General features: G+C 45.5%; 1 protein-coding gene across 5 annotated transcripts; it reads right to left on the bottom strand.

The window, feature by feature from the left end:
• Positions 1–44,692: 44,692 nt before the first annotated feature.
• On the bottom strand, positions 44,693–133,302 carry LOC132575967 (uncharacterized). Of its 5 annotated transcripts, XR_009555719.1 has the most exons (18): positions 131,876–133,302; positions 117,872–118,033; positions 111,339–111,470; positions 110,896–111,087; positions 105,882–105,965; positions 104,890–105,008; positions 104,604–104,718; positions 101,779–101,865; positions 83,923–84,038; positions 82,676–82,811; positions 80,021–80,121; positions 78,958–79,048; positions 75,108–75,245; positions 73,961–74,217; positions 73,254–73,377; positions 71,548–71,774; positions 70,468–70,623; positions 69,604–69,703 (listed from the first exon to the last, which is right to left on the bottom strand). XR_009555719.1 is itself a non-coding variant. In XM_060244659.1 (16 exons), exons 1-16 carry the CDS (start codon positions 71,584–71,586, stop codon positions 45,720–45,722), a joined length of 4,065 nt encoding a protein of 1,354 aa, XP_060100642.1. In that variant the 5' UTR covers positions 71,587–71,738; the 3' UTR covers positions 44,693–45,719. The 5 variants fall into 5 exon arrangements, 3 of the variants coding, with proteins under 3 accessions (XP_060100642.1, XP_060100651.1, XP_060100662.1); XR_009555720.1 differs by lacking the exon at positions 117,872–118,033 and having other exon boundaries at positions 131,876–132,505; XM_060244659.1 differs by lacking the exons at positions 73,254–73,377; positions 73,961–74,217; positions 75,108–75,245; ... (10 more) ...; positions 117,872–118,033; positions 131,876–133,302 and adding exons at positions 44,693–45,961; positions 47,558–47,713; positions 50,062–50,210; ... (8 more) ...; positions 64,888–65,034; positions 66,595–66,778 and having other exon boundaries at positions 69,486–69,703; positions 71,548–71,738.
• Between the last annotated feature and the right edge of the window lie 10,877 nt (positions 133,303–144,179).

The raw sequence follows: 144,179 nt of genomic DNA, 5'->3' as shown, positions 1-144,179 counted from the left end.
ACTAGATACTATATTGAAAATTTGGTGCCTCTACCTCAAAAAACAGCTCCCCCAGAGCCCCCGAAACCTCCAGATCAATTCCCCATTATACCCTATGAGAAGACGTTTCCCTCTCCACCCCCCCCTCCACCCCGCCCCCCCCCCCGTTTCTGGGAAATCTGATGCAGGGGACAGAACTCACTCACCTCCGGAGGTGCAAAGGCACATGGTCCTTTGGGGGCGTGGCTGGGCTCCCCTCCCTTCACCGGCCAGCTGACTGGGGGCGGGAAGCAGCCTGAGAAAACGGAAGAGCTCTGGCTGCTGCGATCGGGGCTGGGTGGGAAGGGCTGCCGTTCTCCCCCCTCCCCTCCCCCCGCTTTCCCTTTTATGGCCAGCGGGGGGAGGAGGCTCCAAATCGGGAGTCTCCAGGCCTTGCGGGGGATTTGGGAACCCTAATAGAGGAGCCTTCTATAACCTACTAGGCCCAAAAGCCTAAACCACAGTTTTGAAAAGGCCAAGAAATAAATAGGCTTGTGGGGGTTTTTTACATGGCCATCTTAATAAAAATATCCCTCAGATGATTTGATATTGTAATGTACTGAGTGACGAGACGTGTTGAAGGCAACATGCTTTATTAGCGAGCACATCACAAAGCAAGACAATGCGGGCCGGGTCCCGATTATATACATACCCCAGAAGAACCCTCAGTCTGGCCAGGTCCAATCCTGGCCAGTTAAACTTCCTGCCACAGATCTTGATTGGCAGAGCGTATTTGCGGAGCTACGACCAGGGACCAGTGGACTTCCACTGGTCACCTCCATAGTGTCCGCTGTGTTGTAATTTCGGGACTGAAATGCAAGACACAACACTCCTCCCCCCCTAGTTCAAGACAAGAAGTCTTTTAAGTAGGCTGGCGCCCTGCGTTCCCGGGTCGGCCTCGGGGTTACTTGGGGAGTTGGAGCGGCCGCCGTGGCTGGCGGGGCGGCTGGTTCCTTGTGGTGGGGTGACACCGGAAAAGGGCTGTCCGTTGCCTGTTGCTGTTCTGGAATCTCCTCGCGGGGGGTGTGCTCCCTCCGCTGTGGTGCTTTTCTGCCCGCATAGTCGGTGCGGCCGGCCTAGGCTGGGCAGCTTCCGGGGGTGTTGCTGTTAGTACTCCCCCACTTCCCGCTCCCCCGATCGCTGTCAGTTCTTCCGGCAATGTGTGACGGCGCAGCTGGTCGATATGCCTCCTTAGGATCTGGCCCCCCTCCAACGAGACCTCATAGGAGCGAGACTCGGTGACCCGCAGCACCCGGGCGGCTAACCACTCCAGCCCGCTTGCAAAGTTCTTTGCGTATACCGGATCCTCTGGAAAGAATCTCCTAGCGGCTTCCCTGGTTTTGGGGGAACTGCGGAGGTCCGTAGCCCGGTCAGGATGCAACCTGTCTAGCCTCATGATCAACTTCCTCCCCATTAGTAACTCGGCAGGGCTTAACCCGGTGATGGGGTTGGGGCTGATTCTGTTATCAAATAGGAAGGCTGCCAAGCGGTGATCCCAATCTGCCTGTACAATGCGACCCAGGGCCTCTTTAGTGGTGCACACCATGCACTCTGCTTGGCCGTTGCTGGCTGGATGGAAAGGGGCAGACCAAATGTGCTGTATGAGGTACCGATTCAAGAACTCCTGGAATTCCCGGGAGGTGAACGCAGTCCCGTTACCCATGACGAGGGTCTCGGGAATCCCAGGAATGCAAAAGACCCTTCACAAGGCTCTGACCTCCACCGTGGTGGAGGTTGAAACTACGGGAATCACTTCCAACCACTTGGTGTATGCATCGACTAGAAGAAAGAATATTTGGCCCTGCAAAGTCTAGGTGTAACCAGGACCACGGCCTTCTGTTGGACTCCCAGCAGCGGACAGGGACACTGGGTGGATCAGGCCGGGACTCTTGGCAGGGTTGGCACCTTCGAACCCACCCTTCTATCTCCTCGTCCATCCCCAGCCACCATACATAGCTACGTGCCAGGGCCTTCATATGCACTATCCCCGGGTGTGTTTCGTGTAGGGCTTCCAGCACTTGCTTCCGCAATGGGGCGGAACCACCACCCTGCTACCCCAAAGAATGCACCCTTTATGCCTGGACGATTCTTCTCTGCGTAATGCAAATGCCCTGAATTCTGCATCCAGTTTGCCCTCGGGCCACCCCACCCAGTCTAAAACGCATGCGAGGATGCAGCCTCTACCCGTGGCCCTAGCTACCTCAGCGGCGTGGAGGGGCCTCTCTGGTAGAGTCTCTATAAGCATCACATGGTGGGCAGGGGTGGGATCCGGATCCATGGAGGGCAGCAGCAGGCGGCTGAGTGTGTCTGCATGTCCCATAGCTTTGCCGAGGCAGTGGACCAGGGCATATGTGTACGAGTTGAGGAACTGGTTCCACTGCAAGACACGCTGTGACAGAATTTGCGGTGTCTGGCAGTTTGGGGCGAGGAGGCCCAGTAGCGGCTTATGGTCCGTGGCGATCATGAAATCCCTCTGTACAGGTAGTCGTTGAATTTATGCACACCCACCACTATTGCCAAGGCCTCCTTGTCTATCTGGGCATAGTTGCGCTCCGCAGGGGTCAGGGTCCTCGAATAATAGGCCATGGGAACCTCCCTCTCATCCAGGAGTTGGTGCCCCAGAACGGCGCCCACCCCGTACGGGGAAGCATCGCAAGCCAGAATCACTGGTAAGGATTTGTCAAAATGGTGGAGCACAGCATTGGAAACTAGGAGGTCCTTGCCTGCCTGAAAAGCGGTGGCCTGCTTCTTTCCCCAGACCTATGGGGCGTTTTTATCGAGGAGCCTATGAAGGGGTTCTGCGATGACTGCTTTGTGGGGCAAAAATGAATGATAAAAATGTAATAATCCCAAGAAACTTTGTAACTCCGTCTTGCATGTGGGGGCCGGGGCGTAGACAATAGCCCTGGTCTTGTTGGCCGTCGGGTGGATTCCCGCGGCGTCTACTGCAAACCCCAAGAACTCTACCCTCAACACCCCGAGGGAACACTTCTCCCGCTTTACTTTAAGTCCTGCCGCCTGGAAACGGCGGAGTACTTCACGCAGACGGCTGCTGAACTCATCAGCGTCCGGGGCGGCGATCAAAACATCATCAAAAAACGGTTGCACCCCGGGGATCCCTTTGAGAAGAGAATCCATTATGCTCTAAAAAATCCCTGGAGCCACACTAATCCCAGATTGCAACCGCCGCACCCGAAAAGCTCCCCTGTGAGTCACAATGATCTGGGCTTCTGCTGTCTCGGTGTCCACCGGGAGTTGCTGGTATGCCTGGGCCAAGTCCAGTTTCCAAAAAACCTTAGAGCCTGCTAGGGCTGCCAATACGTGGCTGACCACTGGAACGGGGTATGGGTTGTCCTGAAGTGCCTTATTTATTGTACACTTGTAATCAGCGCATATGCGCACATCTCCATTCGGCTTCACTAGAGTGCCTATGGGTGTTTCCCATGCAGCATAGGATACCGGTCTAGCACTCCATGTGCCGTGAGGCGGTCCAGCTCCGTTTTTATTTTTGGTTTAAGAGCGAACGGAATTCGCCTGGCCTTCAGCCTTATCAGTCTCACGTGGGGATCAAGGGGTAAGGTGATGGGAGGCCCCTTGTAGCACCCCAAAGACCCATCAAACACTTCCGAGAATTCCCGGCACACCTGCTCGAAATTTTGCGTTCGCATCTGCTGTGCCCCCACTATTTGAATACCCAGCGGTTGAAACCAGGCCAGCCCCAGTAATATGGTGAGCTGGCATTTGACCATGAGAATGTCCAGCTTGCCCTTAAAGTTCTTCAACTCTACCCTTACAGTGGCCCAACCCAAAATCTGTACAGGGTTTTTTTGGAAGTCCAACAGTATGAAGTCCGCCGGTCGCAGCCGGGGCCGGCCACGGGAACAAAGTTTCCTTAGAGACTCCTCCGAAATTATGGAGATGGAGGAGCTCGAGTCCAGCTCCATTAGGCATGGAGCATCCTCGATTAGGACCGACACTTGACCTTATCTGGGGTGGTGAGGGGCAAGTTCATTACCTGCAGGCTAGTCATTACGGTCGAGTAGGCATTGGTCGAGTCATGGTTGGTGGACTGGCGTCTGCGGGTGGTCTTGGCCCGACAAGCCCGCACTATGTGGCCCACTCTTCCGCAGTTCCTGCAGTCCACGTTGCGATAGGGGCAGTCCCGGCGCTTGTGTGGATCCCCACAGCTGGCGCACTTGGTTTTGGCTGGTCTCTCTGTCGCTCGTGACCAAGTGGGCGCTCTTGGCTCCATTCCTGGTTGGCGACATAGCTGGTTTGCCTCCTCCTCCTCTGGGTTGCCCGGTGCCATCTCCTCCTGGTGGACAGCTTCCGCTCGCGGGTTGTTGTAAGCTTTGGTTGCTCTCTTGAACGTGGTGGCTTCGTTGAAGGCGAGTTGGAGGGTGAGGTCTTCCTTTGCGAAGAGCTTTTGCTGCAGTCTTTCGTCTCGGAGGCCCCAGACGAAGTGATCCCTTAAGGCTTCCTCCAGCTTGTTGAAGCTGCAGTTCCCCGTGATTTGGCCAGGTAGACGGCGGCTGTCTCTCCCGCCCCTTGATCCCTCTTGTGGAAGAGGAATCGGTGGGTGATGATGGAAAGCTGGGGCAAGAAGTTCCCGGTCAGGAGTCTGACTATCTCCTCGTATGTTTTCTCCGTGATCTTTGCGGGGGACGAGAGACCCTTTGTGATCTTGAATGTGGCCTCCCCACAGACACTCAGGAGCACGTCTCTCTTACGGCTGTCGGCTGTAATCATGTTCGCTCATAGGTAGCAGTCGACCTGCTCCATGTAGGTCTCCCACCTATCGAGGTTGGCGGGGTCGAACTCTGCAAGGTGGCCCGTCGTCCCACTTGGGTTAGCCATGGCGGTGGCGGGCACTTCCGTCTCCCTTGAATGCGTGCCTTCCTCGTCTCCGGCCAGGTCAGCAAAGTCCTGCTTGGGGAGTTACCTGGCTAGAATCCCATCCTCATCGCCACTGTAATGTACTGAGTGACGAGACGTGTTGAAGGCAACATGCTTTATTAGCGAGTACATCACAAAGCGAGGCAACGCGGGCCGGGTCCCGATTATATACATACCCTGGAACAACCCTCAGTCTGGCCAGGTCCAATCCTGGCCAGTTAAACTTCCCGCCACAGATCTTGATTGGCGGAGCATATTTGCGGAGCTACATCCGGGGACCAGTGGACTTCTACTGGTCACCTCCGTAGCGTCCGCTGTGTTGTAATTTTGGGACTGAAATGCAAGATACAACAGATATGCTCTATGATATGCTGCTCAGTGTTCCCTCTAAGCTGAGTTAGTGCGAACTAGCTCACTGGGTTTTAGCCTCCAGCTCACACATTTTTGTCTTAGCTAAGGAAAAAATAGCCCCAGAGCAAACTAATTTATACAGCAGCTCACAAATTTAATGCCAGTAGCTCACAAAGTAGAATTTTTGCTCACAAGACACCACAGCTTATTGCATTTTCTGCATTTTCTCTGAGGACCAGAAACCCAGGACTTGGGCAGCTGTTTTTAAATTTAAATTGTAAAAAAAACCCTGAATGTTACACAGAAGTATTTCATGAGCAACACATTCCATTGATGTTATTTTGCACTGGACCACATTCATTCCACTCTTTCCACTGGAAGATGCACAGAGAAGATAAAGTAAGTATTTATTTGCTTCAGGAAGGGATGGGAAAGCATAACTGGGTTACAGAAATGGCACCTCTATAGAGACAAAAATATAATAACATGGCAATATCAGAGGGCAGCTGTGTTGGTTTGTAGTAAAAGTCCAGCAGCACCTTAGTGATAAGCAAAATTTTCAGGGCAAGAGCTTTCAAGAGTCAGAACTCCCTTTGTCATATAATAAGGCAAATAACTGACTATAGGCAGCCCTTTAAATGGTACTCCAAACTTGCTGCCTGAAGCCAGCTACCTCAGGCTACATAATAGTTAGGGGCAGCCTCAGTAAACTGATGATAAAACATTAACTTAAAGGCTGACTAAAAGACGTAGTTAACACATTATTTTACTGCTGTCTTGAGCTGAAGCAAAAGGAAGAAGGCTTTTTTAACAGCTCAAAAAACAAATCTCAGTATAATTGAGAAGGTCTTTATGAGCCAAAGTAACCAACTGGGGGCAGGGGAAAGCATCCATGAAGGCCAAAAACAAGGCCATAACATCCTCTTGATGACTCACTTGGCTATTAAAAAAAAAGAGTTAGTGGTGCAAGTATAAAAACATTAACAAGTACTGGTGTCATGTTAGGGCATGTTTAGATTAGGATCGGTAGAAACCATATAGAGCAGGGGTGTCAAACATGCAGTCCCAGAGGTCAAATCAGGCCTCCGGAGGACTTCTATCAGGCCCCCGAGCAACTGGCTCTCATCTGTTTCCTTCTCCCTGTCTCTTGCTTCCTTCTGCATAACCAGGGTCAGCTCGCCCAGTAGGCAAACTAGGCATTTGCCTAGGGCACTTGCAACTAAGGATTTGCCTAGGGGTGCCAAAATCGGCCCCTGCCCCCTAGGCAAATCCTTAGTTGCCTGCCTGTAGGCCGGTTCACCCACTGGACAAAATAGGCATTTGCCTAGGGTGCTGGCAGGGCAGGGGCACCAAAATTGGCCCCCACCCTGACCCCTAAGCAAATCCCTAGTTGTCTGTCTGCTTCCCCCTCCCTCCCACCCAATGTTTAACGCCCAGGGAACCGGTGGTGTAGCGCCAGCTCCCAGGGCTCTTTCAAGTCACCCCCCTCCCCGCCGATCAGTTGATCAGTGGGAAAAGCCATGGGGAGGCTGGTGTCTCTTATGCCTTCCCGCGCTCTTGGGACCGTCAGTGCTGGGGCGGCAGCGGCGGGAAAAAGCAGCAAGCCACTGAAAAAGCAGCAGCCACTGCCACTTCTTCCCCACTTCCTCCCCAGATCGTGTGGGAGGGAAGTGGGGAGGAAGCGGCAGCAGCCACCCCTTTTTCAGTAGAATAACAATAACACTTTTACACAATAAAGTGTATATGCAACCTACATTTACCAAAATACATGCATAGCAATAGTCATCATTAGTAACTTATAAACCACCCTTGATACTAAATTCACAAACGCTCATAATACAAATGCTCATAATATAAACGCACCTGGAAAAAGAGTTTTTTTCACTCCCCCACATTGTCTGCTATATGAAGATAATAAAGTACAGTTCCTCAGAGGCAATTGCCTTACTGCTATTCTCCCTTATGTTCAGTAACTTGGGCGGAGTCCTCAAATCTCCAGCACAGCTTGTCTCCGAGAGAGTAAGGGACCGCAACATGGGATTCCTCACGGTTTCAGACTTTCGTCAGCCTTTTTTTCTCTGTGTTTTATCCTGGGAAGTTGGTGCTTCAGCCCTGGATCCCCTCCCCAGCCACAGAATCATAACCTAGTAAGTGGCCTATAACAGTGATACTCAGATGTGTTATCCATGAACCTGTCCCTTCAACTGAGGTACATGATAAGTAAAAGACTTCTGTCTGGGATCCTGGAGAGTCACTATCAGTCACAGCAGACCTCTATAAGTCAACTCTGTGTACTCTCTTTCTCCCATGCGATGTGAGGAGTTGCTATAAAGGACATGGCCTTTTCTGTCCCCCCGCCCATCTCTAGAATATCTCTCTCTTTGGTTTCCTTTCAGCAGTAGCTAAAGGTACACCAATCTGCACAAGCATTCAGCTATTTTGATTCTCTTTGAGATACGTACTGTAAAGACTATTCACTGCTGCTTGTGGCTTTTATGCTGATGAGTTTACTGACAGCATTTTATTGTTTGATTTTACTTTAAACCATCTCCAGCACATTGTGGAAAGACAGATAGGGTTGCCAGCCTCCAAGTGGGGTCTGGAAATCAGCTCCCCCAGAGAAAATGGCTGCTTTGAAAGGTGGACTCTATGGCATTGTACTGTGCTGAGGCCCCTCCCCTCCACAAATCCCAACCGTTTCCTGGAGCCACACCCAAAATCTCCAGGCATTTTCCAACACAGACCTGGCAACCCTAGGCAGGACATAACTATTTTAAATAAATAGAAATAAATGAATCTAGCCCAGACATAGGCAATCTTTTCTGGCCTGAGTATCACACCCACACCTCACAAGATGTCATAGTTCTGCTGTACACTGCATTGGTCAGGCCACACCTGGAGTACTATCTGCAGTTCTGGAGGCCTCACTTCAAAAAGGATGTGGACAGAATGCAGTGGGTTCAGAGGATGTTCTGGGACCTGTGAGGAAAGGCTGAGGGACTTGGGAATGTTCAGTCTGGAGAAGAGGAGGCTGAGGGGGGACATAATTGCTCTCTTAAAGTATCTGAAGGGCTGTCACTTAGAGGAAGGCAGGGAGCTGTTTCCTGTTGGCAGCAGGGGATAAGACTTGCAATAATGGGTTTAAATTAAGGGCAGGAAGGTACCAGCTGGATATTAGGAAATACCTTTTTACAGTAAGAGCTGTTAAACAGTGGAATCAGCTACCAGGATAGGCAGTGAGATCCCCCTCACTGACAGTCTTTAAACTGTGGCTGAGCAAACTTGTCAGAGATGCTCTAGGCTGATCCTGCATTGAGCAAGGGGTTGGACTGTATGGCCTCTTCCAGCTCTGTGATTCTATGGGGGAAAAGGCAATGTTTTCCTCTGCAGATGTTGGAGTGCCTGCAAATGAAAAATTCTAGAGGGAGAAGATACAGCTGTATATGTCGAATGCTACTCTTGTTAATTATTAAGTTGGATGATTATTTATTCAAGTAAAAGTACTCCCTGAGGGTTATTCATAATTTGAATTTCTGTCCACTTTTCCCTTTCTTCTTTGTTGTTTTTGCTTGTTATTTCTCAGAAGAAACAAGAGCCTAGTGGATAGCAGCCTGCTAATGTGCCTCTTTGAGAGCCTAATTTAATGAACTCATTCTCTATTAATACACTGAAATCTACACTGAAACGATATGAGATTGGTGACAGTGAAAGCTACAAGACAGAGAAATCTCCTCAGTGTTCTACAATGAAATCAATTAACATAATGTTATAACGTAAGTGAGAGCCCCGTGGCGCAGAGTGTTAAAGCTGGAGTACTGCAGTCCTAAGCTCTGCTCACAACCTGAGTTTGATCCCTGGCGGAAGCTGGGTTTTCAGGTAGCCGGCTTGAGGTTGACTCAGCCTTCCATCCTTCCGAGGTCGGTAAAATGAGTACCCAGCTTGCTGAGGGGAAAGTGTAGATGACTGGGGAAGGCAATGGTAAACCACCCCATAAAAAGTCTGCCATGAAAACGTGAAAGCAACGTTACCCCAGAGTCGGAAACAACTGGTGCTTGCACAGGGGACCTTTCCTTTTCCTATAACATCACAAGTAGTACACCATGGAGCTTCTCCCATCATGCCTGCCATTTTTTTTCTCTCCCCTGCTCATTTTCTCTCCCCTGCTCTTCACCCTTAGTATGTAGCCTTAAGACAAAATTTATTTTAAAAAGTCCTTTGCCCCCTTTCCAGAGAAGCTGCTCAGGTTCTGGTGAACTACATATCTTGCTTACTAATTTGTAATTTTTTTTCTATCCTTTATAGAAGTATTATGCTACTATTGATGTTGTATTTTTTAAAAAAAAAATAAGTTAACACGGCCACAGGTATTATATCATGTTACTTGTAAGGTTGCCAGTTCCCAGATTACAGTGGGTTTTTCCCCATCTGGGAGGGCTTCTCCCTGCCACTGGCCAGCTGGCTGGCAGGGGAAACTCTGCCAACCAAGCAGTGATGTTGATGTGCAATATCCCTGACGCAATGATGTCACCTGGAAGTGCCCTCATCATGTTGGGGATGCTGTGCGGTGATGGTCTGGTTTGAAGTAAAACCCTATGGTTTGAAGCCAGTTTTAAAGTGGAGTTTTGCCCCAAAACCAGAGTGTCGAGTTGTGATGTCCCTGACATGATGACATCGCTTCTGGGTGACATCATCATGCCAGGGATGTCCCAAGACACTTCCCCAAATTCTCCCATCAGAGCAACAAGGGGACCTGGCAACCTTAGCTACTTGACATTGGAAGTTCCTATTCATACCCATAACTGTAACTGTGAGAGATTCCTGTGTTTTCTCTGTGTGTGCACATGTGTGATATAACCCAAAAACAGACATTTAAAATGTTTTATCTGCATCAGTATTTGCCTTCATCCAAAGCCCCGTGGCACAGAGTGGTAAAGTTGCAGTACTGCAGTCCTAAGCTCTGCTCACAACCTGAGTTCGATCCTGGTGAAAGCTGGGTTCAGGTAGCTGGCTCAAGGTTGACTCAGCCTTCCATCCTTCTGAGGTCGGTAAAATGAGTACCCAGTTGCTGGGGGGAAAGTGTAGATGACTGGGGAAGGCAATGGCAAACCACCCCGTAAAAAGTCTGCTGTGGAAATGTTGTGAAAGCAACATCGGAATCGGAAATGACTGGTACTTGCACAGGGGACTACCTTTACCTTTTTTTTTTTAAAGCTAAAAAAGCTAAGTAAAAACTACATCCCAATTTAGTTACCATTATCTGGGGTTCTGCCTTGTTAAATCATGGGTACTGTTGAAATAAATTATTTATATCCATACGAGTCCAAAAGTAAAATCCAAAACCAAGAATGCAATCCATTTAATTTGGAGCAACTCAATAGGATATAACTGCGTGAGCTTTCAAGTTCACCAGAACTCTTGTTCAGGATGGATTTTAAATCCCCCCTCAGAGAGTTTTGAGAAGGGAGAATGCCACAGGATATGGTGTAAAGTCCTGGTAAAGTCTGCATTGCATGTTAAATGCAGAGAAGATTCAAACTGAGCTTGTTTCAGGTTACTCTAGGCCAGTGTTTCCCATTTGCAGGGTTGCGACCCGGTACCAGGCCACGGAAAAACAGGTTGCTTACCTGTAACTTATGATCTTCAAGTGGTCATCTGTGCAGTCACACACATGGGTTTTCCCGCTGGAACGAACCCAACCTCGGAGAATTCAAAGCTAGCCTTAAGCGTTATTTTTGGCGCACGTTTCCTCCCGCTCTGGGGAGCAGGCATCCACTGCGCATGCCTAGAGCGAGGGGAAGGCGCTTCACCCACCAGTTTCTTTCACGCCGCTGTATGACGTAGCAGAGTCTATAGAATGTAATAATTATAGAAACAGCAGCGGGGCTGGATGGGCGGGCGTGTGTGACTGCACAGATGACCACTCGAAGATCATAAGTTACAGGTAAGCAACCTGTTTATCTTCTTCGGGGTCTCTGTGCAGTCCCATACATGGGTGACTGATAAGCTAAGTTGCACGGAGGTGGGTGCTGGTTCTGAAAAAGGAAACTTCAGAGATTATGTAATAAATCAGTCAAGTGCGTCCACTTACCATGAGAAGTCAGGGTATGCTCAATTGAAGATGGAGCGTAGCACAGCTTGCCCGAAGGACGCATCTCGCCTCGCATGTACGTCTATGGCATAATGCGTGGCGAAGGTGGATGAGGAAGACCATACTGCAGCCGCACAAATGTCCTCTATGGGCACACCCCTTGCGAAGGCAGAAGACGTAGACAGAGCCCTGGTAGAGTGGGCCTTTAAACGTTCTGGAACTGGTTGTTTGGCTAACTGGTAGCACAGCGTTATAGCCTCAACCAGCCATCTAGAGAGTCTCTGGATAGAGAGTCTTTGTCCCTTTTTATGAGTTCCATAGGACACAAACAACCTTGGGTCCTTGCGGAATGGAGCTGTTCTATCCAAGTAGAACGCAAGAGCTCAACGTACATCGAGATTGTGTCCTGCATCAGTGGGATTCTGGAAGAAGGATGGCAAGGTTGTCGCCCTCTGCAGATGGAAGGGTGACACTACCTTAGGTAGAAATTTAGGGTCCGGTCGCAGAACCACTCTGTCATGATGGAAGACAGTGTAGGGTGGATCCGATCTAAAGGCACAAATGTCGCTGGCTCTCTTCCCTGAAGTGACTGCCACTAGCAGCGCTGTTTTCCAGGATATAAAGTGCAGTGGAATAGATGCCATTGGCTCGAAGGGAGACTTCATCAACTGGCTGAGCACTAGGGATAGGCTCCAGGTAGGATAGAGTTGCCGGATTGGTGGTTTGAGATGAAGGAGTCCCTTGAGGAAAGATTTTGTGACAGGGTGCGAAAACACTGTATGGCCTTCAATGTTTTGGTGGAAGGCTGAGATGGCTGCCAGGTGAACCTTTAGGGATGAGTACGTAAGGCCGGACTCTGAAAGGGAAAGGGTGTAAGAGAGTACCTGTGAAATCGAAGAGGAAGCAGGGTGGAAGTTGTGACGCGTGGCATATTGGGAAAATCGTTTCCATTTGGATGCGTAAGACTTCCTGGTGGACGGTTTCCTGGCGTTCAACAGAATATGGCGAACTTCGTCAGGAAAACCTAAAAACTGATCTTCCATGCCGTCAATTTGAGAAGGGAGGGATCGTGATGCAGAACTCTGCCCTTCTGTTGTGACAGGAGGTCCCGTGCTTGGGGGAAGCAGTGGTAAAGGTTGTTGGACAGAAGGAGGAGAGACGTGAACCATGCTTGGCGAGGCCACCATGGTGTGACTAGGATGCAGTTGGTGTGGTCCAATTGTAACTTCTGAATTGTTTTTGTTATCAGTGGAATGGGTGGAAAAACAAAATGAAGTGCGCCGTTCCAACGTTGAAGGAATGCATCCCCTGCAGACAGGGGGGAAGGGGGTCCCCGCATGTAAAATATGTTGCATTGGGCATTGTCTGGAGAAGCAAAGACATCTATAAGGGGGCACCGAATTTGGTGAAGACAGGTACAAGATAACTCTTCTTGCTTGACCACTCGTGGTCGTTGATCATCATCCTGCTCAGCGTATCTGCTTGTGTATTCTGTATCCCTGGCAGGTGCACTGCTGTAAGGTGAATGCCGTGTGCGATGCTCCAGTGCCAAAGATCCAGAGCTCTCTTGCAGAGGCGAGTGGATGCGGTTCCGCCCTGTCGGTTGATATAGAACACGGTCGCCACATTGTCCGATGTTACTTGTATGTGACGGCCGTGCAGGGATGGCAGGAAGGATTTGAGTGCCCTGTGGACAGCAAGGAGTTCCAAGCAGTTGATGTGTAGAGACTTCTCGTTTGCTGTCCACTGCCCTTGCACTGTAAGAGAATCGAGATGGGCTCCCCACCCCCATCTCGAAGCGTCTGTGGTAACAACAGCCAATGGTGACTGCTTTAGGAAGGGCATCCCTTCTAGGAGATGGTCTTGAACTGTCCACCACTCCAGAGATGGTAGGATGTGGTTGGGGACTGTTAGCAACACTTGTTGAGACTGTCTTTGCGGGTGAAAGGTTCTGACGAACCACAGTTGTAAAGGTCACATGCGAAGTCGTGCATGTGGGAGGACCGCGGTTGTTGCTGCCATTAAGCCCAGCATGAGTTGGAAGGAGAAGGCTGTCTGCGTTGGATGAGATATGATGCTGTTGGCCAACGATTGTATATTTGCGACTCTGTCCATTGGTAGGTAGGCCTTGTGGTCTGTGGTAGAAAGACGTGCCCCTATGAACTGTATGTTCTGTGAGGGGGAGAGTTGGGATTTTTGGTGGTTGACCTGCAACCCCAGGGCTGATAAGAGGTGGAGAGTTGTCTGTATGTGTTCTCTGAGCTGTTCTTCTGAATGTCCCACCATGAGCCAGTCGTCTACGTAGGGGTATACAGCAATCCCTTGTTGACGAAGGAACGCTGCCACCACCGCCATGCATTTTGTAAAGACTCTTGGCGCTGTTGATAGGCCAAATGGAAGTGCTCGGAACTGATAGTGGGCGTTCCCTATTGCGAATCTGAGGAATCTTCTGTGGCAATGATTGATGGTAAGATGGAAATACGCGTCCTGGAGATCTATTAGTGCCATCTAGGCGTTTTTTGGAATGAGTGGTAGTGTGGACTGTAGGGTGATCATGCGGAATTTTGTGTAGGGTATGTATTTGTTGAGCTTGCGCAGATCTAGTATAGGGCGTTGTCCCCCATCTCTCTTCGGTACCAAGAAGTACCGGGAATAAAAGCCTGTGCGATGGTATTGGGATGGGATTGGCTCTATGGCCTGTTTGGCCAGAAGAGTTGCAATTTCGTCCTGTAGAGCCTTGGAGGGGGGGGGGGGTTGGTATGAAGCGAGTGTTCCTTGGTAGTGAAGCGAACTCTATGAAGTAGCCCTTCTTTATGATCTGTAGCACCCAAGAGTCCGTAGTTATAGATTCCCACATCGGAAGGAAAGGAAAGAGTCTGGGGGCAGTCTGTTGTTGTTGTAGTGGTGTTAAGAGAGGCGAAGTCAAAGAGACTGCTTGGTTGCAGCAGCGGTCTTTTTGGGAGGTTGCGGTCTTTGGCGATGTTGGAAAGGTTGTTTAGTAGGCGGTGCCTTGCGTTTCCAATAATCCGCTCGTCTGGGAGAGCGGGGCCGTTTGTAGAATGGAGTTCTCCAGGGCCTCTGTCTGTTGTTCTGAGGTTGCTGCTGGGTGACTCCGAGTCGTTTCGCTCTTTTCCTGTTGTCATCCACAGTTGTCAAGATATCATCTGTGGTCGCATTGAAGAGCCCTTGCCCAACAAATGGGAGATCCTCTATTTTAAATTTAATGTCCGGTTGCAGAGTGGATGAACGCAGCCAGGCATGTCTGCGCAGAGCCACTGCTGTTGCCATTGATCTGGAAGAGCAACCGACAGAATGTCTCACAGTGTTGATCTGTTGCTTGCTCAGGCGATTGAGTTCACGTAGCAGTTTGGTAGCTTGCTTCTGAGATTTGGTAGCTTGCTTCAGGAAGCGACGGAACTAAGGAACTGAGTTGGGAAGCAATGCTGTGAGAGTACGCAGCGAAGTAGGCTAAGTAATTATTTATTTTGGCTGACGCCGTGGAGATGGAGTAGAGCTTTCTTCCTAGGGTGTCAAGCTTTCTCCCTTCTCTTTCTGGCGGCACTGGGTGGCGCGTCTGCTTCGACTTCAACGATGAATGCACAATCATCGAGTTGGGTGCCAGATGATTGAATAGGAACTTGGACTCCGGGGCATGGACCTTGTACAGAGCCTCAACGCGCTTCAATGTAGGTGGAATAGAGGCTGGCTTATCCCAAGCCTCCTTAAGCGCTTCTAAATGGACGGGTAGCATTGGAAGTGATGAGCCTGCAGGTAGGTCAGCGTTGATCAGGTCGTGAACCACGTCAGTTATTTTAGGGAGGTCGGTGGTCAACTTGATGTTCAAGGCTGTGGCCATATCGGAGATGAGGTCGAGATAAGATTTAGCCCCTTTAGATGGGGAGAGGTCCGCAGGCTTTACTATCTCAGACGCCAGTGATGCTGGCTGTGATGCTGATTGGGACGAATCCGAGGTTTCAGGATCCGAGTCTTCATCTTGTACATTCGGTGTTAAAGGTTCCGGTACCGATACAGGTTTAGTGATCGGTTGGTTAGGTAGCTGTTTAGAAGTTGAAGGCGTCGGAGAAGTTCGGTCCCGATGTTGAGGTGGTGCTCCCTCCTGCAGATGTTGAGGCGGTAGGGTCTCTTGGTACCGAGGCGGCTCATGGTGTTGTGTTCCGTAGTACTGGTCTTGGTATCGTGTGTCTTGGTACCGTGTGTCTTGGTACCGATCTGAACGGTGCCGACAATATCGATAGGAGTCGATGGAGGGAGATCTAGATGGTGTATAGCATTGGTAGGAGTATCGCGATGGAGAACGTGATCTGCTATAATAGCGGCGACGTTCGTCCCTACTGAGAGACCGTTCTCGGAGTCGTGTATCTCTATCCCAGCTGAGGGACCTCTCATGGTACCGATGTCTTGGCATGTCTCGGCGTCTAGGAGACGCAATTCGTCTATCCCTAGAAGGAGATCGTTCGTGACGCCTGTAGGGTGCGTGGTCTCGACGCCGAGGAGAGTTGAGCTGCAGAGAGGATACCATAGCATCCCTATAAGCACGAGGGGCAGTCACGTCGTGGAAGGAGTCAGGATCGAGCTGGTGCTGCAGCAGCTGTGTCGATGGCTGAGTCGGTTCGTCGGCTAAAAGATGTTCCGGTAGGGATTCGTGGACTGACGGTGGTGAGCGAGATTGGATCCGAATGACCTCCGTTTCGATGGCATCTGTCGGAGTCAGAGTCTGCATCGGGTCGGGTGGTTTCGGAGCCGTGATCACTCTTAGAGAAGAAACCGCCGCGGAGGCCCTTGCATCCGAAGCTCTCTGGTCCGGCGGAGTCGGTTTCTCTTTGCCCGCGGATTCCAAGTGTTTTTTCTTGGAGTCGTGGTGCTTTTTCAGGTGTTTTCCGGGCTTAAGCTTCCTGGGAGTCAAAGCCACTGAAGCTGCCGGAGCTGCACCGTCCCTTTGAGGAGTGAGGGAGGGCGGAGATCGCTGAGATTCAGAGGTTTGAGACATAGCCGGTCGCACTGAAGTTTCTAGCAAGTGGCTTTTCAGTCTCGTGGCGCAATTTTTTCTCGCCTGTTTGCCGAATTGGGCACAATGAACACAAGTGTCCGTTCTGTGGGCTTCGCCCAGGCAAAGTAGGCACAATGAGTGGCCGTCTGACGAAGGGATCTTAGTCCTGCAACGGGTTCACTTTTAAAAAGTGATTTTAACTTCTTTTCCTTCCATACGCCCGGGGGGGGGGGGGAAGGAAAAGGAGAGGGACGACAGAGGGTAAAGATATCTTTTTTTTATATACAATACCAGGTGAAGTAGAAGAGAAGAAGAAACGGAAAAAGTTCTGTGACGGTAAGGAGGAAAAAGGAGTGAGGTAGGCTAGTGATGAGAGGAGACGCAGCGAGGAAGGACTATCCCGGGCGGCGGTCGGAAAGAAACTGGTGAGTGGAGCGCCTTCCCCTCGCTCTAGGCATGCGCAGTGGATGCCTGCTCCCCAGAGCGGGAGGAAACGCGCGCCAAAAATAACGCTTAAGGCTAGCTTTGAATTCTCCGAGGTCGGGTTCGTTCCAGCGGGAAAATCCATGTGTGGGACTGCACAGAGACCACGAAGAAGATGCATCAATACCAGGTCGCCAGGTGTGGCCCAACAGCCCCCTCCCCTCTCTATTTATCTTCAGCGCTGCATGCCGTGCCACGCTCCAGGCCTTGTCCCCCAAGCCACCGCCTGTAGCACTCAGAGAGCACTAGAGACACTGCACACTGGCCAGAAGCCCTCCCCCATCCCTCTCTGATGTTTTATAGCGTGTTTCGGTGGGGAGGGCAGGATATAAATAAAATAAAATAAATTAAAAAAAATGAAATGAAACAACAGAGAGGGCAGGGAAAGCTCCTGGCTGGCACACAGTCTCTGTATCCTTCCCTGAGCATCCTCCCGGACCATGGGGAGAGAACTGGGTCACGGGGAGGAAAGGTTTGGGAAACCCTGCTCTAGGCAATACTCTAGGCATGGGGGGGTGGGGAACAAAGACCAAAAGATGTCTTTGATCAGCAGGGCTTTTTTGGTAAGAAAAGCCCAGCAGTAACTCATTTTCATATTAGGCCACACCCCCTGGCATCACCAGTGTTTCACAGAGAGCTTTTTAGTATAAAAGGCCCAGCAGGAACTCATTTCCATATTAGGCCACACCCCCTGACACCAAGCCAGCTGGAACTGCGTTCCTGCTTTTAAAAAAAGCCCTGCTGATCAGTGAGATTCAAAACAGTTTTTCAGAAAAGGGACATCACTTCTAAATGACTACTAATTCAGGAGACTAATATAAGGTGTTGAACATGGTATAGGGACAACTGAAGCCAATTCATGCATTCATTGCCCTCTACTGGAGAAACTTTTAAAATGGGAATTCCTCAACTCAGAGAAGCAGTCAGCCTGTACTGTTTTCTAGGCAAAGCTTCTCTGTTGTAACATCACAGATAAGGCAGCTCATGAGTCCACAAACACACTTACCTCCAGACAGGATGTTATGTCTGCTGCCAATGGAGAAGCACCCTTGGGCAATGAGCCCTGCTGGTAGTATGATGCAGACACAACAATACCCCAAAGAGGGGGCACATGACAGACAGATACCAATGCTGGCCTAATACACTGGGACTCTTCCCTACCACACAGCTGCCTACATGGAACATACAGCCATTCAACAGGAGACCTCAGTGTTCTGCAAGGAGCAAGCAGGGCTTGTAAGCTCTGCTTTTCTGGCTCAATAAGCAGAAATAAAACTGAATTGTCTGCAGCTGAAGCTTCAGCCCTGTTGGGGTGGAGGGTGGCTCCCACAGGGCTGCTCAGTGAGTCTCACACACACACACACTCCACTCAGTGCACTGCAAGACTCTGGCTCAGAACAGTCTAATAGACCATGGAGCTAGGCTGTGGCATGTACACAGAGCTAGCAAGAGGCACGTCTAAACTCAGCAGTTTGTCAAGCTTAGAGCCTTCACTGTCAAGATGACTGATCTGAACCATTTCTGCTTAACCACTCAGTTGAAATTAATCAAATGCCCGCAATTTCCTCACAGTCCTAGTCTGGTGAAGTTAGCTTCCCTATTTAAGCACCAGCTCAGTTCTGCAAAACAATATCTGAGCAGTCCACCCATTGGAGCAGTGAAAAACCCCACACATTTTTACCGTAATCTGATATTTTTCTAAAAGGAGTGACACTCCCTCACTTCTGTATTATGGTTTTGATTTTTTTTTTTCAAAACCAAGAAAGTTTGTTCAACCCTGTGCATTTCTGTGCATTCTGCATGATGTGTTCTGTCAGACTCTGACAGTTCACAGACACTTCCAAGTCTCTGTGAATTGTACTTGCACACGATGCCTATTTGTATAGATTATATTGTCTGAATCAACCTTATGAACTATGCCTGCGTGATTCTGATCCTAGGGGGATTGTATAGTTGTTTTCTATCTAAGTTTCTGGGGGTTTTGGGGTGGGGGGGTGGGGGCTATGGGTTTAGTATCTTATAAGCATGATTCCACAAATGCTGTATATCTTGTTAAAATTCAATAAAAACTGACCATTGGAAAATCTAGATTTTAGAGACAGAGCAAAGCTCAGTTTCCTAGGTATTTATTATTTTTTTATAACTAACGTTTTCTGATAGAGCTTCAAAACTACTTGCAATGGAGCATCATAACAGTTGCCAACAGTCCTGGAGAAAAATGTCCTGTTTCTTTAATAGAGGCTTGATGGATGAAAATGGGCAGGTGGAACTCTTTCTGGCATGTAGAGAGCCTCCAGGTAATGCCAGCTAACTAACAATCCATTAAACCTCTATTAAAGAAACAGGATGTTATTTTCTCCAGGCAATAGGCAACCCTAATAGTAAGTCTGAGACGGACTTTCTTCTCCTGAAGCTTTATCTTCTGTCTGCCCCCTCTGCTAAGGTAACAAACCAACAAGCCTGTGGTCAGATATACCAGTGTTACAGTGAACCATCCTCACCCATCCTGGCTCTTTCATTCCTTGTAGGCAAGGATACCTCAAGTTGTTCAACTATCCTTCTCAGCCCCAATTCTCATAAAGGAGGCAATTATACCACCTGCACTGTAAGTATAATGGGAGGGATTGTGGCTCAGTGGAAGAGCCTCTGTTTTGCATCCAGAAGGTCCCAAGATCTCAAATTAAAGGTCCCAGCATCTCAAATTAAAAAGGGTCAGGCAGTAGGTAATGTGATGGACCTCTGCCTAAGACCCTGGAGAGCTGCTGCCAGTCTGAACAGACAATAGTGACTTTGATGGTCTGATTTACGTTCATGGCACATGTTGTACACATTATGCTTTATAATGGTTTATGTTTATACTGTGGCTTTTAATAGTAAGCTGCCTCAAGCAAAACTCTTAAGAGGTGGCATAGAAATATTCTAAATAAATAAGAATTTGTTGTCTCAAAATTATCCTTACAGCAGGACCATTATACCATTACCCACTATACAAAGGCATGCTCAAACAAAATACTGAAAACACTGTGTCTTTGTGAGAATGCAACCATATTGATCTAAGAACAGGGCCTCGGGCTATGCCAATAACCTCTAGTACTTCCCATCCATCGCAACACATTTTCTCTCAGTTCACCCTTCCTCAGCCCGGCTCCCTTCTCCCTGTTTCTTCATCATTGCCAACACAAGCTTTATTTCGGTCAGTAATGAATAGCTTAATGATCCCACTTAACTCTGACAGAGCAGCAGGGAATGGTTACTGAGTAACAGATTTTCACTTTGGACTGATGTCCAGATGTGATGAAGAATATCCAAAGGAGATTGTTTTACTGTCAGATCTCCTCAGCTAATTTACACCCTGATAACACAATGACTGAAGGAGACAAGTGCACCCTGAAGCCAATATGCACACGCTAGTACACTTAGCAGGTATGGATGAATAAGATCCTGTCACATCCTGTTGTATGGTGCTTTCACACACAGCAAATACTGCACTTTCAATCCACCACAGCTGGATTTTACTGTGTGAAATGGCAAAATCCACTTGCAAACAGTTGCTGAAGTGGATTGAAACTGTTCCATCAATCATGCAGATGCTGTGCAGTTTTACTTAGACCTGGGTGCTAATTGTAGTTTAAGAGAAATTCCTAAGTGTGCTTACTGCCCTTTTTTGTACCTTTATGGGGATATTTAAGCCCTTTCCAAATCCATTAGAAGTAGGATGGACAAATGCCTGCTTATTGTTACTACTTCATTGGTATCAGGTTTTGCAGCCTAATGCAGTCATACCATGCTAAACAGACTATTAGCAATCTGGGACAGTGAAAGCATCATGTTCTGCTATTAAACTCCGCAAGCAAGATTGGAGACAGGGTTTGTGTGTGTGGAGGTGGATAACAGAAACAGAAGAGAATAACAAATATGCAGCACAAAGAGACTTAGGTTATAGAGCAAAGCACTACAGGATGCAGCAAGACCTGTGGTATGAGGAAAGGAGGGGAAACGTTACATAGAGGGGGGAGAGGGAGGGAGATACTGTGTAGTACAGAGAGAAAAAGAAGAGGTGCCTGCTGAGCATATGAAATGTAGCTGAAAGTAGCACAGCTAATCAGGATCATTAGGTTGATGTGTGCGAACCAGATTTCTGAACAGGAGCAGAGCTTTCAAGGGAGAGTGAGGGCTGGATCTCAGCCAAGCTTTTAACCTGCAAAATGAGACATAGGTCAAGGATTAAGGTAAGGTAAGGTAGTCCTCTGTGCAAGTATCAGTTGTTTCTGACCCTAGGGTGACATCACATCACAACATTTCACAGCAGACTTTTTACGGGGTGGTTTGCCATTGCCTTCCTCAGTCATCTACACTTTCCCCCCAGCAACTGGGTACTCATTTTACCAACCTTGGAAGGATGGAAGGATGAGTCAACCTGGAGCCAGTAACCTGAACCCAGCTTCCACCGGGATCGAACTCAGGTCATGAGCAGAGTTTGGACTGCAGAACTGCAGCTTTACCACTCTGCGCTACGGGGCTCAAGGATTAGCTGGGATCAAAGCTCCAATATGAAGTTCCAGGCACAGAATGAAGATGCTGCCGCCACAAAATTGTCATCCTATACACATGCGCACACACATACACATATATACACACACACACCCTATGGTATTGGCACTTTCCAGCTCTCCCATTGGCTGTGGTGTGCACTGCATCAGGCTTTGATCCATCAACTGCCACTCAAGGTTTGTTGCATTCCATTGGTTGAGGACTGAGGCACTGCTTTGCAAAGGAGAGAAAGAAAGCCTCTCTTAATTGGCTGACAGAGGGAGGAGGGAAACTGCCACAGGAAAGCCTTCCCTCGATTGGGTGAGGGTGGGAGAAGGAGAGAAACAGCCGCAGAAAGCCTTCTCCCAATTGGCTGAGGGCTCCTGGGTCTTCCTGGTGAATGTGTAAAAGGAAGAGAAGCAAGTAGAGTCACTCTGTTTGGAGCTGCTCTGCTTTTGATTTCCTTTTTTGTCTTATAAAGTACATGGCCATTGGCCATTACAATATAAAAGCATATTATGAAAAACACAATATAGAATTTACATTCAAAATACCAAGCTTAAAAACGAAGTCTTCAGGTTAAAACTGTATAGCGCTTCTAAAATTTCAAGAATACAACATTTAAAATAGTTAAATAATATTAACTATGCTGAACTATAGAGCTCAGTGTGATGCATTACTAGGGGCCATCTTGGATCTAAATTTTCTAGCTGCAAGTGCAAAGAGCGCTACCCTATATGAGGCCAAAGAATTCATATCTGACAGTAGGTAAACCAACTTTTCATTGTCAGGTAAGTTATGTAAGTGGCTTAAAATTCCAGATAGAAATCTGCCTCTGAGGTCTGAATATAAAGGGCAGATCATTATATGTAGTGGTAGAGATCTTCCACTGCAGTTCCACATATACATACACATTGTTCCTGTGGTTACTTGGTGTATCTTCCAAACAGCATTTCTGCGGACATGGTCTGAAAACGAAGTGCAGTAAATGCTGTACAAGTCATGTCAGACTAACCTGATCTCTTTTTTTTTTTGAGAAAGTGACTACCTTGCTGGATCAGGGGAATGCTATAGACATTGTTTATCTTGATTTCAGTGTTGACAAGTTGGTAAAATGTGGTTTGGATCCTGTTACCGTTAGGTGGATCTGTAACTGGTTGACAGATTGCACCCAGAGAGTGCTTGTGAATGGTTCCTCATCCTCTCGGAGAGGAGTGACAAGTGGAGTACCTCAAGGATCTGCCCTGGAACCTGTTTTGTTCAACATCTTTATAAATGATTTGGATGAAGGAATAGAGGGAATGCTTATTAAATTTGCAGATGATACTAAATTGGGAGGGGTTGAAAACACAGAAGAAGACAGAAACAGGATACAGGATGACCTTGACAGGCTGGAAAACTGGGCTAAAATCAATAAAATTCATTTTAACAGGGATAAATGTAAAGTTCTGCATTTAGGTAGGAAAAATCCAATGCATGGTTATAGGATGGGGGAGACTTGTCTTAGCAGTAGTATGTGCGAAAAGGATCTAGGGGTCTTAGTGGATCATACGCTGAACATGAGTCAATAGTGTGATGTGGTGGCTATAAAAGGCAAATGCAATTTTGGGCTGTATCAACAGAACTGATGTGATAGCATCGCTTTATTCTGCTCTGGTAAGACCTCACCTGGAGTATGGTGTTCAGTTTTGGGCACCACATTTTAAGAAGGATATAGGCAAGCTGGAACGGGTCCAGAGGAGGGCGACGAAGATGGTGAAGGGTCTGGAGACCAAGTCCTATGAGGAAAGGCTGAAGGAACTGGGGATGTTTAGTCTGGAGAGGAGGCGGCTGAGCGGTGATATGATCACCATCTTCAAGTACTTGAAGGGCTGTCATCTAGAGGATGGTGTGGAATTGTTTTCTGTGGCCTCTGAAGGTAGGACCAGAGCCAATGGGTTGAAATTAAATCAAAAGAGTTTCCGGTTCAACATTAGGAAGAACTTCCTGACCGTTAGAGTGATTTCTCAGTAGAACAGGCTTCCTCGGGAGGTGGTGGGCTCTCCTTCCTTGGAGGTTTTTAAACAGAGGCTAGATGGCCATCTGACAGCAATGAAGATCCTGTAATTTAGGGAGAAGTGTTTGTGAGTTTCCTGCATTGTGCAGGGGGTTGGACTAGATGACCCTAGAGGTCCCTTCCAACTCTATGATTCTATGATTCTTAGACTATAAACTGCAATATCTGTTATAGGATTTTATGAGGTCCATCAGTGGCTATTAGCCACTGTGTGTGTGTGTGTGTGTGTGTGTGTATTTTGGCCACTGTGTGATACAGAGTGTTGGACTGGATGGGCCATTGGCCTGATCCAACATGGCTTCTCTTATGGTCTTTTTTTATCCTGTGATACCATGGTGCAGATTTTGACTGGGTTATCAGTGTGTTGCATCCTCTTCTCATTCAGGCAGATTTTTAGCCAGAGAGAGCATAACATGGAATCAGTAAATATAAAGGACTAGTGTAGTGGATTCCTTGCTCCCAAATGTGTCAGTCTTGCATATGTGAGTTTGGATTTCCCTGTCCCTTCCCTCTTTTTTTGCAGAATCACGGAGGAAGGGAGGAATTGGATCTATAGTTAAAAGTTTTGAAAGGTGTTTGTCTTTCTCTTCAGCTTATAAGCAGCTGGTTGGCTCAGTGAGTTAAGCTTTGTACTCATTATAAATGGTTGTCTGTACAAGCCCTGTGATGGACAGGTACATTTTGCAAACAACAACAACAATTTAATTTTTTTAAACTCAAGGATCACTGGTGAAAAATTTTTACTGATCTGCGAGGTCATCAGAATGACTTCCTGCTTTCCTCATGAAGGTACACCGTCCTGTTCTCTGTTTTCATGCCCTGTCATAGGAAAATGCCAGCAACATTCAACTAGCATCCTCTTGAGCTCTTCCCACCCTCATAGGGAACCAGTGCAAAAACCATTTGAAGGGATTCAGTTGGGCTGCCAATCTCCGGGTGTTTTTTTAAATCGCTCTACACAAGCTAACACAAGCTCTTTCCCCACCCCCTCGCCCCGGATGAGGTGGAAATACAGAAAGCATAATCTGCAGAGAATGATGTTCCAGGCATGAAGTACTGACGCAATTCAAGATGTGCAGAATGAAAGTAAATGATCTGATTCAAAGGCATAATGACTCAACTGCTGGGAAACTATGGAGTAAAAACAGAATACAGAAGGGCCTTGGACTGTTTGGTAAAAACCTTCTCACAGACAGCCGCCTTTAAGCAGAATGTCCTGTTGGAGCACACTTTTGGGACAAACCCTTGGCAGATTTTGCATGCTGTCACATTATGGGCCTATCCCAAACACACTAGGTATAGATCATGCTTGTCACTGTGAATCATTTTAGTTGCACATTGTGTGCATTTCTTGAAGAGCACTTTGGAAGTCATAATTGCCCAATTCTGCAAGGCCTGCAAAACATTATTTCGAATGGCCTTCAATTAAAGTACAGAGTTGCTCAACATCATGGTATAGAACTTAGCACCAAAACTGCTGTTTTAAAATTGTTTAATACTTTAAATTGCAATTGTTAATTTTAAACTGATATTATTGTAACTGTTTTTACTGCTTTATGGTTTTATTGTTGATATTCAATGTTGTTAGCCACCCTGAGCCTGCTTCGGCAAGCAGGACGGGATATAAATACAATCAATCAATCAATCAATCAATCAATAAGGGACTTTGATTCAAAGTCTTCAGTAAAGAAAATAGGGAAGGGATAGGTTAGCAAGAGCCACCTCACCATCACAGAGCAGAAATCCTGCAACAATTCCAAATCCTCATAGAATGATCAGATCTTCTGCAAGAGAATGAAACTTTCAGTAGAAAGGTAAGATACAAAGACTGCAAGCAGAGTGCTAGCTAGAAACATTCCTATCCATGTGGCACTGGCAGCAGTAAAGGAACTGAGGGTGGTTTCCCCAAGAACATATGATGGTTTGGTGGGAAAATGCTGTTGCATTAGCTCCAGAAGGGAGGGGCACTTCCCCTGCCCCCTTGGGCTCTTTAAGCTAGAAAAATTCTGTCCATGGCAGGCCTGCGTAGGCACAGTCCCCATGTGGGGCTGCACTGAAGATGGAAAATGAACTACTGTTGTCAACCTCCAGGTGAGGGCTGGAGAGCACTTGGAATTACAACTGCTCTCCAGATGTCAGAGGTGAGGGTGGACTCTGTGGCATTATACCCTGCTGAGGCTGCTTCCCTCTCCAAACCTCACCATCCCAAGTCTCCACCCCCATATCGCCAGGATTTTTCTAATCTGGAGCTGGCAATCCTAAGGGGAACTGATCTCTGTCATTGGGAGATCTGCTGTGATTCCTGGAGCCCCCATTGCCCCCACTGCTGCGGTGTGGGGAGAGAAAGAAGGCAGGAGGGGGGCAGAAAGGGAGATTGAAGAGATGGAGAGCAGAAGAGGAAAGAGTGATGGAGTGGGGAGCAGAAAGATAGAGTAATGATGTGGAAAGTAGGGATGGGTACAGACCTGAATGTTAGCCAAAGTTTGGGCCAGACTTTGTCTGCTTTGGAGTTTGGGAGCCAAGGTTCAGGGAAGGCCCCTTCCACCAAACGCTCACTGAGCTTTTCTGCTCTGTTGGCACATCACTTCCAGGTGGCATCAGCCCCCAACCCTGATGTGCCTGTGTCATCCATAAGTGATGCAGGCATGTTGCTGACATACTCACATAACTTCCAGTTAACATGGGCCTGCCGGGGGCATGGCCCAATGCCACATGGAAGTGGCATGGACATGTCAAGAGGCTGATGCACTTGCATCACTTCTGGATGATGTACGCATGCTGGGGGTGGGGCCTGGCACCACTCAAACCAGTTCAGTTCAGGTGGGTTTTTTATGCAGGCCACCTAGTTCATGAGCCCCAGACCGAACCGGGCTTTCCTGGTTTGTGCCCATGCCTAGTAGGAAGGCAGAGAAAGATAGCAAGAATGATGAGGTGTGGGGCATGGAAGACAAAGAGAGTAAGAAAAGGGGTGGCAGGAAGAGGAATGAAAGACAAGTAGGTGGAGAGGGGAGGAAGCAACAGAGGAGGGAACAGGATGGCTGCTCCTGCAAGTTTCTTGCTGGTCCCCACGTCTATATACTATTAATAATGTGTGCCCCCCCCCCCAATCTGTGGATACTTAAATCATAAGAACATAAGAGAAGCCATTTTGGATCAGGCCAATGGCCCATCCAGTCTAACACTCTGTGTCACACAGTGGCCAAAAAATTTATATATATATATATACGCACACACACACACATACACACACTGTGGCTAATAGCCACTGATGGACCTCTGCTCCATATTTTTTATCTAACCCCCTCTTGAAGCTGGCTATGCTTGTAGCCACCACCACCTCCTGTGGCAGTGAATTCCACATGTTAATCACCCTATGGGTGAAGAAGTACTTCCTTTTACCTGTTTTAACCTGACTGCTCAGCAATTTCATTGAATGCCCACGAGTTCTTGTATTGTGAGAAAGGGAGAAAAGTACTTCTTTTTCTACTTTCTCCATCCCATGCATTATCTTGTAAACCTCTATCATGTCACCTCACAGTCGATGTCTCTCCAAGCTAAAGAGCCCTAAGCATTTTAACCTTTCTTCATAGGGAAAGTGTTCCAACCCTTTAATCATTCTAGTTGCCCTTTTCTGGACCTTTTTCCAATGCTATAATATCATTTTTGAGGTGCGGTGACCAGAATTGCACACAGTATTCCAAATGAGACCGCACCATCGATTTATACAGGGGCATTATGATACTGGCTGATTTGTTTTCAATTCCCTTCCTAATAATTCCCAGCATGGCGTTGGCCTTTTTTATTGCAATCGCACACTGTCTTGACATTTTCAGTGAGTTATCTGCCACGACCTCAAGATCTCTCTCTTGGTCAGTCTCTGCCAGTTCACACCCCATCAACTTGTATTTGTAACTGGGATTCTTGGCCCCAATGTGCATTACTTTGCACTTGGCCACATTAAAGCTTATCTGCCATGTTGACGCCCACTCACCCAGCCTCAACAGATTCCTTTGGAGTGGCTCACAATCCTCTCTGGTTCGCACCATCCTGAACAATTTAGTGTCATCCGCAAACTTGGCCACTTCACTGCTCACTCCCAACTCCAAATCATTTATGAACAAGTTAAAGAGCATGGGACCCAGTACTGAGCCCTGTGGCACCCCACTGCTTACCATCCTCCACTGTGAAGACTGCCCATTTATACTCACTCTCTGCTTCCTATTAATTAGCCAGTTTTTGATCCACAAGAGGACCTGTCCTTTTACTCCATGACTCTCAAGCTTTCTAAGGAGCCTTTGATGAGGAACTTTATCAAAAACTTTCTGGAAGTCAAGGTAAACAACATCTATTGGGTCTCCTTTGTCCACATGTTTGTTCACCCCCTCAAAGAAATGTAACAGGTTAGTGAGGCAAGATCTTCCCTTACAGAACCCATGTTGAGTCTTCCTCAATAACGGGTGTTCATCAGTGTGGCTACTCATTCTGTCCTTGATAATGGTTTCTACCAACTTTCCCAGTATTGAAGTCGGACTGACTGGCCTGTAATTTCCCAGATCTCCTCTGGAACCCTTTTTAAAGATGGGGGTGACATTTGCTACCTTCCAGTCCTCAGGAATGGAGGCAGATATCAATGAAAGATTACATATTTTTGTCAGAAGATCCACAAGTTCAACTTTGAGTTCTTTCAGAACTCTTGGATGTGTGCCATCCGGACCTGGTGACTTATTAGTTTTTAATTCGTCTATCAGTTGTAGGACCTCCTCTCTTGTCGCCTCAATCTGACTCAGGTCTTTCAACACCCCTTCCAAAATTAGCGGTTCTGGAGCGGGCAAACACTTCTCGTCTTCCACAGTGAAGACGGAGGCAAAAAATGCATTCAGCTTCTCAGCCATTTCCCTATCCTCCTTCAGTAATCCTTTTACCCCATGGTCATCCAAGGGCCCCACTGCCTCCCTGGCTGGTTTCCTACTTCTAATATATTTGAAGAAATTTTTATTCTTGGTCTTTATGTTTTTTGCAGTATGCTCCTCATAGTCCGTTTTTGCCTGCCTGATCACAGTCTTGCATTTGATTTGCCACAGCCTGTGTTCCCTTTTATTAATCTCACTTGCACCAGCTTTCCACCGCTTAAAGGAGTCCTTCTTACCTTTTACAGCTTCCATTACTTTGTTAACCATGCAGGCCTTTTCTTATACCTGTTTGTGCCTTTCCTAACTTGTGGTATATATTTTAACTGAGCTTCTAGGATTGTAGTTTTAAATAGCCTCCAAGCTTCCCCAAGGGTTTTGACTGTATTAACTTTCCTTACAGTTTCCTCTTCACATGCCTCCTCATCTCAGAGAATTTACCCCTTTTAAAGTTAAATGTGGTCGTGCTGGTCTTTTAGGGCAACTCTATTTATACAAATGGTGAAATCAATAACGTTATGGTCACTGCTCCCAAGCGGTACGATTACTTTTACATCTCTCACCAAGTCTTGGGCATTACTTAGGACCAAATCCAGGATCGCCCCACCCCTGGTAGGTTCTGAGACCATCTGCTCCATAGCACAGTCACTGAGAGCATCAAGAAACTCAATCTCTTTCTCTCGACCAGAACACATATTGACTCAATTAATCTGCGGGTAGTTAAAATCACCTATTACAACAGTTTTTATGTTTAGCCGTGGTTTAACCGGGAGCTGCGGCAACAAAAGCGGGGGCTCAGACGACTAGAGAGGCAATGGCGGCGTACTCGAGACGAAGTGACCCGAGCATCTTATAGAGAGAGTTTGAAGGCCTATGAGATGGCAATCAAATCCGCAAAGAGAACATTCTTTGTGGCTAAGATTGCATCCGCAACTTCGCGCCCGGCACAATTATTTGACGTAATTAGAGGACTTACTACGCTGCCGCAAGGCAGGTTAAATTCTACTGAATTGGAAATAGGCTGTGAGGCTTTTGCGAAATTTTTTGCGGATAAAGTCGCATCACTCCGCCCCGACTCCCCTGCCAGTTTGGAGACAGTTAGCGAACCTGAGGCCCCGAGCCTGTCCTCGGATTATATACTGGATGGCTTTGACCCCCTCAGTCTGGAGGAAGTTGACAGGATTCTTGTATCTGCTCGCCCAACAACTTGTAAATTAGACCCATGCCCTTCCTGGCTTATTAAATCTTGCAAGGGGGACCTTAGATATCCCGTGCGGGATATCATAAATAGATCCCTAACGGAAGGGCACTTTCCAGCGCCACTTAAAGAGGCTGTGGTCCGACCCCTCTTTAAAAAGCCATCTCTAGATCCGGCCCAATTGACACACTATCGGCCGGTTTCAAATTTACCCTTTTTGGGTAAACTTATTGAGAGGGCAGTGGCGAAGCAGTTACAGACCTTCCTGGATGACACTTCCGTCCTCGACCCATTTCAGTCCGGCTTTCGCCCGGGACACGGGACGGAGACAGTGTTGGTTGCCTTAGTGGATGACCTTCAACGGCATCTGGATCGGGGTGGCTCGGCGGTGCTGATGTTGTTAGACCTGTCGGCGGCGTTCAACACGGTCGACCATCGGCTACTGACGGGCCGCCTCGCCGACGCAGGGATTCAGGGGTTGGCCTTACAGTGGCTTTCCTCTTTCCTGGAAGGTCGGGGACAAAGGGTCGCAATTGGGGGGGAGCTGTCTCGGAGGCGCTCACTTGATTGTGGTGTGCCCCAAGGGGCGGTTCTCTCCCCGATGTTATTTAACATCTACATGCGGCCTCTTGCCCAGATTGCCCAAAGGTATGGGTTGGGGTGTCACCAGTATGCTGATGACACCCAGCTCTATCTACTGATGGATGGCCAGCCTGTCTGCGCCCCGGAAAACCTTGACCAGGCACTACGGGCCGTGGCTGAGTGGCTCAGACTGAGTGGGCTGAAGCTAAATCCTACGAAGACAGAGGTCCTTTGCTTGGGCCGCTGCGGCCCGGGGAGGGGGATCCCCCTGCCGGCTTTTGATGGTGCGCCGCTTATGGCGGCGGACAGGGTCAGGAGCTTGGGGGTGCTGTTGGAGCCTTCTTTAAAGATGGAGGCTCAGATAGCAGCCGCTGCCAAGTCCGCATTTTTTCATCTTAGACGGGCAAGGCAGCTGGCCCCCTTTCTGGAGCGCGACGACCTAGCAACAGTGATCCATGCTACGGTCACCTCAAGGTTGGACTACTGCAATGCCCTCTACATGGGGCTGCCCTTGTCTCGGACCCGGAAACTGCAGCTGGTGCAGAATGCCGCGGCCCGGCTGTTATTGGGTCTCCCAAAGTGGGAACACATCCAGCCGGGTCTCCGGACTCTGCACTGGCTTCCAGTGATATACCGAGTCCGGCACAAGGTGCTGGTTATTACCTTTAAAGCCCTATATGGCCTGGGACCTGCCTACCTGAAGGACCGTCTCTCCCCACATGTTCCCCAGAGAGCACTGAGGTCAGGAACACAAAATCTCCTCACTATCCCCGGGCCAAAAGAAGCCCGTCTGAAAGCCACCAGGGAAAGGGCTTTCTCCGTTATGGCCCCCGTATGGTGGAATCAGCTGCCGGAAGAGGTGAGGGCCCTGCGGGACTTGGCGCAGTTCCGCAGGGCCTGTAAGACGACCCTCTTCCGGCTAGCCTATACCTAGCCTACATTTAGCTAGGATAACAACTTGAGGAAACTGGCCAGCCATCTGTTCATAGGAAACTGAATTACTCTGTTTTAATGTTTTAACTGTTTAAATTATTTAACTGTTTTATATTTGAAATTGTTTATTTTTAAGTTTGATTAATTGTTGGAAGCCGCCCTGAGCCATTCGTGGGAAGGGCGGGATATAAATCCGAAATAAATAAATAAATAAATAAATCCACAGATCAGGGCACATAGATACTAAAGAGTTTTTTCTGCAAACTTGGGAGACCTCCTAGGTTTGTAGAAAAATCCCAAATCTTAACAAAAATATATGGCGGATTTTTTTTAAATCTCACTCAAATACAATGGTGCATGCGCAGGCAACACTCTTAGTGGAACAGAGCAGGTGGATGCTAGCAGCCACTGTGAACCCAGCAGCCATTTTGGCCTGCCTGTGACAGCAGGAGAAGCCAACAGTCACTCTGGGCCCAGCAGGAGCAGTGGATGCAGCAGCTGCTCCAGCCTGGACACATAGAGGAGGATGCTGCCAGGCTCAGCAGTAGTGGAAGAGCACACCAGCAATCTGGCCATGGAGGATATAGGGCTCAATAGCAGGTAGTGGGGCCTGGAACTGTTTGGTGATGGGGGAGGGACTTCCTTACAAGTCTCCTGCCCCCCTCCCCCCCACCGTACCTAATGAGGAGAATTGGCAGCAATGGGGGAAGGATTTCTCTTGTGAGTATCATGGGTCCCCACTTGTAAAAAGATATTACACAATTGTTTAAAAAAAATGTCATGGACCATGAAGTCAAATGGATTGCCGAACAGAGATGAACATAACGTTGAAAGACAACTCAAGATTTCACAGGAGAATGTATATATTTATTTACATTATTTCTAGCCTGCCCTTCTAAAAAAAATAAACTCTACTCAAATATATTCCCAGTATTTGCCTTCTTTTTGGAGTGGCTTGCCCTGTAATCTGCATTATGAGGCTAATAATAGAATTTATACATGCATGGGGAGGAGGGGAAGAGAATGAATGCATATACACATTTGCTTGAAACACAAAGCATATGCAAGTTTTTGAGCACAGCTTCCTATTCAATTTAAAATAGGCATAACAGTCACAATTGGGAATGAAGGCTCATCGGACTTTGTGAAGCAGGCCTGCTGGAGATGGGGTTTATCTATCAATACATTAAGAATAAATTCTTTTTGATACATGTCACTGTATGCAATCAGCTGGCTTGTATTTGCATGCTCCTGCTGTCTGAAGGGTAGAGTCCATAGCATTCTCTATACACCATAATAATCCGCCTGCTGTTAGAAACAGCTAGTGATTTCCCCTGCTCCTTATCATAAGAGGCCAGGCATTTGGCTTTTAATCACTGTGAAGCTCTCCAAGGTCACTATGAGAATTTCAGAAAGTGGTGCTGGTTTCCTAGGCAAATTAGCTCCATCTTCTGGTCAGCGTATTGTCACCAATATCTGATCCAAGCAAAATTCTGAGAGAACAGGAAGGTAGGTTGGGATTTAAGGAACCAAATAAATTTGATTTTACAATGCAGGGAACTAAAACAACTTGGGCTGTCTTTAGCTGGAGCATCACTCACGCCAATGGAACTCAGATTCTTTAGAATGAGGGAAGGGAACTGTACAATTCACTGGCTAGATCAAGGAATCACATGAGGCACATGGCAAATTTGTTATGGAATTAAGTGCACCCAATGCCTTCATGTATTGTAGTTGAGAGCTAATGGGAAGTTTGAACACTGGAGTGAAATCTACCAAGATGTGCTAGAAGCAAGGGTGACAATTATGCATGTATATTCATGCACACTCTCCCATTTTAGCACAGAAAGTTCAAATTCTTTAACATGTTATTTCTGTAGAAGGCATTCTTATATTAATTTTCAGCTGCTTTAGTTTATAGCATACATGCACAAGGTTTATCTCCAGGCATGCCAATGCAAGAGTGATTTTTCAAGAGTACAACGGTACATCAAAAATATGACAGAAGAGGCACATGATGGACTTGCTCTGTATAGTTAATCCTCTGCATGATTTATGAAAATTGCTCTCTCACACATGGAGAAAAAGTTAGAGGAATATATGTAAATTCATTCTTGTCCCTGCAACATCCATGTTAGCTCATTCTATACAGCTTTAAAAATGTATGAATGGTGATAAGATAAAAAGGTGTGGTTCAGTGGAAGATGGTGGTGGACTGGGTCTAAAAATATTGGTTGCCAGGAGACAAGGGGCCCCACCCACAACTATAAGGCTATCATTTAATTTTTATAAGAAATAAATTTTCAAAAAACTACATAAGTGGAAAAAAGGTACAATTAAAACATTTGCAAAATAAATGTATATATATATTTAGTAATTACAGTGTGCATATATTGTACATTTTACGGGCAGTATGCAGTAGATATTAAATGTAAATAAAGATGTGTATTTTTTCCATGGGAGCTAATCTCTACCAGCTGGAGATCAGTTGGAAAAGTGGAGATCTCAGGCAGCTCCAAGAGAAATGCAGGGAACAGAACAAGGCTCTGTATGTGACTTTTGTCGACCTTACCAAAGCCTTCGATACCGTTAGCAGGAAAGGCCTGTGGCAAATCTTGGAACGTTTAGGATGTCCCCCAAGGTTCCTCAGCATGATCATCCAGCTACACGAAGACCAGCGAGGCCAAGTCAGACACTGCAACGACCTCTCGGAGCCCTTCCCAATAGGCACAGGTGTAAAGCAAGGCTGCGTTCTCGCGCCAACTCTCTTTACGATCTTCTTTAGCATGATGCTTCAAAGAGCCGCAGTAGATCTAGATGATGACGATGGTGTCTACATCCGCTATCGCACTGATGGCAGCCTGTTCAACCTGAGGCGACTAAAGGCCCACTCCAAGACGATGGAAAAACTCATCCGAGAGCTACTGTTTGCTGATGATGCTGCACTTGTCTCCCACTCGGTATCAGCTCTGCAGCATATGATGTCCTGCTTTGCAGAGGCTGCCAAGCTATTCGGCCTAGAAGTTAGTCTGAAGAAGACAGAAGTTCTCCACCAGCCTGCACCCCAGGAAGATTATCACCCTCCCTGCATCACTGTGGGTGAATCAGTTCTGAAGACAGTCCAGCAGTTCAGCTACCTGGGGTGCATCATCTCCTCAGATGCCAAGATCGACAAGGAGATTGAAAACAGGCTGGCAAAGGCAAACCGTGCATTTGGCCGACTGCACAAAAGAGTGTGGAGCAACAAGCATCTGAAAAAAGGCACAAAGATCAATGTTTACAAAGCGGTTGTGATGACAACCCTCATCTACGGCTCCGAATCGTGGGTTTTATACCGTCATCACCTGCGACTCCTCGAGCGCTTTCATCAGCGCTGCCTTCGCACCATCCTCAACATCCACTGGAGTGACTTTGTGACCAACACTGAAGTCCTCAAGCGGGCGGAGGTTACCAGTATCGAGGCACTGCTGCTGAAGACGCAGCTGCGCTGGGCAGGGCATATTTCTAGGATGGAAAACCACCGCCTTCCCAAGATTGCCCTGTATGGCGAACTCTCCACCGGCCATCGAAATAGAGGGGCACCAAAGAAGAGGTACAAGGACTCCTTGAAGAAATCCCTTGGCACCTGTCGCATCAACCATCACCAGTGGTCTGACCTAGCCTCAGATCGCAAAGCATGGAGACACACCATCCACCAGGCTGTCTCTTCCTTTGAGAACGCACGCATAGCTGGTCTTGAGGACAAAAGGAGATTGAGGAAGAATCGCACTGCTACAGCACCAACCCTAAATCAGACTTTTCCCTGCAGCCACTGTGGCCGGACCTGCCTGTCCCGCATTGGTCTTGTCAGCCACCAGCGAGCCTGCAGCAGACGTGGACTACTGCACCCTTCTTAAATCTTCGTTCGCGAAGCCAAGCCGAGAGACAATAATAATATTGGAACTTCTATTATATTTTCAAGCTATTAAAAGTACATTAACATTTTTAACATATTGTCTAATGTTTAAGGGGGCCCACTTCATCAGGGGCCCACTTGCCATCGGGCAAGCTGACACCCTGGCCAGTCCACCACTGGTGGAAGAGCATCTGTTTGGTATGCAGGATGTCCCAAATTCAATTAAAAGGACCAGGCAGTAGGTAATGTGAAATACCTCTGTCTGAGTTCCTGGACAGCCTCTGCCACTCTTGAGTAGAAAATACTGACCCTGAAGGAACAGTGGCCTGATTCAGTATAAAGCAGCTTCATGTTTTCAAAATAGTGACATGTCTTTTATTGCTGAAATTATAAATTAATTTACCTCCAATGTAATCCCACGGACTTTAATATATCTCTAACACAGAAAACACAAAATAAAACTGGACAGTTAAAGTGTAAATTCTTTACAAAAGGAAAAAAAATGTCCACAGCTAGTGAATGTTAGCTAAACAGGAACCACATATTTTAATCACTTTTTGGCTTTGCTGGGCTAGCATTTCTGCTGCTTTGTCTATCTTTTGAAGGAGTATAGTTTCTGGGTATTTTGATCTATGCAGTCCCACAGCACCAGCACACTGTGTAAACACAGACCATGTGTTACAGTCCTACTCAAGATCTCTCATCCCCAGCTTCTTTTATGTGAAATGGAAAACTGCAGCAATTTTACTCACAGAGTGCTCTTTAAGACTTACAGGGTTGTTTAAGCATTCTCCAATATTAGGTGCAAGTATCAGAAGTTTGGGAGAGATTAGCCAGAAATGGACACTAATTGCTGCATCCACCCTCAGCTGTCTGGGATTTCCTTAGGGGAGGATCACCTGACTCATTCACAGAGCAGCTGACTGAGCAAAAATCATGCCAAGTCACATGAGTGAGGGCAGTTGACAGAGTTACAGATGTATATATGGCAGAGTTGTGAAAATGAGACAGGACAGGAACAGAACTATTACAGTAAAATATGCATAGCTTGCATATTTTTCCTCAGTCTATATTTGTAGCTGATTGTATGGTTTATGAACCTGAGGGATTTCTATATAATGACAGTTTATCAATATGGTACCAAGGAGTGCCATGACATTTGTGCAAGCACCACATTATTGCACATTAGAAGCTCTCATAATTCAAAGATCCACTGAGAGCCAGTTTGATGTAGTGATTAAGAGCATGGACTCTAATCTGGGAGAACTGGGTTTGATTTCTCACTCCTCCACATGCAACTGCTGGTATGACCTTGGGTCAATCACAAGTTCTCTCAGAGCGCTGTTGAAAGACAGCAGTTGTTGAAAGAGCTCCCTTAGCTCACAGGTTGTCTGCTGAGGGGAAGAGAAAGGAGATTATAAACTCCCCTGAGACTCTGAGTGAAGGGCAGAGTATAAATCCAATCTCTTCTTGTTCTTCATTCATGGAATGCTTATATCTGGTATTGGCACATAGCTCCATACCAGTTCCACCAGTTCCCAAGTCTTAAATCATTGAGAAATAGCAGGATTAGGGCAGACACTTCCTTTTTGTGGGATTCTGGCTTTCCATGATCTCTGAAGCAAAAAAAAAATCCCCCCCCCCCCCCACAACACGACTAGGCATGCAAAGCCCTCCTCCCAATTCAAAGTGTTGAATCCAGTTAAGCATATTAATTATATATAATATCTCCCTTTCTCTAGATGGACAAAAGGGAATTGTCCAGTGGTGAATCTTTAGTCTCTTGTGCATGTCTCTTAAGCTATTTTTGTTACCAAGGTTGTGGTCTAGGTGGATGCTGTCACTATAAAACACATTTTGGCACAGTCTTCCCTATAACAGCAGAGGCCTGATCCAGACATAAATGAAGTCTCAGGGTACTGAGGTGGTATGACAGAGTATACCACTTCAGTCTGCAGGGGAGAGATTATATTGCTCACAATCCCATTATGTTAATAGTTCCCTGTAAGTGGAAAACTAGTACAGCATGTGAATGAGTAGGCTAGAACTCTTCTTTTAATATCCTAACGTTACATTTCTGGGAAGTTTTTACCTGGGGAAGCATTAAAGACATGACTATCTTCACTTACAGGTGGAAGTGACATAGCCTATTCTTCAGCATGGCCTCAGCAGCAAAGGGAACATCCTACTGATCTCAGCTGTCAAAGGCCTCTGTCAAACATGGCTCATCAACCTGCTTCTGAAGCAAGGAAGTAGCTTCACTGTGCAAAATAAACAGTCATGGACAAGGTCACACAGCAAATCAGTAACTGATGTTGACTGTGCCTTGCTGGCAATCACATTTATTTACAGCATGCAGGGCCAAAATTAGACATGAGAGCAGTGACATGTTTATTTAAACGTGGGCTGCCCAATCACATGCAAAACAATCACAACAAGAGGCACATCAATCTAAGGGGCTGTGAGAGGCCTTCCTATACCTATCACTTACTTTGGTGTAGCCCCTCCTACTAAGGCCTTTTCTCCCACAGTGAACCCCGATGATCAGCTGACCACATGGTAGAACTGACCACATGGCTTTGATCTAGTGTTGCCAACAGCCTGAAGCAAACATGTTCTGACCATTTAATAGAGGCTTAATTACATGCTATTTACCTCCATGCCATGAAAAGATTCAGCTGCCCATTTCCACACATTAACCCTCTATTAAAGAGACAAGACATTTTTCTCCAGACCCGCGGGTGACCACACTTTGGTAATCTGTACTCCTAAAACCTGTAATTTGTTTGTTCTGTGCATGTATTTACAAGTTACAAGGACTCCCATACATCCCACATGTTTGGATGGCCCTCTGCATTAGTAACCTAAGGCTAGGAACACCGAGTAAGGCAGATGTAGAGTTTCATATCTGGATTAAAAAAAAACAACAGTTTGTTCTCTCTCTGTTTTTTAATCCATGGTTTTCAGATTTCAAAGAATTAAGTATTGTTTATTTGCTTTGTAAGGCATACATTGTTTTCATGACCCCCCTCCTTTTAAATTTTTGTTTGTATTTTTGAGATTTTTTTTTCTTTAAAGACATACCCCAGTTAGGTCCGTGTGTTGGGTGATAAGACAGTTGGGAGGGCTGTTTTATGAGTGTGGAAAAGAAAGGGAGGGTTGTTCTCAAGTGTTTTTTTCCATATCACTGAGGTAGTGCACAAAGGCAGCATAACAACCCCCCCCCCTTTATTAAAGACCATAGAGGCTTGCATAATCGCACAGGAGCTACAGAGCATAGCCTCTATTTTCTCCTTTGGCTGAGGCTCCTCCCTCCTGGTTCTCCAAGGAAGGAAGGAAGGAAGGAAGGAAGGAAGGAAAGAGCCAGAACTTCCTTTGCCCAGTTCCCTGGATCCCATGGGAGAAATACAATGAAAGCACCTTTAAGACCAACAGCTGCTAATGTTTTAAGCATGTTTAATGTTTTAAAAATCACATCTTTAATTGTGTTTTTCTGTGTCCTTTATAAAGCTTGTATCTCTGCTATCTAATCTCTAAATAGTTACACAGATGGCCTGGCCCAACAAAGTCTCATTTATGTCAGATCCTCATAACAAATGTGTTTGGCACCCCTGTAGACCATGGAGAAAGGTCTGGGGACACAATTGGCTGTGATCACACATGCTAAATAATGCAGTTTCAATCCACTTTCAATACATTTTCCAACTGGTTTTTACTGTGTGGACTGCCAAAATCCAGTTTGAAAGTGCACTGAAAGTGGATTGAAACTGTATTATTTAGCATGTGTGATTGCAGCCAGAAGTGTTTAGAACTCTCACTCCTTCATCCCTTTTGCTCTACAGATTGGATCCCCTCACCTCTTGTTTTATATACGATTAGGGAGTGCTTATTTAAACTAATGAGTCTGCCACCTTGAGCTCAATTTTCTCCTTTTTTACCCTCTGAAGAGCACAGGTGCATTTACATGTGGATTCCCAGCACCATCCCACTGAGATACCTTACTATCTAGAACTGTTTAACTTCAGTAGCATAATTTTATCAGAGATGTTAAGGCCATTCTCTGAATTATGTTCTTTGTATGGGCAACTATATGGGCCATTGTATGGGCAAAAAAAGAGCACCTGATTTTTGGCCACTGTGTGACACAAGTGTTGGACTGAATAGGCTGCTGGCTTGATCTGGCATGGCTTCCCTTATGTTCTTATATTCTCTTATGTGGTGTCCACAAAATATAGTTTGGCCTGTTGCATAGTAGCCCTACTGGCCTCATGGCTGGATTTTTTTATTACTAGAGTTTCAAGTCTGGAACCTGAAGGTCATATCTGTTTCTAATAGGACAGTCACTATACAAGAAGATGGAACCAAGGCTTTAATTGATCTACAGCTCCCAATTCATTTTCACTCTTCTCCTTCTGCAGGCAAAACAGGAGTTCTTCTTCCTCAGCTGGTCGAAGATGTGGACAGGGACCAGGAGAGCAGTGGAGGGCCAGCTACAGTTGTATCCTGCTGTGGTTCTGTTAAAAAGACACTGCAGGGGCCCAGTCTATAGCAAGTGCACAGCAAAGCTGCAAATTTACAAGCACCCCTATGACCTTGAGGAGGTGCAGAACTGCATATACAGCCAATTCTGGAGCATGCTATGAACCCTGTCCTTTGTACACCTGTTTGATCTACTCTCAGCACAAGAACAGACACACCTGAGTAATCTGGTTTCAATTAAGATAAAAGATATATTGGGAACATGTGGAGACTAAAAACACAGCAAGCATAGCTGTCTGTGGCAAAGGTAGACTGTTTAGTTGGAATTACAGTTTTAAAGTCTGCAGTGATGATGCATGGTCAACAGTTTCTTTGTCCCTTTGTTCCTACAAGATCTCTGGTCTTTGCATCAGATATCCCATACCCAGCAATGTAGTTCTCAAACTGTGTTATTCAGAGCCACCATTTTGTGTGTTAAGATCAGGCAATGCCCCTCTCCACAATGGGTTCTTAGCATATGATCTATAAGTCTCTTCCAGGAAGTAATCAGTGCTCAGAAAGGAAGTGAAAAAAACAGGTAACATATTGTGATTACAAAGATGTAGTGTTAAGACAGAGGGGAAATTAACAAGCTAGGACTGGGGAAAATAACAAGACAGATTTAGGGAACTGATTGCCTGAATAATAAGTAGAAGTACACACATGAAGGCAATTGCCTAGGGCATCAGCCTTTTGGGGGCGCCAAACTGGGTGCCCTCCATGTGACTAGGTGACATTATCAGTGCGGGGTGGGGGGGGGCACCAGAAGTTAGTCTTGCCATGCCGGCCCTGCATGGAGGGGGAGGAAAGAGGGAAATTAAGAGGCAAGGACAGGAACTGTGAAGATGCTGACACTTACAAACATTTCCCCAGCATCAGGACAACCAAACAGTATCAGGTCAGCTGGAACCATCCTAAGCATCACCAGCTAGCCATACTTGAGATCTAAAGATAACTTTGAAGCTTCTTTTAGCCATATACAGTAAAGATGTGAAAATCCCTTGTGTGCCCTTTCAGGAAAGGTGGGCCACTTTGTATTGTTATCCCTTAGCCAACACGAAATCTCTCACCTCACAGGCAAAAGTTTAAATTCTTCTCTGTGATCATTAGCCATAAATTACAACCACTCATGGGATTTGTGTACTCACACAATTAATAGAACTTAAAAGCCATCACTTATTTCAAAACCATACATTTAAAAGGATAATAAAGTCTGCTCTGATTGAGCATATTACAAAAAGAGTGAAGGATAACTGCTCCAACTAGACTTGACTGGCTCAGACTAGCCTGATCTTGGAATATAAACAGGGTCAGCTGTGGTCAGTACCTGGATGAAAGACTACCCAGAAGGGTTACCATGAGTCATCTGTGACTTAACCCCCCCCCCACGGAATAATTAAGAGATAAAAAGGAATAACTAAGGGATGCATCCCTGCCAAGATCACCATAGTATTCCCATTACTATGTATGGATTTGAAAGCTGACAAGAAGAAAGTTGATTCATTTTGAATGTGTTGGAGGGGAATTTTATGGATATGAGGGCTGCCAAAAAACTCAAATAAATGGGTTCTTTATCCAATCAACTCTGAACTCTTCATAGAAACTAAAATGACTAAACTGATGTTATCCTACTTTTGGTCACATTATATAAGAAGACAAAACTGACTGGAAAAGACAATAATGCTAGGAAAAGAGGAAGACGGCAACATGAGATGGATTGATTCAATAAAAGAAGCCAGCCAGGGCCCTCACTTTGCAAGACCTGAGCAAGGCTGTTAATGATAGGACGTCCTGGAGGTCATTAATTGTCAGGGTTGCCATTAGGCGAAAGGGACCTAATCGCCCTTCACACACACGCACACAATCCCTCCCTGACGCTGCCCTGGGTATCTCAGCGCCCCCTCAAAAAACATGTAAATCCGGTCCTGCATCTGGCACAAGCACCAAAGCTCATGCAAGGGCAGCTCTCTAAAGCCTGACGTCCTTTTCCTTACAGTAGACTTCGGAGAAAAACAAGAAGTGCCGTGACCGATGCTACTTTTCAAGGCGCATGATACCGCTTGAACACGCCCCCCCCCCCCCGAAAGCAGTGACTGTGCACTACTATGACCTGTCATTGCGCGAAGAAAAGCGCCCCCCCCCCACATCAAGCCCCTAGAAGGGGGGGGGGGGTCGTCGCGTTTCACTCTCCCAAGCTGAGAAGTCTCAGGGTCTTCCCCGCTCGCCTGTTTACAACATGTAAACACCATGGGCAGAGAGCTCAAACCAAAATAAGAAGAAACCAGGACCACAATCGGAAGGACCCGCTGGCAACGATCGCACTAGTTGCTTACATGTTGCTGAGTGTGGGCTGAAGGACTTGAATGCATAGGTGGCGCCGGGTCCAGTTTTCTCCGCCTCTCTCGCTACCACCACACCGGCCGGTTTGCTAGTTCCAGCGACTGGGCTTCTCTGTCCGGCTCCCGCCGGGGATTTGTTCCTGCTGAGCGTTCGCCAGGTCCTAGTGCTCCCAGCCGGCCTGGATTCCCTGGCGCACCTGCTCACTAAACAGGCGTCATGATTAGAGCCGGGATTGAGCCCTGGGCGTGAGAATTAACTAGACAGGCGTCCCCCGGAGCATAGATGCATGGCCCCTTTTGGTATATGTTGGTTCCTTGTTTGCCCTTCTCCCTGTTTGACAGCAATGCAACAACTTTCTTCCGCCCTCTTGTTTGCAGATGTTGTTGTTGGTATTTGACTTCTCTTCAGCAAAAGTCCTGAACAAAGAGGGAAGCCTTCCAGATGGGACATCATAGCTTCCACAAGGCTTGAGCTCCTCTTAGAAATTCAAGTCAGGCAGCTCCTCTGTAAACTGAGGGACAGGGAGCAGCCTACCACTTATATCAGACTTATACAGAGTAATGTATGGATGGCCACAATCTCAGCTTCACCAGGCTCTGAGGCAGCCATGTACTTTGCCTGAGCCAGTCAGCTCAAGAAATCTTGGAAGAAAAATGCTGTAAAAATTCTAGTGGAAATGCCCTCTCCTGCTCTTGCACTTCCTGTTTGGGTGAAGGGCAGTTTCATCAAGCATGGGAAATGGGTTACTCCAGTACAGAATTCTGTTTAACTAAGCTATCAGTTCTGATTCAGAGAGGCCTGAAGTAAAACTTGTAAGAAACCCACCAGCACTGTACAGAAGGAAACAACAAGAGCTGTGCCAGGCCTCAAAGCTGTATCTCCTGAAAGCCCCTCCTGCAAGCCTGGATGTGTGTGAGGGCAGGCTATGGGGGTTGTGGAATAGGGAAGAAAGGGCAATGTGCATGTAGCCAAAAGCACTAGAATAATGTGCCATGCAGCCAGGACCTGGCTTCTTCCAGCAGCAGTCCTACATCTGCACACTGAAGATTGTGTTTTACCGTACTTCTCACCATCAGTCGTTTGGCTCATCCAATCTTACAAACACAGCAGCCCAGCTGCCTTCAGAAAAAATCTGCAGTTTGCAACAGGCTGAGCAGCCTTCTTTAGGTATTTAATACGCAGAAGAATGAAAATCCCCGCGTGCTAAAAGGCTGAGCAGCGTCCAGCTCTCCAGGAAACCAGTGCCAATTACAGCACCGGTTGCCCCTCCACAGCTTCTGCTCTTGCCAGACTGAGCAAAGAAGTTGTCACTGCCAACAGAAGTTGATTGGGCAGGTGTGACACAGCATTTGCTGAGCAAGGCTTCCCCACCATATTTAGTGTCTCTCATGCACAGCTTTACTCCCTCCTAAAATAAACCTGAGGATTTAGACAATCTTTTCTCCTCGGCCAGCATCTTTGGGAGAACTTGATATTTACATTCCTTTCATATATTAGGAAAGATAAAATGCACTGTTAATGATAAAACGAATGACAGGGGATTTATATAGCATTTTGAACACACTAAAGTGGATCAGATAAGATCTTGTTCCAACAGCCCTGTAATGAAGGCTATTAGTATTATACATGTACTGTAGAGGGCACTTACTATGTTGAGTGCAGAGATACAATTCAAAGCAGTGACTTTTCAATTCAGAGCTCAGCAGCTTAGCAACTGTACTGTATCAGTTGTAGAATAGCATGGAGTACACTGGTGTAGTATACAGAGGTATCTGTTTTCATCACAAATACAGGAATGTTTGAGCATGGAACAAACTACATGCAAGATTTACCCTATTTTCTACAAGAAGATTACAGTCGTCTCACCTTGGTGCCTCTGATCTGGCAGAGAGATGGCATACAAATTTTGTAAATCAATAATAATAAATAATACTGGATATCTGTCCTATGTGAAACAGCCCATTAGAGTGACAGTGCTGGCTTGTGGCTGACCCAACAAGAAGAATGACCCAATGAGAAACAGTAGTCTGTAGCAGGTTCCTTCTTTAGGATAACCTGCATCTCTTTTTACCTGCTCTTAGAGCCAAGCTAAACATTATGATGGCCCCCTATGGCATTTTAGAGAAGAATTTTGCCATTTAAAAAGTGCCATGAACACAGCAGGATCAAGCAATATTGCTTTTTCATCCACATACCTTTTCAAGGGCTGAAATGTCTTCTCTGACACTTGAAAAAGCATGCAGGGGGAAATAAAATTGCCTGATCCCACCACACTGCAGGTGATCAAAAAGGAAAAACAGATGGCAGAGATGCTAGAATGCAGTGGAGAAAGCTTTCCCTTGATGTCCCTTTAAGGGGTGACTGGGAACTGAACGTTATGTTATGAGGTAAATACAGGTTCTTAAAAGCCGCAAACATTGCTGAGAGTTTAGGGAGAATGCTGGCAGACTAGAAAGGACTGCCCTATCTGCTACCTCTCCTCTGCAAATGCTCCCAGGCTATTTAAAAGCCTTCCCTACACACCAGCGCTAGAAATAAATGGAGAAGACATAGGGATTGGGACTTACAAGCAACACTGCAGGGAAGAATTACTGGGCACCAAAGAGTTACATGCCTGCTGTTTCTCTCAACCATCCTGACTTGTTTTAACAAAGGGAGTTTCAAGAAGAGGCTTTGCTATGGTTAAGCAGAGTTTGACCCTCAGATACCAGCAGATATTATGTTCTGATCTCTCTGTTTGCAGCATGCTGCATGTATCTTCCCTATACAGCACTTACTCTTCTCAGGATTTCTGTTCTTTTAAACCAGATTGTGGAAGTGTGCCTTGAACTGTCTTTCATTTTGTAACTCAATTCATTCTAATGCACTTTGAATTAAACCACACAGACAGCCACTGGGTGTTTTAATGTGGTGTTAATGTTTCTGCGAGAGATGAATCTGCCAACTAAACAAGCCATATTTGATCCTGCACTCGGCATTACAGTGCAGAAGGAAAGAAAAGCAGAACAAACATGAGATTCATTTAACCAAAGTGAATGCTCTATTGCATTTCTGTACAGTAAAGATGGGGGCGTAACAGTTTTCATTAGGATCCAAAGTTATTGTTTCCCAGATGCTTTGTCAACTTTCAGCTCTCTTTGGGTCAGATATGTGCTAACCCTAGATTTGTATGGTGCTGATCTCTCCAAGGCACAATTACTCAGTGAACATGGGGAGATCCTGTGGCTGAGCTATGTTGCCAACAGACAAAGAAAGATTCTGTTTTTACGGAAGCCCAATCTGCAAAAATCAGGAAATGGCACATGGAGTAAGGATAAGCATTATCATTTGCCAAATGTCAGTTGATTGTAATGCTGTTACAGGCACAGGAGCAATAGCAAATTTTAAAAACTTGGCAACTCGTAGAGACCAATGGACCTAAGGAAACTATTTGTTTGTTGGTCCTATCACAAATCATGCAAACATTTGTGAGGAAAGAATGAAACAGCATGACTCTCCACCCGCGCCCCTGGAATAAAAACACAGTGTTAATACATATGTGCCTGGGAACGTATTAACTGAAGCTGTCCATTAGCTTGTGTGTATTTGGAGAAAGCCTCACAAGAGGGGTTCTATTATACCACACTTCTGCAAAATGACTCAGTTGTTTTTCTACAGGCCTCTGACCCAATGGGTTAATGTTCCCTATCTCAGTACAGTGTTCCCCTCAAGCTCCACTACTATCAGGAAATAGGTGAAGCACATGCTTGAGGCCTAATGGATTGTTTCACAGATCAGAGACTCTCTTCCCTTACATCACTCTTCCTGCACCCTCAGGAGAGAGCAATCGCTAGAGTGCCCCCTGGTTACAATCAGGCCTAGAGTTTGTGTAGAGTCACATATCCCATTTTCCAGCTAAAAGGAATGAACCAGAATGTCAATCTTTCTTTCCAAAGAACTTTCTGAAGACGGATTTGTTCTTCTGGCGAGGTGAGGTGCCCTGGCTTCTCTCACTTAGAGTGTCTCGGACACCACCAGGGGTGGCCATGAAAGAATGGCAGCGAGGCCTGAGAATGGCAGGTGCCCGCTGCTCTCCAATGTATAATGTGACTGTGTAGCTGCTGCCAACCCCCAAGGGTTCTTTAGATACTGACAGGGGGCTTATCTTCTGGTAGGTAGCTGAAAAAGAGAGACAGAAAAAGTGTATGTTTGGCAGAAGTTAGCAGCAGCAGTGCATTAGCAGAACAGGCAATGGGCAGCAGGATTTTTAAGACAGAAATTTCAGTTTAGCCCTAGACTGGTTGGCATTTTTTGGTAGACTGGTTCTTCTAATTCCAGGAGACCTATTCCTGCTCCAAATAAAGGCAGGGGAATGTGAGGTTTATCTGGTCTCTGCTCCAAAAGCAAAGCTCATTCTTGGAATGAAGACTCTTAGTGAAAGAAGTTTCTTTCACTAATCATATCAAGAATGAGGATAGAAACACTTCCAAAACAAACAACAACATCACAGAAGATTTAATTCCCAGTACCTCTTGATTCTGAGATTTAGCACTGAAGTCAGGTATTTCCAAGATATATGCCCCTATCCAATGTCTGAGGAATAGCATGATCCTATAAATTATTGTTGCTTTTCTCAGAGCTGATTCTAATAACTGCTTCGTAAGAACATAAGAGAAGCCATGTTGGATCAGGCCAATGGCCCATCCAGTCCAACACTCTGTATCACACAGTGGCCTATATATATATATATATATATATATATATATATATATGAAAAAGATGATATTGGATTTATATCCCGCCCTTCACTCTGAAGAGTCTCAGAGCGGCTCACAATCTCCTTTACCTTCCTCTCCCACAACAGACACCCTGTGAGGTGGGTGGGGCTGAGAGGGCTCTCACAGCAGCTGCCTTTTCAAGGACAACCTCTGCCAGAGCTATGGCTGACCCAAGGCCATGCTAGCAGGTGCAAGTGGAGGAGTGGGGAATCAAACCCGGTTCTCCCAGATAAGAGTCTGCACACTTAACCACTACACCAAATTGGCTCTCCATACACACACACACACACACACAGTGGCTAATAGCCACTGATGGACCTCTGCTCCATATTTTTATCCAATCCCCTCTTGAAGCTGGCTATGCTTGTAGCTGCCACCACCTCCTGTGGCAGCGAATTCCACATGTTAATCACCTTTTGGGTGAAGAAGTACTTCCTTTTATCCGTTTTAACCTGACTGCTCAGCAATTTCATTGAATGCCCGTGAGTTCTTGTATTGTGAGAAAGGGAGAAAAGGACTTCTTTCTCTGCTTTCTCCAACCCATGCTTCTAAAGAGCTACATCTCAAATAATAAGAGGTTGTGCACAGGGACCTGTTCACATAACTTTGGAACTTCTATAGGCACACTAAGTTCTTTTTACTGGAGCATAGGATCAAATACACATCTTGACAGAGGAAGACACACTTCAGAGATGTGAATTTGAAGTTAAAAGTGTGCTGTTGACATCTAGTGGTGGCTTGAAGCAATATACTTGTGACTTTGAGGAGAACTTTGAAAACAGCCTACCCCACCAGTGGGGAAAATAGCACAATGGCATCATGCTTGTCTCAAAGAATGATAAGACTACATTTAGTCACACACAAGTCAGTGGCATCTGCTCAGAGAGAGACATGAATTTTACAACTGAAATGGAACATCATTAAGGGGTCAAGAAGCTCAGAGTGATGTGATGTGCTGACCGCCTGCTCCCCTTCTTCACAGACATGCAGGGTGTACCTGAGGTGAAGGAATATGATCTCCTCTTGCTTGTCACAAGCCCACAATCATCTTTCTGACACATAAAGGGATCGTGTGCCCTTGGAGACTCAGTAGGTGAGAACAGCTTTGGACTTTGCTCTGCTGTATAAACGGCTGCAGATTTCTGATTGTTTCCTAAAAGAGGAGAAAAATTTAAAATGTGTTACACAGGCTCAGCTTTAGGATTGCTTCTTTAAAAAAAAAACAATAAGTTGCTGAATCACAAATTATGCATGGGTTTAACAAGTCCTGCTTCTGTATAAAGTATTATATACTATAAAGTATGGTGTGTTACAAAGGGAAATCCTAACCCCATGATGATATATCTGTCCTCCCCATTTTTTTTGTATGTTTGTTGGGGGGTTTTGGTTTGGCGTGTGTGTCTGCACCTGGAAGTCATGGTGACCTCTGATGACCTACTGAGGGCTTGGAGGATATTCAGAGAGATGGCTGAAGAAAGCCTGCCCCTGTCCTCCTGACTACTGGTATTCCAAGGAGGTCTGCCATCCAAGTACTTTCCAGAGTCAACCCTACTTAGCTTGTGAGATCTGACAAGATCAGGCTTGCCTAGCTATCCAGGTCAGGGCTCAATAAATCTTTTTGTGTATTGCTGTCTATTGGTTTAGAAAAGGGGTGGGGAATGTCCGTCTCGCGACCACTTGGTCTGCCCCTCGGGGATTGCTGAGCCAAGTCGAACCACATGGCAGCTTCCCTGGGGCATGGCGAAGATTCCTTGGGGCCTGGGTGAGGATCGTGAGGTGCAGCTGCACTATGAAGTTAAAAGTGTGCTGGGCAACAGATGTATTGCCTCAAATAGAAACATCACATCAAAGGTGGTTTGGAAAACCAAGGGAAAAAAGGAGAACACAGAGAAGGAAAACATTAGACAACTTGTATGAGAAAGGTACAAAAAACCCACTGAACTTTAGCAGCCAAATTAAAGCAAACGAAGTCTATTTGCCTTTTAGTACAATCAAGCTGTTCTCCCCCTTAGGTTATGGAGACAGTCCACACATACATTACAAGGACAATCTAGACTTCCATGCCCCTTGTATGAAGAGATGGTCTTCAACATCCTAGTAGGCGAGGCAAAGTAAACAACCATTTTGTAAATAGTAAAGATTTGCTGTACATGCTGCTTCCCTAAGCGCCTTGAAGATGCAGAAGGATGTGGGCCTGAAATGGACTCAAGCTCACTAGTTCCTATGTCTCCTCTGCAATAACATCTTCGCAGACAAAGTCCTCACATGGCATTCCACTTACTTAAATGCCAGAATTACATTACTACGGCAGGCTTGAGCCATGATGAAGGTGTGGCCAGGAGGCACTGCCTGCCTCTATAGGGATACCCCACTGAAGTAATGGGACCCCAAGCTAAGGAAACAAAATAGATTCTTGTCAGAAATCAGGCCAAGGATTTGCAAAATAGCGAAGGAACATGCTGGGGCCTGGCTCTGATTGCAACATAGGCTTTCCCCTGTCTGGCTACTCTCCCCCTCCCAACTGAATGATGAGATTATTATGTGTTCAACAGGTCAGTATTGTTTCTGTTCTAATTCTCGCTAACTGATTAAGTGGCCATATCCTTGCCTCCTTACTGCAACTCAGCTTTTCCTTTGTTTACTGCTATGGTAACGTCTGACACCTGGACAAACCCTTTGTCTTCTGTGCTTACACCTCCTCAGGGTATCCTCGCTAAATTGCTTGAACCATTAAAACCCATCTTGACCCATTCTAACCTATACTGACAAACATTACTGAGTCAGCCTCACCTTATTGTTTCAATCTGGAAATCCATTCATACACTCAGGAAAGACACATCAGTGCCCAATAAGGAGCAATCAGAGTTCTGGAAGGGTCTTTGACCCTCCAAACCTTATAAAACATGAGAGCAAGCCACACCTCTTTGTTCAGTCTGAGAACATGTAGACAGATTGTTTCCCCCATTACTCTTAAGTAAGGGGATCCTCAGACATGGCATGACGGCAGTGCATGTCTCCATCTTCAATTTCCAAATAGACCTCTGCAAATCTGGACACGTTGCATTACCTCTATCTCTCTCTCTCTCTCTCTCTCTCTCTCTCTCGGCTTGGCTTCGCGAACGAAGATTTAAGAAGGGTGCAATAGTCCACGTTTGCTGCAGGCTCGCTGGTGGCTGACAAGACCAATTACCTCTATAAGAAACCCTAAAAGCCCCTACCTCTCACCTCTATTTTTCTTAGTTCTTGTTTGCTTGTATTGTATTGTCTCTGTGTGTGATTGTACCTTTTTACATGTTTTTCTAACTAAACATTTAAAAACTATTTTACTTTTAGGAGTTTTTATTCTGAAACTGGGCCTTCATATAATTGGTGAATTTGTTCTACCTGAGTCTCCCTCTTGCTAATTTCCCCACCTAAAGAGGAGATCTCAAGCATTTCCAGTAACAAAGAGGAGGCAGCCGTGGGTAAAGACAAATTTCTCAAGTGACTCTGAACACTCACCTGCTGGTGATGCTGCTGAATCCAATGGGTCATCTCGAGTATTATAAAGTGGCTGCAGATTGACACTTGACCGGGGCTCCTCTTGGCTCTTTGCTGTAAGGGGCTGATGAAGACCCACACAGTGGGAGGATCCAAGGCCAGGAATCACACTGGAAAGAATTGAAACAGCAGAAATACAGAGCTGGGTTCAAATCCCCACTTCTACAGGATTGTGTTGCCAGTTATCTGAAGTGTAGCTGAAGATTTGCTTGAGGCCAATGTATTATCTAAACAATTCCAGTAGATTACATGACTGGGATGTGGGTATAAGGGACTTGCTGTCACCAGGTAGACAGAAGAGAGGAAAACTGGAAGGAAAACCACAGACTACTCAAATATAAGCTCAAAAGTGTTTATTTACTAAGCTATGCCCTTCGCAAGACAGAGAAACAGAAATATACATGGCAAAATTTGAAAAAAAACCCTGTAATTTTTCGCTCTTTGCTTTGAACACACAGATTTCAGAATCTGCTTTTTATCTGCTATGTTGGAATCTAAAAACTTACATAAAGAACAAGAGTCCTCAGCAGTACAAGCCAATCTCAGGAGGCTCAACAAATTCCATCCACACCCTCAGTAACTCCAGCCTAGTGTTGCAACACTTACTTAACAGCAGAGGTTGTCCTTTGGGTGGCTTGGGAAGTGGACTGGAAATAATCCACTTCAGGTAAACCTTTAAACACAGAAAAGTGTGTGTTGGAAAGTAGTCCCTGGATGATTTTTTAAAATCATCAATTTGTATAACAGGGCTTGGGTATAGAACACATTTTAATGACTTACTTGGAACATCCTCTCAAACGCATAACATGGGACCATTTCACAGTAACACACCTCCATTTGCAGGTATGCTCAATAGTCTTATGGGCTCTGTGATGAACATTCCTGTATAATGCATATACTTTCAAACACCTATTGCTCTCAGTCACACTTTATATATTTGAGTGTACATTTTAAATGAAATCAGGTGCATGCCTATAACATTGGAAAGTGTGAAGCAGCACACAGGTTACTATGATTTCTACTCTGCCCACAATGGACTGAGGACAGGGGACAGTGACTTTCATATGAAACCCTGCAGCCAGTCCCTTGCTGATCTGCAATTTGAGCTCCAGCTTCCTGTGTCTCACAATGAGACAAATGGCTGATAAGTGGTACTGCCTGGGCCTCTAGATACCTCTGGTTCCTGATAACCATTTATTCTTTCCATTGGTCTATCAGTGCTCCCCACTTCTTCCTGAACCAGTATACAGTCTTACCTGAATTTTGCTGCAGTTTGGTAACCCACTCTTTCATGAGTGGTTCTGTCAGAGCTCTAAGGAGATACTTGGAACCGTCCTTCAACCTGGGGATGTGAAGAGGGTGGCAACAAACAGTATTTGGATGAGGAACTGATACAAAGTCCAGTACTAACCACATTCTCCAGCAATCTGGGAAATTAAAAGGGGGAAGGACTATGCCTCAGAAGCAGGCCCGTAGCCACAGAGGGGGGGACGGCCTCCCCTTCCCAACCTTGGACCTTTATGGCCCCTCCTTTCCCCAGCCCACTCTCTCTGTCGCCAATTTTCTGGTAGCCCCAGATCTTGCTGTCGCTCTGGGGCCCCCCACCCCACTTTGCGGGTGCCTCCCCCTCCCTCCCTCCCACTCACCTGCTGAAGCAGTAAAGAGTGGGCACCCCCCACAGCTGAGGAGGGCCAGACAGGTAGAAAGAATTCAGGGACAGAGGAGAGGAGGAGAGTGGGCCCTGGCCCAGTGGCTCTAGCGGGACCCAGTGGAAGTGGAGGGGTGCAGGGCTTGGAGAGATTGGGGGGGGGGGCGGCCCGCTGCACGCCCACTGGGAGGTGGCTCTGCTTTGCTTCTTGTCTGGATCGGGGGGGGGGGGTTGTCTGGGAAGGGCTCTTCAGCTCCCGTCTCTACCACTTCGTTGGCCCTGGCATGGCTTTTCCTGCCGATCAGCTGATCAGCAGGGGGGCGTCTTGAAAGAACCCCAGGAGCCCGCTCTTCACTGCTTCAGTGAGTGGGGGGGAGGGAGAGGGAGGCAACCGCGGAGTGGGGCAGGGGCTGCAAGAGTGGCGGGGAGATCCGGGGCCATCAGAAAAGTGGCAGCTGAGAGAGTGGGTCCGCCCAACTAAAATTTTCTGGCTACTGGCCTGCTCAGAAGTAGAACATTTGCTTGGTATACAGCAGATCCTAGGGCTCAATAAATGGCATCCCCAGTTTAAAAACAGGATCAGTAGTAGATGTTGTGAAAGACTTCAGCCTAAGACTGTGGAGAGCTGCTGCCAGTCTGAGCCTCTCGTCTACAGTCTGAGTAGACTACGCTGACCTTGATGGATCAACAGTCTAATTCAGTATAAGGCAGCTTCACGTGTATGCAGCCATGTGTTATGTGAGGAGTCCTCCAAATACCTCACACCCCCATTTTTTAAGCCACAGTAGGAAAGGAAATCTGGGGTTACTCACAGCAGTGTGAAACAGTTGGTCTTTTTGGTGTACTCTTTTTCCAGGGCGCAGATGGCTCCACAGAGATTCAGTGTTAAGGCCACCATGGAGCTCTGCTGTGCAAAGGAAAGCAAATGGTAATGTCTCTGAAATTTGCAAAGAATTGTTTCTAAATTACTTTGCCAGCCTAGGGAAGCATTTCAGGGGAACAAGAGTTCATCTGCTTTGCACTGTGTCCCCCCTCTGGCTTTTAACAGGGGAACAGTGGCTAAGAGATAAGCTATTACCCCAAAAGGACTAAACTAGGTACATGTTTTAATGACAGGGGAACGCAGGTCATGAGTGCTGAGATCTGAACATTCTGGCAGAAAAAGGTGAAAGGGCTTTGCAGCTGGAAGAAACTGCTTGAGATTGTTACTCAACATTTCCCTGATTAGAGAGAGATGATTTTCAGGGAAGGGCTTTTTCAGTGGCTGCACCCACACTTGGAATGTACTCCCCCACTTGGCTACCTCACTGCTCTTGTTGCTGCCAAGGGAGCTTAGCTTTATTCAGAAAGGCCTGTTTAAGTTTATTGAGCTTTTCTTCTGCTGATGCTCTGTGGGGTTTAAGGTTTGCCTACTATTGCTAAAATTGGTTTTTATGTGATTATGGATTGTTTTTACTGATTTTAGCATTACCTATTTCTGTAGACTGGTACAAGAGCTCCCTTGGCACAGAATGTCATAAATAAAATTAAAAATCAGTAATATTTTGTACATGCATACTCCTGTCAGTGCTAACAATTAAGGCTGAAGAGGTCATTGGATAAAAAATGCTGGCAGCATGATGAAACAGACATCATAGAGAAGCAGCACAGAGGGCAAAAGTCTGGCAAAAGTCTTGCTACACTACCAATTTCCACTTCTTATCCCCAACTTTTTGTGGATGCTTCACTGCACACAATTACCTTGAGAGTGTCTTTCTTGTCTTGATAGAAACACAAAGTTTGTCTCATCAGCACTGTATGGAATGTGTTCCAGGAACGACAATTTGCCTAGGAGAACAGAATTAAAGATCTTATCTGAAGTAGGTGCCCTAACCTGGATAGCTTAGGCAAGCCTGATTTCAGAAACGAACAGGGCAAGTACTTGGATGGGAGACCTCCTTGGAATACCAGGATTGGGAGGCAGAGGCAGGCTGTATCAAGTCACTTCTCTGAACATCCTCCATGCCCCAGTAGGGGTTGCTAGAAGTTGCTACAACTTCCAGGCAAGTTTGTGTGCACACACACAACAAAAAGACCAAAGCAGGCAAAACTTTGGGAAGATCCTGCTGTTCATGAAGCTCCGAAGCCCTCTTTCTGTTGGGATGAAAGTAGGGGGAACAAACTTTTCTCCTAAAAATCAAAAATAGGCAACCACTGCTTGAGAGGTTTTCTGACTCTCCAGAGCAGGAGTGCCTCTTGTTTCAAAAAGCAACAAAACAGCTGTATGATGCAAAAATGGGGAATGAAGCCACAGGTTCTCAATGATGAATAAAATATTAATAAAATATGTTGGGGTTTTTTTACTGGAAATGCCTTAAGTCATTGGCCCCACACATTGCGAAGCACACCTGTATGAGTCAATACATGTTGTTAGGTCCTGATAACCTGTTACAGGAAAACACAATTTAAGTTGCTTCCTAGTGATGTGGTATATGACTATCCTCTTTATTAATCCACAGGGACTTGATAAGTGCAGAGTGAAACATAATCAGCTTTCTTCCCCCATTGGATGGTTCTGACAATACCTTTCTTCCTCCTGCCTGCAACAGGTGCTTCCTCTCCAGAGTTCCTTCCATCATCTGGAGCTCCAGTTTACTGGGTAGAAGCTGGAAAGAGGCAGAGAGCAATAAACAAAAGCCATCCCGGGGCAAGCATAAAAGCTGACCTTTCACAACACAACCCACGCTGAACAAGGAAGGGTGAAAATTCTCCTCAAAGTGCCACTGTGCACCTGGCTTCAACTGAATTTCCCTTTTCATAATCCCTGGCCAGGTAAATAATACCTGCATTTGTTCAGGTGTGATTAAATGAGCATCCCTGATGCTTGAACAAACAATTCATTCAGCTTGTTTCAGTTGAGCTTACTGTTGACAACTAATAGAGCTACTTTTGGGTGTGCAGCCACAGTATTTGCTTCTACACTAGCACTGCTTTGCCGCTGTAGCATTCCTTTTTCTGTAATTAGTTGCAAGTGGAATTAAAAGGTGGTATCCCATAGTACTTTCTATAGAGCTATATTCTCCATAAGAATCCAGCAGTGTCTATCCCCCCATGGCAAGATCCTCCTGTCATGTTCACTTGATAGCAAAGTAAGTAAATTTCATTGCAAGCAAAGGTTCTACTTCTCCCTGCAGTTGTCCCTTTACATTTGGTACCTCCCTCTTGTTTCATGGTATAGTTGTGAATACTTTTGCTTTAACTTTGGTTTTCAGGAGAAAGTCATTAGACTTTTCCCATTGCAGGCCAAGTAATTATTCATGTCCCACAAGTGAACAGGAAACAGTTAATTAGCCGGTCTTCGACGGGGCGCCGTTGAAAGCGGCGCACCGGGTTAAGAGCCTGGGAGTTTTACTGGAGCCTGCATTATCAATGGAGGCCCAGATTGCAGCCACTGCCAAGTCAGCCTTTTTCCATCTAAGGCGGGCAAAGCAGTTGGCTCCCTTCCTAGAGCGCCAAGATCTGGCAATGGTGCTTCATGCAACGGTCACCTCGAGACTGGATTACTGTAATGCCCTCTACATGGGGCTGCCTCTGTACCGAACCCGGAAGCTGCAGCTGGTGCAGAACGCAGCGGCTAGACTGTTGCTGGGACTCCCTAAATGGGAGCACATACAGCCTGGGCTGCGCGAACTGCACTGGCTGCCAGTTACATACCGGGTTCGTTACAAAGTGCTGGTCATTACCTTTAAAGCCCTATATGGTCGAGGACCTGTCTACCTTAGGGACCGTCTCTCCCCATATGAACCCCAGAGAGCACTGAGGTCAGCCGGGAAAAACTTGCTGACTATCCCCGGACCGAGAGAGGTGAAGTTGCAAAGCACCCGTAACCGGGCCTTCTCCTCTATAGCCCCGAGCCTATGGAACCAACTTCCAGAGGAAATGCGGGCCCTGCGGGACCTAGAACAGTTCCGCAGGGCCTGCAAGACCTTCCTCTTCAGACTGGCTTTCGCTGATGAAAATGGAAATTGCGAAGGAAACCGCCATCAGAAAAAGTAAACATAGCATTAGCACTTTTAAAAATTAATCAATTTAATTTTAAAACTTAACCAGATTTTAATTAAATGTTTATAATGTTTAATGTAATTTTATTCATTTGTATAATTTAACCCTGAACTATGTTGTTAGCCGCCCTGAGCCTGCTCCGGCGGGGAGGGCGGGATACAAATAAAAATTTGTTGTTGTTGTTGAGAAGCAGAAACTGTTTTGAACCAAAAGAAAAAAACAATTGAAAGGGACAGTAGCCCTGGAAAGCCTCAATAGTACTTTTGTCAGTCCCTATGAACTAGCTACCATTGCTATTGTATTTTGAGCAAACACACAGACAGACTCAGTCAAAAACACCACAGAAAATACTGAGATGCAATGGGCTGTGCATGTCATCATGGATTCTTTGTAAACACTGAGTGACTGATCCATGTCTATTCCAAACAAAGGGATGGATCTCACAGAATGTTTTCTGTGATAAATTTCTGCCTGTGGAGTATGACTTGGTTACCCTTCCTGCCCCTCCCCCATAGGCTCCCAACTGCAAACCAAAACGTTGCCAGAAGAATTTCAAGGCGCATTTAGGGCTGCAGCAGGAGGGAAGGGGCAACAAAACCATGCTTGGTGGGCAAACACTTCTCCCCCATTGGCAGAAAACACTATGTGGAATTTATCTCATAATAGCTGAAGTGGAAGCAACCATTATTGTTATGCAGGCGGTCTTGAGTTTGATTTCTACTGCCTGATGGCTATGAGAAAGACTGAATTATAGAGTCTTGCTAGAAAGACATTTGGTTAAGATTATGATGTTGGTAGGGGGTTTTTCTGTCCCTCTTTGAGAGACATCTTGACCTGTACCACTTATCTCTGAGCCATTTTGTCAATACTGTCTGGGAACATCCAGAGGGGGAAAAATAAACATTTGGTTTTCAGACAGGAAAATGCTGTCTGAATGTAAATGGACAAACAAAGGTTCTGACCTTGTTGACTCCTCTGCTCTCTTCTTGGTGCTTTAGCTGGTCCCCTGGGTAGATGCTCGACACTGTTCCTAAAGCTGCAACTTCTGTCCTCTCAGATGGCTCCAGACAAGAAGGCAAAGATGCCCAGCAATGAGCTGAATTGCTCTTCCTACCAAGTCCATTACTGGACCCTTTCTCCTCTTCTGAGCCCTGAAGTGGCTGGACAGAGGTGGGAAGCTTGAACTTGGCCACCAGCACATTTTCTGCCGCTGTCAGGATTATTTTTCCACTAGAACCTGGGCTTTGTGCTTTGTCTACCTTTCTTTCTGGGCCATCATGGACACCTGCTCTTCTCTTGTGTTTCTCCACATTACTCCATATCGCCTGCAGCTCCTCCTCTTCTTCTTCAAACAACTCATGGGCAGGATGACAAATGTCTGCCCTGCAGGGCAACTTTGGTCCTTCAGCTGTATTTCCTTCTGGAGCCTGGACTAAAGATTCTAGCCCTGAAGAAGCTGGGATGCCTTCTTGGTGGTCTAGTTCACGTTCAAACAGAGACACCTTAGTAGGGGATTTGAATCCCATGTGATGCCACGAAAGTGGGATTTTTTCACATGTTCCTTCTAAATCATCCTGGTTGGTTTCCTTGTTTGGCATCACATTTGCTGCAGGGTCCTTAATTTTGGCTGTACTAGAAGCTGCATCAACAGTGCTTCTATGTGCAGCAGGAGAGGGCTTGAATGTCACTCTAGATGACTCTCTGACTTTGGCTGTGTGCTCAGTTGGCTCCTTTCCCTGCAACCCCCCACCAGTGCTGCCAGTTGTACCCAGTGTGGCAGCTAATCTGTCCCATTCCCAGCCTAACTGCTCATGCAGCACACTGATATGGGACAGCTGGTTCTGCTTGAAATCGGGATACTCATCACTGGAACTGCTGCGCCTCTTGGGACTTTTCCTGTCCTCTTCACAAGGAACAGAACAATCAGCCTTCTGCCAGTGGTAGCTTGGGTTGCAACTCACCTCTTCAAACCATGTGCCTCTCTCATTCTTGTGAAAGTTATGATGAACATCCCCTGTCCCAAGTGGCTTTTGACATATGGCTGGCTGTACTCCTAGTCTTCTCTTCTGCAGGCTGGCATCATTTTGCTGTATCTTTGTTCCACTGATGTTCCATTGAGCCACTCCACTGGCCTGGCCTGCTTCCCTTCTATCTGCCAGTCCCTCCTGTGCTCTGCTGATAGTATCCTGGATGTTCCGCAATGCAGTGGGATCCTTAGGGAGCTCCAGGTTCAGGATGGAACCCAGAGAAAGATGCTGGCACATGTTCATCCTCTCTGGAAGTGCCTGGGGGCTGTTGAAACTTTTGCCATCTTTCACAAATGTATGCTGTCCAGATCCTTTCGCAGCTGAGTCACATTCAGCATCAATAGTCCATGCCAATGGGTTCTTTACATAATCCATCAGCTGTCTGAGCTGCAGGCAATGTGTCTGCAAAGTCTGTGCCCTTCTGTTGCACTTAGGGGGCCAGGTACTACTGTGTTTCTTCTCTTGAACAAGCTTTGGATCACTCAGATCTGCTTCCATGATCCCTTGCAAGGTAAGTATCTGGGCATCTTCTATACTTCCTTTTCCTTTTCTGCGCAGAATCTTCAAGAGGGAGCTGGAGCTGATCTTTGGCAAAGTGTGGAAGGTGGTGGTGCTGCACCCTGTACTCGGTAGCAGGGAAAACTGAGTTCTGGTAGTCATTTGTTTAGTGAGTTGTGCCATGGTTGAGCTTCTACAGGCCATACCTTTATTTTTGTCCTTCTTCACATGCAAATAAGTGCTGACCTGCAGAGAGAAGGAAGCCATGGAGAATTACTGATACAAGTACTCAAGGTAAATGGAGTTCAAAAACTTATGTACCCTGGCTGGCACCGCAACAAACTTTGTTCACACAATTATTTCTTGTAGCCATGCACTGAGGCATGCTCCTTCTGCCCAGCTTTTGTCCACACATCACACACAGCCCCAACCATGCTACATAACAGCCAGTGAAATGAACAACCTCAGACATGCTCCAGGGTGCTAGGATTTCTTCAGTTTCTTCTACTACAGTTCCAAAGTACCATGATCCAACTTTGCTGGACTTTTTGGGAAAGGGGTGCATAATCAGTTAACAAAAGTAATGGAACTTCTTGCAAAGTGCATTCCACACTCTTCGCCACAAGATTCTCTTTGACTGCCTATAAACCTCAGCATGCAGTAGTTTAGCAAAAGCTCAGGAGCCTGACATGAGGGGAAAGGTAATGATAGCAGGTCTTCATTACACCCTACTTCAGTGTGGTATCAAGCAGTGATTACAGTGCTAGACTAGAACTGTGTGTGTGTGTGGGGGGGTTGTGTGTGTGAAGCTGAATTCAAATCCTCACTGCCCCTCCACTGAGAGTCATGTCTTTGATATCAAACCACAGATTCAAGGTACGCATCACCTCAGACACCTGGAAAGGAAGTAGACTGATTGCCATGAACACATTAATCAAGGTTCTTTTGCATGACTCCCCAAGAAGCCCCCTATCCAGGCACTAAGTAATGACCCACAGTTGTAGGACAACAACCTACTTTTCCAGAATCACCTACTTTTCCAGAATTATAATGCAGTCTTCTCAGGAAATATAATTGTATGAATGGTTAGGAGAGCCATCTACCCATCTATTGACCTACCGTCAGCAAGTATTAGTCAGACCTGTTACATGGGTAATTCAATCATCTTGACCAGACCCCTCTCCCTTTGTATCATCTGGAAGTATCTCTTAATAGTGTTCCTCATAAAAGAAGGTTCAAATTAGCCAATGGCAGGTATGATTCTGGCATTTCCCCACAATAGGGATATGGATTCTAACATTTCCCCAATCACAACAACTCTGCAATGATCTCCAGTCAATAGCATTAGTCTTGCAGGTACCCCTTGAGTGATCCAAGACCTCTCCGACCATCCACCTTCTAGAAGGCAGGTAAAATAAGATGCATAAAAAACTATTATCAAACTCCATAATATTGCAGCTGGTTCTGCTCCCAAATCTCCTTTCTACTGCAGACAGGAAACAACTGGATCTTTTCTTCAAGAGTAGGCAGAGGATTATTTTGTTTCTCTCTTCTAATCTTTCATGTCTTATCTCATCCTCTCCCCAAACACCTGCGAGTTGGCTTTACAGTCCTCTGGTTTCCCATAGCTTCCCCTCACATTCCTCTCCTTGTTAGGAATTCCCTGTTTCTCCTTATACAACCTGCTTTTCTCTCCCGTCCTTCATATTTTTGCATCCCTTTGAGGACAACCCCTAAACCTTTCTCTTCTCCCTGGGAGGACTGTTTCTTTAGAATAGCCAGAAGGGAACAATACATTTTTGGGCTAACTAACTGTAAGAGGGCACTATTTTAAAGAAACTACAATTAGACACTAGGACAGCAATCCTCAACGTGGTTCCTGTGGGTTCCATGATGTCCATCAAATGCTTTTAGAAACTGACAGGGGGTTTTCCAAGAAAGGCTTCTGATTGGCTTTGCCAGTTTTTAAAAATGTTGCTGTGACAACAGCTGCCACCACAGCACAAGGATCTTCATTGTATGACTGAAGGTAAGCTGTGGTAGCCATTTTATCAGTTTCCATGGAGAACATGGCCAATTTAGAAAGGAGACTCTATGGCATTATACCCCACTGAAGAAGAAGACTGCAGATTCATACCCTGCCCTTCTCTCTGAATCAGAGTCTTAGAGCAGCTTACACTCTCCTTTATCTTCTTCCCCCACAACAAACACTCTGTGAGGTGGGTGAGGCTGAGAGAGCTCTTATAGCAGCTGCCCTTTCTTTCAAAGACAACTCCTACGAGAGCTATGGCTGACCCAAGGCCATTCCAGCAACTGCAAGTGGAGGAGTGGGGAATCAAACCCGGTTCTCCCAGATAAGAGTCCGCACACTTAACCACTACATCAAACTGGCTCCTCCCCAAAACCCGCCCTCTTCAGGCTCCACCGCTAAAACCTCCAGATTGCCAACCTGGAGCTGGCAACCCTAATCCTCCCTGATGTGTCACTTGCTGTTTCTGAATCCTGGCCAGTTAGTGTGTTTTAATTTGGTAATATCTTTACTTTTTTTGGTATTCTTTTATGTTTAGGATTCATACAAAACTTGCCTGATCTGGAACAGATATTTTATACTTACATTTCCAGTGTGTGTTGTCATTATTTCGACTACTGAAGAAGACCCTCTGGGATGAAATGCATTTGGTCTAGTAGCTATTTTGTGTAACCAATGTTTTGCTCTTAGTTACTGTATGTGCAAGTTACATTTGTTGCTGCGATGCACACTACCTTGTGATTTTTATTTTTTAATCTATATTTACTGTGTACTTAGTAATAAATACATGTATCTTATTTTGTCTACCTGCTCAACCTTCTAGATTCCTGACTTGCTTCTCAGGTTGGGTTTTTTGCCCTTTTGCTGTTTTCAACCTAGAGAATTCACAATGCCAAAATAAAGGGAAATTCCTAATTACATTTCCCCCACCATCACCACCGAGGAGATCAAGAAGACATTATTGGCTGTAATGTAATATCCAACTTGTTTGCCTTCTCCTACACTGGAGCCCTAGAAGAGAGAAAGATGTATCTGTGACTTCTGAGACTTGTAAGGTTGCTTGCAGTGCATTCTGGAGTGGCATCTGAATGGAGGCCATGAGGGGTTAGTGAAGGGCTTTCTTGCACCATGCATCTATTCTAGCAGGCATGCATCCTGCTCCAGCCATTTTACCTCTTCCACATGCTGGTGGGGTGGTTTTTTCTTTCTCTTTAAACTACCCAAAGTATTTCCTAGCAGCCCCTGGCAACGCTTCCAAAAGGTTTTATAGGCTGAGGGTTTAGTTTCATAGAGCTGGATTTGAGGAGAAAAAGAGACAAAAAGAAAGTGATGGAGCAGCAAGGATGGTCCCCTCAAGACAGGAGGAAAAGGAGTCATGTGCGATGAGGAGGGACAGCAGGATATGCTACCAAGTGCACACTGCAGAAGTTCACAAAAAAGAAGCAGGGCTCCTGGTCTCCATGATCCAAACTGTGCAAAGCTGCTGCTTATTTGGGAGCTCCCAAATTCTCCATTGGTAAGGCTGACTATCCCCAACGGATGTTCCTGCTCTGCCCTGCTTAAGCAACTCAGAATTCCTTTGCATCCATCAGAAAATCTGACCATTGCCCAAGGGACATACATTCCTTGTACAGGAGATACCAAGAAACTCTACCAATGCCCTACCCAGAACATGACAATACCTTACCTTGTGCAAGCCCTCCTCTTCCACTGATGCCGGTACTCCTGCTTGGTTTGCTGATGCCAGAACGCCCACCTTTTCCTCCCCTTTCTTGCCAATGCTCAAGATCAAGTTCACTGTGCTGCCCAGGTTGCCAGTATCTTGTTGTGGCACCAGTAGCACTGGGCCCTCTGTGGGTTTTAGGGCCAGTATTTCCTTGGGAGTGTCCTTCTCAGAAGGCACGCAATTTACTAATTCATTCAAGCTCAGTTTACACATTGGCTGAGCATCGGCAACAGGCAGGACTGCAGCAGCATCCTCTGTTCTCTCTTGCCCAGGGTGCTGTGATGCTGAACCACCTTGGAGGGAGAGTAATGGGGAAGGAGGCTCTTCCAAGATATTGGGTCTTGTCACACCATCTTTATCAGGTATGTCTACGTCAGGGACTACCCTCACCTGGAGAACAAGAAAATATTGTCAAAGAAAAATAATTAAGTTGCAATGATAATGAGCTTCAGTAGTTTTCTGAATCTAGGATCCCTCTTGTCTGTCCCCTTCTTTTTGAACAGTGATCTCCCTCTCCTGAAGGCTGAATTTGTCTGGACAGTGTATTCTGACTGTAGCTGGAAAGAACATCATCAGTTAAATTTCAGCTTGTTATAGCTAAACTAGACATGAGGTTGGGAAATGTGTGAACAGATCACTGTCTTAAAATGTAAATTGCAGTTGCTGGGGAGGGGGGAGAGGGGGAATTCATACTGGGGTTGTGGTGCACCCATTTCCCATCCTGAAATTGCACCTCTTCTCCTGATCCAAATCAAGTCCCTCCCCAGAAAAATAATAATAATAGAGATCCTAATCAAGCCCCTCTCCATATGCTAGATACAGTTTAAAAACAATATAATACTGTAAGATGATATTTTTACAAATCTCTTAACATCCCAATCTAGTTTCCTGTTAAAAGAGCAGTTTTTTGTTTTCACTGGCAGAGTGAGAAGCCATATGAAACAGGCCAAAGATGATGTGTGTCAGGATAGTGGAGCACTAACTTGACTCAGAACTTGAACTCTATTCATTTGTATCCTGCCCTTCTTCTGAGGAGCTCAGAGCAATGATTTTATCCTTACAATAATCTCGCAGTGTAGATTAGGCTGACAGACAGATGATCAGACCCGCACTATCCAGCAAAGCTTTTTATAACTAAATTTCTGGAGCCCCTGCATCCCATTTGATGAAGTTGATGTAACAAGCAAACACAAACATGACTTGCAAAATCTGCATGATGGGAAATAGGACAGAAGCAAGGAAGCATGTCCAAGTATAGCTAGCTGGGTGACTTGTTTGTGATTCCATGGATACCTAGTGCTAGGCTTGTGCTACTGCAGAAAATCACACTCTCTCTCATCTCTACAAGAAACTAGCTGAAGATATTAGAAATGGACAGGGCTTTTTTTGAGCAGGAATGCATAGGAATGCAGTTCTGGCTGGCTTGGCATCTGGGGGTGTGGCCTAGAATGCAAATGAGTTCCTGCTGGGCTTTTTCTACATCCCCTCCCCCCGGAAATGGATCTAAGGACAATCTAGTGGACACACTCAATTATGCTTACAATTTCAAGAAGGGAAAAATTCCAGTAATGGAGAACAAAGGCATGCAAATAGGTAATTTGCAAATTCCGTCAACTATTTTAGAAAGAAAAGTGGCTCTAATGAATAAGGATGGAGCAAACATTGACCAAGACTTCAGGAAATATTAATCCAAACATAAGCAAAGGGCATCACAGCAAGGACTGTTCTTATTTAATTAAGTTCTGACTTTCATATGAGGAAAATGGGAAGTGAAGTGCTGTTCAGGTACAATCATGGAATGATGTGTAGATTGTACAACACGTGCCATTTCCTGTGATAATCCCCTGAGCAGATATTCCCTTCATAGATTCAGCAAAACTTCACAAGAAAGGATTGATTAGGATTCTTTTGCAGATCAGAGAAATGGAGACTGAACTGAGACTCTGCTGTATCAATCTTGATGAATGGAAGGGGACACAGCCTCCAAATGGGGATGTACTAAAAAGAATGACAATATAGTCCATAGGAAACAATTGCAGAGCCTGGATGGTCCATAGGATATAATGGGAAAGAAGATTGTCCATTGACTTGCATGGGCTTCATTGAAATACACTGAAGCACAGAAACGGCTGCAATAAAAACCTGGAATGGATTCTTTCAGGAAAGTCAAAAGATACCACAAGTGTCCTGGAACGGGATTGCCAGGGGGAGGGTGGGTCGCTACACTCTGGGACTGCATTGCCGGAGGATTGACAGGGGGAAAGGAACCTTGCCAACCTCCAGGACTAGATTGACAGGGGAAAATATACCTTGCCAACCTCCAGGACTGGATTAACGAGGAAAATGTACCTTGCCAACCTCCAGGACTGGATTAACGGGGAAAATGTACCTTGCCAACCTCCAGGACTAGATTGACAGGGGAAAATGTACTCTGCCAACCTCCAGGACTGGATTGACAAGGGAAAATGTACTCTGCCAACCTCCAGGAATGGATTGACAGGGGAAAAGGTAGTCTGCCAGCTTTTCAATGAAGCCCATGCAAGTCAATGGACAATCTTCTCTCCCATTATATCCTATGGACCATCCAGGTTCTGCTATTGTTTCCTATGGACCATCCTATGGACCATCTTGTCATTCGTTTTAGTACGTCCCCTCCAAATGCCACCTCACTCTATTAGCCCATCCACAGCATTCATCCCAGATCATTTTGCTCTCCTGCATTACACTGATCCTGTAGCTGCACTTTAATAAGCCTAGAGAAAAGGCTGTTTTCCCATTTCTGAGCTCTCACAAAGCCACTTGATGGCTCCATACTAACTTGGTACTTCTTGGGCACACTCTGAGTGCCATCTTGACTCTTCCAGTCACCATGCTTGGTACCAGGCTCCTTCTGAGAACTCTGTGCTCGCCAATGCATCATCATCCATCCCAACATACTCTGCAGCTCCTCCATTCGCTCCTTTATCTAAAGGGAGACAAAAAAGGAAAATAAAGATGGTAGAAATGTGAACTGAGAATGCCTTACTAATATTCTGTCCCTTCCCCACTGAATATGGACTCAAGAAGAAGAGTAAAGATGCCTGCCAGGGCTCTTTCACTTGTGTAAAAAGAGCTACTTTCTAACTGAAATTTCATCAACATTTGCTATCCAGGAGCAGGAATGAATAGACTACTGAACCCTTTGGACTTAAACATTGTGGCTGCCACTGAGCAGTGTTGTCTGAGCTTTTTCTACCTCTGGGTCAAACGAGTAAGAGTGCTAGCTGATTTGCCTCACTGAATGCATAACTCACTAGTAAAACTGCCTCACCGGGTTCTTCTAAGTCATGGATAGCCAACTGATGTCCTAAAGTAGTTTATTTGGCCCCTGGCAACACCAAATTACCAATCAAATCTACAATAAAATATTTCTTCAAAATTTCACTCTTAAGAATGTTTTTCCAAGTTCTGAAAGACAGAGGTATTCTACTTTGGATTACCACCTCTGAATTGGAATTGGTTGATTCCAATTGGTCAACTGGAATTACTGAGTCTGAGAAATTGGTTCCCAGCAACCAATCAATGTGTTTTGTGGCTAATTATCTGATGTGATCTGGATGCTAAGTAGGGATGCCAGCCTCCAGGTAGGACTTGGGGATCCCCTGGAATTACAGCTCATTTCCAGTATACAGAAATCAGTCCCTTTAGAGAAAATGGACATTTGGAAGGTGGGCTCTGTGGCGCTGTATACCAATGAGGTTCCTATCCCCCCTCCCACCCCCCCCCCCCAGGTCCACCTCCAAATCTCCAGGACTTTTCTAACCTGGATCTGACAATCCTATCCTAGCTTGATTAACACCTTGCTTTTCAGTCACAAAAAAGTACGAGAGTCATATCACAAGATAAAATTGCAAAACACACTTAAAAGAAATCCTAAGGGATTCAAAACTGCAGACAGCAGCAGCATAAAAGCAGTAATTAAAAACAGCCCTCCCCCCAAAAAAGAAACCCTCAAGAAAACTGTCAAATGTTAAAAGCAGCAGAGATAAATGAGCCATGCAATCAGCGATAGAGCACACAGACTAAAACAGCTTCAAGGAATAAAAATGCCAAATACTTTCTGGAATAAAGTCATTTTCCCAGAAAGCCAAAAGGGAAGAGGCCTGACTGACCATCCTGGGGCAAGTAATTCCAGACTGGAGGACATGGTGAAAAAGCCTCCTTGCAAACACCAGGAGCCAGTTTGAGGGCACAGGCAGGCTCATGTGGCCAATTTGAGTAAGGAGCCTGACCATTTGGGAGTCTGTATAATAGAATACTCTTTTATTCTAGGATCACAGTCTGGTAAACAGAGTAGTCCCTACGAATATAGAAATGGCTGCCTGTACTGCAAGCCGCCATTTCTCAATGGCATCTTGCCAAGTGCACACCTTTACAAAGTGAACAATCCAAGTGTCCTGCAACTATGCTCAAAGGCTGACATTCAAAAAAAAATATCAGCAGGAGCCCAGAAGGCCTTTTCTAGACAACAGCCTTCTACACTTACTGTCTCACTCAGGTCATGCTCCTCAGCCACCAGCTTCCATCCTGCAGCTGCCAACTCTTCAAACTCCTTCAACTTAGTTTCAATGTTGCTCTCCAGCTCCTCGCTCCGATTCTCTGACAGACCATGAGCGCTGCTCAGACTGTCTGATGAGAAGATCTGAGCACGGGTGTCTTCTGTCCAGGAGCTAGGAAGTCAAGAAAAGAGAGACAGATTTATCAGAAAACGGCAGCTAATAGGAACTCCATACAAGATTTGGAGTGGAGTGTTATCGAGGCAGGAAGAATCCCACAGAAACCTCAGACTGCCAAAGCCCTTGAGCCCCAGGAGAGACCACAGTCACCCCCGACCACTGCACCACACTGCCACAGAAGTGATAGCTGGACTGAGCTCCCCAAAAGTCTGAGGCCACCTCTGTTTTTGATGCACATGCTGTCATCTGTGTCTCCTCTCCTGTTCTTGCATCTGCCAGACAACAGGGGGCAGAGCTGCTTGCCACTAGTTCAGTGCACCTCCCCACCCAGCCTTGGCAGCTAAGAGTTGCTGCTGCCTCCTTGAAATGAAGAAAGGAAACGTGTGGGCAGGTGAGTCAGCAGAAGCAGCTGCTTCAAGATGCCACCACTATTTGCTTGTTGACCTGGATGGGCAAGTGGCTATGACCACTTCCTCACAGAGACCTGCAAAGGCACCTCCCACAGTGAAAATAACAATGGACGTCAAAGTGTCCAGGATGGTGGCTGGCATCCACACACCACATCCTTGCCGCTGCCACTCTACCTTCTCTGCAATGACAGTCCCACCAGGATCCTCTGCAGGCCAGGAATCTCACCACCACCACCCCTTCTACTTTCCCAGCTGAGGGAGAAAAAGGCATTAAAGGGCTAAAAAAAGGGGGAGGGCAGTCATGTGAATGAAGCTTAGTGCCACCACTTGGAAGGTAGTTAGTTCTTCCCCCTCCCCGGATTGGCTGTAACCACAGCTTCCACATGGAAGCTCCACCTACAGCCACCCCACATTTCGTTGTTTAAATTGAACCAAAGGAGGTTTTTCTTTGATTTATTGGAAGCAGGAAAGCCCCAGGAACCACACATATCATGCCTGGAATGTTGCCCATGATACCATTTTCCTGACCTAAAACAGCCCCCACAGATAAGGTTGCCAGCTCAGGGTTGGTAAATACCTGGAGATTCTGGGTGTGGAACCTGGGGAAAGTGGGTCGAAGGGAGTGAAGGGACCTCAGCAGGGCACAATACCATAGAGTCCAGACTCTAAAGCAGCCATTTTCTCTAGATGAAATGATCTTGGTCACCTGGAGATCTCCAGGAGCCATTTGGAGGCTGGCAATCCTACCCACAGAGCTGCTGCTTGCTCTATTAGGGACATTATACAGGTCAGGGCCTGTATGCTTGCCTAAATGGGAAAAACAGCAGCTTAGTAGTCAGAAAAATGGTGCATGGAGGTCATGGTCAAATAAGGCCAGTTTGACTTGAAAATGTATGAAAAGGCTTCCGGAGCATTTTTATAGGTAAACGGCTTAGCAGCAGTGACAGGAGACCTCAGTCTGATCAGACCATGCTTTGTGTTTGTGTGTGTTTCGGGGCGGTGGGTAAGGTTGGTAAACTACTTCTTGCAACACAGTCCTAGCCCTAACTGGGGTTTCATATATCTGCTATTTTACTAGAAATAAAAAGCTTTTATTTATTTTATTTATTTGGTAAATTTATATTCCGCCCTTTCCCAGATGGGCCTAGGGCAGATTACATTCGGGTAAAACTGGTCACATACAATAAAACCAATAAATACAATAAAACCAATAAATACAATTAAAACAACAGCACAACACAGTACTACATAACAAAGGCGGGCGGGCGCGTAGCGCAACTTGGAGTATAATCATCCAGGGGCCCAGGTATGGTAGTTCAGATGATGCATCACTGTGGGGGTGGATAGCCGATGGTATAGGCAATAAAGTAAAGGACGCCTGCTTACCTCAACTAAATGCCTGGTGGAACAGCTCTGTCTTACAGGCCCTACAGAAAGGTAACAAATCTGGTAGGGCCCGTATCTCCATAGGGAGCTGATTCCACCAGGCCGAGAAGGCCCTGGCCCTGGTCAAGGCAAGATGGACGTCCTTAGGGCCAGGGATGACCAGCAGATGTTGGTTGGCTGATCGCAGCAGCCTTTGGGGCTCATATGGGGAGAGGCGGTCCCGCAGGTATGTCGGCCCCGTATAGAACTCTGTATAGAGAACTCTCAGTATCTTCTCTGGTTTGGTCCTAAGAGTCCCTCAGAGTATCCAAGCTTTAATCAGCTAAAAAGTGTCAGCTCTTCTCACTGTATTGTTTTTCTAGCTTTCAGAGGGCAAGATACATCCTTGATGAAGCAGAACAGGAAACACTTACTGGAAATAAAAATCTGCTCTCTGAAGCAGTGTCTCACGAAAGCTCATACCCAGCCCAGGGCTGGCCCTAGACTGTCTGGCACACTAGGCAAGGCTAACTTCTGGTGCCCCCCCTCCGCACTGAAAACTTCAGCGAGTCTCATGGGGGGCGCCCAATTTGGTGCCCCCAGAAGGCCAGCTCCCTAGGCAATTGCCTAGTGGCAGGGCTGGCCCTGACCCAGCCACAAATTTTGTTAGTCTTTAAGGTTCTACTGGACTCTTGCTCTTTTCTACTGCTACAGACAGACTAACACAGCTACCCATCTTGATCTGGAAATTAAATATAAGACATAAGACCAATTACAAAGCTATGTGGTGGAATCATACACTTTATATAGTTGCACATACACACATTGTGGAGTAGTGATACCCGGAACTTTAAAGGCTGCTTCAGGCCATCTTGCAACTAAATATTCCAGAGATACAAAATAACTGCCAGAGGCCACGGACTTACATAATGGCCAAATAATCTCTGAAGAATTGCCGCAAACGAACAGCACGCTCTCCACGGACTGCATTTTCGAACACCAGCTTTTGCAGCTCCTTCCAAGCTTCTGGTGTTTCTTGAATCCCCTTGGAGTTGTCACATGTCTGAACGAGGCAGGGCTCTTCCAGCTGAGTAGCTGCTCTGCCCAGGTCCTCCAGGTCCACTTCCAGGTCAGACATATCACTCTGTGGAAAATGGACAGCAGCATTCAGAATGGTAACAAGACCCAGCAACAGGGACCTTCTGGCTCCGCTGATCCCTTTCCATTCTCCCTTCTGCTTTTCAGAGGCCAGAAGCATAACATCTATGCTAAACAGACGAGTGAGAGCTTAGAGGCAATGACCTCTGTGTGGTGTATGCATGAGTGCCTTGGGTGGAAGGACAGATACTCAAGGCTCTCTCTGGCACTACAGGCTGTAACACCCTGGCTCTTCACCACTGCCACAGGGGAAATGCAACTTAAATGTGATGTGGTGTCAGATCCCGGATCCCAAAGTCTATGAGCACCACATTGATTCCTTTTGGCTGCTGCCAACCTTATATCTGTATAAATGGGACCTGTGCCTCATAATGCCTGGCTTGGATTCTGCTGTTGCCAGACAACAGCACTAGGAATGCACTCTGATCTGCTGTCCACAGGCTATCAGGAATTCCCACTCTGACAAATCCAAAAGTGCCAGAATGGGATGTTCTGACTAGAGGATACTGTTTGATGGATAGCCCCCAGTGACTTTGAATGCATATACCTGCACCAAGGTGAAGCAAAAGAGGCCAATCACATCCCAAACCTAATACATATTTTGCGATCAGCTGAAATCTGGGTTGGGGCATCAAACAAAAGCAAGTTAACCTGATGCCAGACAGATCAAACTGAAGGGTAAGAGCACAATGTGATCCTCCTTTGGGAGAAGCCAAATTCAGCGATCTGCACTGTGCCTCTTGCTCTCACCTCTATCTCTTGTTGCCTTCTCAACATGACCTGCAGTTCCAGCAGCTCCTGCTCACTTTTCACTGTGGCAAAGCTTTTCTCTGCCTGGATGAGGTCCTGAGCCAGTGCTTCTGCATTGACCCTCAAGGTCTCCATCTGGGAGGTGATCCAGGACAGCTGGGAAGAGAGCAGTGAAGCTTAAAGGTCATGCAATGTGCTGCCCATGCCATTGGAGAGAGCCTTCTTTAGTCTGGTCCACAATTCTGAAACAGTCATTCAGACATGCAAGCCTCTGTTTAGCCCCAGGACAGAAGCTGGTGGTTTCAGGGTCTTAGTCTTGTACTCCTGCCCCCTGCTAAAAGATGATTTTTGTGTGGTTTGTACATGTCAAAATACCCCAAGCAGTTTTTAACAGTTCATACTTCACCAATGTAATTTGTACCATTCTGCATGTTTCTTAGCATGAAAGCTACAACAACTGATTTTTATAGAATATGTCTCACATTGTACAAGGAACAGTTGGTGCAGAGTCTATGTCTCAACCTGGATGCCCCTCCTGATTAGGGCTCCATTCTATGGTTCTGTGGCAGGGCAGCAATACTTCATTGTACCTCTATTCTTTACATGCATGGAAAGTGTGCCAAGATATTGTATGGAAACAGAGAGGAGCAAATGAAACTAAACAGAAACAAGAGATGGAATGGTAATACAGATATCACCTCAGCACCATATTAAAACACCTAGTAGCTTTGCCCCAAATACTTGTTTTGGATGGACAAGATGTTCTTTCATGGTTTCCATTCATTGTCCAGTAGATAATCCTTCTCCTTCACTGTCAGACTTTCCTTTAAACCCCCCACAAATTAATCCAAATGTGTGTGCCTTACCCTATCAAGTCTTCTTTTCTCACAGAGAATCTGGCTTATTTCAGGAAATGGTGTTCTTCCTAATCTCACATGACTCAAACTGCTACATTCCTTTCAGGACCTCCCCTTCTCCCCCATTTGAAGGACAGAGCTGGGACAAGCCAAACCAAAATCTGAAGAGCAGCAACAGGGAAATGCTGGTGTATTATGAACCCTTCTGTTAACCCTCTCTTACCCTTGTTTCTTCCCATCTTTCAAAGCCTGCACATAGCATTTCAGGTTCTCTGTCTGAGTTGCTGCCTCCACAGCCCGTTCACGTTCTTTTACCACATCATTAAGCATCTCTACAGCCTCTTGCAGTTCCTCCAGGGGTCTGCACAGGTCCTTACTGCTCAGCTGCTGCCCTCCATGGGCTATGAGGAAGGGCAAAGATTCTTGTGAGCTTAGCTGGTTAGCCACTCTCTAAACCAAACAATGGACAGAAAACATGGTTAGAGATCTATATGATGTTATTTTTTATTCATATTTTATATTCTTTGTGACTGACTGTAGTGGCCTTTAATTAGACACAACAAATGCTATTGTACCTTATATAACTCATGTGTTTTATATACATAATAATCCATATCCCTGGCTTTATTTATTACAAGGGAATTTTGAGAATAAGATTACCATTATCTCCATTTTTGCAAGTAAGGAATATGATTTTGAAAACCATGGCTTTTCCCAAGGCTGCACAGGAAAACTTAAATGGAATTTCTACTAGTATATTTGAAAACAAAGGTTTTTGGCAATGACCTTTACAGAGAGACTTGAACAAGCAACAGCAGTCCTTCACAGAAAAGATGTCCATAGTTAAACTAAACGTAGTCTGCTCCATATATGCAAAATCATAAGAACAAAATAAGAGCCCAGATGGATCAGACTAGTGGCCCACCTAGTCCAGCAAGTTCTGCAGAGTGTCTAACATACTGTCCTGGAAGGCCAACGAATGGGCACAAATGTCAAGACCTTCCCCAGATATTGCTTCCTAGTATTGGGTATCAGAAGTTTACTACCTCTGAATATGAACATAAGAAGCTGCCTTATACTGAATCAGACCCCCAGTCCATCAAAGTCAGTATTGTCTACTCAGACCGGCAGCAGCTCTCCAGGGTCTCAAGCTGAGGTTTTTCAAACCTTTTTGCCTCGACCCTTTTTAGTTGGTGATGTCGGGGATTGAACCTGGGACCTTCTGCTTACCAAGCAGATGCTCTACCACTGAGCCACCGTCCCTCCCCTAATATGGCGGTTCCCTTTAATCAACATTACGGGTGTGCATTTGGGTATATGCCAAGAAAAAATATACCTGAAAAACACCTTATCTTCTAGTATATTTTGGCATCCCGAGGGGGGCACTCTCGCCACCAACTCAGCTGGAGCTCTTTTGGCCTGTTCAACCAATTGCTGAAGAGACCTCCAGTGAAGCCTGCGGGGAAAGTTCTCCCTGCAAGATCAGCTGCTTGGTGGGCTCTGTTGGGCTGTCTGGTTTAAACCAGATGGCTCAGAAGAGCCTGTGAGAAGAACTCTCCTTGCAAGATCTGCTGCTTTGCAAGTCCTTTTGGACAGTCCGATTTAATGGGATGACCCCAAAGAGTCCCACCTCTCAACTGATTTTTGCAGCTTCCCAGTTGCTTTTTTTTCCTCTGTATTTTTTTGGTTTGGGTTTATTGGGTCCGAAGAAACCTGGCATTTTCGAAAAATCCCAGATCCAAGTTCTTTATCAGTATTGTGATCTAGATTTTTTAAGGAATCGTGAATTTTTTTCAGGTCCAATAGACCTGAACTAAAAAAAATTGAGGGGAAAAAACCCTACATACCCCTAGTCACCATGATTCTGACAAAAGGGAGCTTCCCCCCTTCAATTTTGCCTACCCCATCTAACTCTTTTTTTCATCTCACCAGTGTGTTGTTCTTCTGGCTGAGCATCTCTTCCATCTGCACATTCTGTAAGAATTCAGTTAAAACTAGGGAATCGCACAGCTCTGATGCCCAACGCTGAAGGGCCTCTTGAACACAGGTCAACCTGGTAGGAAAAACATATGGATCTAGGTGCCAATCTGTTCCACAGCACAGAAGAAAGTGTCATCTAAGATTGTTCAGTTGATTCCATAAAACAGGAAATCTGTCAGGGATGGAGGATGAATATTAAGCTGTAAGTGTAGCCTTATTAAAGGTAAAAAGGTAGTCCCCTATGCAAGCACCAGTCGTTTTTGTCTCCGGGGTGATGTTGCTTTCACAACGTTTCACAGCAGACTTTTTATGGGGCGGTTTGCCATTGCCTTCCCCAGTCATCTACACTTTCCCCGCAGCAAGCTGGGTACTCATTTTACTGACCTCGGAAGGATGGAAGGCTGAGTCAACCTGGAGCCGGCTACCTGAACCAGCTTTCGCTGGGATTGAACTCAGGCCGTGAGCAGAGGGCTCCGACTGCAGTACTGCAGCTTTACCACACTGCCTCTTTTCTGGCTGTTCCCAACCCATTCTTCCCAAACCATATTTCCCTGGAGAAATGTGATCCCATTTCCCACTCCTGGGACTCCTGGCTTCTTAATCTGATTCCTGTGCTCCACACAGAACCCTCCCACCACCCTGTTCTTAGAACTCACTTTTCTTTTACTCTTTCCATTTTCCTCTGAATCATGGCAGCTGCTGTGTGTTCCAGGGAGGGTCGCATCTGTATTTCCTCCTGCAGGGCTTGAAGCTTAATGCTCCATGCCCTAACCTGGTTCTCCAGACTGTCGATCTTCTGCAGGTCTTCATGAATGTTATCAAGGCTCTTCACAGCTGTTGGCTCTGAGATTAGGTCTGTCACAGTTCCGAGCCAACATTCAGCCTCTTCTAGCTCCGCAACCAACTGCAGGGCCTACAAACAGTAAGGCATAATTCAGGCAAGGCAGTGACACATGGCCTGAGTATTGTCCCCATGACTGAACATGCTCTGCAGGAGGAAGAGAAAGTACCCTAAGCACAAGGGTTAAGTTTCAGTGTGGAAGAAAAATGGAACTCTCACATCAGAACTGAGCTGATTCAAGTTTTTCTGAACTTTATACTGACTGCCACACAAGAGCCTGAACTGACTGTAGTGCAAGCAGGGATACTGCAGGTGTCCCCAAACTTTCTGAGCCTATGGGTACCTTTGGACTTCTGATACAGCATGGTGGGTGCAGCCACAAAACAGCTGCTGCAGGAGGCAGAGCCAGCCATAAAATGGCTACCACAGCTTATCTTCAGTCACAAAGGGAAGATCCTTGTGCTGCAGTGGCAGTCAATCAAATCTCTGACAGCTTTTGCTGGGCAAAAGTCCCATTTGGCCCCACATACTTTCTAAAAACGTTTGGTGAACATCAGGAAAGGTGCTGGTGGGCACCATGGTGTCCATAGACACTGTGCTGGGGATTTCTGGAATACAGGTTTCTTCAGAAGACACCTCATGAGCAATGCAGGACAAAGCTCTAAACAAAGAACCTTTTGCATGTGCATTGAACTACATATTAGCTGAAATACATCGCTTCTGTCAAAAATGGAAGCTGTGTGTCCCCCCTCCTCCTTTGTAAAATCTAGTATAACTTAGCTCATGTTGTAACAATTAAACACTGAGGGTTTTTCTTTGCCCTGTTCCCCGTCACCATTTGCTTTTGGTAGAGTCAGGAAACACAATGGCATGACATCACAGTACATGACATGTTATACACATACGTAGTAGAAGAGAAAAGAAAAAGAAAGTCACTGCTTTCAGCAGCAACTCTTACTCACTGTATCAGTCTCCCTCAGGGCCACACCATTCTCTTGATGCCTTCTTTTCAGCTCTGCCCAGAGATCCTCCAGCTCTTCAAGGGCATCTTCCATTTGCGGACTCCATCTATGGCCAGTACGCAGCAACTGCTGTAGTTCCTAAAAAGTACACACAAGTACCACTGAACCACGTGAACGTGTGATACAGCCTTGTACAGAGCCCATCTAGCCCTGTCTACACTAGAGGTCTTCAGCAGAGATTCCTCCCAGTGCCCTGTTAACCAAGATCCTTTTAACTGAACATGCCATGAATTAAACATTAGACCTTCTGCGTGTAAATAAAATGTGTGCGCCATGACTGAGCTACAGCACCCACCAGTGTCATGGGTGCTGGGGACCCTGCAGAGGAAGTGGAGCCTGCAGAAGAAACTGTGCCCCTGCCACCTGCACCAGTGCCCCTGCCTCCTGCTGGAGAAGATCCCAGCCCCCCTGCCTCGCCCTCTCGGGTGGCGCGTGTGCGTGACCGCCTCCGTCAGGACCTCAGGGATCGGAGGAGGGCGGCACGCTCACAAGCAAGACGCTCCCTGAGCCCTGCGTTTTGAGAGGATTCTGGCCCTTCTAAGAGCAAGGATGCTTGAGTTGTAACAGGATCCTGGCTGCATCTCTGAGCCAGCAATTAGCCCAAATGGGCAACAGCCAGCAGAGGGCTATATAGCTGTAGGCTTTGGGAGGAGGCTTTGTGGAAGCAACTAGTCATCTCCCTGATGTTCTAGCATCCACTCCGGCTTGACTTTGGTTTCTGGACTCCCTGACTTTGGCTTGTGACTTCTGGACCTCGGACCCGCGATACTTGTACAATGATTCGGATTTGGCGCCTCGGACCCTCCTGCTTACTGGCTACAGACCTCGGACTGCCCCTGGACTTTGCCTGACCCGGCCCCAGCCGTGACAACCAGCCTAATCTGTTTCCCTCTTAGACACATACTACAAGTCCAGCTGATTGTCACTGATGGGGAGCTGCTCTTATCCAGCTGAAAAGGATTTATTTATTTAGATATTTATACTCTACTTTCCCCTCCCCAATAAGGATCCAAAGCAGCTTCACTCATGCACTGAAAGCTTTTAGACCCATTATTCAAGCCATTTCAGCTCCCAGTCAAGGTGTGCTTGACAGAATACTCCGTAGTCACATTCCTCCTGACAAAAGAAGATTTCAGCAACATCAGCCTCGAACTATTGAAACCTTCTCCCTCGTATGATTCCTGACTTGTACTATTTGTATCCACTTCTGGTGCTTGATTATTTTGGATTACATAACTAAGATTGCCTTCAACACACCATTTCCTTACCAGACAACTTCCCTTTCTTTTTTTATCTGAAGAAGTTCTCAGGGTCTGGGAACTTCCACCACCACCCTGCCAACTAGTCAGGGAACTGCTCATTGAGCTCATCTGAAATCTGTTCCCCTTCTCTAGCTCAGAGATTAAAATCCATTGTCCTTTAATCTCATCCCCTGTATCAGAAGCTGTCAAAATGTTCCAATTTGAGTTCAGAATCCAATTCTTGTTGAAGACTACTCTACATGGTTCAGTCTTGCTCTTCGTGACCAATTCTATGGGCTTTTCACCTGGATTTCTACTCGGATTTTACCTTTGGAATTTTACTTAACTTAGTCTGCTTGGTTCCCTTGATCTTGGCCATGGAAGCATCCTTCAGGAAACTCCATGCCTCCCAGCTTTGCATACCTATACTTCCAAATCTCCCAGATAACTTCCCTACTCAGGGTCCGACCAGGATATAATTGCCACTTTCCTTGTTGCTCCTTCTCTCTTATCCTCTCTCTCAATATTATGCACAATGCATGTGGACATTTGGAATATCTGCATTTATTGTGGGAATTCTAGTATTCTATGCATTTATTCTGACTGCATAAAAGCATTAGATATATTCTCAATAAATCATCTCTCTTTTCAGAAATACACAATTTTTCTCTGCAGATTTGTCGCAGAGTCTCATAACTTTATCACAGATTCCTAAGAGAGAGTGTGGTGCTTTAAATTCAGATTTGAACATGTTCTGTTTAGCCAGACGTTGGCTCTTAAGTTAGCAGCATCTGCTAGGACAGGTAGAAGAAGAAGAGTTGATTTTTACAACCTGCTTTTTCTGCCCTAAGGAGACCCAGAGTGGCTTGCAATCACCTTTCCCTTTCCCTCCCCACAACAGACACCTTGGGGAGTAGGTGGGGCTGAGAGAGTTCCAAGAGAACTGTGACTGCCCCAAGGTCACCCAGCAGGTTTCATGTGCAGGAGTGGAGAATGAAAACCCAGTTCTCCAGTAGAGTCCTCCTCTCAAGTAGAGAGCCAGTTTGGTGTAGTGGTTAAGTGCGTGGACTCTTATCTTGGAGAACCAAGTTTGATTCCCCACTCCTCCACTTGCATCTGCTGGAATGGCCTTGGGTTAGCCATAGCTCTGGCAGAGGTTGTCCTTGAAAGGGCAGCTGCTGTGAGAGCCCTCTCAGCCCCACCCACCTCACAGGGTGTCTGTTGTGGGGGGAGAAGATATAGGAGATTGTAAGCTGCTCTGAGTCACTGATTCAGGGAGAAGGGCGGGGTATAAATCTGCAATTCTTCTTCTTCTGTTAACCACTCCACCAGGGGTGTTGAACTCATTTGTTATGAGGGCCAGATCTGACATAAATGAGACCTTGTTGAATCAGGCCATGTTGGGCTGGGCCATATGCATACCTGTTTAAAATTAGGTAGCAGAGATATAAACTTTATAAAGGAAACAAAATTAGCAATTTAAAAAAAAATAAAATAAAACATGCTTAAAACTATAGCACTTATTGGTCTTAAAGGTGCTTTCTGTGTATTTCTCCCATAGGATCCAGGGAGCTGGGCAAAGGAAGCTCTGGCTCTTTCCTTCCTTCCCCAGGGGACCAGGAGGGGGCGGAGTCTCAGCCAATAGAGGGAAGAGAAGCTTGGCTCAGTAGCTCTGCTGTGGGATTGAGAGAGCCTGGCAAAGCAAGCTCTGCATCCCCCTCCCAAGGCAGTAGCTTCAGCCAATGGAGAAAATAGAGGTTTTGCTCTGTAGCTCCTGTACAATTGAGCAAGCTTTGCAAACTGTGCAGAAGAAAGTAAGAGAGAGGGAGAAGGAAGCAGATGATAGCCAGCGGCTTGGGGGCCTGATAGGAGCCCTCCAGGGGCTTGATTCGGCCCCCAGGCCACATATTTGACACCCCTGTACTACATCATGCTGGTGTTTTCCTATGTTTGACTATTTTGGTTTGTAACTAGGATCCCATCTGGAAGAGGGCTGATTCACACATTATGCGTGTCTACTTTACACATGTACAGGTACAATAGCAGCCTAGTGATATTACACTATCATATGCCTGTCTATTGGGACTTCAGAAAGAACTGGGAGAGAATCCCACCCCAAAAGCCCTTTGCCCAGCTGAGATCATCTGTACTATCAGAGCTCAGCTGAGGGTAAAGAGTCTGAGAAAGCCAAGCTATAGGGCTACATATGGGGTGGGAGGAATCTGCCCTTCTCAGCCGCACCTCCTTGCATATTTAAACAAAAGGAAATGCCACCACCATGTCTAGTTTGTCCATGGCAAGTAGTGGTATCAGGACAGCCAGACAGTCTTTAGGCCGTTTACAGAACACACCCTGCTGAGAAACATTGAGAAAACTGTCATGGCTACAACAGTGAATATAATGATATGAGTCACAATACAAGAAAACAGCAGCGCAGTCCTATCCTTACTCCTGCCTAAATCTATTGAAATCAATGGGTTTAGCCTAGAATAATTCTGCACAGGACTGCACTTTCAGAATTTCACCAGGGTTTGTGCAGAGGACATTACCGCATCAGCAGTCAGGCAGAAACCCTGAAAGTGGGACTTTTGCTGGGGTGGGTCCTTCAGTGTGTTTGGCTGTTTGGAAAGCTTCCTCCTCCTGCAGTAGACAGAGAATATGGGGAAGGTGGTACATTCTGGTTCATCAGTCAACAATTACAAGACCAAGCATGCATGTGTGAAACAACCAGCTGAGCATTCATTATATCTGATGTCACCTCATTGGTAATGCATTTTTGAACAGAGGCAGTTCATATGTTCAGCTATAAGTCACTGAACAGGAGGAATATGTGTGTTTGAATCAGACTTCAAGTAAGAACATAAGAGAAGCCATGTTAGATCAGGCCAATGGCCCATCCAGTCCAACACTCTGTGTCACACAGTGGCAATTTTTATATATATACACACACACACACACACTGTGGCTAATAGCCACTGATGGACCTCTGCTCCATATTTTTATCTAAACCCCTCTTGAAGGTGGCTATGCTTGTGGCCGCCACCACCTCCTGTGGCAGTGAATTCCACATGTTAATCATCCTTATAAGAACATAAGTAATACATGTTCATTAACACTTGGGGTTGTTGTCTCAGTATAGTGGAGTATCTCCACTTTCAGATCCCCCAGCATTCCCTTCTCATCCTACACAAGTTGATTCCTGGGGTTGTGTGGGACCCATATAGAGTAAGCTACATGGCTTAGTGAGAAGCCCAGAACCCTAGGAGTCGGCTGAGAGGAAGGGGAAAGTGGGAAACACCATGAATGTTAGTGCCTTCTGGTGACGGGTCACTGAATCCAACCCACAGCTTCATAGGCTCTATCATACAGTACCATTTAAAAAAAAAACAGGACTCCCAGAATATACCTACAGGGGTTGGGATCTCAGTCCTGACCTGAGGAGCTGTCCCTTTCTTGGGAGGTAGGCCAAAATTTTAGCTTGCATGAACCTGTTGATAAGCACTGTAGCAGATTCCACGAAGCAACCTGGACCATCCCACAGCCACTTCCCTCACTATTCTTTTTCCCGTTAGAAATCTTCTCCTAGAACAGTATTACATGTGCTGGCAGTACCTCTTGCTGTCATTGTGAACAGACTCTCTTCCTGTTGAAGTTGGCCGGCCTTCCAGGCCTCTTGCACGTTCTGCCACACTTCCTAGGATGCTCTTCTGCACCTAGGGCAAGACAGCCCTTATTCAGAATGCTGCTATTAAGGTAAGTGAGGTTTGTTGGGATGAGGCAGGACCATCCTCCAACCTTATTGAGTCAGTTTCTGAGAATTTGCCTTCATCCACCTCTGCTGTTACACAGACATTGCAAAGAGTTTATCAGTAGCCTGCTCTAGATTATATAACATTTTATTCTAGCATAAAATTTTAAAAAATGGGAGGGGGGAATTACACTCTGAACAACTCTAACCACTTGGAATGCAGGGTGTTGACTGTGGGGTCCTTGAGGGACAAGAGCACAATCAAAATGTATGAGTTATGGTGATTGAAAAAGAAGACAGGTTTGGTGCCAAGTGTTTGGAACAACTGAAGGAACATTTTGCACTCTTGATAGGGGCTATCTAGTAAGGAGGTATGCAGGAGATAGGAGGTTGTCACTTGCCACTCTCACCTCTTCTCTCCATACTGCTTCAAGCTGCAAATTTATTGTATTAGGCTGAGACCTGGACAAAAGGCCTGAAGTCTGTTCTCGGAGGCAAGCAAAGCTGCTGGGGAAACTAAATGGGCTATTGCCTAGCAACCAACACTGCTCTTCTCTAGTGTGCACAGGTGACTAAAAAACAGCGCAATGAGGCACTTACACTCATTTACTTGCTAGCTAAACTGTCCTGCTGGCTCAAGGTTTTATCCTCATCCAACTGTAAGCAGGAGGCTGCAGCTATAGACATCCATTTTGTCTGCTCTAGAAGCCTGGTCACTGGTTCTGGCCCAACAAGACCAGGGTCTCTTCTACACAGGGACAGTTCTCTTCTACACAGTGTTGCTCTCATTGCCACTGTGTTCACATAGCAGTTTCCACCACATTTTTCTTCCTCAGACCTCTATAGCTGCCAATTCCTCCCTCTCCTGCCATACAATTACAGGGCTTTTTCAAGATTAAAACAAACAAACAAAAAATGATCATTCCTTGATCAGTTCTGTGCAATGAAGATTTATTGCTACAATCAACTAGCTCCTCTGACCCCTCCCCCTTTTATTCTTAAAAGGAAATATCTAGCTCTTTTTATTACGGAGATACAACTGGTACAGTTTCTCCCTTATAGCTCTACAAGAGAAGAGCTAGACACTTCTTTAAAAAAAATGAAAGTTGGGAATTCACAAGAGCCACTAGATCTTGGAAAGAAATGGTGGATGCATGGGCTGAAGCAAGGAAAATGAAGCTAATCTGGGTGGAACCTTCAAAAATCTACATGGCATGCAAAGATGCTTTTGAAAAGTCTGCATCAAACTAGGGAAAAACTCAGAAAATGGATAATTAGATAACAATGTCATATTAACTCACTGACTTATTTCACGAAAAATATATGAATGACTTGATGATATATGGCAGGGGTGGCCAACGGTAGCTCTCCGGATGTTTTTGCCTACAACTCCCATCAGTCCCAGCCAGCATGGCCAATGGCTGGGGCTGATGGGAGTTGTAGGCAAAAAACATCTGGAGAGCTACCATTGGCCACCCCTGAATATGGTTTTTCTGACTATGAAATACGCCTAACAGGAATGAAATAGCGAGATTGCATGTTTGTAATTAAAAGCAAGGAATATTTTGTAATCAAAGTTGTATTTGTTGTCAGGACCAGCTTCAGGGCATCTGAAGCCAGAGGCAAAGTGCTGCCCTCCGCCCACCCCCCTTCCTCCCCACATGGTGGCAGCATGGCATGACTCCTGTGCCCCTGGCCACCATCACTCAGCCCCATGAGTGCTTCCGGAAGCTTCCAGACCTGGAATGCTAAGCAGCAGTGACTGGGTGGTGTGTGTGATCTGAGGCGCAGGAGCCGTGCTGTGCTGCTGTGCTCACCTATTTCCCTTGCCGAGTAGGCGAGGGGAGGAGGACCCAAATTGGTGCCCTCCCAGGGCCATGACCTAGACAGCTGCCTAGAGTTGCCTAATGGATGGGCTGGCCCTGTTAGTTGTAGAGAAAATTGGAAGCCTTTTAATCCCCTTCCCCTTTTCCTATTAGTTTGTTTTACAGTGTTTGATTTTGGAAGTTTCTATTTTGCTGTATATCTTCCTAAAGAATCTGCTGCAGTTTGGATGCCACACCGGAGCAAAACCTCCATGTAGAAGCAACGCAGGATTCTCATCTCATTATTCAACTGTAAAAGTTGTCAGAGATCTATGATTGGGTCTCCAGCTTCTCTAAATTTTCATTAATGGTGTTGGGTGTGTGTGTGTGCATGCTTTGGATGGAGCCCACAGGGTCAAGAAACAGGTTGAACACATTTTTTAACCTTTTCAACCAAATAATTTCTCCAATGCAAAATCATTTATCTTCCCATAATAAGGAAAAACTTACTTTCTTCCAGATTACCACATACAGAGTTACTATTAATGGAAGAGGGAGATCCAGTCACGTAACTGAGCCCTGAGATTAGTCAGTCTGCACCTTGGATTCAAAGCATAAACGGTGCCTTATAAAGAAGGAACACAGATTTAAATAGGCTGTTGATTAATGTACAGTGCCCAAGAGATCTAATGTACAACAAAGGTCTTTGCTTACTCCCCATCCTGAGACTCTCCCTTGTTTTTCTTCAGCTTCTCTCCCTGCACCATTTGTAGCGATGGCTTTAACTTTCTCAGGACCTGGAGGATCAGTTGATTGTCTTGTCAAAGCCGAAAAGGGTTTTTTTTCACTCCTAAGACATGAGAATAGGAGGAAGGAAGGAAGTGAAAACAAAAACAAAAAAATAAAGCAGCTATGATGAGGAGTGGGAAAGGCTTCTTTTTACTTCCCATGTAACTTTTGCCCAGCTGACATAGGGGAAGCTACTGTCCGCACTACATACACAAAGAGAGAGAAAGTGTGTGTGTGTGTGCATGTGCGAGAGAAAGAGAGCAGCATATGAACAAAGAACATAAGAACATAAGAGAAGCCATGTTAGATCAGGCCAATGGCCCATCCAGTCCAACATTCTGTGTCACACAGCGGCCAAATATATATATATATATATATATATATATATATATATATATATATATATATACACACACACACACACACACACACTGTGGCTAATAGCCACTGATGGACCTCTGCTCCATATTTTTATCTAACCCCTTCTTGAAGGTGGCTATGCTTGTGGACGCCACCACCTCCTGTGGCAGTGAATTCCACATGTTAATCACCCTTTGGGTGAAAACAAGCATGAAGCTGCCTTGTATTGAATCAAGGTGAGTACTGTCTATTCAGACAGAGTGGTTCTCCAGAGTTTCAGGCAGAGGTCTTTCACATCACCTACTGCCTGGTCCTTTCTACTGGAGATGCCAAGGATTGAACCTGGGGCCTTCTACATGCAAAGCAGATGCACTTTGAATGATCTGCAGCCTCTCCCCAGCCCTTTAAAAAAACTACAGTACTTTCAGAAAACCTACAGAAGATTTATGTTAATCTTTTGTATATTGTGTTCCAAAACACTGAAGCATTAACATTTTTTTAAAAAGCTTCCACCATTTTGTCTACTGTCTTTAAATTAACAACAGGCTGACTTGCAGAAATCTAGCCACACTGGTAACATAGATTAGGCTTTTCTGGACATGGCAAAAGCTTCACTTGCTTAGTTTCTGCATCAAACCCTCCTGTTAAATGGAGGAGGAGGAGGAGGAAGAGGAAGAAGAAGAAGAAGAGGAAGATGACAATTATACATTCAGTGTTACTCCTACTACTGCAGAGGGAGTTCTTATACAAATGTTGGGTAAATAGAGTTTATATCCAGCTCAGAGAAACAAACATGAGGCATTCAACAATACCTCAACAGCTGCTGGAGCTGGGCCCAGCTCTCCTTAACATCTTGGTGCTTGAGAGACACTCGTGCTATCAGACTGGGATGCAGGGAAGTCAGCTGGGACACTGCAACATCCAGCATCTGAAAAGGCAGAAGACGCACCCAGTGAGTTCAGCTGGCCATCATGCCCAGATCAAGCTGGAACAACTTGTGACCACTCAGTTATCACACCCCATCTGCAATATATATTGTCACATGCTTGACAATCCTCCCCTGGTTTGTAGTCCCAGGTTGCCAGAACATAAGAAGAGCTCTGCTGGATCAGACCTATGTTCCATCTAGTCCAGCATCTTGTCTAACACAGTTGCCAACCAGTTCCTCTGGATGGCCAACAATAGGGTATAGAGGCCCAGGCCTTCTCCTGCTGTTGTTGCCTTCTGGCTCTGGGATTCAGAGGATTAGTGCATCTGAATATGGATTTTCCCCTCATTCACCATGGCTAGTAGCCATTGATAGACTTACCCTCCATGAATCTATCTAATTCCCTTTTAAAGCTATTTATTCCTGGGGCCATCAGTACATCCTCTAGCAGTGAATCCCACATTTTAATCACTCTCTGTGAAAAGTAGTATTTCCTTCTGTCCGTCCTGAACCTACTGCCCATCAGTTTAATTGAGTGCCCTTGAGTCCTAGCATTTTGGGAGAGGGAGAAAAAAATTCTTTTTGTCAACCATCTCCACCTCATGCATAATTTTATAAATCTCTATCATGTCCTTCCTTAGTTGACTCTTTTCTAAACTGAAAAGTCCCAGACTCTTCAGCCTTTCTTCTTAAGGAAGGTGCTTCATAAGAACATAAGAGAAGCCATGTTAGATAAGGCCAATGGCCCATCCAGTCCAACACTCTGTGTCACACAGTGGCAAAAAATTTTATATATATATATATATATATATATATATATATATATATATATATATATACATACATACATACACACACACTGTGGCTAATAGCCACTGATGGACCTCTGCTCCATATTTTTATCTAAACCCCTCTTGAAGGTGGCTATGCTTGTGGCCGCCGCCACCTCCTGTGGCAGTGAATTCCACATGTTAATCACCCTTTGGGTGAAGAAGTACTTTCTTTTGTCCGTTTTAACCTGTCTGCTCAGCAATTTCATTGAATGCCCACGAGTTCTTGTATTGTGAGAAAGGGAGAAAAGTACTTCTTTCTCTACTTTCTCCATCCCATGCATTATCTTGTAAACCTCTATCATGTCACCCCACAGTCGACGTTTCTCCAAGCTAAAGAGTCCCAAGCGTTTCAACCTTTCTTCATAGGGAAAGTGTTCCAGCCCTTTAATCATTCTAGTTGCCCTTTTCTGGACTTTCTCCAATGCTATAATATCCTTTTTGAGGTGCGGCGACCAGAACTGCACACAGTACTCCAAATGAGACCACACCATCAATTTATACAGGGGCATTATGATACTGGCTGATTTGTTTTCAATTCCCTTCCTAATAATTCCCAGCATGGCGTTGGCCTTTTTTATTGCAAACACACACTGTCTTGACATTTTCAGTGAGTTATCTACCACGACCCCAAGATCTCTCTCTTGGTCAGTCTCTGCCAGTTCACACCCCATCAACTTGTATTTGTAGCTGGGATTCTTGGCCCCAATGTGCATTACTTTGCACTTGGCCACATTGAACCGCATCTGCCCCCTAATCAACTTGGTTGACCTCCTTTGTACTTTTTCCTGCTCTACGATGTCCTTTTTGAGATACAGCGACCAGAACAGTACAAAGAATTCTAAATCAGGCCACACTACAGATCTATACAGAGGCACTACAATATCGGTTGTTTTATTCTCAATTCCTTTCCTAATAATCCCTAACAGAGTTTGCCTTTTTCATTGTTGCAGCACACTGGGTTGACAGTTTCATTGAGTTATCCACTATGAGTGCATTCACAATACACTAAATAATGCATTTTGCAACTGGATTTTTACTGTGTAAGAATAGCAAAACATCCAGTTGCAAAACACATTATTTAGAGTAGTGTGAATGCACCTTACAACATCATGATCTTTTTCCTTCTCAGTCTCAGGAAGTTCAAACTCCATTAGCCAATACTTGAAGCTGGGATTTTCTGTCCCAATGTGCATCACTTAATACTTACCAACCCTGAACTTCATTTGCCACATTATCGCACATTCACCCAGTTTGTGGAGGTCCTTTTGGAGTTCTTCACGGTCAACCTCATTTTGCACCATTGTGAATAATCTCTGCAAACTTGGTCACTTCACTACTCACCCCCCGTTCCAGATCATTCATAAATAAATTAAATAGTACCGGCCCTAATACCAACCTTTGTGAGGCCCCACTGCTTACTTCTCTCCTTTGTGAGAATTGTCCATTGATTCCTACTCTTTGCTTCCTGTCATTTAACCAGATTTTAATCAATAAGAGTGACTGATCCCATGAGTTATTTATCCCATGACTGCTTGGGAGTCTTTGGTGAGGTACCATATCAAAAACCTTTTGAAAGTCCAGATATATAATCTCTGCTGGGTCACCATTGTCTGTATGCTTATTCACTTTCTCAAAAAAACTCCCAAAGGTTGGTGAGGCAGAATTTTCCTGTGTAGAAGCCAGGCTGATTTTCCCTCTGCAGGCTTCATTGCTCCATGTGTTTTAACAGTTTTATCTTTGATGACAGTTTCTACTAATTTGCCCGAGACAGAAAGGCTAACTGGCCTGTATTTTCCAGTTCCCCTCTGGATCCCTTTAAAAATCTGGTGTCACATTTGCTCCAGTCTTCTGGTACAACAGCTGAATTTAGTGATAGATTACATATGTGGGTTGGTAGATCAAAGATCTGAGTTCTGATCTGAGTTCCTTAAGACCTCTGGAGTGGATGCCATCAGAACCTGGAAACTTATCAGTTTTTAATTTCCCCAATATGTCTAGAACTTCATTTCTGGTCACCTAAATTTGGCCCACTTCTTCAGACCCCCTTCCTGAAAATAGGGGCTGTGCCATGGGTACGTGCCCCACACTTAACACAGAGCTTCTTTGCCATTTCCCCATCTTCCTTTTGCAATCCCTTGATTCCTTTGTCATCCAAAGGCCCAGGGGTGGAATTCTAGCAGGAGCTCCTTTGCATATTAGGCCACACACCCCTGATGTAGCCAATCCTCCAAGAGCTTACAAGGCTCTTTTTTGTAAGCTCTTGGAGGACTGGCTACATCAGGGGTGTGTGGCCTAATATGCAAAGGAACACCTGCTAGAATTCCACCCTGCAAAGGCCCCACTGCTTCTCTGGCTGGTTTCCTGTTTTGGATATATTTTAAAAATGTTTATGGTTTGTCTTGATTATTTGAGCAACCTGCTTCTCAAAATCTCTTTTTTGCATGCCTAATTATTAATTTACATTTATTTTGCCAAAGCCTGTGGTCCCTTCTGTTCAATTCATTGCTTTAGACCTTCCACCTTTAAAAAGATGCCTCTTTACTTTTTATAGCTTCCTTAATTTGGGTTGTTAGCCACAAAGGTTTTATATTTGGCAGTGCCTTTCCAAACCTGTGGAATACATTCTGTTTGAGCTTCAATAAAAACAGGTTTCTTACCTGTAACTGATGATCTTCGAGTAGTCATCTGTGCAGTCACACTGATGGGATAAGGCGCCAGCGCCGATCTCTATTGGTAAACTTGAAAGCTGCGGATTTCCGCGCCAACGTCCCAGTGCGCATGCCCAGAAGCCCCACTGCGCATGCCCACTGAGACGGGAGTGGACATCCCACCAGTTCCTTCTGACTGCTGCGTAAGCCCATAGATGGACCGTCCGCAGAGGGGAAGGAGGGCGGGTAGTGTGACTACACAGATGGCCACTCAAAGATCATCAGTTACAGGTAAGAAACCTGTTTATCTTCTTCGTGGTCTCTGTGCATCACACTGATGGGAGATTAACAAGCCAAAATCCTACCTGGAGGAGGGTACAACGGTCCATCATCAGGAAATAGATTGCAGAACCGCATGGCCCACAGAAGACTCCTAGCGTACACGTAAATCCAGTGCATAGTGATTCACGAAGGTATGCGCGGAGGACCAGGTGGCAGCCTTGCAGATGTCCTGGAGCGGAACACCCTTCATAAACGCTGCCGAAGTCGCCATGGCTCGGATGGAGTGAGCTCGAATGGGTCCTGGAAGAGGCTTTTTACTCAGTAGATAACAAAGTCTGATGGTTTCTGTTATCCACCTAGACAGTCTTTGAGACGAAATCCTCTGCCCTAGAGAAGACTGGGCATATGAAACAAAAAGTCTGGAGTCCCTTCAAGAGGGACGCATGCGATGCAGATAGAACGCCAGTGCCCGCTTAACGTCCAAGGCATGCAGCCTGCGCTCAGAGTCAGTAGCCGGATTAGGGAAAAACACTGGCAAGCAAATCTCCGTGTTCAAATGAAATGACGAGATCACCTTGGGGAGAAAGGTGATATCAGGCCGAAGAGTCACACCTTCACTGGTGAAACACAAATAAGGAGCGTTGCAGGCAAACCTGCCACCATTGGGTCCCGGGAACAATCAGAGAAAAACTGAACGAATTTCAACCACTTATATGAGTAAGCTTTCCGTGTAGAAGGTTTCCTGCTGTTCAGCATGATGAATTTAGCTCTGTCAGAGAGGGGAATCACTGGAGGCACCAGGCGGTTAGCTTTAGATGTGGAACATCGTGATGTACTACCTGACCTCCATGCGAAAGAAGGAGATTTGGGGTCTGAGGAAAGTGGTGAAACACTCCGTTGGTGAGACGAAGGACTAGGAGGAACCAGTGTTGTCTGGGCCACCATGGTGTCACGAGGATGCCCACCGGTCCCTCCCTTAGGATCTTCTGTACCACCCTGGTGATTAAGGGGATAGGAGAAACACTCGGGACACTCGGTGTTGATTCCATGGAATAAGGAGACCGTCCCCGAGGGACAAGGGATCCGCCCCTCCCCTGCAGCAGAAGAGTGAGCACTTTCTGTTGTTGTGGGTGGCAAACACATCCAGCACGGGCGTTCCCCAGCGATGAAAAACGGGTTGCAGGAACTCCCAATTGAGCTCCCACTCGTGAAGCGAAGCTCCCCCCCCGACTGAGGAAGTCTGCAGACATTCAAGTCCCCCAGGAGGTGAGTCGCCACCAATGACACCCCCATTGAAATGCACATCTCCCATATGCTCAGGGCGAGCAGGCAGAGTCTGCAGGAGACCGTACCTCCTTGTCTGTTCACATATGCCATCGCTGTAATGTTGTCTGTCATGATGGCCACCGTCTTGCCCTTGAGAAGCGTCTGGAATGACTGGATTGCATGGAAAATCGCTAGAAGTTCTAAGAAATTTATGTGGTGGTGTGCATGGTGCCAGGGCCATCTGTCCCCAACACATAGACCGTTCATATGTGCACCCCAGCCCCACAGAGATGCATTCGACGTTATTGTGACTGACGGGGACGCTCTGTGAAAGGGCGCGCCCTCCGTCAGGTGATGCTTCTGTGCCCACCAGGCGAGGGACGAGAGGATCTCTGGAGGAATGGTCAGCAGACGCGAAGGAGAGTCTCGATTGCATCTGAAGTGAGTTAGGAAGCAAAGCTGCAGGGTTCTCATATGCATCCTTGTGAAGACCAGAGGTGGTGGCGGCCATAAGACCCAGCAGCCGCTGGACTTGACGGGCTGTGACCGTTGGATTGTGCTGGAACGAGCGGACTAGATGTATTATATCATCTGCCCAGTTTGGTGGGAGGAAAGCCTTGCAAGCAAGGGAGTCCAGAATATTACCGATGAACTGAACCCTCTGAGAGGGCTGAAGATGCGATTTTTGTTGATTTACCTGCAGGCTCAGTTCCCGCAGAAGAGAAAGAGTGGTGGTGATGTGCTGCAACAGAGTGGCCCTTGACCCCGCCACCAGGAGCCAGTCGTCTATGTACGGAAACAGGGTTATACCCCGTAAACGCAAATGGGCTGTGATCACCACAATAGTTTTAGTGAAGACCCTGGGGGGCGTGGAGAGGCCAAAGGGCAGTGCACGGTACTGAAAATGGTCTGTTCCAATTGTGAAACGTAGAAACTTCCTGTGGAGGGGATGGATGGAAATATGGAAATACGCGTCCTTTAGGTCCAGCGTAGCCATCCAATCCCCACGATTGAGTAGAGGGAGAATGCTGGGCAAGGAGGTCATTCTGAACTTGTGGTAGGTGATAAACAAATTCAGAGCTCGAAGGTCCATGATGGGACGAAGACCTCCATCCCGTTTTGGAACCGCGAAGTAACGGGAGTAGAAACCGAGACCTCTTTGATTTGGAGGAACCTGTTCGATGGTGTTCTTTGGAAGAAGGGATTGGACTTCTTCTTTTAAGGTGTCTGTAGGGTTGGTGGAGACGAAAGTGGGAGTGGGTGGATTCTGGTAGAATTCGATTACATAACCCCGCCTGATTATGCAGAGAACCCACTGATCTGAGGTTATTTTGGACCATGCCTGAAAGAATGGGAAAAGTCGGGTATGGCCCATAGTGGAAGGCTGGAATGGGAGAAGGGCCAAAAGGCAATCAAAGTCCCTGCTTAGGCTGTTTGGGACCTTTCTGTCGAGAGGACTAGGTCGAGGGTGGAGAATATTTCGGCTTGGCCGTATATGGCGGCTTGGAGAAAGGTGATGTAGGCTTCGGGCACCAAGGTTGATCCGGAGATTTGGAATATGGTTTCCTATTCCATGGTTTCGGCCATTGCCGCTTTGTTTGAGAGCGAGGTGTAGAGACTCCCAAATTTCTGGACGTTTTGATGCTCTTATCCATCTCCTGCAACATGGTATCGGTAGTCGAGCTGAAAAGACCGGTGCCATCAAATGGTAAGTCTTCAATGTAGGCCTGAGTATCTGGTTGAAGGGCTGTGGAGCACAACCAGGAATGGCATCTTAAGGCGATGGCTGTAGTCAAGGTCTTGGCACAGGTATCTCCCAAATGTTTGGCTGAGTTAAGCTGCTGCTTGGCCAGAGTCATTCCCTCTCTTTGGATCTTCTTAAGAGCATTTCTGCTCTGTTCCGGAAGGCTAGGCAGGAGCTTTGAAACCTTTACTTTAAAGTAGGACTTCAGCGGTCTTGGCTGTTGTTTAAAACAGCATACTTTAAAGTAGGACTCTAAAAGCCATTTGAGGGAAGGAGTTATTAAGAAACATTTTGGGACAAATGGCCGGATTCAACATGGCTTCTCTTATGTTCTTACAGTATTTGTAACATCACAAAATTCATGTAACAACTAATGCACAAGAAAGCAACACCTTATACTTCAAATTCATAGGGCATGCTTTAAAACTTGTGGAGGTTTTTTTGTTTTCATCCCAAATCCAATGGATAGGTTCGTACTGTTATCATCTTTGAGACAACAAAAATGACAAAAATAATTAGATGTTAGAAGATGAGCAGCAATCTGAATTAAAATTTCAGACTGAGGACTACAAATGCATTGGCTAGCTGCCAAACACATATTAAGATACTTAAAACAAACCATAGATTTGGGTTTATTTTTAACACCTACTGGTGATCTTGATATGTACGCCTATGCGGATGCTAGTTTCGCTAATGATCCTAAAACTAGACAGTCCACAACAGGAATGGCTATCTTTCTGGGTGGCGCCCTAATTGGGTGGAGATCACTGAAACAAAAACATGTATCTCTGTCCACCTGCGAGGCAGAATACGCCGCATTAAGCGCTGTGTGTACTGAAATAATTTGGTTTAAACAACTGCTGTTAGATTTTGGCATATGTCACATGAATCCCATTGTTGTAAGGGAAGACAATCAGGCAGCTATCCAGTTAGCAACCTCTCATGGAGTTAAGAATCGGTCTAAACATACAGATGTACGCTTTCATAATGTTAAGCAATGTTTAGAGGATAAACTGATAGCACTAGAGTACTGTGAAACGAATGCCAATATCGCAGATCTGTTTACCAAAATACAAACCCATGTAAAGCACAAAGAAAGTTGTATAGCTTTAGGACTCAGAAAATGAGACAGTAATGTCGTGCTGTATGTATGAATGAAATGTTAAATGAAAATGTTTATGCTAAAACTGTATAGTACATGTCGTTACATAAGGGGAGGATGTTAGCACCAGGCACTTTAAGATAGAAACTGCTGATGCTACATTATGTAACTCTAACTATACTAGCTCAATGAGAAGCATGTGAAGCTAATGGAGGCATGTGAAGCCAATTAAGTAGGGTGGAACATGATAGGCCAGCTCTACCATAAGAACCAACAACCTAGTCCTTAGACTTTGCCTTGGGTGGATGAGGAGGAAGGAGTGTTGGAGACGTGTTGAGCTATATTTGATCACAGAGACTGTTACTCTGTCCGTTAGACTGATGATGGCAATGACCCTGGTATGTGTAGACTAAGCTTTGGATTTGTGACTTTGTACTTCTGACCTGGATGGACTGACTTACTGTATGTTGACTACTTTGGACTGCCTTTAACCACTCTTATGCTGTAACCCCAATACAACTGTTTTCAACCGGCTTACTGAGTTAGAGGCTGCTCTTATCAGCACACTCATACTGCAGGACTTCTACGCACTACTGACAATAGGTATTCCTTTTTCTCAAGGAATCCTGTGAACTCTCATTTTTCAGGGTATCTAGAGTGTTTTAAAAGGGATATGTTTCCTTGAGTTCTCGGGGTTCTCTGGCAGAAGCTGTGAAAGACTGGTATAAAAATCCACTTAAATTTATAGTATGTGCAACAATGTATGTGGAACTAAATGAATCAGGAAAGTAGATAGGGGGACAACTTAAGTACACAAAGGAAGAGAGTGCGGGAACAGCTACAGGGAGTGACTCAGAAGTAGGAAGCAGAAGGAGAGAGAAGCGAAACTAGCAGGGTAGAGAATCAAGATCCCCGGCTTCCGGTTTTGCGGCGGAGCGGAGCAGCAGCGTCTCAGAGAGCTCTCTCCTGAGACAAGCTGAACGAGGCTGTACGGGGGACCTGACGGTCCGCACAGGGCTCTGGTTGTAGAGCTGGTGCATTGGAGGAGCGAGGGGAACTAGCCGGGTGGTCCCAGCACCCGGCTTCTTTTTCCCCTGTGCCTTGAAGTCCCGCGGTCCTCGGCGTCTTTGGACGAGATAGCTCGGCCTCCGGAACACAGAGGTGGAGACGGCAGGCGTTACGGAGCAAATTGGGAGGATTTCCTTTCTTTCTTTGTTTATTTAATGATACACGGCTTCCAGCCCAGGGACATAAGGAATGTAACGAGCAGTGAAAACTGTGAATGTTTCTACGGGTGGAGCTGAGGAGAAACGACAGGAGAAACGACAGCGGCTTCAGCGGTCTTGGCTGGGAGTGAGCTGACACGCCCTTTCCTCGCTGTTTTGTTTTCTTTTTTCTCTCCTCCTGGGTGTTTGCTAACTTCCCAGCTGTTCCTCTGCCTTGGTTTCTCTGCCTTATATATTATCTCTTCTGCTGTGACAAGTGGATGTAGCAGAACTGACTGAACTGGCCGAATTGGCTGAATTGGTTTACAAAAAAGGCGTGAGAGCTATAAAAGGTGTGAGAGCCATAAAGCCATAAAGACTATTAAGGCTACTAAGACTGAGGATATTGGGTCTGCGGTAGAGTGTGTGACTGAAGACGAAGACGACGGTGGATAAGTGTGAGAGACAGGCGGAAAGTGTGGAAGGAGGAGGCGTGATATATGAATGAGTGGAAGAGTGGAAGAAAAATAGGAGAACTGAGAGACTCAATAAGCCCAATAAGGGGTTTTTTTTCCCCTCTGTTTTTTTGCTCTCTAGATTGGTAAATTTGTAAGATTTAATAATTGATGGCTGTACTTTTTTGGTTTGTAGCTTGACTAGCTGTATTGGTTTTTTCTTTTTTTTGAATAATAGAAGGGGAAGGCAAGAGAGAAAGAAAGACTACATAGATAGTAGATAGTAGAAGTTAAGATAAAACAATAAGTGTCTTTAGAACATAACTTTCTTTGGCACAAATTGAAGGTATATTCAGGACTTCTTTGAAGTCAGTTTTCAAGCTTAAGTTAATTTAATCCAACCTTAACCACTTTTCAAACTTAAGGATGTCTCAGCAAGCCAAAACAAAGTTTTCCCCAGGGCAACCTAAGTCGGTGGGGACTTCACTAACACAGGAGGCGTATAAAGAGTTGCAAACAACATTTATGAGTGCCTTGAGTCAAATGCAGAACACATTGAGTGGGCAGATAAATGGGTTGGCAGATAAGTTAGAGAGTCTAGACTGTCGTGCAAAGGATACGAAGAAAGATATAACGGAGTTGGTTAAGATAACTAAATCAATAGAAGATAAATTAATGACAACTGAGCACCGTGTGAATAAAATAGAATCTAAACAACTAGAACTAACCGAGAAAATGACTAAGATAGAAATGGGGAATGCAGATTACATCCTAAGATTTATAAATATTCCGGAGGAGAAAGGTGAAAATCTGATTAGTCTGTTTTGTGATGCGCTGATGCCAATTTTGGAAATGGAAAAGTCTGAGGTAGAAAAAGAAATCGATTATTTATATAGAGTAAATTCCTTATATGCAAAAAAGAATGATTTACCTAGAGAAATACATCTCAAATTTGTTCGGAAAGGGATAAAGGAGAGAGTATGGAAAGGAACAAGAGAGCAACCACTTGTAATTAAAGGGATAAGAATAAAAATAATGAGAGAGATTCCATGGACCATAAGACAAAATAGAAAGGAATATATGAAACTGGTGACACTACTACAGGACAATGAGATAATGTACAAATGGCTTATCCCAGAAGGTTTGATGTTTACATATTCCAACACTAGATATAAAATAGACTCTAGATTTAAACTGGAAGACTTTTTAAATAATCAAGCCAAAAATTGGCCAAAAAGAGCATATGATCAAGAGGAGGGAGAGGTCACACCTGGTGACGAACCAAATCAGATAGAAACAAGACTCCAGAAAAAAAAGAAAAATTTACAAATAGAACATAGAGGGCTGTAAAACCAATCATGGCAGAGCAACTAAAGATTTTATCTTTAAATATTAATGGATTAAATTCTCCTAATAAAAGGAGAAGAGTGTTTATGCAATTAAGGAAGATGAACGCAGATATTATCTGTCTCCAGGAGACGCACATAAAACAAAAGGATGAAGCCTTACTTTTGGATAAAAGATTGGGCAAAGCGATTATAACATCAGAAAAGGAGAAAAAGAAGAGAGGGTTAGTTACCTATATTAATGGGAACATACAGGCCAAATTGATTTTTTCCTCTCAAGACACAAGATCTCAAGGAATTGAGATAACTAGGGATCAGCAGAAATTTCTGCTGGTAAATATCTATGCGCCAAATGAAAAGTTGGGAGCCTTTTATGGAAAATTGCATTCAATAGTGGGAAACTATGAATATGAAAATATATGTATGATCGGTGATTTTAATGCTGTAAATTGTCCAGAAATTGATAGAAACCCTGGGGGAGGGGGAATAATAAACAGAAAAAAGCCTATAGTAATATCTTACCCGAAACTTTTTTTAAAATGGCTGAGGAATTTGCATTGGTGGATTTATGGCATTCACTAAACCCGGGCAAGAAAGATTATACATTTTTTTCCCACAGACATAGTTCGTGGTCTCGTATCGACATGTGTTGGACCTCAGTGAGCTTTGTGAAATTAGTCGATGACATCGAAATCTTACCAAATACCCTTGCAGATCATAATCCTATTTTGTTGTCTTTGAAAGGTGTAAAAAGAACAGGAGGGTGGAGGATGAGTCCAGGGTTAGTCAAAGATAAGAACTTTATTGAGTATATAAGAGAAGAGATGAGATGGTTTTTTAAGTTAAACGACCAGAAGGAGGTCTCATCCAAAATTGTATGGGAAACAAGTAAAGCTTATGTCAGGGGTTTGATAAAGAATTTCTGTGTGCATAAGAGACGACGAGAAAACAAAGAATTAGAGGAAATAACAGAACATCTGAAACAACAGGAAAAACAATTTTAAAAGACACCAAATATTACAGAGATTAAAAAATAAGATAAAGCTGTTACAGCATAAGATCCATGTAAGTTTTTTGGAGGAAATGGAGAGGAAAGTTCGTTTTGCCAAACAATATTTCTTTGAAAATGCAAATAAATCAGGGAGATGGCTCGCGTATAAAATCAAAAAAGAACGGGAGAAAAGAACAATTAAAACATTAAAGGATAAAGATGGCAACCCTAAACATCTTATAGAAGACCTGAAAAAGATAATTAAAGATTTTTATGCTCAGTTATATAATTCGGTAGAAATAGATCAGAAAAAGCAGAGGGACTATCTTCTGAGCAGATTTTTTTTCAAATTAACGGATGAACAGAAAAGAATATTAAATAGTCCAATTACGATGTTTGAGGTAGACGAAGCCTGGAGCAAGCAAAAAAAGAATAAGGCGGCAGGCCCAGATGGTCTTCCCGCCGAGTACTATATTGCATTTAGGGAAAGCTTAATTTACCAATTCAAAAAAATGATAGAGGAAGTGTGGCAAACCGCAGAAATACCATGCTCTTGGAGGTATGCGAATATAGCCCTAATACCGAAAACAGAGGGTGATTGCGATGAAATTAAAAATTTTAGACCGATCGCATTACTTAATGTTGATTATAAGATCTATGCTTCTATACTTGCAAATAGACTCAAAAATTTTTTGACGGTATTGATTCACCCGGATCAAACTGGATTCCTTCCAAAAAGACATCTGAGAACGAATATCAGAATTATCTTAGATACTCTGGAATACTATGAGGCAAATAGTAACAAACACTTGGCATTAATTCTACTCGATGCGGAAAAAGATTTTGACAACTTAGACTGGACTTTTCTATTGCAACAGCTTAAGATCATGGAGTTTGGAGAGGATTTTATAAGGAATGTCCAAGCCATATATAGTGAACAGAAAGTTAAAGTAATTGTTAATGGGGACACTACTGGGGAAATAAAGGTTTGCAAAGGAACTAGACAAGGCTGTCCACTTTCCCCATTACTTTTCATTTTAGCATTGGAGGTTCTTAACGAATCTATCAGGCGCAATAGCAATATAAGTGGTCTGAAGGTAAAAGGGGAGATATATAAGCTTCTGGCATACGTCGATGATATTGCCTTAATTTTACAAAATCCATTAGAATCAATAGAAGAGGTCTTGAAAGAAATAGATGACTATGGACAAGTAGCTGGTTTAAAGATAAATAAACAGAAATCTAAAAGTTTAACTAAGGATATGACAATACAGGAGATTAACTGTTTGGAAATAAGAGCTGGTTTTAAAAGTGCAAAGAAAGTGAAATACTTAGGAATAAATCTGACAAACAAGTGTAGCAGTATATATGAAAATAATTTTGTGATTGCGCTAAAAGAAATTGAGAATTTACTGAAGAAGTGGGAAGGTCTACAACTATCTTTTATGGGAAGAATTGCCCTTATTAAGATGACCATTCTTCCGAAAGTGATGTTTCTATTCCAAACAATTAATTTTGCAATTAAGAAGGTTTTTTTTCACTAAACTGAATAGACTCGTCAGAACATTTATATGGCAAGGGAAAAAGCCAAGAATTAGATGGAAGATATTAAGTGATCAGAAAGAAAATGGAGGACTAGGTTTACCAGATTGGGAATCCTACTATATTGCAAATGTAACAGTCTGGTTGAAAGACTGTATAAGTTTGGAAAATAAGAGAATTCTTGCTTTAGAAGGTCATGATCTCTTGACAGGCTGGCACACAAATCTCTGGTACACAGATAAAGGTAGTAAGTATTTTACTAATCACTTGATCCGGAAGGCAATATTTGATGTTTGGATAAAGATAAAAAACAAGATATATAATAAGACACCCAGATGGGTTTCCCCAATAGAAGCATCCACAAAACCTCAATTATGGGATTTTATGAATATTGTAACATATCAGGAGCTGTTGGATGAGGATGATAAACTAAGAAAGAGGGATGATTTAGAACAGAGAGGAATAAAAATAGATTGGTGGCTAAATTTGCACATTACAACTAAAATTAATAAAGATAAAGTGTGTGGGTTTACTAAAGGGAATTTTGATTTCGATAAAATATTGTTGGCAAAGGAGGATAAAACGATCAGAAAGGTATATAATTATTTAATGCAAATAAAATTAGAAGATGAACAGGTAAAAGAAGTGATGATTAAATGGTCACGGAATTTGGGGAGGACTATTGACTTAGAACAATGGCTGCAATTGTGGAAAAATAACTAAAATTATTAAGCCAGTTAACTACAGGGAAAACTTTTTCAAAATGTTCCATAGGTGGTATATTACGCCAGTCCAGCTATCAAAGATGTCCAATAACTTGTCACCTAACTGTTGGAAATGTGGTACTGAAATAGGTACGTTTTATCATCTATGGTGGACTTGTGCCATTGTGAGAAAATATTGGGTGAAAGTATTTTTATTTTTAAAGGAGGTATTATGTTTGGATTTTCAGTTTAAACCAGAGATCATGTTATTATCTATGGTAAACAAACTTATACCAAAAGAAGATGAGCATCTGATGATTTATATTCTTACAGCTGCTAGAATTTTGTTAGCCAAATATTGGAGGAAAGGGAGATGCCCAAATCTAGAGGAAGTAATTGAAAAAGTACTACAAGCTGCTGAAGCGGATATACTTTCAACTCTTTTGAAAGGGGAGACAAAATCCGTAGCAAGCAATAAATGGAAGAAGTTATATATATGGTTTGATAGGATGACAAAAGAAAAGGATAACAAGAATTCGGTGTGATGAATAAATGATATAGTATTATGTTTAGTTTTATAAACTAGGTGGTTAACTTTAGATGTTTAAACCCATTTCCACTCTCTGTTTTAGATATAAGACAATTTGAACTTAGAGGTTTTGGTACTCGGATGAAATTATAAGAAGAAATTTATGTTCTGTATTTATATACCAAGACTGATATGGCAGAATGATACAGTATTTTGTAAGAGGTTGACGTTTGTTTGTGTTAAGAAATCAATAAACTTAAAAAAAAAAAAAGAAACCTGATCCCAAAGGGCGTATTGATATTGGCCCATACAGGCTGTGTAGTTGGCAATTTTGACTCCCAGAGACCCAGCTGAATATAGTCTCCTTCCGATGTTATCCAACTTTTTCTCCTCCTTATCAGGAGGAATAGAGTGAGTCTTTTTTGCCTTGGAGGACGAGGATACCACAACTGAATTTGGTTCAGGATGATTGTAAAGGAATTCTGCACTGGACTCCTGAATGCGGTACATGTGGTCCAGCCGACAAGACGATACAGGTGTGGAAGCCGGCTTCTCCCATGAGGATTTTGCAGTGTGCAGCATGACGTTGGTAAGGGGTAAAGCAACTGCGGTTGATGTGTCCATCTGAACTATGTCGAAGACATTATCTGTAATGACTGGTTGTGGTTGGACATTGGTGAGAGACAACGACTGGGCCAATCGCTTAATGAGGTCTATGAATAATCCTATGATTTTAAATCCTCCGACAGCGAAATAGGCTGCTCCTCTGTTATCGTCTGTGATGGGGAGGGTTCCCCAGGTGAGGATGTCTCTTACTCCTCTTGAGAAGACCCTTCAGGGGATCTAGGAGATGCGTCCGGCGAGTCGGAATGCTCAGACAGATGTGGAGCTGGGGGTGATACAGGGTCCGCAGAGCCAACCTCCGCCCTTTCTGAAGAGACCCGCTGACCATGCTCCCGATGGTGTTTGGTCGGTTCAATATCGGGCGGTTTCAATACCGAAGCTGATGGAGCTCGTCTTGGCGGTCGGTATGATGTGCTGGACCGATATGATGCCTCAGAGAACTGATCCCATTCCATCTGACGTGGAGGAAGCCAGGGGAAGGAGGGTTGCATGGGGTAGGCTCCATATAAGTACTGCCATTGCCTCTGATCCCAGGGGATCTGCGTAGGAGGGCGGTGGTGCGGTGAAAGATCAACCTCTCGGTGTCGCGGAGAGCGGCTTCTCAGGGATCGATCCCGTGGTTCTTGCACTCGATACCGAGGAAGTGGGCTTCGAGATCGGAAGGTTCGGGCTCGACCCGGAGGGCTCCTCTCAGTACTGGAGTGCTGCGCTAGCTCAATCTCCTGGTCTGACTTAGAGGAGATGACTAGGTCAGTCAACATCGACGCGATCGGGGGGCTTGCCCGACGACCCGGTGAGGCAAATAACTTCAGTGGCGGGACGATCGGTGCCGTCGGGTCCGATGGCGAGGTCAGAGAAGCTGGGGAGACAGATTTGCTGTGTTTCGGCTTATCCAGTCTCTTGACCTTCTTTTTCTTCTCCACATGCGATCCCTTATCCTCCTTATGTTGTTTCGCAGGCGTGGAGGATTCCGACACAACAGCCGAGCCTGGATGCTTGTTAGAGCGATCGGTGTCGGAAGGGAGACAATCGGCATCGACTGCTGTTGATGTCGGTGGTTCAGCGGCAGCGGTGGGCTGCTCGGCCCGTTCTGCGGTCATCCTTTGAGGGGTAAGTGTCTACTCCATGAGGGCTGCCGCAAGCCTTGCTGCTCTATTCTTCTTAGTTTGCTTCAAGAACTTGGCGCAATGCAAGCAGGAGTCGGTTCTATGCAGCTCTCCGAGGCACAGCAGACACAGCGAATGCCCGTCTGGTGGGGCTATTTTACTCCCACACTTAGCACCTTCTGAAAAATCCCCACTCAGGAGCACCTTCTGAAAAATCCCCACCGTCTTTCCATGCGAGGACGGAGGAAAAGACGGGTTGGGGCAGACGGGAATGGGAAGGGTGTTTTTTTTGAAAAAGCAGGAAGTTCTTCTGGCCCCCGCTCTCCCCCAAACGAACAACAATCTAACTATCTAACTAACTAACTAACTACTACTACTAACTACAATAACTACAATTCTAACAAAATTCTAAATTCTATGAATAAAGAAAGTTCACCGACCGAGGCGAGGAAAGATCGCCTGATCAGAGCGGCGGTCAGAAGAGAACTGGCAGGATGTCTGCTCCCGTCTCAGTGGGCATGCGCAGTGGGGCTTCTGGGCGTGCGCACTGGGACGTTGGTGCGGAAATCCGCAGCTTTCAAGTTTACCGATCGAGATTGGCGCTGGCGCCTTATCCCATCTGTGTGATGCACAGAGACCACGAAGAAGATGTGTGGTTTTAAATAGTTTCCAAGCATTCTCTAGGGATTTCTTCTCTTATGTTTCCCCTTCAGCTTTCTTTTTATTATTACCCTAATTTCTGTAAAGTTTCCCCTTTTGAAATCAAATGTTACCATTTTGGACTTCAGGGGTAACTTTCCATTGATCTGAATGTTGAACTTAATAGCACTGTGGTCACTGTTCCCAACTGGTGTAACAGCCTCTACATCTCTCACAAGGTCTTAAGACCTGCTCAGAACCAAGACCAAGATGGTTTATCCTTTACCTGATGAGCTACCTCATAGAGCTGGTAGGCTATGTGCAAGCTAGTTGGTTACAAGCCAAGCAGGTCTGATTTAGTCTCAAAACAAAAGTGTTGGAGTGGCCCTTCAGGTACTAATGAATGACAACAAAGGACCCAGATCCCTTTCTCAGAGCTCAGCAGATGCTGGCAAATACCTATCTCCTTCTAAAATAACCAGTGTAAATTCTTAACTATGGATACAGCTTGACCTGTACCAGAGGGCAAGGCTGGTACTTTAACTGGTACAAGTTTGACCTCAGGTCATCTCATTTAATTTATAGTCAGAAGCTGAGAATCTGCTGTCTAAACTGATGAATGAGAGGAGTCCAGAGAAAGACAGGCAAAAGGATCTCAAACAACGAATTCTCCCTCAGCTGTCTTTGTAACATTGGGTGGGGGGAGGGGCTGTATTCTACTTACCATGACCTGGCTGGCAATGTCCCTAACATCTAGGTCCAGGCTGGGCACAGATTCTCTTTGCTTGCCCACTCCACAGTGACTTCTCCACTACAACAAAGGAATAGAAACTGATCACAGAAAGACATGTGGCTGCACAGCTTTAGTTTGGTAGCATCTGCCACTCACTCTTAGAACTGAGAATACCCCTAGACAGAGCATTCTAGGATCTCAAAAGTGTATAACTGTATTAACAATTTTTTTATTTATTTGAAAAGCATGGATATCCTGCATTTTTATATGTCATAAATGTACACAAGGTGTTTACATTGTCACAAGCCCAAGCACAACATTTAAATACAAACATCATCACTAACACCGGTCCTAAGGTCTTATCTTCCTCTGTCTCTAAAGTCAAAAATAATTTTATCTGCCACTAAAAGAAGACAAGGGGTAAGAGCCAAATGAATGGATCTAAGAAGGAAGTACTTAAATTTGGGTACCACCACTGATAAGCCTCTGTTCATAGTTGCTGTCTGCCTTACCTCAGATGGATGGGCCATCTGGATGAAGATCTCAGCATATGGAAAGGTGAGAGAAGGCAGCCATTCATATGAGAGAAGGCAGCCATTCAGATATCTTGGGTCCAGGGTAATTTAGGACTAAAAATGCAAGCATCTTGAACTATGCTCAGACATAAACTAAAAAAACAGGGGAAAACCTTTCAGCAGCACAGTGGTGAGCTCAGAGTAGTGAGGTCTGATTAAAGATATGAATGCTGCTTTTCGGACTTCCAGTTTGTGTTGTTGGGACACCCCCCTGCAAAGCCCAGACAGGACAGCAATTTTAAAAATTGAAAAAATATTTTAATGCTAACCAGTTTATTGAGCAACACTGATGAATTTCCACTGTGTTTATCTTTGATTGGATTGCTAGTGTTATCAGGTAACTTTAAAAGGGATACATTAAAAAAACTGAAATTATGGGCTTTTACTTCATCACTTAGGGGTGTACTCGCTTTTGTTGCCAGCAGTTTAGACATTAATGGCTGTGTGTTGCATAATTTTGAAGGGATGGCACATTTACACTGTTATACAAGCTGTAGACTCACTACTTTACATTGTAGCCAAGTGTCATTTCTTCAGTGTTGTCACATGAAAAGATATACTTAAATATTTACAAAATGTGAGGGAGTGTACTCACTTTTGTGACAAACTGTATTCCTAAAGACTTTACTATAAATTCCTCATCCTGCATGTGATACATACATATAGTAACAAATCCCAATAGGAAACCTAGCAGATCCTAAAAGTACATGTAGGGTAACACAGGAGCAATATTATTCATAACAGAACATATTATTCATAACAGAACATTGGTCAAGCATTACTAGCATTAGTTTCTATTCAAATATTGGGCAGTAAAACAAAGAAAAACTGCTACTTAAAAAGCTTTCACTACCTGGATTCTGAGACTGAGCACTCAAGTGACAAAAGTGAGCTTGGCGCATCATGCCTTTCTATAGAAGGCTTTGATTCAGAATAGTCATTCACCATTATCATATATTTATTGCTCACAGACCATTTGGTCATTAGCAAATGGCAATGAAATAAAAAAATCATCAGTATTTTAGATTCTACAGGATTTACGAAATAAACATTTCGAATCAACAAAGTGCACAACATAAAACATCATTTCCCATTTTCTTAAAATCCTCCTCTTGTCTCTTAAATCTAAACACTCCCAGAAGCAATTTTATAACTGAAACTGTGATAGTTAGATCAAAGCCACCAAGCAAAAGCTGGAGCTTATTTGCCACAGGCAGATCAATATCAGTAATCAGTGGGTCGATAAAGTGTTTTCTTAAGTAGTTATACCTTTGGCAAGCAAAAAACACATGTTATACAGTTTCAGCAGAGCCAGATCCACAACCACATAATCTCTCAGAATAGGGCTTTCTCATGTAGCGCCCACTAAGGACAGCAGTAGGGAGCACATTAAACCTGGCTAAAAAGAAGGCTCTTCTGTAGGCTGGTATGGTCAGAAAATCTATATAGGGACAATAGGACTTGGAATATGTAAAACCAAAGAAGGCAGGCATTCACCATTATTCACAGCCATACTTCCATAATCCTCTGCAGGTGCCATGTAGGAAAGGGCACTAAATAATGGAATGACAAGACTGCAGCTTTCAGTTTAAGCTCAGCTTCTGTAGAACAGACATTCCATTTACTTTGTAGCCAAACATACTGCTGTTCAGTAATTATGCATTAACAAGTATGATTTAACCTATCTACTTATTGCAATTCAAATAGTTTTAAATATCGTGGTCCACAAATTCTTATGAAATTTACCAAGACAGGAGCAAGTAGCTGCGTTTTGCATTATGCGGGTATCTGAAGCACGTTCTCATAATTTTTACTATTTTAAAACAGAAAAAAACCTACCCGCTTCATAGATTTCCAATTATCAAATTATTTGACTTCATAAATACTTTGAAAGATGTTTTAGATAATAAGTTTACAATACAGATGTTTTCAGTTACTACATACTTTGCTTGGGTTTTTTTTTAACATGAAGGTAGTTTGTCATTTGTTTGTGCACTGATGTGCTGGTTTTACATCTGAGTTTTTTAGCATTCTCCCCTTTCATAACTACCTTGGCATATGTGCATTCTTACAGTTTTATCTTTACTTATTCATACCAAAGATCAAACATAATTTTGGCTTCCACACGCTTCTTGGTTTTGTTGGACCCAGTATATCAGAATGCACAACTCTGGACAATCTGGTGTTGCTCTTCCCCAGATAAATGTGGCACAAAGTAAGTACAGTCTAAATCCTCAGTACCTTTGCATGGATGGCCTCTAGGAGCACATCCGCTTGCTGGAGGAAGGCGGCCGCCTCCAGAGCCAGTTGCAGCATCTCATGATGCTCCTTCAGCGTCCCTTGGAGATGCAGCCACCTGCAAAGAGAAAGGGGGTAAAACAAATTTGATATAGGTAGCAAGAAAGCAGGCAGGTAGCCTCAGTAAATCAATCCAAAAAAGCCTCAGTAAATCAATCCAAAATATCCCAGCAAAACCTGATGCAAGCTATGTGCCATGTCTCTTTCCCCCGCCCCCCCCCCCACTCACATTTTATTGATGTGCTTGCGTCGAGCCACTATGCTCCTGCTCTCACTCTTCCCTTGTTTCTCAAGCTTGTGAGCCAGACTGTTCATTTCCTCATGCAGGACCTGGAACTGCTGCTCCTCCTGGGTCAAATGAGAAGGGCAGAAATAAAGAGTTTAAACTTACTTTTCATTAAAGGCACAGTGAATAAAGGAAACGGCTCAGAGGCAGTAAATCTCTGAAACCCACTGCCAGGAGGCAACACCAGGGGAAGGCCTTGGCCTCTGTGTCCTTTTTGTTGCCCTGGAGGGCTGCTCTGTGAAACTGTATGCTGGATTAGATGAATCACTGGTCTGATGCAGAAGGGGTCTTCTTTCATTCCTATATTTTTACTTTATATACATTAGTTCCGTAACCCTTACAACAGCTGCGAGTTAGGCAAGCATTGTCATCCCCAAATGCAAATGCAGGGAGGGGCTGAGAGAGCGGTGATTTGCTCAAGATGAGATCTTAATCAGGGACTTTGCAGCTCACATTTTTAGCCTTCTTTTTCAAGAGGATCACCAACACCCACTTGTGTAAATACACAGTTTCAAATCATGAGAAGAACACTTGGACATTTCTGCTGCTTTAGCACATACACAAGGACAGCTTGAGAGCAAAGGAGGGTCTCTTGACACCAGGAAAAGGAGTTCTGCCTGGGAAGTTTGAGGCTGCATCATGGGGGCATTTTACAGCCATCAGAGCCAAAAGCAGGGAGTATATTTTGTATCTCAATGAATGTTGGGGAATTCCATACTCAGCATCATACACTGTTCAACTCCCCATGCAGGCAGCAGCTGCGGAATAGGATGGACTGTTCTGGGCTACACATCTGTAAGCTTGGGTAACTTGTAGATCTTTTTCTCTTGCAGGCTGTCAAATCAATTAACAGCCACCCCAGGTATGCAGCACTGTCTAGAAACAGCTATCAGCACACAGTACAGAGCCCTACAAGTCAGTTCTTGTGCCCTCACCTGTTTTAAATCAAGGATCCATCGGGTGAGCTGAATCTTGTCTGCATTCTCATGCAGCAGAGCTGCTAGCAAAGGTTTCTCTTCCTAGAAGATATAACAGACATGGTTTAGAATGAGAGGCCCTGGAACTCAAAGTGACAAGTTCAACTGCATATATTTTGCAGCAAAAAATACACAAGAATTCCACTTATATAATCAGGAGGACCTCCCTCCAGTAAAAATAATATAATTCATAAACTTTCCTTCTAATATTGTTTGGTGGGGTTTTTTTCTCCTTTTCAGGATTAAGATTTTCTTAAGAATTTGAATTTTTTAAATCAAGAAACAACATATAACAGGAGAAGGATGGAAGTCATTGACAGCCAAATTAGTCAAGGGGACTAGAAACATCAGGGCTCAGAGGGCAGCACTGAAGAAGACGACGACCGTAGATTTATACCCCACCCTTCTCTTTGAATCAGAGAGAGTGGCTTACAATCTCCTTTATCTTCTTCTCCCACAACAGACACCGTGTGAGGTGAGTGGGGATGAGAAAGCTCTTACACTGTTGCAAGCTTCACATTACTATCTTCTGCTTTTGGAATTTTAAGCCTTTCAGTCTTCTCTCCTTATCTGCGCTTTGTGGTGCCTCAGTTATGGAGTGCTGCCCACTCTGGAACCCAAAGCTACTGTATTTCTGAGACTGAGTTCCAGCTTTTTTGTTTGTCCAGAAACCTTTAGATTACTGCTGTTCCATTAAATGTTTTTGTGGTTTTTCTGTTTTGTTTTGTATTGCCATTATTCTCTGTGTCCGGCTATACTTTTTAACTGCTACTTTTCAGTGCAATACTAAGCAAACTTCTAATTCAGTTGATTCTATTAATTCCATTTCATTGGTTTAGAACAATGGTGTCAAACATGTGGTCCAGGGGCCAAATCAGGCCCTTGGGAGAGTTTCTATCAGGCCCCCAAGCAACTGACTATCATCTGCTTCCTTTTCCCTCTCTCTTGCTTCCTTCTGCATGACAACTTGCTTTACTAGGTTTGCTCAATCACACAGGAGCTACAGAGCAAAACCTTTATTTTCTCCATTGGCTGAGGCTCCTCCCTTGGGGAGGAAGGGGGGCTTGCTTTGCCAGGCTCTTTCAATCCCATAGCAGAGATACTGAGTCAAGCCTCTCTTCCTTCTATTGGCTGAGGCGCCTCCCCTCCTGGCACCCTGGGGAAGAAAGGAAAGAGCCAGAGCTTCCTTTGCGCAGTCCCCTGGATCCCATGGGAGAAATACAAAGAAAGCACTGTTAAGACCAATGAGTGCTAATGTTTTAATCATGTTTTATTTTAAGGGTTAAAAAAAAAGTCTTTGTGTTTGTGTCCTTTATAAAGTCTATATCTCTGCTACCTGGCATTACATTTTATGACACACATGGCCTGGCCTGACAAGGTCTCATTTGTGTCAGATCTGGCCCTCAAAACAAATGAGATTGACATCCTTGGTTTAGAAGGATGAAACTGCGGAGGACTGCCCTGTCTGCTGCAGCATTTTAGATCAACCTTTGCCACTTCAATTCCACTGATAATTCATAGATTAGTTTTTGGACTGCTTTTGAGATTTACTTTGTATATTTTGTATTTTATTTTATTTTTGGTGGAAATTCCATCAGATATTTTTATTGAGACTCTGTTGTATTTTTAAAACAGAAACAGAAATGTTCGCTTTATTTTAAAGTGCAAACATTCAGGTTCTGTGAAGGATATCAGGAACCTGTTGCACAGCTATCTAGAAGATGTATGGAACATAGTCAGATTACAGTTACCCAAGGTACAAGGAAGGATACAGCCTGGGCTCTCTTAGGGGCTAATTCTTCCTTGCTCAGTGGTTTGACCATTAGGTCAGATTTGCCATGAGACCAATGAAAATGACATTGTCTAGTTCCATCCTGGAATTTGATGTAACTATCTGAAAAGTCTCAGGGATGCAGGGAACCTCTCTGAGAATTTTATGCAAATGTCACCAAAATTCACTTTGCTTCTTTTATTCACATGAGAACCTCCAAATCTGCCCCAATGGTCTCACTAAGTAGCAACTTACTATTTTTCGGTCCATTGGACGCTCCGGACCATTAGACGCAGGTGCCTGGCTGGGAGACAAGAGGCGAGATCGCTCCCTCCGCCCCCACCGCAAACCCAGCACTTCACAGGGAGCGATCTCGCCGCTTGTCTCCCAGCCAGGCACACAGGCGCCGGCGTGCTTCCCCCGCGCCTGCGTGCCTGGCTGGGAGACAAGCGGCGAGATTGCTCCCTGCGAAGTGCTGGGTTTGCGATGGGGGCGGAGGGAGCGATCTCGCCGCTTGTCTCCCAGCCAGGCACGCAGGAAGCATGCTGCCCCCTCCACAGCCAGCGCTTGCGAAGCGCTGGGTTTGCGGAGGGGGCAGGTGCTTTCCCCGTGCCTGTCTGCCTGGCTTCAGCTGCTGCTTACAGCAAGCGCCAAGATCGCTCCCTCCGCCCTTCGATCCCAGCGCTTGCTATAAGCAGCAGCTGAAGCCAGGCAGACAGGCACAGAGGAAGCACCCGCCCCCTCCGCAAGCACAGCGCTTTGTGAGCGCCAGCTGTGGAGGCGGCGGCGTGCTTTCTCCCTGCCTGTTTGCATGGCTTCAGCGCTGATGCTTAAAGCAAGCGCTGGGATCGGAGGGCGGAGGGAGTGATCCTGGCGCTTGCTGTAAGCATCAGAGCTGGAGCCAGGCTGGCAGGTGCGGGGAAGCGCCGGGACGGAGGCAGCGGATCCCCCCCCCGGAGGAAGGTACGTACGGTACCTTCGCTTCATAAGACGCACACACTTCCCCCCACACTTTTTTGGGGGGGGGAAGTGTGTCTTATGGTGCGAAAAATACGGTATTTATTTTCAGGTTTTTCACCCCACCTTTCTTCCCGGTTGGGACCCAAAGCAGTTTACATCATTCACCTCTCCTTCAACTTACTCTCACAACAGCTGTGTGAGCTAGGTTAGGCTGAGTGTGTGTGACTGACCCAAAGCAACTCAGTAAGCTTCCAGGTCAGAGTAGAGATTCAGCTCGGGGTCTCCCAGATTCTACTCTGACATTCTGACTACTACACCATACCAGCTCTCCAGTCTTAAGTCTCCCTACATAGAGGTGGAAAGATGACCCTTATTTTCCAGAGAAATTTTGAAACCTTACATGATTATTTTTTGCTTTCTTCAACATTCCTGGAGCCTCTACCCTAAAATTCTACTTTAGGTGAAATTAGGTGGCAACTCCTCTCCAAATGTTGAACTTGATTATTATTGTTAATATTACTAACTTTTTTCATAGCCTGCCCTTCTCACTGAGAGTCTGGGCGATTACAAAGTATGAAAAGCCATTCATTCAGATAGCAAAGAGCGCTAATAAATAGTAGATTTAGACTTACAGAACTGGAAAAACAACACAAATGAATATTGGTCTAAGATGTGACATACCATGAGAGAATCCTTCAACTTCATTGCTCAAGGGCAAATATAGTGTCATTTAAAGGAAAAGGTGAAGTACGAACATTTTAATGTAAAACTGTCTAATAATTAAGTGGCTGAATGGCTGCTGATGTTGCAATGAGAAGGAAAGATCATACTTCTTGCCTTCAGCTACATCTGTAGTGAGCACCAGCACATAACAGAGTGAACATGCATCAGTACAGAATCCCAAGTGATCTCAGTATAAAAAAAACTGCAGACCTTCAACTAAGGGTTTGCAAACAAAAAACATATGGGGCCCCACCTAGTGGGGAACAAAAGTGAGCTTTTCATTCATACATCCTCTCCCACAAACAGCCTCCCACCACTGATATTATCTGTAAAGAGAACTGAGGGCCATTGGCACAGGCACAGTTTGCACTGCCATACTGCCATGTCAGCTCCCAGGTTTGTGAGAACTGGGGTGCACTTATAAAGGGGAAGCCACTAAGCTGTTGCCGTGATGAAAAACTTTTGTGCCTAAGCCATACATGAGTGGACTAAAGCAGGAGTTGCTCACCCATCTATGGCACTGTTGGGAAAGAGAAGTTGGATTTACAACCATCCACCTTTGGAACCATTCTTACTCTTTGGAACTGAGAAAATGTTCTCTTATTGTTACAACTTATTGTGCTGTCTGGTGAGAAAGAGTCAGCTGTGGACAAAAGGTCTGTTCCCAGGGAAAATACTAGCACAGACATGTTGCCATGGCAAGAAGTAACTTTGTCTACCAGTGAATACTGTGCTTATCTGTCTATTTATCTTGTCTGAATTCCATGGAGTTCCCCCTCTCTCTTGCTAGTTTTATTGCTGCTGGGTTCAAATGTGCCACTACTTTATTCCATTATATGTTATTGTTTAATTTTACATTTGCTGTTTACCATTCAGGGATGTAAGATTTGATAGGTGGCATATCAATTACATCAATCAAACAAATAGTAACTTAAAGCCTAGAATATTTTTCTTTCTATTTCAATAGTGACCCCATCTCGTGCAGCCCTGCAAAAACCTTCCGAATTCTACATGCCCTTTCCAATTACAGGCTACTTCAGTTAGTAATAATGAAATTATGTATTCTGGAATTGCTAGAATCTGCTAGGCAAAATTTAAGGGCACCTTATCTGACTGCTTGCAAAAAAGGCTAGATCATCAGCCACCCATATAAGAGTGGTGAATCAAACAACACACAAGTCTTCAGGGTTTCTAAGAAGATTGGCCAGGAAAAAAAGTTCTTCTCCAATTCCAAATATGGTTATCATTCGGACTCTGCTGAAAATCCATCCACAGCTTGACAGAAACTTGGAGGGGAAGGAGGGGTGCAACTCTATACTACCCTTGCAATGATGCTCCCCAACAGAGAAAAAACAGGCTTATACTTGAGAAGAAAAACCCCTTTGTTCTGGTTCCAGTGGGCCACCACCAAGGGGCCAGAATAAAAATAAAATTAAACCTCTTACTTTAGTCAGGCTTAAGAGAAGCCACAATGAATCCCACTATCTCTGTCTAGCCTAAGTCATCCTTGACACGTACCTTTCGTCTGATCCAAGCTTCCAGTTGCTCAGCTTTTTGGCTAAACTCTTGTAGGTTTCGCAGCCCGCCTGCTACTTTGCTCTGACTTGCTGCCATCTGCTTCAGCAGCTGCCATTGCTCTCGTAGAGTCTGCAGCTGTCTCCTCATTGTCTCCGCACTGGGGGTGGACTGAACCAGAAGTTGTTCACCCATCTATGGCATTGTTGGGAAAGAAACACATTGGAGAAGTTGGCTTTACAACCATTCCACCTTACTGGAGCTCTGACAAGGAACTGGGGCATGCATAAAATGGGGGGGAACACAGAGCTCCATCTACAGGTGGCCACAAACAGAAGAGTGAAACATTAGTTCCATGTAACTAGAGTTCAGTATTTTCCCCTTGCAGTGACTTGAGCCTATGAGATTAGAAGGGGACTGGGGTTTGTCCAGAGACTTTGATGTACCTGGTTTAGTTTAATCATTGTGCTCTCAAAGTCCTTCATATCTCTTTGTAAAGTCTGAGTCATTTGCTCCCATTCCTGAATACTGCAACCATCCTTCAGGTCTCGGAGTTTCATTTGCACCCACTTCTCAGCCTGCAACACAGGAAAAAAAGGCCATTATGCTGCACTGGTTATCTGCCCTTCATTCAATGCTGTTGGGAAGCAGGGTTTTTTCCTTACTTCCCCACACCATCTTGATGCATTGGTGCACCTCCCAGGCTGTTTTCTGACCTTTCTCAAACCTGCTTTGCTCTGAAGTTGTAAGAAAGACTGCAGTAAAGCCTGGATAGCTACTGTGTGGGAAGGAAAATTAGTATCTTCCCTCCCACATGACAGCCATTTTTACTGAACTTGTCCCTGTAGCAATCATTTTCTCCCCACCTTACTACTGGGGGAGGGATCTTTATGTTTTTAAAGATAGACACTAGAATATTATTAAGATACCATTGTAACAATAGATGTGACAGGTGATGTTGGTTTCCCAACTTTGTTCAAGAAAAAAAAAGTATCTAACCTCTTCCTTTGCGGCAATATAAGGGGAAAGGCATATCTTTGCAATGGAGGGGTTAGAGCTTTGGGGTTTTTTCCTTATATGAAGGCGGAGATTCACCAAACTTGTCACATCTACTGTGACAATGGCATAGTGATACAACAATACTCTAGTGCTTTTCCTTTTTTGATTTTCTTTCAAAAGTCTGGTAGCTGGGGTTGAGCAGCCACTGCTGGGGGACTGGGGCTGCAAAACCTGCCCTGTGGCAGCCCCATGGCTACTACACTGCATCTGCAGCTGCTCTAGTAATAGAGAAGCCATACAAACCCCTCCCCTTGTGGAAACCACCAAACAGAAATTGGTAAGATAAAGCACTCGGTATTCTGCAGCTGTTAAGGAAGGAGATGAAACACCAGCCTAAGTTAGCTCTAACGTAATATCTGTTGGGAATTTATACCAACTTATTTATGTAACTTAGCAGAATATACTAGGCTGTAAGCCCAGCAGAAACCACGTGGTTAGCTAAGGCCGCATGTGTGCAAGTATGAAACAAAAGATACATGTAATCTTCTTTAGATTCAAACTAATAAGGTGTTTTATTATAAAAAGTAGACAGGAAAGATGAGAGAGAGCATATCTAATCTAACTATCTGGATGTCCAGAGATGCAAGACATGTGTCCTGCTCTCATGGTGCCAAGATGGAGAGTCTGGCAATGTGTGTGAGAGAGGTGTCATGCTGGAAGGAAGGAACTTCCCTAAGAGTAGCAGTCTCACAGAGGTCTGAGAGGAGCAGAGCAGCTCTGATAGCTGAGACAGCTGGAAAAATTGCTGAGAATTTCTGAGTTTTGAAGGACTTCATTCTAAGGTTTGTGGGGCTGCCTAAAATTCTAAGGTGTGATAGCTGGAGAACTGCTCTTTGTTTGGTTGACTGCTCTTTGTTTGGTTGACTGGCCTAAGGGTGAAAGAGATTGAGAGTGATTGCTGCTGATTGCTGAGGAGTGCCTCTGCTCCACCTCTTTGCATTTTAAGCTGCGCCTTGCCAAGGGCGAGAGCTAAAGGGCTCTTGGCCTGTGGCTCTTCGCCTAGGGGCTCTCTAAGGACCAGGAACCCAGATCCCTGATTTCCTTGTTCTCCAAATAAGGTAAGTTCCCAATAAGGTAAGTTGAGGTAAGGTAAGTTGACCCTCCAGAAGGGGAGCTACTTAAACAAACAGCATTTAAAGAGGACTGTATATTTTAATATATATATATATATCATGAAGATAGAATGCCAGCAGGGGGTTGGGGGCTTTCCAGTGTTTTGCACTGAGTGTCACATGTATGACTATCTGCCCAAAGGACAGAAGTCTTGGGTGAGTGCTCGAAGCAAGGAGCTCCTGGTCCTCAGGGAACGAGTTCGTACCCTTGAGGCCGAGGTGACTGCCCTGGAGAAGCAGAGACGGTCAGTTAGGCACTTGGGGAAGACTCTCGGGGGCGTATTAGATGAGCCCCACTCTGAACGTAGCAGCCCCGTTGCTGCCAGAGAGCGTGAGGGTCGAGAGGGAACAGGGCACCGGGCTGAGGACAAGGGGAATGCGCCCTTAGAAGGGACCTCTTCTTCGGTTGGTGAGCGGGTATCCTTTCGTGCCAAGGAACCATCCCTGAGCAGGGGGAGAGGGGGTTTTTTGGTAGTTGGTGATTCGATCCTTAGGCAAGTAGACAGCTGGGTGGCGAAACCGCGTACTGACTGTATGGTGACTTGCCTGCCTGGTGCGAAGGTAGCGGACATTACGCGTGTAGTAGATAGACTGATAGACAGTGCTGGGGAGGAGCCAGTGGTCGTGGTGCATGTTGGCACCAACGATATGGGGAAATGCAGTCGTGAGGTCCTGGAGGAAAAATTTAGGCTGCTAGGCGGGAGACTTAAGGCCAGGACCTCCAAGGTAGCCTTCTCGGAAGTGCTACCTGTTCCACGTGCAGGGCAGGAGAGACAGGCACAAATTAGAAGTCTCAATGTGTGGATGAGACGATGGTGTAAGGAGGAAGGGTTTAAGTTTGTTAGGCACTGGGATGCTTTCTGGAACAAGCGGGAGCTGTACAAAAGAGACGGTCTCCACTTGTCCCCGGATGGAACCAGGCTGCTGGCGCTTAAAATCAACAAGGTGGCAGAGCAGTTTTTAAACTAAATCTTGGGGGAAAGCCGACAGGAGATGAAATGTCTCTGGTTCGGGAGGACTCGTCTCAAAGAGATGAAGGGTTAGCTGCTATTTTTCTACCGGGTAACGGACGAGAGTTGTCCACTGTGAAGGTGACAAACAATATGGACTGTCTGCCAGAGTCTCGAGGCGGCAGGAGGAAGGTGGCGAGCCTAGCTCGCCTGGGAAATTATAGATGTTTGTATGCAAATGCTAGAAGTGTTCGAAGTAAAATTGGTGAATTGGAATGTTTAGTGTTGGGAGAAAACATAGACATTGTGGGAATTTCAGAAACTTGGTGGAATGAGGAGAATCAGTGGGACACGGTGATTCCTGGATATAAGCTATATCGGAAGGATAGGGAGGGAAGGGTTGGAGGTGGGGTGGCTCTGTATGTCAGAGAGGATATACGGTCCAGTAAGACTGAGATCAGAGAATTAGATTCACTTTTAGAAATGCTTTGGGTTGAAATAGAGGGCCCAAAAGGAAATTTAACTATGGGAGTTTGTTATCGCCCACCAAATCAAAAGAGAGAGGACGATTATAATATGATGGAAGGCTTAAAGATAGCAGCTAAACATAAAAACTGTGTCGTAATAGGTGATTTTAACTACCCGCAGATTGATTGGGTCAATATGTGTTCTGGTCGAGAGAAAGAGATTGAGTTTCTTGATGCTCTCAATGACTGTGCTATGGAGCAGATGGTCTCAGAACCTACCAGGGGTGGGGCGATCCTGGATTTGGTCCTAAGTAATGCCCAAGACTTGGTGAGAGATGTAAAAGTGATTGCGCCACTTGGGAGCAGTGACCATAATGTTATTGATTTCACCGTTTGTATAAATAGGGAGTTGTCCAAAAAGACCGCCACAACCACGTTTAACTTTAAAAGGGGTAAATACACTGAGATGAGGAGGCATGTGAGGAGGAAACTGAAAGGAAAGGTACATACGGTCAAAACCCTTGGGGAAGCTTGGATGCTATTTAAAACTATAATCCTAGAAGCTCAGATAAAATACATACCACAAGTTAGGAAAGGCACAAACAGGCATAAGAAAAGGCCTGCGTGGTTAACAAACAAAGTAATGGAAGCTGTAAAAGGTAAGAAGGACTCCTTTAAGCGGTGGAAAACCAGTCCAAGTGAGATTAGTAAAAGGGAACACGGGCTGTGGCAAATCAAATGCAAGACTGTGATCAGGCAGGCAAAAAGGGACTATGAGGAGCATATTGCAAAAAACATAAAGACCAACAATAAAACTTTCTTCAAATATATTAGAAGTAGGAAACCAGCCAGGGAGGCAGTGGGGCCCTTGGATGACCATGGGGTAAAAGGATTACTGAAGGAGGATAGGGAAATGGCTGAGGAGCTAAATGAATTTTTTGCCTCCGTCTTCACTGTGGAAGATAAGAACTTTTTGCCCGCCCCAGAACCACTAATTTTGGAAGGGGTATTGAAAGACCTGAGTCAGATTGAGGTGACAAAAGAGGAGGTCCTACAACTGATAGACAAATTAAAAACTAATAAGTCACCGGGTCCGGATGGCATACATCTGAGAGTTCTGAAAGAACTCAAAGTTGAACTTGTGGATCTTCTAAAAAAAATCTGTAATCTTTCATTGAAATCTGTCTCCGTTCCTGAGGACTGGAAGGTAGCAAATGTCACCCCCATCTTTAAAAAAGGTTCCAGAGGAGACCTGGGAAATTACAGGCCAGTCAGTCTGACTTCAATACCGGGAAAGTTGGTAGAAACCATTATCAAGGACAGAATGAGTAGGCACATTGATGAACACAGGTTATTGAGGAAGACTCAGCATGGGTTCTGCAAGGGAAGATCTTGCCTCACTAACCTGTTACATTTCTTTGAGGGGGTGAACAAACATGTGGACAAAGGAGACCCAATAGATGTTGTTTACCTTGACTTCCAGAAAGCTTTTGATAAAGTTCCTCATCAAAGGCTCCTTAGAAAGCTTGAGAGTCATGGAGTAAAAGGACAGGTCCTCTTGTGGATCAAAAACTGGCTGAGTAATAGGAAGCAGAGAGTGACTATAAATGGGCAGTCTTTGTAGTGGAGGACGGTAAGCAGTGGGGTGCCGCAGGGCTCGGTACTGGGTCCCATGCTCTTTAACTTGTTCATAAATGATTTAGAGTTGGGAGTGAGCAGTGAAGTGGCCAAGTTTGCGGATGACACTAAATTGTTCAGGGTGGTGAGAACCAGAGAGGATTGTGAGGAACTCCAAAGGGATCTGTTGAGGCTGGGTGAGTGGGCGTCAACGTGGCAGATGCGGTTCAATGTGGCCAAGTGCAAAGTAATGCACATTGGGGCCAAGAATCCCAGCTACAAATACAAGTTGATGGGGTGTGAACTGGCAGAGAATGACCAAGAGAGAGATCTTGGGGTCGTGGTAGATAACTCACTGAAAATGTCAAGACAGTGTGCGTTTGCAATAAAAAAGGCCAACGCCATGCTGGGAATTATTAGGAAGGGAACTGAAAACAAATCAGCCAGTATCATAATGCCCCTGTATAAATCGATGGTGCGGTCTCATTTGGAGTACTGTGTGCAGTTCTGGTCGCCGCACCTCAAAAAGGATATTATAGCATTGGAGAAAGTCCAGAGAAGGGCAACTAGAATGATTAAAGGGCTGGAGCACTTTCCCTATGAAGAAAGGTTGAAACGCTTGGGACTCTTTAGCTTGGAGAAACGTCGACTGCGGGGTGACATGATAGAGGTTTACAAGATAATGCATGGGATGGAGAAAGTAGAGAAAGAAGTACTTTTCTCCCTTTCTCACAATACAAGAACTCGTGGGCATTCGATGAAATTGCTGAGCAGACAGGTTAAAACAGATAAAAGGAAGTACTTCTTCACCCAAAGGGTGATTAACATGTGGAATTCACTGCCACAGGAGGTGGTGGCGGCCACAAGTATAGCCACCTTCAAGAAGGGTTTAGATAAAAATATGGAGCACAGGTCCATCAGTGGCTATTAGCCACAGTGTATGTGTGTATATAAAATTCTTTGCCACTGTGTGACACAGAGTGTTGGACTTGATGGGCCATTGGCCTGATCCAACATGGCTTCTCTTATGTTCTTATGTTCTTACTCTTCAAAGGGATAGCAGCAGAGAAGAAAGGAAGGTGGCTCTGTTTCCTATGCCTATCTAGCTCTTTAACCGTTTGGTAGCCCCCTCTGAGGACTGAGGCTAAGAGACAGTGTAAAGGCCTACAGTTCTAATAATATTAAAGTTAGGAGCACTGCAACATAGTGATTGGAGCGTCCCTGTTTCATCCTCACAACTGTGTGAGGGATGTTAGGCTAAGAGAGAGCAGCTGGCTCAAGGTCTCCCAGGAAGCTTCCATAGCCGATTGTGGATCTGAGATCAGACCATCTTTGTCCTAGGCAAACACTTTAAATACTCTACCTCATTGGCTCTCAAGTGGTGTAAAGTCTTTTGTATATAAAACACCATACTGAGAACAACTAGTCCTCTTTCATGACCTTATTTTATGTTCTCTTTCCCTCAAAAAAGGAGGGAAAGATATTAGATATTAGTGGACTGACCCTCTCCCATAGTTTTTTATACTAGAAAGGGGCTGCCAAGGATGATCTCACACCATAACAACAGCTTCTCTCTAGCCAAAGAACCTCGTCTCCTTCCGTCTGCAGGTCCCTAATGCTGTAGCAGAGGAAAGACCTCTGGCAATGAAACACTGCCCTCCTTTTCTATTTCCGTTCTGGAAATAAAAGCAGGACATGGCCTTTTGCTGCCCTGTTCTAGAGACCTCTATGACATTGAAGCCAATTTCTTCTTTTGCTGAAAAGGAAAATTTACCTGCACCACATCACTGCTGAACTGGACTACAAGAGAGTCCCGCTGAGAAATATTTGCCAGCCCTGTGTTGCTCTGGATGTAGGGCTTCAACCCCACTACCCCACATTCCTCTGTGTTCTTGACAATCTGCTTCCAGGGAGCTGAAGCAGCATATCTTGCAGTCTAGGGAAGACAGAGAAGGAAAGTTAGCTTGCTCAGATTCAGCAAGAAGCAGAAATGTCTTTACTCATCTTTAGTACTAACACTGAATCTGGCTCAGGGTATAAAATGTTCGCACTGGAGACTTAGTGTCTCATAAACTTATGGGCTGCTGTGAAATTATAAACATTAGCATGGGAAAACACGGACAGTTTTATTACTCTGCTTCATCACTATTACAAAACAGGAATATTTTTAACAGCACATGGTCCCCTATGTACCTGAAATACATTTAAGATGGTGTCAAAGTACATTATTCCTAGCCCTGCCCTCATCCAGTTCCTTTTTGGGTATTGTGCAAAACCCCTTTACAGTATCTGATGTTGATAGCGGTTGATAGCACAACACTGCAATAGTGTCTCATCTCGTGTGTGTGTATGAAGATGGTGGTGGTGGGAAATAATGTTGGTAGGTGGGAAAGAAGGAATCAGGGGAAAGGCTATGAGGACTGCCAGGAGGTGGGAAAAACGAAATACTGTACAGAAGAGGGAAAGTGGGATGCCTTGCAACTCCTTGCAAGTTTTCTTCCATGCAATTGGCTCCAGACCAGCCTGGCTGATTCCATCCAATCAGCCCTGGCTTGCACAATGAAACTGGGCCCAGCTCAGCAACTGGCACTCAGCTGAAGCTGAAGAGAGGGGGGGGGGCAGATAAAGCTCTGTTGGTTAGTGAGTAGGAAGGAATCAAGAAAAGGTGAGAGGCTATGGAGGCTGCCAGGAAGGAAATAGTGGGAGAGAAGAAATGAGATTTCCCTACAAGTTCTTTCAGGTAAGAACTTGAAGATTGGTCCGACCAAGCCTCCTGACATATTATAGTAGCATGGAACTGGGATGAAATTTAGGTTCGGTATGTGTGCTGTGAGGCACACAAATACCTTCTGTGTCTCCTTACTCTCTGCTCATCTTGCTCAGCAGTCTTCATAATAAGGCAGTAACAGCTCCAAGCACAATGCTGCTATGGATCTGGGCTAGCTGTTTACCCAGTCTAAAGCTCATTTATGCTATGTGGTGGGGATCTGCCATTCTTTTATCATCCAGATTGGACTTCCCACATCCATCACCTAGAGGCAGTCCTACAGGCATTAACTTCAGCTGGGTTAAGCAAAAAAAAAAAAAAAAATGACCGGGTTTCTCTGAACATAAATACCTGTTTCCTGGTATGAAAAAAGGCCAACTACTACCCAAGAAGTGGACTACTCTGGAGTACAAGCCCCACAACTAAATGTTAGATGAAGCCTTTCTTAGGCCTAGTAGGCTATTATGGTAAACTAGGAATAAGGCCCATTGTGAGGGAAAATACAATGGGCTCTAGAAAGAGGCTCTGGGTGAGTGCCCCCCATCCCTGCTGTCTTCCCATCCACTCTTCCAAGTGAAGGCATTCACTTTCCCTATCCTTGATGTCTTCCCACCCCAACTTTCCACCCCACCCCCTCTTCCTCTCAACTACCCCCAAACCCTTGACACTCCACTACTCCCCCACCCATTACATTCATTTACCTCCCTTGCTGTCTTCCCACACCCCCAACCCTTGGCATTCACTCACCTCCCCACCCTTACTGAGTTCCCACCCCACAGCTGAAACAAATGCCAGCTCCCACCTCCCTCCGTGTGTGTGTTTGTGTGTGTGTGTCCCCATATCTGTGGTGGCTCAAACCCCTCAAACAGGCCCAGAATGGAGATAGGGAAGTATAACTATGGAAGGTGCGGAGGGGCATGAAGATGGTCACACAGATGCTGTGTGGACCAAAGCAGCTTACATCGTTCTCCTCTCCCCTTTTGATCTGCACAAGAACCCTATGAGGTAGTTCAGGCTGAAAGTCTGTGAGTGGTCTGAAATCATCCAGTCAGCTTCCACAGCAATAACCTGGGTCTGGCAGACGCTGCTCTGAAGCGCTAACTGCTATGTCATGCTGGCTGTCACAGGGGGCCCGACCTCAGCAGGGTATACTGACACAGAATCCACCATTTTCTCCAGGGGAGCTGCTCTCTGCCATCTGGAGAGCAGTTTTAATTCTGAATGATCTCCAGCCCTCACCAGTAGATTGTCAACAATGGTTCCCTAGGAGGAAATGGCTGGTTTGGAGAGTGGAGTCTATGGGCATTGTACCTGTCTGAGGTCCCACCCCTCCTCAAGTTCCACCCTCTCCAGATTCCACCCTATCTCCTACGCAGACAACCATCAACCTACCTTTATTGGGCCCCCTGAGCTCAACTTTCCATCTCCTCCCTCTTCTTTGCAGCTTCTATCTAGGAAAAGGACAGTCTTTCTCCACAGTAGGGACCAAAGCAGCTTACATCATTCTCCTATCCCCCTTTTAATCTGGACAACAACCCTGTGAGGTAGATTAGGCTGAAAGTCTGTGACTGGTCAGAATCACCCAGTCAGCTTCCACAGCAAGGCGCTGGGTCTGGCAGACCCTGCTCTGAAGTGCTAACTGCTACGTCACAACTGGCTGTCACAGTGGGGTTGCTGCTCCTTCAAAGGCCAAAATAGGCCTGGAAAGGGCCTCCCCCCTCCTTTTACTGACAGAACCAAGCTTGGAATGCTATGATTGCCTTGCAACAGCCACTAAGGGAACTGCACGGGTCAATAGGATGCAAAGGCAGTTTCCCCAGACTGGCTGCTCAGGCAGCAACAGCAGCCTCTTTGTGTGGCCTAGGCCTCCTCTGGATGGCTGCCACCTGCCAGACTTACCACCACCTGAGGAGAGGCAGGTGTTTTTTTAGCCAGGGAAGACATGGCTGGGCCAGTAGTGGATGGGGGAGAGGAGTGGACCCAGCCAGTGGGATGTAAGTACTGTTGAGTAGTGGTTGATGGACCAATGGGTGATCCAGTAAGGATCATGGGCCAATGGGAGAGCACCAATACACTTCAGAAAGCACCAATACACTTCAGCTTTTATATATAGGATTTATCACTCATTTTGCCAGCCTGGCCAGTCCCTTTTCAGATGGCCTGAAGGAGAAAGAGCTAGAAAATGTCCGGTGGATGCTGGCCCAGAACCAGGCCTTTGAAGCCCTGTACACAGCCCTCATCTACACACCTGTGCACAGGTACCCTGATTTTAACAAGCCCTTCATCATCCATGCAGATGCTTCTACTACCACTTTGGGGCCCATGTTGTCATAAATAATCAAGGGACAAGAGAATCCCATGTTCTTTATCACTTTCAAGTTGAAGCCAGTTAAGCAAAAATGGAAAAGGAAGTCCTGACCACCAAATGGGCTGTTGGCACCCTACAGTATTACCCATGAAACAGTGCCTTGATCCTCATAACAGACTATGCTTCCTTGTACAGATGGCACACATGCAGGATCATAATGCATAGGCCCTTAGATGCTACTTCTCTCTTCTGCCTTTTAGTTTCATGATCCAACATCATCCAGAGAAACATCATATAAATGCAGACTACATGTTTAGGATCTTGGGAGGATGAGCCTAATTGACCAATGACTCCTTGAGGGAGGGGGTGAGTCCAGGACCAACGAAGGAGCTCCTTCCAGGGCTGAGATGCTCCAACTCAGTACAGGATACCTTAGCCTCTTACTGGGAGCCAGGAGAAAGGCTGTGGTTGCAGACAAAGAGTTTGTCAGGGAATGGGAAGCTGCTTTAGCCACTTCCAGCAGGACAGAGAACTGTGTGTGGGCTGCCTTGTTGCCAGCACTAATTGTTGGAAGCAGCAGTAGCAGGAGGTTGGTAAGGGAAGAGGACAGGCCTCTATCTAGCCCTGGGCTAGATAGGGAAGCAGGTAGCACCCCACTTAGCCCAATGCTTCTGCTTGTAATTATGATCCAGGCAGGGAGCCAGCAGCTGGGATAGTTAAAGGTTGGTCATGGGTGGTGTCAAAGCATAGTCATAGCTCAGGAAGCAAAGGAGAGAGGCCAATAGGGGAGGAAGAGGTAAATGAGGGGGGAGAAGTTGGCTGGCAGCTGGTAGGGGAATTGGCCAATCAGGACAGCCAGCTGATGGGGAGAGGAGACTGATAGATTTCCAGGGAGAAAAGGGGTGTGCTGGGTCCTTTAAAAGAAGGCTTCTCAACCAAGTCATGGAAGAAGCAAGGAGGGGAGACTTTCTGATAGAAACAAGTACCATCCAAGTCAAGGGACAGGCTATGTGGTGTCTCTTCTCCTTCCCTTTCTGAGGCCTGAAGAAACCCACATTGGGCAGGGGCGAGATGGCTTAAGGCAGAGGCACAGGGGAAGTAGAGGGGGAGTCTCACAACATATGTTTCATCCTTTCCTACGCAGGTGCTAAAGCTACTTTTCAGAGTTAGACCTGAATCTGCTATTACAGCATCCAGCTTGGTCCATATAGAATCACCATAATAGTTTGAATTATTGGTTGGTATGTAGATATTAGTGGTAATTAGTAGCTTGCTATCACAACAGTATTTTGCAATTAAAAATAACAGTTGAAGGAATCCAATATATCACGCTCTAAATTTAATTTTAGATTCACCGAAGTCATCAGACCACCAGATGGTCTTCCTCTATCTCCAGAACTGCCAAAATATACCATTTTATAACCTGTCAACCAGATTTTATCAGTATCTGCTTCCCATATGTCTTGTAAACACACAAATCAAAATGGACAAAAACATAAAATATTCTATAGCGCTGCATTTGGGTAAACCAACAAACATAATCAAAGGACAGGACTAAAAGAAGGCAATTGTCTTGTTGGCTCAGTATACAGATGAGTAATTATTATTAGCTTTATACATCTCAGATAAAGGAAACATTGCCTCACTATCAGAAATTAGATCTTTTAAAAAATCAACTTCACCTTGTTTTTGATCCACAATTGAGCAGTTGAACAAACTGAAATCAAATTCAGCTTCAGTTTGTGGTGTTTGTTATCTCTTTTTCTAAATCTCCAGTTTGGTCTTTGGCAGAAATATGAATTTATCTTTCTATTCATTACTGAATTAGAATTCTCACTCTTAAGGTAAGAGTATCTCAGTTGGAAGGGAGGGAGGGAGGAAGGAAGGAAAATTGGATTTATACCCTGCCCCTCACTTGGAATCTCAGAGTGGCTTACAATCTCCTTTCCCTTCCCCTCCCACAACAGAGGTAGGTGGGGCTGAGAGAGCTCTTTTGAGAACTGCTCTTGAGAGAACTTGTGACTGACCCAAGTCACCCAGCAGCTGCAATGAAAGAGTGGGGAATCAAACCTGGTTCTCCTAGATTAGAGTCTGCACACTTAACCACTACACTAAATTGGCTCTCCCTGAAACATCCTGTTTTAGGTACAGCATGGCAGCATTTCTTGAACAGTTCATGGTCTATATCTTGATTATTGAGAAAGGCAACCCTAGAAAAAACATCTATATTAATTTGTGGCATCAGTGAAACAAGATTCTTTTTGTTTTGGCTGCAATGCTCTAACAATGCTCTAACAAGGCCATTGGAATTCATACTCTTCTATCATGATCTGTAACTAGGAGTGTAAGCACCGCAGTGCTCTTGCACTAAACCAAATTTACTGCATGTACCACCAATCAAGGCTGGCCTATCCAGCAACTGTGCCAAGTTGGTGTTTTTTTTTAATATTTGGGATCCAGGTTGGCCTCACTGACCTCATACAGCAGGCAGATCAGCAAGAGCTGGCACCTCATTCACAGGAACTATACATGCCATTTTTTTAAAAAAGTTTTTGAGCCATTATCTCTATGGTGCACCAACAACTTAAGTCATTGCTAATGTCTGGGAGTGTCTCATTACATTTGCCTTCTATGCAGAAAGACATTCTCAGTGACAGCCATTTATCTGCTAAATTTCAAAACAAGATTCAACCCAAGACAAGCCAGATTATTTTCTAGAAATGATGCAAGGTCTCCTTATTTCAGTTGGTTTTTGGCAGTCCTCAGATTGTCAGAAGGAAGAAGGTTAAAAGCTGGATGGTTTTAAAAATTGTAACAAAGGAAGAAGGTTAAAGCTACATGGTTTTAAAAAAATGTAATGAGCTCAAATATTGTTACTGGAGCTGAGTTTTTGGGATGGGTTGGGCAGTAAATCAGATTTAAAAATAAAGTAAATCAGATTTAAAAATAAAGTCAGCTAGGCCTGAGAAACATCGTGCCTGAGCTCCCATCACCCTGTTTTTGTGAAGACTGCTTCATATCCCTAGAACATAATTAGTGTCTGACAAGCTTCCTGACGTATTTCCATGCATTCTGGCACCCTGCAGGTCAATCAAACTAGACATGACAGGAGAAGCCAAATTTGCTGCTCATACATCAGCCTCATTCACATACAAAGTGGCAAATGAGTGAAAGATTAATGTTTGCATCAAAAGGAGTGTGCAGGGGAGGGGAGCTGAAACTTCTACCACTCTTCTGCTTCAAGAACCTTCTTTCCAAGCAGGGCTCCAATACTGAAGTCAGCCAGACTGTGTGAAGCAGTGGTCTGTGGGGAGGCAGAGAAGTGGAGAGTTCAGCACACCCCACTCACATGCTTCTCTTGATGTTCAAAGCAGACTTCACCCCCACTGTAATAGACAGGCACATACATATAAAGCATGAATGCCCACATTATATCTAGTGTTGCCTCATTGCCATGGAGCTCCTAGCTCCTTACTGACTCCTCTGAGCAAGAGACTCTTCCAAGACAGTATGCCATCTCCTACATCATGGCACAGGAATGTGCCCAAAAGGATATAATGAGCTGCCTGCACAAGCCTGAATCAATTTATTCTGCCATCACTTTTTGTTTGTTCAACTGTGGGATTGTCTATTGCACAAAGTCCCTCAATGTTTTTCACTGTTCGTTCATACAAAGATCTGGTTATTAATGAGCTAATTGGCTGTCAAGATGGTCATGACTGGTGGAACCTGGTTACAGATACAGCTCCCCAGAAGACCTTTACCACCACTGCCACACAAAATGATGGAAATCAAACCTGAGGCATTACCCAAGCAAAACATGCACACCAGAGACTGAGAGGCTCTGTCTTCATCTCATGCCATTATTCTGCCCCCATCACCTTCCTACAGGGAAAAACAAAACCTATTTTCCTTCCTAATGAACCTTCAGCCCTCCAACAAGAGGGTTCATGAAGCAAAAGGCTGACTTTTTGCCTTTGAAAAGCAGGGTCTGTGTGCTGGTTTGTAAGGAGACAAGAAAGCAAACAAGCAATCTACAGATACTTATTTTAAGTAACTCATCACATGAGAGAAATGCTGAATTTCCTCCAAGCTTTGTTTTTGTGGTCAGCAATGATGAAGTGTTCTGTCACTGCTCCAAATCATCTACAGAAGTGGCCCCTTTCCAAGCTCAGCCCAAGGTCCAGCTGCAAACGATGACAGCGGAGGGCTAAATTCATAAATATCTCAAATCCCAATGCAGGAAGGGTGGTTAGAACTGGCTGCAACTAAATTATGCAGCACAGATCAAGAAGTTTACCTCCAAAGAAAGAGAGCCCACCACCTCCTGAACAGGCTTCCTTGGGAGGCGGTGGGCTCTCCTTCTTTGGAGGTTTTTAAACAGAGGTTAGCCATCTGAAAGCAATGCTGATTCTGTGAACTTAGGCCGTTTATGAGACGGAGGGCAGGAAGGGTTGCATCAGTGCTAAGTTCTCATGGCCCTTTCTTACATGCCCAGGGAATTGCTGTTCATCACTTTGGGGTCAGGCAGCAATTTTTCTCCAGGCCAGTTTGGTCAAGGATCCTGGAAAGTTTTGGGGTTTTTTTGCCATCTCCTGGGAGTGGAACAGGTGTCAATGGATGTGTGTGGGGGGAGGTATTTATGAGTTTCCTGCATTGTGCAGGGGGGTTGACGAGATTGCCCTAGAGGTCCCTTCCAGCTCTAAGATTCTACAGTATGTAGATCAAGAATAGCACATAAGATCCTCAAGTGAAGGAGATGCAGGTCAGGAGGAACACATAATCATGAACTTAGCTCAGAACTTAGCTCAGAAGTATAATGTGATTAAAAGTAGAGTTTGGGCAGAAACGGGTTGTGATTCTGAGAACAAAGTTCATGCTAGGGCAGTTCTACACTACATATTTAACCTTGTTTCAATACATTTTAATGGTCTATTTCCCCTCTTATAATAAGGATCCCTGGAAACTGTAGTTCACAGAAACTACAATTCGATTCCTTAGAGGAAGTCCAAACCAATTTCAACTTGTAGTGCAAAGATGTCCAGAGAAGAGTCACAGTATTGACATGGGGAGTACCAGAAAGTGCCCCCAAGGCAGAATCTGTTGAATGGAAACAGTTCACCTAGGATAGCAAGTTGCATAGGGTTGTCAGTGAGGCTGTATCTCTACAAAATCAAGGTGGCTCCCTCTCAAAATAGGCATCAGCTAAGTCCAACATGTCTGCAACTACACATGCTGCAGATAGCAAGAACAGTCCAATTCTTAATCAAAGTATAGCAAAAGCTCATATAAAGGCATTAGTGACAAGACATGTCAAGACAGTAAATGCAAGCCTGGATAATACATATTTGTTCACAACCAAGGCTGCCACTCCCCATGCTGTGTCCTTTTCAATTCTGCATTGAGATAAGCTGCTGAACTCAACTCAAGCATAACTTAACTTTCTCCTATGCTACTTTCCCCAGAGCTTTCTCATTGATCTTCTGTCTGGCAGGATGGGGTGGAGTGCAGGATGGAAATGAACAAGAACACATTTTGCTAAGGGATAAAAGAAAAAGAGATGGTTATATTTGGGGGGGGGGGGGGGTAAGAAGCAGCAGCAATACCCTGGCATCTTCCACTGGTTTGTGCCTTCAAGCATAGCTCCATGTCACATGCGCTTAGAATGGGCAGCCTTTGAAGAATGCTTAAAAATGTTTTCAGGAGTGAATATATTGGTCCTTCATGATGGCTATAGATTCCTCAGTGGCATGTGTTGTTTGGTAATAAAATCTACCAGGTTATACTTTGATATACTTTGGCTCCACAGCTGTGGAACCAGCTCCCAGAAGAAATGCGGGCCCTGAGGGACTTTGAACAGTTCCGCAGGGCCTGCAAGACCATCTTGTTCCAAACGGCCTTCACCAGCTGAAACTACTGAACTACTAAGTAAACTTGCCAGCGATTATAGCACCAAATACACTAATGTTTTAGAATTTTTATAGATTTTAATCAATTGTAGTTAAATGTTATTTATTGTACAATGTATGTATTAAGTTCTTGTTGTTAGCCGTCCTGAGCCGCTTTGGCGGGGAGGGCGGGATACAAAGAAAATGTGACTGACTGACTGATATGCTTCATCTACAGCTCACACATCTGCCTCGTGGAAGAAATATCAGCTTCTCCTTCACAAGACATGGAAAGAAAGGCATCCTCTACAGCCAGTTCCATATCACATGCAATGCAGCCATAAGATGGTTTAAACAGTTCCTTGTAGAATGTGCACTGTGTTGACTCATACCTTGATTTCATATTTTCCCTGGGCATGCTTTAACAAAGCTAGAAGATGGATTCCCAAGTAGACAGCCTTTTGTGATACATGTACACCCGCTTCTGTTGATGGATGATATGCAAATAACCAGTAGGGAAATCCTCAATCTTTGAGGGCATTTTGCTTCCCTCAGCTCCATGCCTCAGGGAATTCAATACATTCTATGGGCCTATGTGTACTTGCTCCCTCTTCTTTTTTTGTGCCGGCAGTTCCACAAGGCCACTTCTACAGCTGGGTTTGCTTGACTTCTGTTTGGGGTCACCTAGACCATCCCCCAGCTTATCGATATTTGACAAAAATCTGAGAATCCCTGTCTTTTAACAATATTGCTACACAATATTTTACTGAAAGATACTGCTGTCTAAGAAACTTTCTGCAAGATAAGTCTTTGCAGACAATATATGTGCCCTTTCCTTCATATATTATTTATTTAGATATTAAAACCCTAATTGTCTTCCAGTGAGGACCCATAGCTGCTTACAACATTGTTTTCCCCTCTTCTATTTTATCCTTCCCACCACCCTGTGAAGTAGGTTAGGCTGGGTGAACACATGAAACTGCCTTATACTGATTAGTATTGTCTACTCAGATTGGTAGCAGCTCTCAGGGGCCACAAGATGAGGTCTTTCAGATCACCTACTACCTGACTTTTTTATCTGGAGATGTCAGAGACTGATCCAGGGTCACCCAGCACGATTCCTTGGCAGAGTGGGGATTTGAACCCAAGTCTCCTAGATCCTAGTCCAAGAGTCTTATCTGCTACACCATGCTGGTTCTCATCTGCTGTGAGATTCCCCACCTGCTGTGGTTGTGTACTGTTACACAAACAAGCAACTCAGTTCTCCCACTCATGCTTGCCATTGTTTGAGGAACCTTCATTTTTCATATTAATTCTCTACAGATTGTGAATTCCCTTAAGTACAATTTTAGTATGAGAGTTTTCCTCTAGCTATGTATTTTAAGGGGGGAAAACTCAGCAACAATTCTCACATCATTTTCACAAACCTTAATGTTAACTTTAAAAACATGTTTACAGTTTTAATTTGGTTTTTTTTATTGGAATGTCTGACCTCCACTGCTTCCTCTTGTGCAGGAACTTTATGTCTAGCTAGATTTTCTCTCTTTAAAAAGACCCCTGCAGCAAAGTTATTCTTCCCATTATAGACAGACCAAGAATTTCACTGCTTATGCTGAAGAGCCATTTGTGGAAGTATCCTGGGAGCTCTGCCATGGCTTCTATGAGAGTAGCATGCTTTCCATGAATGAACAGAGAGCACCCAACATTAGACAGATTCACAGAGCTGCTTAAGATATGGTTTCTTCAAGGGCACAGACTTTGGTGACTGCACATTTCTATAGAAAACAGGCATATATCTGTTGCAATTCATCCTATCATTCTTCCAAAGTTTTTAGGGTTGCATACGTGATTCTTAACCCCACCCCCCCAACACACAATTTTGATCCCACAACAACCCTGTGTGGTAGATTAGGCTGAGAGAACAGACTTAAGATCACCCAATGAATGTCATTGAGTTATTTACTTACTTTTTTTTAAACATGATCCAACATGGCTTCTCTTATGTTCTTATGAGTTCTTGTTGGGCTTTTTTGTAGTGGAACAAAACAATGTGTGAAACAATGGTGATGCCAGGGGGTGTGGACTAATATGCAAATGAGTTCATGCTGGGCTTTTTCTAGGCCCTGTTCAAAGTACTGGTTTTGACTTGTATAGCTTTAATGGCTTGGGTCCAAAGCACCACCTTATTCTTCTGATTCTGAGATCACTGGGGGCTTGTTGCAGGAGATTCTGCTTTCAGTGGTATCCCTGGTGGAGACCTTCTCAACTGCTACCTGTAATGGTTGCTTCCACATGTGTGTTTGGCATCATCCCTACAAGACTTCTAGCAACATCCAAAAGCCCATGTGTTCTAGAATGCCTCTAAAGAAATTTTAAGTTTCAGTGGAAAGTATTTTTATTATTACAGTATGTCACATTTTACTTTCAAGCAACTTAGGATGTTTTTAGAATTGATAGGTGGCAAAAATATAATTAATAAATGGCCCCAAAAGACATGTAGACTTACCATGGAAGTGACAGAATGCAGTGAGATGGAAGAAAGTAGAGAACATTCTATTGGAAGGTACAAAGGGAGGATGTCACCCAAAGAAGGGAGCATCAGCTGAGGACAGCATCTCTCTTCCAAAACTGGGACTGAGAACAAAGAAGGGGAGCTGCTACTATGGCAGGATAACCAGGGAAAACTGAACCGTAAAGCTGAGATGCACAAAAATATTGATCAACATGTTTACATAAGAAAATTCTTTTTTTTTTTTTGCTTATTTATCAGAACTGCACCACGTTTTTGCTTCTCTTATTACTGTTCAACTTTTAAGTACTCTTTCCATTATGGGAGTGTTTAAATTGGACAAACAGATCCCTAAGATTTCTGGAAGTCCTTATAAGCTTTGTTCTCAGAATGCATTAAAAAAACCTGATGATCCCAATGAGCTGTTTGCAGCTGGAAGAGGTATTGTAGAGTTTTCCCCCTCTTTATTGTCATTTTGCAGCTTCTTTGAAGAATATGCTATTTTCTCTTGCCAGTAAAGAAGTATATACCTGAGATTTTGAGGGGAGGCAAGTTAAAAAAATACCCAGGAAACTGATTATCTAGCTCCCTATAGCAAGACTCCCCCCCCCTAATAACTTGAAAATGACGTTATTGTCCTGGGATCACAGACAGCAGACTTGTACCTTACATGGAAATCTAGGACTGGATAGGAGTTAAAGCTGCCTTAGTATGAGAGATATGTGCATTGCAAGAGAGAAACCTTGCTAAACACATGAAGGCAAGAAAGGTGATGTTTTGCTCCTATCCTGTTTATGGAATGGCTGGTTGTTAGAAACAGTGAATAGCTGTTATAGGCAGTGCTGGGCACAGCGCCCCAGGGTGATGCTCAGAGTTAAACCTGCCCATGTATTCCAGACCACTTGGCTGTTCCCCAGGCACCATTCAGTAATGGGAGATAAGCATGCAGGTGACATAAGTGCTTTATTTACATATGAAGCCCCCTCAATCCATCAGTTGCAGGAAAACAAGACTGTCAGCGCATGATGATCTCATCCTTCCTGCAGAGCTGCTCTGCTTGGCTTGTGGAGGCAGAACTCCCTCCCCCATCATCTCATCTCATCCCATCCAACAAGGAGCACAGCAGCAGGGAGCACATATGAAAACAAGAAACAACGTTAGTCTTCACACCGTTTAGAAAGCGGAAGCTGACTTTGATAAGCGAATGGCTGAAATTTTCACTAGCTGCTGTGCACAAAAATGAGCGCAAACAAATCTGCCCTGAGGAAGAACTCAGTCTGGGTCCTACAGGGCTCAATGCCAGGGAAACACACAAGGACTTACATATTCCTGGCTGAGATTTCAAGGTTGGTTTGGAGGACACTTTCCCTGGAGCCTATGAGATAGCTCAGTGAGGTAATGCATCTGCCAGACACTACAGAGAAATGAACAAAATCTTGACTTCACCCACAACTGAAGTGAATTGTGAGGCCTCAGTTTACCCCACTGGAGAATGTTTCTCCGATTCACAAAACTATATATTAACATCATAGTATCAAAGAACAATCTCAACATGACCCCCTCTTTCTTTCATGCTTACATCACATATAAGGGTTACACTAGAAAACAGCTAGTTCATCTTTGTAACATGCAAATAGTGTGAGTCTTGTGTGAATACCAAACCAACATGCAGACATTCTTCATGCCCAAGCCCAACTACTGCTCCAGCACACCATACTTATTCTTTTGATGATCCTGCCTCCAAGATCTTATAAGCAACACTCTGCCCTCTACTAGAATGGCAGTTGGGCTTGGCCAGCACTAACATGCCTCTATGAAAAGTAAGTGGGAAGCTAGAAATTTACTAATGATTACTTATAACATGAGCAGCATTTGTCTAATAAAACTTGGCTGCTCCCTCCCTATAGGGTGATATAAGGAAGTCAATTAAAACTGGCTGCCAATTACAATTACAAAGTACAATCAGATAATTTGGCACACCACAACAGTAAATACAAGTTTGGTGCTGGTTACAGTGGGCAGGCACGGCTTTTCAGTCTTACTTCTGCAGCAAAACAAAACTCATTGCTTCCAATTCTCCTTTGCTCAGAGTTCCTTCTATCAAGAGGTGGATGGTGATAAAGCTTCCTTGGACTTACATGATTAAGAGACTTTCCCCCCCCCCCCGCCCTTGTGGTGTTTCATCACCAGGTGAAGGACACAGAATCCTGAAAGCCAGAGGAAAGGATGAGTCTAACCTGGGCAAAATGCAAAGAAGCAGACTACGGTGAGGGAGCACATAACAATGTAAGGGTGGAAGACCTTACCTTGAACTGTGCCTTTTCTGTTCTGCAGTTGTTGTTGTTGAAGTTCCTCTCACAGCTGACAACAGCAGGGTCTCCAAGCACCCCTTCCTCACCTAAACAAGGTTCCCCATGTTGTCCCCAGTTGGACAGGGTGATCTTCTTGATGGAGCGGGACAGTGAGTTACGATTGACACTGTCTTCATTGGTGACCTCCTCCTCGGTTGGGCTTGTACTCTCGAAGCTACCCTCTATGGGCTGTGGGGATGCCTGAGCCAAATACAGAGAAACTCGCTCATTGAGGTTCTGGTTCAAGACATGGTTATTCAGATCACTGACCGGAATGCCAGGACAGCTGTCGCCTGGAAAGTCCGAGGAACACTTTGGTAGAGAAAGCTTGGTGCTAATGGTGAACGGCTGGATCTTCCTTGCTGTGCTGCCAGACATTTTTCATTGGCCTTGCAGGGTCCACAGGAGACTGTGAAGTCACCACTCTTGATAAGCTAACTCCACTGGCTTTGAGAGATAAGAGAAAGAACCTAACAGCAGACACTAAAACCCAAGGCAAAGGCACTGCCCCTCCCAAGGTTCTGATTCACTCTCTTCTACCCCTTGCCAGAACCCCACAGATGGAGAAGTTGCCTCAGTGGCCCCCTTCTCACCCTCTTCTCAAGCGAGGAAGTCCTGGATCTCTCTCTCAGCAGCTAAGCCTGCCTTGCCATGTCCCAAGAAAAAGGACTTCCAACGTTCTTGGTCCCCAGGCGCTGGGGAAAGTCACACTACTGCCACCATTCCAGGCCTCTGAGCAGTGCTGGGGGCGGAGGCAGGAGGGCTTTCCATCCATAAGGAGCATCAGAAAACAAAGGCTGTGGGAGCAGGAGCGTGGGTGGGAGCTGGGTCCTGGCTTGAAAGCAAAGACAAGCAACCATTCGGAGGGAACTGAGCTGGAAGTGCTCGTCTGGGGGAGGATCTTGAGAAATGAGATCAGAAATTAAATCTTCTCCTTGGGAGGGTTTCAGTGGCAGAGGGTTCCTTGCTCTCTCCCCCGCCCTTGGCGAGGCAGAGCGCCCCCTTCTTCACACACGGGAAGCCGCAGCCTGCGGACATTCTGCTCTCATTTAGCGCGACGCTTCCCCAGAGTCCCAGGACGGGTAACACAGGTGCGCGGGGCTGGCCCCGGCAAAGTTGGGTGCTGTCGCCCTCCGCCTTCTTCTGGCTGGACGCTAAAGGGGCGCTCAGTCGTCGACCTTCTTGCGCAGGTTGAGGACGCAGAGCAGGCAGGTGAGCACGGCCTCGCGGGACTCTTGCGAAGTCAGGCGGGCCCCCAGGCGCCGAAGCAGCGGCAGGAGGCGCTTGCGAGCCACGAGCAGCAGGCGAGTCAGAATGGTGCGCAGGAGCAGCAGGGCGAGGAGCGGAGCGGGCATGCTGCGCTCCGGGCGCTGGGCTGCGAGCTGCGGGGGGAGGCACACACAGCAGGGTCAGAGGCAGGCAGGCAAGGAGCGAGCCCCCTCCCGCTTCCTTCCTGCCCTCCCTCCCTCCCTCCCTCCCTTTGTAGTCTGAACTCTCTCCAACTCCCGGCTCCAATCCCTATATTTAGGCCAGCCCTTCGGGCAGAGAGTTCTTTAGCATGAGGTAATGCGGCTTGGGCAAGGGGGAAAAGTCGGCTTCCAAAAAAACGTCCAGCCTCCTCTCTGCCCCGGGGGCCTTCATCCGCCCCGGGGTTCCTAGTCCCCTGCTGGAGTTCGGGGTTCTGGGGATGGGGAAGAGGTTAGAAAGACGTGGAGTGAGAAGGACGAACATAATGCATGCAAAGCGTGAAGGGATGCTGGCAGCTGAAACTTAACTGCGACCTTCGTTTTGATTTGACACCGGACACGTAATGCCGTTAACAATTGCATGCCCGAAACTCAACAGGTGAAGCGTCTTGTTCCTATTCTGCAGTTATCGCAGTTTTTTTTTTTTAAATGGCGAGCAACGCTTTCCCGGTTGAATTCTTACTCGTTACGCAATTGCCTTTAAAGGCGTTACCGTGTAACCAAAAATACGGCAATTCTCGCAGCCCTTACTTTTGATGAGGTGAAAGTTGCCTGAGGAAGTTTCAGCCAACTCAAAGCAGCAAGAGAAAGGGCGGGATTTTTGTTTGCTCACTATCTCACGTGTGTGCCGTCCTTAAGGGGAGTTTCAAAAACACGTGCGAGGGTGGGAACCGTACTGCAACCCGTGTCATTGCGCAGAAGGACTGGGGTAGCCTCAGCTCTTTGCAGAGCTCCATAGGTAGACGGGCCCTAGGCGCGTGAGAACATTCTCCGCTCCCCGCCCCCCCTTCCCCTACGGAGGATCCCAGAACACAGTTCCGAGTTCCCGCTACACTTAGCGCGCGAGCGCTGAAGGCTTGGAAAGAAAGGCTGCGGGTGGGCGGAGGGTGGCAACGTTCTTCCTAAATGTCCGGGGTTGTCCTAGCAACAGAGCGCGTCGGAGGCTATGATGCAATTGAATTCCACAAGGTTAGGCTCAAAGCGCGGGGACTCGGAAAGGAAATTTCCTCGGGCGCTATGGCAACGGAGAATAACGACTCCGGGCGGTGGAGGCGGGGTTAGAGGGGTAGAGGCCAGGACTGGGCCCGTGCAGGCTCCCCTTCAGAATCAGTAACCGACTGCGGATGGCGTGACGCTTTCGTGGCGAGCAGGTTGTCTCCCCTCGCCCCGGCAGTTTCACACGTTACAAAACAGCAGTGACAATCATTTTCGGGAACAAGCAACGTGTGGAAGGAGGGGAGCGGAACAGAATAACCGCAGCAGACTCCGTCCCGCACATGTTTGTTCGGTGTCCTATTTTGGCATTTCTCGGGCCTTGAGGCTCTTTCACTGGTAAGCGGCGTCTGCCAAAGGGACCCTGAGTGCAGAGTCAGGCTAGGCAGTCAACATGGCTCACCAACAAGCAGTCAACCTACGCAGTGTTACCTGTGGACAGCCTTCCTTCTCCTCCTCCTGCACCCCCCCCCCGGAAAGAGGCATCTGGTGAGCCTACACCATCCAGGTGCTGCTGAAGGGCCCTATTTGTCTATATTTCATAAATGCATCTTCTGAGGGTTTTCAGGCATGCTGAAATGCATATGAAGTGAGATGTGCTGTTGCTCCCCAGGTTAGATTCCCATTGCACCTGTGAACATAGCAGATGAAAACTGTTAGACAGTATGCTAGCTTCAACAACTGCTTTCCCTTAAAAATGGAATCAGAATATCCAGTCCATTATTTCTGGGTGTTTTTAAAAACTGGATTTAAATATCAAAACTATGTAGTAAAAAGTAGAATGATTTCTTTCTTTGACATTCTGATTATGCTTAAGCAAAAAAAAACCTATGGTTATGGTGTTTATTATATGCAGTGGACGTATGCATTTTATATTATGTATTGTTTGTGATATGTGTGCGTAACGTACTACACATACACACATGACTGTAAAGAATACAATTATTGGGAATCTTTTGGGTTGCCATTGAGTAGGCCATTGCCTGTTAAGTTGTCCATTTGCTATGTTATGTACTTGCAGACAAGCATCAAAACAGCATTTGAAATTAAGCATATCTGAAATATTTAAACCAACACAGTATACAAATCATATACACAATATAAATAATATAAACACATGTGCGCATATGACAACACAACAAGGAAGGGGAGCCAATAAGAGTTACCGATGATATACCAAATGAAAGAAGAAGTCTTCACCCCGTAACAGAAAATGATAGAGCGAAACAAACTAATTTCCCTGGGAAGAGAGTTCTAGAGTTTTGGTGGCACAACTGAAAAGTCCTTTCTTGGGTTACCTCCCTTCTAGCCTCAGATGGTGGAGGCACCCAAAGCAGGGCTTCAAATATGCCTGGTGGACAGGTATGTGTGGGAGAAGGTGGTCATAGACTTTCATAGCCTGCTTGAGGATATACAGCCCCGTAGCCAGGATTTGAAGAATTGGGGGGCCCTGATTTTTTTCAGGGGCACATAGTGGCCCCAACCTCCATGGCCTTCTCTCCTACCACCACTGAGGAGGAACGCTGCCATACAACCTCCTCCCTCCCCACAGCTGCCCCAAGGTGATCCCTTTCCACCCTTCTTCCAGTAGCTCTGGTGGTCTCCTGCCCTTACCTGTAGCATGATCCAGCTAGGCAAGCCCGGCAGGACAAGGGGGGGGGGGGTGGAAGGCACCACCAAGTCGCAACTGACATCTGGGGCTACAAGACCTCCAATTTGGATTTCTTCCTGTTGGAGGGCAAGCTGAGGTTGCTCAAGCGCAGCTCCCACCCTCACTCGGGTGGCCAGCGAGACCAGGCCAGAAAACCCCTGCAGGCGAACATCACCTCTCTACTGATCCCCAGCCCCAGACTACAGCCGGGACCTCCACTTGTGTGCGCCAGCCTACCCTACCCTGCCCTGTCTGTAATGGAGCCATCCGCCCCCTTGAGGGCCAGAACGGCCTCTTCTTGCAGGCGCCCACTAGCCCAACGTCAGCCCAACGTGGAGCTTAACTTTCAGTCCTGGGCTCCAAAAGTGCCCCGTTGTTTCTGCTTTCTGAGGGGTCAGAGATTTCTTCCAGCCCCTAAGCAAGCAGAAACAAGGTGGAGCTTAACTTTTAGTCCTGGCCTCCGAAAATATTCTGTTGTTTCTGCTTGCTGAGGGGTCAGAGAATATTTCCAGCCCCTAAGCAAGCAGAAACAAAGTGGAACTTAACTTTCAGTCCTGGGCTCCGAAAGTGCCCCATTATTTTTGCTTGCTGAGGGGTCAGAGAATTTTCAGTGATCTGAAAAAAGCAAGAATCCAGTAGCACCTTAAAGACTAACAAAATTTGTGGCAGGATATGAGCTTTTGTGAGTCACTGCTCACTTTGTCAGAGCAGTAAAAGCTCATACCCTTTCACAAATTTTGTTAGTCTTCAAGGTGTTACTACCCTTTTCTGTTTCTACAGACAGACTAACATGGCTACCCATGTTGATCTGTCTTTGGAATGCAAGTTATTCTAATTTAATGAGATCTGGTGAGGTTTTACGTGCTACACAAAGGAACATCCTCTCTGTCCACATTCTTGCTGACAGATTTGCTCTTAACATTGAATTATAGCATGCCATAAGCAGAAAGCTGGAAAGCGCAAGTTGTCCTTTGTTGCCCAAATAGCACAAGCAATATTAAAATACTGGTATACAAGAGCTTTCTCTTGTGCTGGTAATTTTCTGATTCCATTAAACATGAAGCTGGCTAACTTCTAAAGACATGTTCACATGAAAGAGCAATGTTTTCTCCCACTTTCCAGCTTGGCATTGTGACTGATAACATCTGGGTAATTCTGTGGGATAGGGCTTGCAACAGATGTTCTTACCACAAGCCCAGGAGCAGTTTTCTACTAGGATAACAAGTGTTGTCCTACTTGTGCTGCAACTGTGAAATCTAGAGGAAACACAAATATACTAACAAGATAACTCCTCCAAATATGGAGGATAGGGAATCAATTGACATCACTACTTAAAATATTACATTACCTTAATACAAAAAAATTGTAAACATTGAATAAAGTTATAATGATTTCTCTTGAACAAATAACACAGATCAATTATGGATCATACCTGAATCAAAGATGCTCATAGGTGGCGTACACCAATTATACTTCTTTGCAGAATACAAATTAACTATGATTAAAGCTACATTTTTATCTACACATGCAATACTTTTTATTTGTTGAATGCTTTAAGCTCTGCATTTTCTACACAACAATCATTTTTAAACTAAATAAAAATAAAAATTATTTTAAACTATTTTTTTCTGGCAGCACCACTGGGCATTGGGGCATTGTTTCCTCCCTATTCTTTTATGTTTCAACTGTTGTTTCCCTTATTGACACTAACCTGCCCCCCCCCCCCAGTTTTCTTTTCCTCAAATTATAGTCTCTTTTTGCAGTTTTTCATCTCAGAAAGAAAAAGATCAGACTCACACACTCCTTGAAGTTCTGTTGCAGAGTGTCACCAAAGTGAAAACTCTACAGTCACTTTGCATGAGAAGCTGAAGTAGAAAAACAATTTAACTGTAAAGCTAAAGTGCCAGTAAGAGTGATGTGTGACTCATATTTTTTTCACTACTTGCAATTTGACTGCATGAATTAGTTGCTTTAGGGTAACCTCCAGAGGTCATTCCCTAGAAATAAGTAACCAGAGCAGCTCTTACTGTCTTTGGGTTCCTTTCTTTGCTTCCTCTTCAGAGTAGCAATCAGGTGGGTCCACAGTCTCTCTTCAAGCAGCGTTCACTTCTCTGCACCTCCTTTGACAAAATGACTTGCCTGCAGGACTAATGGCAACAATATGCCCAGCAATGAGGAACAATTTAAAAAGGACTCCTCCTTGGCAGGTGTCCTTTAAGCTCTGCATTGCCAGGGGAGAGGGTGGGGGAGTGACACATGCTCCCTGCAACTGATAGCTGTCAACCCTGTGACCTCATCTATTGGACTGGCAGCACTGGCTCCTGGAGGGGATTAATGATGGAAGGGGGTAGAATTGGGATAAGGGAAAGGATCAGAGCATCTGTGCTACACAATTGCATGATCTGTGGCAAGCAGCATGCATTGAAAGAGTCTATTAAAGTCTTGGACAGGCAGTCAGATTAAAAATACAGCCGATCCCCACAGCTGTTTTTCCTCCTCTGTTAATGATGCCCACTTATTTTTCCTGAGGAGCTGGATAACATAGGCACATGTTGTTTTGTTGCAGGAAAAAAAAAGATGGGGCTGTATGCTGCCTACTCGCACGCAGGGCTCCTTTCCTATTTCAGGAGTTGGGGCAGAAGGGAACAGATGTCTAGTCAAGCAAGTGAGTTTGTCTGGGCTGCTTCCCTTCCCTCATTATGTTATTTGCCACTTTTGCTGCTCTGAGCTGGGTGAGGGGTGGGGAGATGGTGGAGAAGTGGGAGGGAAGGAAATGAATGTCAGGTCACCAGTCCTTCCTCCACACCAGTTGTAGCAATGGCCCTGGGCCCATTCACACTTGAAGGACTAATGATGCAACCACACCAGAAGACAAATAAACGTATCATAGCACTTGAAATAAGTGTAATAATTAGGATGGAAATACTGAAATGCAGCACTTACGTTGATTAGATTCTGAGGAATCCATGAGAGAACAAGTAGTGTCAATGAGAAAGAAAAAGTCACTGAAGGCACATGAGGCAAGTTCAGAGTGATCCTGGTCTTCACTCAATGCATGTGCTGTTGCTTAGATGTTATGGAGAGGAATGTTCTACCATGGGTTCTGGGAAGGCAAGTTCAGCAATTGTTACCTGAATGGTTACCAAGGAGGCTTGAGAGGGTGCTTGCCACTCTGAGTCCTCTTCTGTTTGTGTTCTTCACATATTTGGGGAGGAGAAAGAATGTAATTAAAAGCTGTACTCTGGACCAATACTCGCTCTAAGCTGTGGAGTCCTGTGAGCAAAAATTCTGCTTCCTGAGCTACTGGCATTAAAGTTGTGAGCTACTGCATAAATTAGTTTGCTCTGGGGCTAAGACAAAAATGTGTGAGCCAGAGGCTAAAAAACTGTAAGCTGCTTCACACTAACTCATAGGGAACACTGCTCTGGACCAGTAGTGTAATAATGGAGATACTGGCTTTAATTGTGACTTCTAATCCCATAGCATGTCACTCCCCCCCACCCCCCGATCTTCCACTCTACTCTTTACACTTTCTTCCACTCTTTATTTTTTTATTTTCCTGTGACTGGTGGACTTGGCAGCTCCAATATGTGTCTTGTCTGACCCACGAATGCTTAAGTACTCAAGAGGATTCTGTTGCATTCAGTGTTCCTCATGAGCCAGACAAGGTGTTCTAAGATTTTAGAAATAAAAACCTTCAGTCTAAGAGAAGAACTAGTGTTTTCACAAATTTATTTCTCTTCTGAAAAAAATGAACTTTTAAGTGAAGAGTCTTGCCTTGAGCAGTCAAGGTGATGTACTGTCTCACTTGCTAGCAACTTTTGCTCTGTATGCCACCATAATCATTTTCCTCTGTTAAATCATGAAAACTCAGTTTTGTATAAAATGTTATTTAAAAAAGAGGGGTGAGCAAGTATAGAAGACCCATGGCAGATAGTTGGGATGCAGAAGCCTTTGGGGCCCATTGTGCTCCCTGTGATGTTGTTGGGAGCTCATATGTGCTTGACCTTTGGAATGAGCTCAAAGTAAAAAATAAAACCTACTTATTTGGAAAACAAGCCTATTCTTGATTAGGCTGGATGTGAAGGAGGCTTATGCATCACTACCCAAGTGATCCAGCAAATCGATGTAATGTGAAGCGTTTATATTTTACCATCACTACAGCGTGAGAGTTGAACACACAGAGGTGCAGCACCCATGCAACACTGGTGGGGAACGATGTATTTTTTAATACAGTTAATCAAAGTGGATACGATTGGAATTTGTCATTCAGTGTGGATGACTCAAAATTAAAATCATAGTTGGGATTTTATTATTCATTTTAATAGCAGTTCTCATAGAGCAGGGGTTCCCAACCCCCGGACCACAGACTGGTACTGGGCCACGGCCTGTTTGAAACAGACCACACAGCCTCCCCCCCCCCCAATGGCACCTCCTTTCCCCCTGTTTTCACCATTTTAAGGCCGGGGAAGGGAAGGAGGCAAGGGCAGCATTGCTCGCTGCTGCTGTGGTGGTTTTCCCACCCACCAGCTGATCGGCGGGGGAGGGGGTCGGCCTGGGAGGCACTTGATGGCCCTTTCCCCGGCTTTAAAATGGTGAAAACGGGGGGGGGGGGAGGAGGCTGCGAGGCTGCATAGGGGGCAGCGGTGAAGGAGGGAGGAGGAAATGGGGGAGGAAAACGGGGAAGAGGAGGCAGCGAGGCTGTGGGGGGGGGGGGCGGAGGAGGGACGAGGTGAGGCTGCGCAGGCCCTGAGGTCGTGGTTGGCAGGGCGGCCTTGGGGCTGGTCCCCAGGGCCAAAAAGGTTGGGGACCACTGTCATAGAGTACTGTATACATTTCTGGTTGCTGAGCTGGAACAAGTGCAGAAAAGGGCAAACAAGATGTTCAAGGGTTGGGACATTTTTCTTCTGAGGAAAGGCTAAGGAGTCTGGGCTTTTCAAGATAGAAACAAGATAACAAAGAGGGTCATGATAAGAGGTTTATAAAATTATGCATGGGGTGGAGAAAATGGATAAAAGGTTTTACTACCTCTCCCATAATACTAAAACTTAAGGGAACCCAATGAAGTTACTAGACAGTAGATTCAGGACAAACATTAACACTACTACTACTAGACTCTATGAGTAATTACTCTATGAGTAATTAAACTGTGGAATGCATTGCCAGTGGACATAGTGGCTACAGGGAACCCTCCACCTTTGGAGGTAGTAAATCTCTAAATACCAGTGTGAAAAAACAAAATCAGTGGAAGGCCTTGGCTTTTATCCTTTGTTTGTTGTCCCTACAGGAAAACCACTCTGCTACTGTGTGAAACCGGATATTGAATTAGATAGACCGCTACTCTGATTCAGCAGAGCTCTTCTGAGCAAGATGGTGTTATGCTGGTGAGCCAAGGTGATGTCAGCATTCTGAGAGCTGGGGAAGAGCTCTTGCCAGTGGTCCTCTGCAGTTGCTTCACACAAGATATCACTAAGGAAATGGGAAGCTGCAGCATAAAAAGATTAGGAATGAACTATTTATTTCACTTGGTTCGCTCTGGAGGAGGTTCATATATGTGAGATCAAAGATCTTCCTCCCTTCCTCTTCTTTCCAGCTTTCAGACTGATCTTGTTGATGTGGGACCCATCCTTTTGTCCTTTGAAGGCTGCTGGTATGAGCTCAGCTTGGATGACCTTTCCCAGCCCTTGTAGCTTTCTCACGGGGAGGCAGAGATCAACCCAAGGGACCATCTTGGCCTCAGCATAACATCATGCTTCTGAATCAGAAATAGTCTCTCAACAACTCCGTTATTAGCAAGAGTGCAGCAAGGGTCAACAGTGATGTAAGGCTCATGGGGATTGTCCTCTCATTGCCCCAGCCTCGCCTGATTCTTTTAAGATGTTCAAAAACTCCTCCATTCCTCCCCACACTCCTCTGTGTACTCAGTGCTATTCAGCACATGCTGGTGGTGGTGTTCATGTGAAGTTACAGCTGCACCAGCATTGTGGTTCAGTCAGCATACTAGGCTGCATGAGTACTTGCTACTAGGGGTGTGCAAAAAAAAAAAATCGGAATTAATCGGATTCGGAAAAATATGGAGCCAAAAAATTCGGAATACCGTATATTTCTGAATAAGGGTACTCAGAATAGCCGCATATGCAGTAGATGCGCGGCTCTTTCTGAATATACGGCCCCATTATACCCTATGGCCATTGAAATCAAATAGGGTATATTGGAAGCTGCCTGGAGGGGAGGGGGTTTGAGGGAGAGCCCCCAAATTTGCAAACCCCCCAAGAGCCCCCTACAAACCCCCCAAGTCACAAAAAGATTGGGCCAGGGGGTCCCATTCCAGGGGCACCCAAAGAGGGTGCCCCTATCCCACCATTATACCCTATGGGCCATTGAAATCCATGGCAACATAGGGCATAATTAGAGGCTACTGGGCTACTGGATCATCTCGCCAGCGATCGAACTCATTGGCCCGCTCGGCGACTGTGCCCTTAAGGTGCGGGTCTAACATGGTCGCCATCATGTAGACCTTATCCTGGGTGAAAGTCTGAAAGTGGGCCTCAAGCCCCTCCTGCAGCCTAACAACCAGGGCGCGCACCACTGGAAGAACGTCTGCATGGCCTTGAGCTGGCACTAAAAACGAGGCCAGGTCCTCATGGGCCATGTGGACCGTGGGGACAACCAGTGCGATGCTTGCCATGTCAGACGAGAGCATTTCTGTCTGGGTCTTGAAGGGCCCAAGAACCTCCACAGTCTGAGAAATGACCACCCAATCCTCTTGGATGAGATGATTCTCATCCCGAAAGACAAATCTCAGAGACAAAGGCATCCAGGGCTGCTCTCTGCTCCACCATGCGCTCCAGCATGGCACAGGTGGAGTTCCAGCATGTGCTGACATCACCGATCAGGTGGTGCCCTGGCACGCCTGTCAGTGTCTGTTTCTCACGCAGCAGATACAAGTCTGTATTGCTGCGTGAGAAGTGACCCATGATGTGCCGACACTTCTGGAGCAGAAGTCGGTACTCATGGGTCGCGGCTAGATACCAATGATCCTGACTTTTTGTCTGGCCCAATGCGTCCTTAACCATGAGGTGGAGAAGGTGGGCCACGCAAGGAAGGCGTTGTAGGCCCTGACGCTGGACAGCCGCCTTGATGTTGGAGCCAGCATCAGTCACCATGAAGCCCATGGCGACGTCCCCGCTGCCTACCCAGCCCTCTAACTGCCGTGAGAGGATGGCTCTGAGAGTGTCCGCCGTGTGCGGCACATCGACTGCTTCAGCGTGCAGCAAGGCCCAGCGATAGCCGGCTTGGTGGCCCTGACCATGCCTGCCGCTACTGCCAGTGCCACCCCCATCCTGCAGCTCTCTGGGATGCCACCAATGCGCAGTCAGGGAGAGATACCCTCGAACGCATGTTGGGAGCTCCAGATATCTGAGGTGAAATGAACAGTCCCCCCCGGCAGCACGGGAAAAATGCGCCTTCACCACAGATCTGGTCGCCCTGAAAACAGCTGACGGAATGGTTCTGCTAATGGTGGTTCTAGCAGGAACTTTGTACCAGGGCGCCAGGTACTCGAGCAACTAGCACCCCAGGATTCTCGACCACTGAAAATGGAAGCCCATGGGCGATCGATCTGGCAAGGTTCCAGGCAATCACCCTACCATACCTGATTCCCCCTCTTGGCACACAGGTGCCACCCCCACCAAACATCTCAGGCAGAGATGGTTGGTGTCCCTGCACTGCCACGGAACTCTCCTGGAGAGCTCTGGAGGTAATCGCGATGGGACAGACCTTCTGGCTGGGTGGTGTTGGCCTCTTGGGCACCCCAGCACCAGCCTGCTTCTCCCCCTTAAGAAGCACCACTGGGTGGTGCTTCCGCAGGTGGTTCTGCATCCCCCCCCTGGAGTCAGGTGGGCAGGGTCCCGCCCACGACTGATCTGGGCCCTGCACAGCTGGCACTGCGCATAGCGTGGATCCTCCATAAGTTGGAAATGCTTCCAGACTTCGGAGGTGTACGGATGCCCAAGCTCCTCCTGTGAGGGGTTTGGGACAGACACATCGTGTCTTGGGGTAGCAGGAGGGGCTGGCCGCTGGGGGGAAGTGGGTGGAGATGGAGGCACCTTGTGTTTCTCCATCTCTTCCCCCTCCACTCCATGCGGCC

Source organism: Heteronotia binoei, chromosome 1 (genome assembly GCF_032191835.1).
Source record: "Heteronotia binoei isolate CCM8104 ecotype False Entrance Well chromosome 1, APGP_CSIRO_Hbin_v1, whole genome shotgun sequence".
NCBI lineage: Eukaryota > Metazoa > Chordata > Lepidosauria > Squamata > Gekkonidae > Heteronotia > Heteronotia binoei.
The sequence above is the reverse complement of the archived record's forward strand: the minus strand, read 5'-3'. Positions and strand labels throughout refer to the sequence as shown.

What these genes read in the sequence shown, in the direction of transcription:
- LOC132575967 (XM_060244659.1), bottom strand. Translation starts at nt 71,586, where the DNA reads ATGCTATGTGCAGGCTTTGAAAGATGGGAAGAAACAAGG. An exon ending in AGCATGACCTGAGTGAGACA is followed by an intron (nt 65,035 to 66,594) that starts GTAAGTGTAGAA and finishes GTCTCCCTTTAG; the next exon opens with ATAAAGGAGCGAATGGAGGA. An exon ending in ATCATATTCCTTCACCTCAG is followed by an intron (nt 45,962 to 47,557) that starts GTACACCCTGCA and finishes TCTCTTTTTCAG; the next exon opens with CTACCTACCAGAAGATAAGC.